Genomic DNA, 144,179 nt, shown 5'->3' with positions numbered 1-144,179 from the left:
TAATTAAAAGGATGTGTTTATGACTTACAAAGATCATAATTAATCTGCTCCAGGGAGTGGGGTTTTACAGAGATTATATCCATCATGTTCTGTTTTGCTCCTTACAGGCCACAGCGTGGCAGAGGGGAACATTGATTAAGATGTGCTTAGTGGATTATAAGCTGCTGTTCCTCGGGCAAGTCATAAAGAATAAAAGTAATCTTTTACCTTTCTGCCAAAGCCCATACAGTTTTAACAGGCTATGATTCATAAGCAGGGCAGTGAACACGGATGTGGGAGATTAGTTTATGACTTGCCTCACATTTGGCTGATTACTTTAGCAGGGATAAGATGAGTGGATACAGTTTTTGTTTTCATGTTGAGATTATAGACATCAGTGTTCTACATTGTCATTTAATTTCAGTGCAGCGCCAAATAAGGGTTAGTTGTTACTGCTAAGATCCATGCAGGGTTGCCAGGTTTGTGTGCTTTCTGCAAAAAGTTCAAGAGTGCTAGCTGCATCTGAATGACAGTTTGAAGCACTTTGTACAATAGTGTTAACATTTTAAATATCGCATAATAAAAAATAACTTTTCTGAATATAACTAGTATATAATAGCAGATATTGTATCTGTATTTCAGGTTCCAGGTGGTGGTTAATTTTCAATTATTGCTTAGACTTGTAGTTTCATCAAATAACTGACCCACAAAGAGCATGGTAAGCCATAAGGCCCTCTTTGAAGTGTAGAAACAATGCTTCTGTGGTCAATCCAAATATTTTGTTGTCTGGCGGAACATGTACTGAAGCACTAATATTCATTTAACCAACCCTATACACATCCCTCTCATTTTTTATGAGTGGATCAGAGGTTATGTTATATTTTTATGTACAATGTTGCGATCGCAAAAATTCAAATATATTAAGCCAATCCCCATGAATTATACACAACCTTGCAATTAAATCACTGAAACTTTACCCCAAATTTAACATTTATTGTGAAACTGTTTTAAATCACACAAAAAGTCATGATGCATATTCTCTTTTGGGAAAGTTATACAAGCAAATGCATATGGAATGAAGTCAATGTTTTGCAAGCTATTCGTGGGTGTACTGTGTATCAGTAAGCATGTGTGTGTTTGTATGGAAATAGTCATCCAGTAAAAACAAGTTAAAAACAACTCTATGTCCTTGGTTCCTTCAACACTGTAAACCTTGTAAAAACAAAAAAAGAAAAAGAAAAAAGTATGATCTCCTCTCACTCATGCGAACATGTTTTCTTGCAGACTGTACATAAAAATGTTTTTCCTTGGACAAATGTTTTCTTAGTCATTGAAACTTTAATCAACTAGATCTGCTCCATTGTTCTTGAGCTAAACAGCAGCCAAACTTGGCAATCTTTAGAAATACACTGAACTTGTTTCATGGTGAGTTGACAAGGGAAAAAGCACATCAGCAGTTACCAGTCAAACAGAAAATGGAGAGTGTCAAGCAGTACACCAAATCAAGACAGATCCTGCAGCGAAATGTGTTTAGGCATTGTACCGATTTCACTTTTCCCGTCTCGCTTCTTTTCCTGCTCTCTGGGCCAGGCGGGGAGGAATTAGCCATTATGATGGCTCCTAGCCCGGCGCCTCGACTGATGGGCAGAGAAGTCTGGCCCCGTTTTCGTCACCTGTCTCGGCTTCTGGGATTTAACATGGCTGGGTGTCTGGCAGCAGACAAGGCAAGCTGGGGAGGGGGGGGGGGGGTTAGAGGAGGGTGGGAGGGGGGCAAAAACAAACAAACACAAAGAGAAATACAACATGCTTGTGAACAAAAGAATTAGACGTACGGGTATGGAGAGATTGCTTTCTGTGCTGGGGTCAGTTGATGCGAGAGGCAGCGTTTTAGTATATATTATATAGACATTTGTAACAGTGGAACTTTAGTATGCAGGGAACAGTAAGGCAGAATGAAAAAAAGAGGAGGAGGTGCTGGATTGATTTTTCTCCACTGCTCAGTATGAAAAGGTCACTTTGATCAATGCCGCATAATTGGGACTGTATTAGGATCATATCGGGTCATTTTACTGTTTAATGATGAAATATTAAATATTGGGTAGGTAAGATTGCAGTCATTAGCGGGCTCTTTCATTTATAGCCCTTTAATTAATTTGAACCTGACCCCTCGTCCAATACTTTGGAGTGTGCAGACTTAAAAGCACTCTCTGCAGAAACCGCAAGCTCTTAGCCAATTGGATCCACTTACCTATACACATACCTCACTTTGTTAATGGACATGGGAGAATAGTATTAGCACTTTAGTAAATAATATGACTCTACTAATAGTTGACTTGGAAGCCACAAAGGAAACGGGGCTAATTATGTTTCATTTAAACCTTTTTTTTAAAAAACATTTGGTACATAAAATAAGATATGTTACGTGAGTGAGACGTGGACTTTTGAGTTTCCTTTAAAAGAGTCATTCTACAGGTTAACCCTTTAATATTTTAGCAAATTGCAGTGATTCTGTTCAATCACATGGAGAGGAGGCAAAGAGCAATGCAAATGATCTAAAAAAAAGAAATCAGTAAAAAGTACAAGAAATTACCTAAAAATTAGCACACACACAAAAAATAAAACACAGTACAACAAAAATGACCTGGAAATATTGCTTTACGAAATGTAAGTCATTCTAGAAACATACTTTAAATGTGTAGTTATGATAATAAAAAAATAAAGTAAAGAAATGTTTGTAAAAAAAACATGTATGATTATGATTATGATTAATTAAAAAAAATCCCACAGCTTAACCAACAAGAAAAAAAATGACCCAAAACTTAGCAAATAATCAGTAAAAAGTAAATCAGTAAAAAGAAAATAACCATAAAATTAGTTTTTAAAAAAGAAAGAAAGAAAGAAAGAAAGAAAAAGAAAATACCACAAACATAATTTTAATTTTATTTTAATAATGATTATTATAATAATATAATATAGTTTCCCCTCCCGCTAACTTTAATTCTTTCTTCCCTAGACATATTCCCCTAGCTTTTAAAAAGATAATTTTCTAAATCTACCAATTTCTTTCAGTTTGTTAAACATTTATTACCAATTTGCTCATTGTCTTTTCCCATGTTTTTGAATGAAATCAAATCAATGTGCTCAGGGTCGATCAGTTTAAATACTTGTGAAAGGTGTCTGAAAGCAGCACAAGGAAAGTGATGTCACTCCAGGCTTCAAAGAGTTAAGCTGAAGTCTGACTTTTCCCATCCACGCCAAGGAGTCGTGGAGAGATTTAATCAGATTGCTTACAGACACAGTTCATCAAATCATAAAATAGCCCAAGTTCACCTCCAAAGAAATCCTCTATCACTGTCAAACCTGACTCCATATTTTCCCCCAGACTTGAATTCATTCATTTCCTCCCTTCTAAAGCTCTTCATTATTAACCATGATTGGACATAAAGACAAAATGTGAGGAGTCGTGCCGTCGCGTAGATGAGTGCTCTTTCTGTAAATGACCAGCAGTGGGCTGGTAAAACAGAGAGTGCATCGGGGCAAAGGGAGGACAGTAGGACGACTAAAAGCACTTTAATGACATGGCTGGACTCGTGTTTCCTAATGATGCAGGCGAGATTAATTATGCTCTGCGTATGGGTCATAATTATACGAGCACTGATCCTTTCCCACCGGCTATGCTTGGGCACTCTCCGCTCCATGCCTTGAGTTTCAGATAATCCATCAACACATTCACATATTCCTTTCATTATGTGTTATTTATTTATTACAGTTATATATTTATTTCTTTATGTTTGACATTAGGGAAGGAAGAGGGGATATTAGATCCTGCATAGTGATCGCATAACATCGCTCACTGGGCTGTTATGAGTTGGACGGGAGGGAATTGAACACTAAGTAGCTCCTGCAAAATAATCATTTCTGTCTCAGCAAAATGTTATTAAAATGTTTTGAGTATTGACATTACTGTTTTCTATTTTAAGACAAGTGAAGTAAATTGCCAATTTTTTAGTTATGTGTTTTTCATACTTTTCTCATGTGGCACTGCTTTGCATGAGAAACGTGGATTTCGTTTGCACATCTGGCAGATTTTTGGAGAAAATGCCAGAGTTAATGACACATTAAGATGAACATTTCTGGCCATATTTGGTGTTCATGGAAGAATTTAATGAAATGCAAATGTCTTTAAATGACTGTTTTAGTCATTCTGATCCACAGGGATAAAACTTGACTCTGTATGATGACCACTTGGATGTAACTACTTCAAAAAGTTCAAGAAGTGCTGTTTTCGTTAGACATTAAATGGTGACTTCCTGGCACAAGAAAGAAAGGTCATGAACGGGGTGAAACAGTTGTGACTGGTTTGGTCACGACAGCTTCTTTGCATTTGCTCCAACAATCTGTCACTAAAAACAGTGATTTTGAAGCTTTTGGAAAAGAACATTATGCATTATCTCACTTTCCACTTTCATATGGCTCCAAGCAACCGTGGACAATATTATTACTTCTGTAAGACTATTTATTATTTATTCTTAAAATTGTACTGAACTTGGCTGAAATGATGCTTGACACAGAAGAGTTCAAATTCACCTGTCCCATACCAGTGATTACTGGATAATGATTAAATTGTGTTTGTTATTTTTCACTTTACACAAATCTTTTTCAGTGTTGCCCAGAGGTGTGGACTCGAGTCACAACTTGTACTCAAGTCAGACTTGAGTCACAGCCTTAAAAGCTTAAAGTCAACTTGACGTAATTCACACCGTTGACTTGTGACTTCACTTTGACATGAGCCTTTTAACTTAAAAATACTTGATACCTTACTTCAAGCACAAAGATTAAAATGTATGTTATCCAAAAAGTATGGCACAAGTCAATTAATTTCCCTTCATTTCCTGAACCAACTAATCTTTTTTTTTAATTTCCTGTAGACATAAAACATCACTTTAAAGGAAGAATAATCTTATAGAAAATGTCTTCCACATTTGAAAAGAGAAAGTTGTTGACATTTTTTGCAGTTTGTTAAATACAAGACAGGACAGAAACATACACATATACAGTACATTCTGTTGTAATACAGGTCAATAGTGCTGTATGCTTAGAAGTGCAATACCAACACTACTTTTTCTGATCAAATTTGGTAACATTTGTTTTACAAATAAATAGAAATTTTAAAAATCATTAGCAAAGCTAATTTATAAAAGTTGTTTTAGGGTAGTTTGGACAGCCAATGTGGAAATACTGATAAATCTTTCTCTCATTGCCTTTGAAAAAATAAATAACAAGGTGCACTGATGTGAAATATAGTATGTGCTGAGTCATGAAATACAATTTATTCTGCCATCTCCTAATATGTATTTAGGTAATCGAATGTCTACTGTACATCGGTCTTGTCTAATATTGTCAAGTATTACTACAGTGTAACACAGTGGATTTTCTTGGAGAACAGACAGTGATCTTTAGGCTTATGTAGAGACCTGAGAGGCCGGATGGAGGAACAGGAGGCAATTTTCTTTGAGGTAAGTAGAGTCAGTACTTGATTTAATAAATCTCTATGAGATGCTCCCATCGAGCATCCTGAGAGACCAGAGCTGGGGGGGAGGTGTGAGTGTATGTGCTGGGGAGAGGATGACGGGCTAACAAGGATGTCTTAATTCCTTGACATAAACATACACACAGATTAATGAAGCCTTGGGAGATTGTGAAGAAGGGGAAAGATTGCTTATCGATCCATATCAAAATTTTCATGCTAATCCCAGTCAGGAGACAGAGTGTCTGGTATCAGAGTTAATAATCTGATTTCTAGGCTGTCCGGGACAATTCCAGCCAGCATGAGGGCCTAATCACAGCGCCGTCTTCCCATCTGAGAGCAGCTGCCTTGGCCCTGCAGCATGTCACCCCCCTCCCTCCCCTCCCCTCGGGCCTCTGGCCCCTGCCACTGGCTCGGACAGTGATGGAGCATATGATAGAAAGACATTGACAAATTAAATTTTTTAAATTTCAGAGGAGATTTGCGGCAAAGAGATTGGTTGGTGGCGATGGTGGCTCGCTAAGTACTGGTAGAGCAGCGCTGACCTTCGCCCGTGAGCATGCTCTCGGGATCCCTCGGTATGTTTCCTTCATGTGTTGTTTGACCTCCTGGGCAGTTATAGGTGACAAATCCTGAGTTTGGTTGAAGATCATTTTAAAAACATAAAAATAATCAAAAATCCCTAGAATATCTGCAAAAGCCTTTAATTTCAAAACCCAAATGGAACTTACAAGTACCTCAATCAGCATGTGACTGCATGTTGTGTAAATCAGTGGTTCTCAACTGGTCCTGCCACTGGTTCCAGATTTCTCCTTAGTCATTATTCAAGGTCTGCACATAAGAGAAATTACATAGAATTACATATTCAGTTTTATTTGACAAAATGTAAATAGAATGTGCTCTTAAAACACAATGAATACAAGATATTGCAAGAATAAAGTGCAAAAACCAGGAGTTTTTTGAGGATTTGAGGACCCTGGGGGTAGCCTAGACCTCTGTAGGAGGAAAAGTTTTTTTTTTTTGTTCAAAGAAAGCATGCCTGGGACTTTTTATTCTTTAAAATTTTGGGTTTATTTATTTATTTTCTCTTGCAATTTTTTTCTCATTTTTTCTTATTTTTCTATTTTTTGGTAATTTCTTTTTCACGAAACAGTTTTGTTTAGTTTTTATCCTAGCTAGAAACTTTAAAAACAGAAATTGTCATTGTAAAATTTCTGATGGTCTCTGAACACATCATGTGAGACAAACACTTCCTGCATTTTCCTCTATGTTACTTGGAGGCTCATAGAAAATATCTATAGCTTAGAGGATAAAAAAAACCCCAAAAAACAGCCAGTTTTCCACAAACTTGGCATGGTCATGATACACATGTGGTCCATTCAGAAGTTAGGAACCACTGGGGTAAATATCTTTTATACACGCTCCCTTTTGGCAACATTTCATACATTTCAACCTGGTCATAGTTGCACCCAGCTGCAACAACATGTGAGAAGACGGGCTGGGGCACCCTGAGGAGAGCCGGCTGATGTGTCTTAGTTAGGCTAATATCCTCGCCTCACATTTTTCTCTATTAAATCTTAATCACAGACTTGTCGAGTGTCACTTGACATTTGCATTTTGCCAGGCGGAGCCGTGATGCACACGGCTCTCAGAGGTTCGACAGCTTCCTTCCACTGAGCGCTTTGTTCAATCTCCAGCTCTCATCTTCAACAGGGTCGCGGTTGCAGATTGGCAATGATGAGACTGGGTATATTCTTCTGTGGGCATGCTGGGTTTTGTTTTCTACAGTAGAGAATGGCTAGTGCAACATTTTAAGTTAAGAAGCCTCTTAAGGACATAAAAGAGCATTAATAAAAAAAAAAACATCATTCAAGCTTTCATGTATCTAAACATCAGTTTGATAAAAGATGTACTACTTCTGGCTTTGGCGAATGAAGATGTGAGGCACAACAGCAGAGAGAAATGACAAGGACATGTAAAAAGAAGCAGCAGATACTGCTTTCACTTCTCTCAATAATCAATGTCCTCATCTTGATGTTTACAAAAAAGAGTCAATAAGTGGAGAGGGAGCTTTGTGATTGGCTTTGATTTCTACTTCCAGTCCAAATCAGGTGTTATTGTCTCTGTCTCTCATTCTTGATATGACATTGATGAAGACGTGATGTAGGCCTTCACACTGATGAAAACTGTTTTTTCTGTGTGCTTCAGTGTGTGTGTGTGTGTGTGTGTGTGTCTGACTGTACAGACAGTTAGACTAACCTCAGTATTATAAAGCCTCCGTTGTATGTTGGTGGCAGCAACTAGAAGTGGGTTTGATATTGAAAAACAACAGTACCTGAAAATCCTGTCAAAGGATTAGGGTTGGGTGTGGGGCATTATAACAATACTGCAGTAAAGGCCACCAAAAAGGAGGACTCACTTTCTGCTGGGATGCTTTCACGCCAACCTTGTTTGGTCTTGTTAAAAGGAGCTCAGGTTGGTTTATGCGGTTGGTGCGGTTTGTTTGGCTGGTGTGAAAGCTGTAAATGAAACACTGGTGTGTACCTATTGACTGGACTGAGACCACCTGATATGAATCAACCTACAGGTGTGAAAGCTCCGTAAGAGGAGTTTACAATTGTTGTTTTGTTGGAACAAGTTGCCAAACCCAACAACAGAACCTATTCTGGAAAAATAGCTTTAGTCAACAGGATCTTAATTTGTGAAGATGAGACACTCTTTTTTTGATTAAGGCTGTACATTGGGCAAAAAAAAGGAATTCTAATTTAGCTTCAGTATTGCAAATGTGTTCGAAGAATAGTCAACGATTGCAAAAATAACTCCCATTACTGAGTCTCATTGTCAAAAACAATCTTGAATAAATGCACTTTGCTGCCTCATTGAAATGGGGACATGCCAGTGGGACACAGTGTCTGAATGTCAGTTACCGCTAGCAATATAATGTCAGAAATCGCAGCAAATACTGACAAGTAATGAAGGACTGCCTATTGTTAGGAAAATTCTGAACTCCCACAAACCCGAAAAATGTCCCATTGAACCTAAAGCTCATTGTCTCAAAAACAAACAATTGCCTTTGTTTCAAAATTCAAAAATGTAATTACCAGAAAAATTGTTCACATTGTATGTTTCAGTAAACCATGGATATGTTACATTTGTTACAAATGCTGTTTTCAATGTGTGATTTGGTTTAGGCACAAACTCACTTGGTTATGATCAGGGAAAGATCATGTTTTGACTTTAAACACCAACCTATGGGGTGCACAGAAGTCACGGGAAAGCAGAGACAAGTCTGTGAAAAACTCTCTGGATCAGTGGATCAAACGCCACAAGAAAACTGTAACTAAGTGCAGGGAATGTGTACTTCTGGAGAAGCAGGACTTCGGCGCAATGGGGGTTTCCCTTTTGGATAACAGGCATCCAGTCCATAACCCGGAAAAGCAGGCTGTCAGAGAAACGGGCTATCAGTCCAAGGGAGCATTTTTTGGACTAAAAGGGCTCTTGAATTTTTGACCATTAAAACAATGTTATGACACCAAGTAATGTTAGCTTGCTCAAACACTGTCTCTTGAAAGTGTGTTCTTTGCACAAGAAATGCTTCTGACTTTCGCTTAATGCTAAGAATGCTTTATTTGGAGATGTCTGTCTAAATGTCCATTTTTAAGCTCTCATTACTCAGCCCCATCCCACATAAAGCATGCTGAGGCCTTTTGACTGATTTTTGGATGGCTTTGGTGAAGCCAGTATTTATAAAGTCTCTTGTATTTTCATTTTGCCATCATATGTGTGATAGACAATTCCAGAAGTCACACTAAACATTACCTCAGCCAGAGAGCGTGAACACGTTATGTTAAGATTCACAAGAAGAGATAAATAATTGTTATGCAATTTATTCTGCCAATTGGCAGCCCAATAAAAAATGGTTCATAAACCATTTTGGGTTGTGACCCTAACTTTGGTAACAACTAAATGCCTGTTAGTATTCAAAAACAAAGGGACGCTTTCAACAGGACTGATTTGTGTGTTTTGTTTTTAGGATGTGCATGTACATGAATGTGTAGCCTATAGCTGCGTAACTGTGAGTGTGTATATGTGTGAGTCTGTGGTGTGAACAGCCTCTTGCAGTGCCTGCCAGTAAGAGCAATAATTTGACAGTAATGTTGCCAATAAACAAACAAAACCCGGCCTCTCTCATAATCTGTATCTGTTTGGGAGAGCATAATGATGTGTTAGTGTGGCCCGGTTTTCCATTGTGCTGCAGCCTTGTCATGGTGGCTCAGGGGAAGACTTATCCATATGAGAGGCTTAGGGAAACCTGTTCAGATCCGCCAGGATTAGGCCCAGGCTAATACACTGGGTCAACAGCATGGTTCTCCTAATGAGACAGGTGTACAGTACTTACGACTGTCTCTCCACGTAGCGGAGGCTCAAACAAAAGCTGATATCATCCCTCCCGGCTTAGCCCGACTCATATGATATCCCCCAGTAGTAAATACAGTTGCTGTATCAACCATCCAACAAGCTCAGAGGTGATCAAGGCTGCATTGCACAGCATGCTGGGGAATTGGGATGCCTACAGCCATTTTTGAAAATAAGAAATAAAACATTTTAGGAGGATTTAAAATGCCTTTGTGTGTGTTTGTCTCTTCCAAAGCCAGAAATACACAATATAGCTGTAAGGTAGAGCACACCTGGGAACACTGGGCTACATTTTGTGGTACAATGCACTGGTGGAGGAAGTATTTATTCCCTTTACTAGTAGTACAAATATTGTATGAGTCCTGCATTCAAAATCTTACTGAAGAAAAAGTTAAAAAAAAATGTCAACAGCTAAATGTACTTCAAGTGTCAGATGAAAAGGTAATATATAATATTGCAAATTTAAAAAAAAATAGGTTGTTAAAGGTGTACTTCACCCACAAATTGATCATTTGTAGACTATATCAAAAACTCACTTGTGAAGAAAACTTTCTTTTTCTTGCATGCCTTCCCTATGGAGGAATCTAAAAATGGCTTTCATTCAAGAGTTATTTTTAACTACTTGATTGTTTAGTTCAAGGATTCTCAAGGGAAGATCTGACATACAATTTTTCTTTTCAAATTTTCTCTCACCTTAGCTTTTTTGTGAAATATTGAATAATTTTACCTCTTTGGGCTACAAACAGTTTTTATAAATAGATATGGGAAATTTGTAGCAAACAGGTGCATATTTATACATCCAGATGTGGCAAAGCAATTTGAATGTATTTGGGCGTTTCTGCCACCTTTTTTTCTGTTATTGAGAAAAAAAAGAAAAAAATCTGTCTCTTTAGCTGCTAAAAGCTTCATTATGTTAATTTTATGTGAAAGCTTCATCTCAAAACAATAGCTGTCAGATAATGTTGTGCCATGGCAGAGTATAGTCTAAATGACATGAGATTCTGAGCAGGTGGACACAAATGCAGGAGATAGCAGACAACTGGACCTCAAACAGATAACTCTTTACTCAGGTCAGAGCATGGGAACAGCAGACAGCCACACAACCATATCAACCATACTGAACTGAAAACCATGACTTAAATATAAACAAGACTGATGAGGAGATGAAGTGCAGGTGGAGAAAAAAGGCAGAGAAGCTCAGGTGAGGAGAATAAGGCGATGAGGCAGAGGAAAAGGCAGGGAGCTGATTTCTGGGAGAACCTGAGGAGCGGGAAGGACTAACAAGACTGATGCAGAACAGGTGTGTAGCTGGTAAATGAAGGAAAGGCAGCACAGGAACACAGGAGGAGAAAAAACACAGCAAACTGAAACCCCCAAAACACAATCATTTTAATAATAAGCTGACCAAATGAAAACAAAGACAAACTAACTAATAAAGGAAATGTAAATGGATCTTATACAGACACTATGTACAGTCTTCCATAAAGTCTTAAGGAGAAAGGACAAAACAGTCTGTGACATTAAGTAAAAAATGTAATGATATGAATACTAATCTCAAATACTGTAGTATTTCTTAACTGCACTTAGGCACTCTGTACTATGTTACTTTCTACCACTGCCCTTATTTCAAATGTGTAAGTAAACATTAAAGAGACAAAAAAAAAAAACAGACAATTAACCCTTTAATTTCTGTTTTGATATCAGTTTTCTTGTGCTGCGTTGAGACGCCACTCACAAGCTATTTAATCCTTTGTCACCTGAGCATATTGGTTTGATTTCTGTCAAAATCAAGGGGGAAAAAGGCAATAACCAGCTTAAGAAATATCCAACAAAATTGCAGGAAAAAAATAAAAGATGACGAAGAAAATTAAAGAAAAATAAAGCTTATATTTAAAATTATGCTAAGTAAATAAACCACAATAACAAAATCAACAAAGTATTTATTATAAATATGTTTTGTTTTTGCTTTTCTCAGGTAATTTCCTTGCTACTTTTTTTCAAATTAAATTTCTATTTTTGGGGGACATGTGTCATTAAGTTAACTTGCTCATTGCCTTTTCAACATGTTTTTTGAAAGAAATCAAACCAGGTTTCAAAGGGTTATATAGAACTTGGTTCAACTTCCGGCAAGGTTAGTGACACATTTTAGACAATACCTTCCAAAGTTTCTGGTCCTCACCATCATGGATTCATTGTAATTAATGTGTGATCACATGACTGACTGTGTGTATAGTTGCTTAGATACAAGTGAGGGGCTCATCTCACCCCCTTCCCTCCCCCTCACAAATCCCCTGTCATGCTGTGATTTGTGTAGCGAGGATGAGACAGTCCCCCATCGTCAAAACTGGTGTAGTGGCTTTCAGAACCTCCAGGTATTTGATCTCCACGAGTTGCATTTCCCCACTTCTCTTTACCTAACCCTTTTCCTGAACCATGCACATAAACCATGAATCAAGCCCCTTCTGTTGCCTTCAACAGCCACCCACCCCCCACCACCAATACCACCCTGCACCCCTTCTCCCCCTCCTCCTGCGGCCCCCCTGCTTGTCAAAACATTTGTGAAATCCTATTTTCCTTTAATAAAGTATAGTTCTGTCCTGCAGATGTATGCTTGGATAACATGTCATACTCTGTCTTTGTTGAGAATGGCGCCCCGCTGATGTTCTTAGGCAGTGAGAAAATTGCCTTATTGAAACACGTTGCTTGGAGTGACTATAATGCCACACAGAGGGCCGGCATTATGCACATGACATATTCAGGACCTTGGAGTGGAAAAAACTATGAATATAAAGTAATCACTGAAGGCACCTACATGTTTCTCTACCATGATAGCTTTGCTTTTCCCCTCACCTTTGTCAAATATGATGATTTCATGATTTTAGACAAAGCAGTCAGGTCCGGACGGGCTGCTCCCACAATGAATTCTTACTTGCATATCTTTGTGTGTGGCCCCCTCTCTCACATGCACGCTCTTCATGGCACCAACAGTGTGTGGAAATAATGAAAATTATAGCAATTATTAGACACACCCCCTCACAAATCAATATATTCCTAATTATTAGAAACACCCACTTTCTAAAAAATTGATCTCATGTTGTGCACGGGCCTGAAAATAATGCCGCTACAATGCAGTCAGTACAAGCACTTTGAGTTTAATGGGCCAGGCTTTGTGTGTGTGTGTGTGTGTGTGTGTGTGTGTGTGTGTGTGTGTGTGTTTGTTTACGTGTGCATGTGTGAGTGAGCGAGAGAACGAGAGAGAGAGAATGTTCCGGGGAGCTGTGTAAACAGAAATACTAAGCTACCCCAAGAGTGCACTTTCTCTGTGAAGTTAAGAGCCGGGTACACATGTTTATTACAATTTCAAACAAAATGCAAATGCCATTAAACAAATGGGGTTGAGGCAAATTAGCCAGGAATTTAATATTCGCAGAGTCTATGATATAGGACATCTTGTTACGAGACAGTGGTCTGAAGTATCAGTCGCGAGCCGAGCCTTTCATCCAGCCAGCTCTCTTGAGGATATTTGTAATTAGCATCATTTGCCTAATACTTCAGGTTAATTAGAATATTTAATTGAATAGCTCTAATCTTCGGAGATGACTATATTATAATCAAATTAGCACCACCACTAGGCTGGCTATTGAACGTGGCAGACTGCCTGGCTCCTGGTCTCTTATCTGCTCCATCTCCATAGAGCATTCTCACATACTTAATGGTCCATTTGAACTATGCTATCAACATTTGATTATTCCTGAACAACAAAGGCAGCCACACAACCAGTAGGCATAAAAGGAGAGATGATAAAGAAAAGCGCTATGGCTCCCATATGGCAGGTTTGGGAGAGCGCGCTCGCTCTGTGTGAAGCAGCCGAGCCAGGCAGCGGGGCCTGCGAGGACATCAGGGGAAAGGAGTCGACTCAACTCTTCCTCTCCTCCATCCGCCCCTCATCTACACAGCCAAGTGTTTGCCAAGATAAGCAGATGAGGAGACATATGCTTGAGAGGCTTCTGGAGAACTATTGAGTGAGTTTTAGTAGTCAAACCAGATGAAAGGCGGTCTGTAACCCTGTGGTATTTATGCTGCTGCATACAGTAACTGCGTCTTTGCTTTATATACCTTTATTGGGGATGGAAAAGCTGCAGAAGTGCATCAACTGCATGAAAATGTGTGATTGGATTCCTCTTTTTTATGCATCCACACCAATACTGTATAAAGAAGCTATCATTATGAATAATACACTCCATTATCAAATGAAATCCTGTCTTTATTGAATTCAAACAGCTCATACACAATGATCTGTCTCGCCAAGAGAAAAACAAACTAATGAAAAGCTAAATATTACAGTGCGTTCAATTGCAACAAACAGATGGTAGCTAAATTAAAAGAAATTACATATACATTATCTTCGCTTTATGGCTTTGCTCTAATTGAGGCGATTATAACTCCTACCTTTCCACTCTATAATGAAGTGAATTAATTCATTTAGGGTGGAACGTGTTGAAATTGTACTCGCCAGTATTTTGTGTTTAGCGTCTCAAGTGATAATTTTTGACAGTGCCATATGTTTCACTGGCAATATTTCTTCTTGGTTGAGTTTTATTACATAATTTTATTTGTCCCCGCGCTGATTTCTTTATATATCTGCAAATGAACTCTTGTTGCAAATAGGTAGCCATATGCCACGAGGATGCAGAATAGAGGGTAAAAAATATTCCTTAGGCTTTCCTGCTAATTTGTTTTCCTCGGCTCTGCTTCGCTGTATTGCAGCTGATTGTGCACTGTGGCTATATTAAAATGATAATGAATAAATGTATCATTAATTCAACCCCGCCTTCAGTTGGATCCATTCGACATCGCCACTAGGAGGAATGAAAATATAATTGTGTCCTCGGCCCTTTCAGTTTCACACATTGCTGGATTGAAAAGCAATACAGCGGGCCATCATGGCACCTTTTAAACGGGGATAATTTAAAACAAGAGATCATTGCTTCTTTGCAATCATGGCCTCATCACTAAAATAACTTCTTTAGATGCACTTTTACATACTTTTTGTGCCTTTTTATGGTTTACTTTTGCTTTATTTTTGTACATATATTTTTTGGCATTAACCCTTTATAAAGCAATAGCTTCTTTGCATGAATCTGTTTAAATGGATCCAAAATAAGAACCATAATAACTATAAATGTATCCGTTTTTGCTGCTGAAAGGTTATCACATCATGAGCTTATGTTGCCTTACAATGTGCCATGCAAATGTGATGTTTTGCCATAGTTATGCCAGTATTTCCCTGGGAATTTCCCTGTAATGGCTGCATGTTTGCATAATCCTTCAAATGTTGATCTAAAATAAAAACTGTAACAACTAGAATGTGCATTCGTCTTGCTGCAGAAAGCTAAGGCTTCTGTCCTATTTTTTTCTTCATCATGTTTTAACATCGTAATGACATCATTGCGCTACCCGTGGTTAAAAGTTCACAGTGGCGCCACAGAAATGAGTGATTTATCAATCACAACACCTTTGCACAACAGGGGAATTCAGAAAGCAATGAATTATAAAAGATATTAAGGACTCAGACTTGTAAGAAAATGTATAAAGGGTCAAATTAATTACTAAATGAAAAGTGGTGCAAAGATTAACAACAACAACAAAAAAAACATTTAAAATAATATAATTAGCAGTCATTACTGGAAGTTTTTAGCCTTGACTTAATAGTGGTCAGAGTCAGAGCTGTACTAAATCATCTAGTAGGTTATTCCAGGTTAAATAATGAGCATTGTTCAAATAACATATGGAGTATACATTAGAGAAATGTATCATTTACATGTAGTATATTTAGTGACACAATCTGAGTACTGTCATCAATTATTATGTTTTTTGTTTTTGTAATTTAACCTTTTAGCTTAGGTTGTACAGATTTTAGAGATATGAAGCATTTAAAGCTGCTTCAAAAACTGGCATCATCACAAAAAGCAAAAATACTAATGTAGGCACTAGCTGATCATTTCAATGCAGAGATCAAAGCGTAAATTGTCTCTGTTTCTTGCTTTCCTTTGTAAGCTACTTTACACTTGTTCTTTGGAAATATATCATAGAGCACCATTGTCTCTGTCATTATTGTTATTATAAATATGATTGTTTATCATGATGGTTGTCTCTGTCTCTGTTCCACAGGGTAAAGTCAAACACCCTTGCGCACTGACTGCCCCCCCTATTGTTGAATATGGAATACAGACTAATTATATGTGTCAGTGGGTGTCATGTTGCAGGGGGTTAGTGGTGCTGACATCACCCCCTGCGGTGGCAGAGGACAGCCTGATGCGTCTTCCAAAGCGGAGGCTCCAGCTCTGTAAAGCGGGCCCAACAGTTTCCAAGTCGGACCCCCTGGGTTTTAAATTGCCACATAACGGATGCAGAGTCGAGAGGTAAATGTTATCTAAGCAGCACTCATGCATTTCAATCCACATTGTTGTCATTTTGGAAACAATGGCGCCATGATTGGCATACCTCCTCAGCCTTGGAGAGGACAGTATGATTGGCGCCACAGCTTGTCAGTGGATGCAGGCAATTAAATCATTTACAAATGCTCCATTAAGGTATCTGTAATAGGCAGCTTTGAGCTCCAAAATTGTATTTCTTTGTCTATTTCTAAAAAGCAATCAATTCTTATTAGGAATTTGGAAACAAGCAGCAAGGCCTGTGATTGTTTGAAGTGCCTTTTAAGTTTGTTGCTGAAAACACTTGCATTGTTGTTGACACTGTAAAGCTCCTCACGCACAGTCTGACAAATTTTCACAACATTTTATCCTTCCCTCCGGGCGGAAATGAATAAAAACACGCAGGCACATATGCCGAGTGTACTTCCTCGACTCTACTAGATAATTAGAAGGTTCAACATGTTTGTCCAAGGCTTTCGGGGTTGCGATTTTTCCCACAAAAATCCCATGTTCTCATAAACATTTCAATTTTAGAATATATTTGGGTGATTAAAGATGATTAAAGTCAAGCCAATTATATGAAATACTTAATTATGTCAAACTAGTTACAGTTTTATTTGGGGAGTGCGGTATGGTGAGTTGAGATGCTTGGATTAAAAGCAGTTCAAAGCGTGCCAGTCCTGATGCCACATGCTTTGATATTAAATACTACACGGTGCAAAACTCTGGAAGATCTGACTAGACCCCTTGAAACTCAGTTACATAGAAATAAACAGAATATAATGGAAACCTTTATAATAATTCTTCTACAACAAAAGTGCACAGGCTTCTCTGTGAGTATAAATGAGTAACTGGAGACTTCTGCATCTAAAACTCCTGAAATTCTACAGGGAGAGGCAGTGAGACAGAAACCTCTGTGATCTATATTAAGATTGTTTAAAAAAGCCTGCACCGGCCTACTCCGTGATGTCCGAAGCAGTCAGACCCCAGTGTATGGTCAGAGGCGGTTTGATGCTGGGTTTGATGGAGTATGTCAGTCCAATCAGCCCAGCTTCCAGAGTCTGATTGGGACTGCCAGCCAGAGAGGCAGCCCTGATATTAGCTCTACAGCCAGCTGACAGCCGGCATAGAGAGCAGCTCATACGACACACAACAACAGAGCCGGCACACTGAAAGGGCCACACGTTGTCTGGCTGAGTGTAAAAGATAGTAGAAGAAATGTAAAGAAGAGAAAGTGGTTTTCAAGCACCAAATGTAGATAGAGTGACCACAGAGAAACACTCAACTCTCTTCACAACTCTCTGCTGCATTTTTTCTATCTTAAATACTTATATTTTATTATCACAGCAAAACATGTAGTAAAGCTTTTTGTTATATGAATGTCATGAGCCAAGGTCATTAAAGTGCTGCAAACTTGTGAGATCATAAACATTCTTTCTTAGAGCAGATTTTTGTTAAATCAAAACCAAAACCTGTTTGGTTTAAAAACTTTTTTTTTTTTTTTCAGAATAAGCTTTACTTCCTTGTTCCTCCCCAGTGCTTTCTGTGTAAAAAAATAATAATTCTGAAATAAAATATTACATTATTATATTACTTTCTAACTACAACGCCTACCTTAACAGGCAGGCCCAGGTACTGCCAAATACTGAAAAGACTATACAACATCCCTAAGTATTTAATGTTATTCTGTAGTAACCAGTAACTAACTGGTTAATTTTTAAGAATAAAAGCAAAATAACATGAAATACAAGAGGCCTTTCCTTTTATTCCATTGACTTGGTGAGCTTTTGCACTACACTCAAAGCACTTTTGATTTGGAGATGGTGAAACTGGAATCTTTTGTGATGTAAACGTGGCTCTGGCTTTGCACTACCTGGGTCGGGTGGTAGCTAGCTAGTTGTGCAGCTCATTTGCGATTACCTCTGGTAGCGCCACAGGGCCGGCATTGCAGCAGAAACATGATGAGAATGCGGCTTCATTTTGAGCTGCAAAACCCCTTAAACATTGTCAATGAACATATGTTAGCACCATTAAGTCATGCTGAAACTGCTAATGGTGCCACAAGAACGGTGATAACATACCCAAAGAGGGTTTGTGCTTCAAAATTGAGCAGTTCCTCACCAGTGCGACCACAGCAACACTGTTCGGTTGGAATGCCATTACTAGTGTTAATCACCAAATGAACAGTGACATTACTAATGTTTGGGATCAACTTTCTACCAGGCATATCTATGGTCAAAGTGCTAAAATCCAATAACAGAAGTCCAAAATGACTTGCAGGGATTTGGGGCGAAGTAGTGCTGCAAAACAAAGTACTGTCAACACCAGTGGCAGATACAGAACATATGAAAAGCTTGAGCCTCTGAGACCCCATGAATTTTCCTTAATGGACTTCTGAAACATCTCATGAGTTCAAAAACATGATTTTAGTCAGCACTCATAAGATTAGGAATTATCAAGTAATTAAACATTGTTTAGTATGTTTTTGCAGCTGTTACAGAAGGCCCAGGGTTTCCAGGAGCCCAAAGAGAACATTAGGGTTTTATTCTCAACAGCCCCATGTATGCATTCACAAGGGTTGGCCATGATGTATCAGGGATTTTGGCATGGGCAAAATGGGTGATGGGCTGAAACAAGGAGCTGAGTTTGGTTTGTGTAAAGCATCTCTTGCAGGCATGTGGGAGACTTAAAGGCTTTGCAAAAGTTCTGGGGGAAATTTTCTCTAAGGTTTATGAGCCATAGCAGATGAGTAGATGACCCAAGTTAATTATTATTGAATTTGTTTTCCCTGCTCCACTGATACTTACCTCTATCCTGATGCAACAATGACAGTGGGTCCTCTCATTAAAGCAAAGGATGTGGCTTGGCGGAGAGAATCGTCTCTTTTTTTTCTTTTTTTTTTTACATGAAAATTTTACCGGCAATCTAAAGCTGCTAAGCTTCATCATCTGTGGCGGTTATTGCTCAGTTTTATGCATCATCATTTCCTAACAACAATATTTATGGGAATATTCATCGTGATAATGGTTTCAAGTATAAAAAAAGTAAATAAGCAAGTGTTTCCATGGTAAAACGTGGATATGTTTTTCTCCCTCAGACAATCTTTAAGTGCCTGTAAATAAGCGAGCTGACAGAGCTGACATGACAGCAGAGCAGGATATACAGATGAGTGAAAGTCAAGACAAATTACTTCAATCACATGCATAATCTTATAATTAGATGGTCAGGCATGAAATACAATATAAGGAAATTGCTGAAAGGTTTAGGGGCAGACTTGCCTTCTGTTCTGTCTTATAGAGAGACATGACATAAATCGTCATGATATAAAGATAAACCCTCTCCTGTCATGATTGAATACAAAACAGATGAAGCACAAGCCATCTGCAACTTGTCACGCTGGAGTTCACCAACTTAACTGAGGCAATTGTTGTGTGCTCAGATGTGTGTTTTATGAATTAACAGGACTATCATATCTCTCTAATGTGTATTGGCAGGGAGGGAAAAAAATCTTTGTTGAATGCACTTTTATGTCACAGTCTAATAAAGAAAAGATAACAATCAACATGCCCACTGCATGAGTAAATAAATCGGCTACACTTTGTTGATGTTGTTTTCAGCCATACTATCCACTGCATCACTGTGGGCATTTCAGAATGACACCACTTTGACTAAAACAAACAAAGATATGCAAAAACATGCTTGCCAAATAATGTAGATTAGGCTTTGGATGCCCCTTTGTACTGACAATGGATATCCATATGTTAGCTAATAATACATATTGATGTGAACGTAAAAGCACAGGGAATATGGTCATCAAACTACTGTCATTCATGAATTATGATGTATTATCTTAACATAATGGTATATGACAAAGCTAAGAAACAAAGTTAATCATGAAGCAATGATGCATTCGCAATGACAAAACAGCAAGGTTCACCTCATCACTTGAGGGGATACAAAAATACTATGTACGTAATACAAATGTATTGCTTTGGTTATGTGTGATGGAGCACCTGATACAGAGACACAAGTCTATATGATGTCTAAGATGACATCCCTGTTTGAGAAGTCACATTATCCAGCATGATCATGGTCTATTTAATACAGAGTCATGATGCATTCAATCGAGAATCTATATCTATATCTGTATCTCTGTTTTTCTAAATGAATAAGATAATAATATTGGAAATTCCTTCTGTTCAGAAAAACAAGAACAGATTCTTTTTACTATGAAACTTGTTACTTGTGGAACCCCCCGTAATCGGATGCATTTGTTTTATGTTTGTAGCAAACACCAGTGATGTCGTGGTAGTTGATGGGGTGGGTGAACTACTAGGTAAATAGATAGGTTGCTGATGAGGAGGTAGGTATACATAGTGCCTTCCAATGGCTTTTGGATGATAAGTGGGAAACTGTAAAGGGCCAGAAAAAGAAGTGGGTATACCCCGTATGCCCGCGTATACCCTCTACTACACCTCTGCGAAATGTTAATTTATAACACTTGTCAATAGGAGGACCCTGTACCAGTCTTTGTGACTGTGATGTCCTCAAACATGTCCAGATACTATACAGTGGCATTAGAAGACTGACTGTGGAAAGAGGACACCATTCTTCCAGACCAACCACAAAGACAAGCCTAATGGTCAAAGCAGTGGATCTTGCTGTCATTGAGGCCTATTAAAGGAAAAAATGGCCAAACTTAGTGGAGAACAGAGCTGGTGTCATCAGTCGGCCCAATGTTCATACCCAACCCTAGAGTAGAGGTGAAGGAGGGCCTGATATCATATTTCTACCTGGGCTCACCCTTTTGTGAAAGGGACCACAGGAATTTCAAAGCCCCACCAAATAAACCACTCTCCCTACTTGGGCTACTAGACAGAGGTGAATTGCATGAGGTAATGAACTTTTTTAAACATTAGACACCAGCTGTGTCTAGTCATTATTGTTAACCGCCCTTGGGAAAATACTAAAAAGTGTCATTTTGCTTTCCTTAACATGACAATGGGTAACTTCCCCCCCAAGTGAAGGTGAGAAAACGAGACACAGGCCACCCAGATGGAAAAGGATGACAGAGCATCCTGTTCACTGAGTAGTACTGAATCACTGTCATCCTCAAGAGGTCTAATGTAAGCACAAAAGAGTGAGCCTCGAATGAGCTCAGACTTCACTTCACCCTCACTGTCATTATGGTGAGGCTACATGAGGAGATGACTGGAAAAAAAAACAGCAAACCTAGTCTGGCTAGGCAAAGACACTTGTATTGTGCAACATGGTTAGTGTCAAGACACATAAACCACAGCCATGTTATGTTATGGGTAGAACATTATGACCAAGTGGGAGCAGAAAAGGCAGAGTTGTGTTTGATGTTCTAATGAAGTCATATCAATATGCTCTTGCCTGCTGCACTGAAGAAAAGAGTGAAAGAATTGTTCAGAGACTTCCTTTTTGTGGGAGCAGCCGTTTCAACTCTGATTGGCTGAATGTGTATATGAAACAGGCATGCAAAATACGCTCTAATAAGATAAAAAAAAAGGCACACTTTAGATAGAATATACTTATATCAACACAAATTAACAAGTCAAGCCGGGCTATCTGCTGAGTAACATATATCTCACATCCAAACATCGTTTTTTTTCACACTCCGTCATTGCTCTGGGACAATATGTAGGAGCGTTTGTCATTGGTTATCAGGGGGATGATATATAGTCTAGCCTGCAGAGAAACATGTGTTGTGCTTTAATCTAGAGTGCATAGGCCAGTATTCATGGCCAGCAGCTGGAGAAAATCACAGGAGACGAAGAGTCCACCGTGAAGAAAGGAGACATACTGCCTGCCTGCCTGGCAGATGCTGGTTCTTGTTATCAGCCCTCTCTCCACCTTATTTATGTGGTGACTTACAACCCGACACCCTCCTTTTCCCTGCGCACTGCTCCTTTGCCCACACAGACACATTTTCATATGAATTAATGTCTGCTTTGTTGCTCTCGTTGCCTGTAGATATTGCATTGTTCTAATATAAGCAACAATCTTTTTTTGGTAATTGGCCTCTTAACTAGAAGAGCAAAGTCCCTCAAATAAGTAACAATACACTAAAGACCTGTGAGCAGGCAGAAAAAAATAAAGAAAGTTTTAAATTAGTCACCACATGCTCTTGTGGCAAAAAAAATAAGAAAACAATGGATCTCCACATACAATGTTCATAGTAATGCCTACAAAGAGTAATGCAACACAATTTTTATATAACCCACGTAATCATGAGTCAAGAATTCATGTATTACCCATGTAATTGGGAAGGCTGCAATCACATGACCAATACATTGGATGGGTTACAAAGCACAGGAAACACTGGACTGGACCCTATGACATTCACCTTGAAGGTGGTGTTTAGAACTATGTGAAACCAAGTTAACTTAGAGTCATTTGAAAGTACATCATTACCATGTTTGTTTGTTTGTTTTCCTGAACCTAACCTACCTAACTTTACTTGCATAAACCTAACCTACTTTACTTGCATAACTTTACGTTAAGTGCACAACTTAACATGGTTACGTAAAGTCAGTCATGGTCCACTTGTTGTAAAAGCATTCGTGTAATAATTTGATATCATACAAACCATATGAAAAAATAAGATTTGAAAGTATTAATACTGTTGCCATTTCAGGAAGCTAGCAACACATTTACAACAAAAAAAAGTGTTTTAAAATTGGAACAACTATGAGTCGAGAGCCATGCTAACATGGAAGAAGCTCAAGATAATTATCGCTGTGAAAATGTTCCCATCCTGCTTCAGCTGCTCATGTTTACCATAGTCACCATCTTAGTTTAGCATGTTAGCATGCTAATATTTGCTAATCAGCACTAAATACAAAGCAAAGCTCAGATTGCTGGGAATGTTATGGTCATAAAATAAAAAAAATACATTATGCTGGTGGATGAAATGTGGTGCAGTAAAATGCTTGTCGGGACTATTTTTGTGCAATAAGTTTACAAGTTTTTTTTATTTTAAAAATGTTTCATGTGGTGTTGAACACAAAGTAGGTAAAGGTGCTATATTAATACTGTGAAAGTTTCAAAACACTCAATCCACAGAGAACTGCACAGTCCAGAAACTGTGCCTTTAAACAAGCTGTCGAGATTTTTGTGAAGTTGAGATGTCACAACTATACTATAATGGCTGTTTCAAACTTAAAACGAGCAGTCTAAACAGATCCCTTTGTATTTTGTTTCCCTGGCTGAAATGACGGCACACAAATGCTGAGAACACAGATGTGAAAGACCCGTTGACCAATCAGAGCAGTTTGGGCGTTTTCCGGAGGGGGGCTTAAAGAGACAGAGCAAATAGAGCATTTCATACAGAGGGTGAACACAGGCATGTTCAGACAGACAAGTTTAAAAAGATGCATGTGTTTTTTAACCATTAAAGCATGTTAACGTGTTCTAATAGAAACCCAAAAACCCCAAATGCACATGTAAACCTGAAAATGAGCATAATATGGGACCTTTAATATGTTTACTAAAACCTCATGCAGGTGTTCAGCACCGTTCCCTGCTCATTAAGGTATAAGGACTCTCGTAGTTATGCCGAACAATTCCAATATCTTTTGCAGCTCCTATAGCCTCAGAAGCAGGAAAACATCCGTGCAAGCTTCTCATCTCCTCTCTGCCTCATATCCATATATTAGTTTCTCCTTTACGCCCCAGTTTCACACTGCTGCTCTCTTATTGACAGGCCCCTACTGTGATATTTATGTCACATATTTAATATGGACATGGGAATGATTATCAAATCCATAGTTGCCAAGAGAGTCCGATCGGCCTTAAATAATGGATGAGCAAGGATGCGACTCAATTTGTGAGGCCGCACGGAAAGACAGGGCAAGCGCAGCCATCGACCCCTCCGCCCATCCCCATCGCTTTCTCCCTCTCCAGAACGTCATTATTCTGGTCGATCTTTTCTCCCCTCGCTTGACATCATTCAATGTAATCATCCTTCAATAAAAAACCTGCTTGTAATAAAAGGAACAACCCGGGTCAATACACAGAATATGGAGAAGGATGACCGTGTGGTGGGAGACAGTGTATAAATGGGCCTCTTTATCAAAGCCGATAGCCGCCTGGTGCCTTAACAGGAATTCGACCGTGGCTGGAGTTATCATTACTGTTACCTTTTGTATCATTGGTGTTTGTGTTCTGTGAATATGAGGAAGAATGATGGCTACATTAATGAATCAATGGGCTAATGAAGCAGCCATTGTGTTGGTTTATTGAAATACTCTGAGGAAAAGTGAAGACTTCTGCGGCATCTCTGTGCTGAGTGTTCTGCTGTCATATTACTGGATTGCCATACTGGAAAAGGAAGAAAACATTTTCTAAAACATAGTGAGTGGCATCTATCATGTGACAGCTGTTACTGCATTGTGTGCGAGGAAAGACTGGAGAAAAGAAAAGAGAAAAGAAGACACATAGGTCAGACTTTTGTCACATGCTGCTCTTCAACCACACACAAGCCAGTCTGGACTGACGATAGTTTGAGGGTCAAATTAGCTGACGGGGTAATTTTGTCAGGACGACATGCCGAGCTGCTGATTATCCCTGAGCTAGCATCATTTTTTGTTTATCAAACAATGTTAATTGCCTGTTTTTACGAGTAGGAAAAGATTAAAAGTTAATAGGAGAGACTAAATAAACACAATGCAATTGCATGAGGCTGTAGAAGATGGTAATTAATTTGTGGCCACCCCTGAGCTAATTAGCTAATATAAAGCAGGAAAAAAGAAGTTAATGAGGCTTAATGTAACTGATACACTGAAAAAAAAAAGTTTAGACTAATGAATTTATGAATGCATGAGGAAATCAACTTCATGCTCACTCCTAACTTTCACGTTGCGAGGCACCTCCTGGAGATGGGAGTTGTTGCAACTTGATCACCTTTGATGTGCCACGTAAGAGTTTAGCGCTGTATAAAATTTCATAGCTCTGCTAGTTCGGTGTGCAAAAGCAGAATCAGAAGTACCGCCTCCATGCTGAGCGAGAGATGGTGGACCATAGGAGGGCCCATACCAGCACAGCGGTGAGTTTGTGTTGTGAATCCTGAGGGTGTAGCTGGTCTGACAATACAGGAGCTTGTATATTGGGAGGTCTGGGGAGGTCAGTTTGGCTTGGGGAAAGGGAGGAACGGGAAATAATCATCTATTGCAAGCTTCCTGTGGGGCTCACGGTTGAAGATGGTCTAGGGGGCGATGTCACAATGCCAGCTGCTCCATGCCAATCCCAGCATCTAAACTACACCTTTCATAATCCTCCGCTGAGTGATTGGGATGTCACTTCTTCGCATGCTCATATCTGTCTGCCTCGCTCTGTTCACCTCTGATGTTCATTTTAAGAAACAGCTTATTATTTCACTCACTACTGTGCTGACCGTGGAGGACATTACTTACACTCAATAGGGTCACAATGGCATTTAGTGTTGACACTATGGACTAAGGTTCATGGGTAATTTGAATGAAATTATAGGGCCGTGATGAATCCTGCTAGTGAGTGGGAGCCGGAGCGGCGAGGTAATCAGGTAATTGCAGCTTTCATAAATGTAATTTATCACTAAGGCAAAGGCCAGCCGTGGTGGCTGACTAGCCAGCACGCTTGCTGTCTCTTCAGACTGACCTGCGAAGCTTTCACGTGGTGACATGTGTCTTTGTGAGCTGTAGGGAAGCATAATGGGTGATAAGGCAGAAATATCCCCATCAAAGCATCCCTGTCATATTACATAAATCAGCACTCTAAATGGACATCTTCCTACACAGTTTGCTTTCCCGTTCATGGTTTACAGCAGGTAATTTGTCAATCACACTTTGATGGAGTAGAACAGATGCTACTAATGGCATTCATATAATAGATTTACAAGTGTCAAAGACTATACTGCAGCATAACGACTGGGAATCTGAGTGAGGAGCTTTGGTGTCATGTACAGTACATAATCACCACTGGCAGAGAGAATATTACACTTTTGAGCAGAGATTACTCTGAAAGATATGGTATGTGGCATCAGTGAAAATGAGCATGAAAAAGGGCGTGTGTGTAAATGAGTATGAAAAGAGATTGTACTGCTGCTTATTTATATGACCTATGTCAATGTTACATTTCTTTACCACAAATTTGGATTTGGAACAAAGGCTACCACAATATGGACACTGTATGTTGTGATTTCCATGAAAAAAGGTGACCTATAAGTCAGTTTTCAGCAAATAAACAACTCTGGTGTTATTGTCAAAATGGGGAATGGCTGCATTTTTATAAAGAAAAAAATAAAGAAACAAACCACTAACCCTGTGATTAGTGGATGACCCGGTCTACTTCCTGAGCCACAGCAGCCCCTTAAACAAGGTTTAAGTTTCTAGAAAGAATAGTTTAACCTTTTGGGCATTGTTCTCTATTTGCTTTTGTGTTGAGAGCTAGATTATACCCTTATATCTGTCTATTAAAGCCAAAGCCAGAGGCCTATTAGCTTATTTTAGCAGGGATATAAAATCTATCTACCAACACCTCTAAAGCCCTCTTAATTATTACCATGCCATATCTTATTTGTTGATGTAAACATTAATTGCATCCTACTCAGCTAAGCTGGAACATTAGCTAGCTCAGTGGTGGTAGGTGAACTAGCACCAGATGAACGTTTCCATCTGTCAGTTAATGGGTGTGGTTTGGTAGAAAGAAAAATATTTCCATAAACGTGCTCACAATAAGGTCTGTGGATTTTCTGGATTTTCTGGGTCATAATGTTGACTTTTTCAAATGTAGGCCTATTTTTTGGGCATTTTGACCACCAAAAGCCAAATGCCATCTAGTTCCATTACATACTAGAAAAAAAACAGACATTTCTACGCCCGATATCTCCAAAAATTGGCAACTAACACCAAAACAATCTAGACTGTAAGAAGAAAAAGGTAAGGAAAAAAATACATTTTTGATTTGGGGGTGAACTGTCCCTTTAATGAATGAGCGTTATAAGTTTCACATTTAGCATGCAGACATGAGTGTGCTCTTGACAAGACAGAAAAGTTAATGTTACCTAAAATGTCAAACTATTACTTCAATAGTTTCGCAACGGTAAGGTTTACATTTGTAAGGTTTTGGTCACAGCTGAAAAACTCATACCTGTTTCTAGTCTGTCCTAGAGGTCATAGTGAGAAACTGCGTTTCTCTTCTTGTTCAAGCTGTTCATAGAGGCTCCAGGTTCATTTTTTGTTTGTCAGTTTACTTTTGCAGACCTGTACAGTATATCTGTTTCAAACGAAGGAGTTTGGGATTCAGCTGCTATCCCCATATTATTTATTGTATAGAGGACTTCAATGGCAATCTCAAGCAGAGTGCTCTTGGACTGACTTAGCTCAGCTCAGATCTATATGAAACGCTGCCATCGTACCTGTTGAGAAGCATGTCGAAAGCTCAGTCAAAACAATTTGTCCCCTAATTCGAAACTCTACAGAAACATTCAAGGCTGATTCACACATAGCCAGCCTGACAAGCAGGTGCACGTCATCGAGACGAAAAGGAGGACAAAACCAAGCCAATTTAAGCTATGTGTGTTGGTGTAATGACCCCTGCGTTATCCTCTGTAATAGCCTTTGTTGGACAGTCACAGAGAAAACAAGAAGGAGATGACAAAGGCTGTGTTTATGGGTCAAATACTCATTTCATAAAAGCCTCCCGTGGAAAACTGAAACATGATAGGTCAAATACAGGTCTAAATGCCTTTTCCAGTTTTCCTATTTTCCCATTTCAACATATCCGTCTGGTGTCCGTGCTCTCTCGCCTCTGTAATGGAAAACTATTGCAGAAGCATTTCTCCGTCAGCCGGGGGGTCAAGGGGTCATCACTGATGTCACTCTCAAAGTAACCAGTGGCAAATAGGTCCTGACATGTGCTCTCCAATGAGAGAATGAGAGTGGACAGCTCCTCTGGCTCTCCGACTGATAAGCCATAGAAAAGAATATGTGAGGCTCGGAGGATCACGGACACTGCTTTTGCCTTTTGAGAGACTAATACCAGCTGCTGCATTAAGACCCAAATAACAGCTGGGTGATGTGAAAGAGAGGCATGTTTTTTTTTTTTTTTACCTCCCACAATGCAGTTTGACAAATTCAGAATGGGTCTTTGTCTATATATATTTTTCTCAGTTGGTTCTTTTTTTTATCAACCTGTGCAAACATCAAAAGACATCTGTATTACAAAAGATGTCCTTCCGCCTCTCAGATTTGTGTTTTACTACAAACAAGTGTCGGTTTTCCTCCTTCCATCTCCTTCCTATCTTCATCTCAAGTGTTAGAGCGCAACAAATTCCTCTTGTTCCCTGTCAGATGCATGTCGTGTAGTGTGTGATTTGTTATGCACATTCCGGTATAGTACAGATTTCTACGCATGTTTGTTCCATACAGGCGTGCAGTGCGTTGCCATGCAGCGTGACCGCTCACTCTCCGCCCTGGTTTCTCCTGTCTTCAATCTCATCTGTTCTCCTGTCAGTGCAGAACATACTAAGACATAAATGACAGAATAATGACATAAATTACAAAAAAAAAAAAAAACAAAGTTAATCCTTTAAAAATGCAGATGGCCGCAGGGGGTCATTGTTTGCATGATTCTGTTTAAATAGATATAAAATAAGAACCATAGCAGTTAGGAAATTAATTCTTTTTGCAGCAGAAGGCTAAGGCTTCTGTCTTCCTTGTCATTATGCCAGTACCTTACATTACCTAACCTTGTTTGCAGTGCAAAGGTAGTATTTTGCCAGAATTCTGCTACAATTTCCCCTGGGGATTTTCCTTTTAATGGTCATGGAAGGTCGTTGTTTGCATAATTCTGTATTTTCTAATTAAAAACCATAACAGCAATAACATGCAACATAACATGTGGTGCAAAAGTGTGCAGTGACGCCAGAGGAATTAATGATAAATCCATCACAATGCCTTTGTACTCTGCAAATGTTTCTGCATTTAACATGTTTTGTATTTGTAAAATCTGATGAAAAACTGTTGAAATTTGGTATTTTTTTTAGTGTCACAAGTTCTCTCTCTCTTTTTTTTAAATCAATTATTATGGTTTATTGACTTACATGACCTTGTAACCTAGGTTGTACAGATTTTAGGGATATGAAGCATTTGAGGATACACCAAAAATTGACTTCACAATAAACAAAAATACCAATGAAGGCACTGGTGGACCATTTGTATTGCAGATTTGAAAGGGTTAAAATATAAAAGCTAATATATTCTAGATATTTTAATGAGTGCTTCGGTTTCTTTATTACATCACTCCTTTCCTCATTTCTATCTCTCGTCTTCTCTGTCTGATTCTGCACTCCAGCAGTAAGAGAAACGATGACTGAGTGAGCACGAGACTGGCGTTTTCTGATAGAGTTACACCCCACAAATGGAGTCAATCAAGGGCCAGCTGAAAAAAAAAATCATTTTCTGACAGATGTGTCAGCAAGATTGTCAGGCCTCCATGACAACAAATCCATAGCACTAAAAAGAAAAAACAGAGCTGGGGGGAAGGGAGGAAAGAAAAAAAAGAGTTAAGGAGAAGCGAGAACCCTGACAAAGTGTAAAACAGGAATCCTCGGAGTGGATTCCCAGTCAATCAGAGCACTTACCTTTCAGCTGTCCATAACGCTATTTCATACCAATTATTACCCCCACTGAGCAGGTGACAGGCTTGTGTGCCGATGGCAGCACCACGCAAAACTCCCCGGTAATCCTGAAATGACGGATTGGGAGGGAAGCCTTGCAGTGATTTGTGACAAAGTAACTGAACGTAGACTTCTGTACTTAGAAACGTGAGAGCAGTTTGTCTTCATGCTTATGGTAACACTCTCCACTTTGATTTGATGCATGGGTTTTAGTCACCAATATACTCCCTCGGCTTACGGGGGGGCATCACCATTCAAGTTCTAAATTGAAAAATTGCTGTAGGGTGTCCATTTGGTGTTTACTGGTATTAATCGATAAAGGTGGTGTTTTTGTTTATGGGAAATGTCTTTTTTTTATATCATCATAATTAATACAAGCATCTTTGATTTCACTTCTTTTGTTGCGCTTTTATTCTAAGACAACAAACTTCCTGCAGAGCTGAAGCAGGCATATTCACAGACAGACCATAAAGATGGTCGCTTTTGTTTGACTGTTCCCCATAAAACCCCCAAACCCCTCTTGCTTGTAATTTTTTTCCCCTGCCAAGCCTTTAAGTCTTAAAGCTTCCCGCCTGTTATATTTCCTCCACATCAATATGTCACCTAGTTCCGCTACAGCAGGATGTCAACTTAATGCAACTCTGGGGTTAAGAAAACACCGTCTTTGCCCACTGACTGATAGCCTGTCGCCGCTCACACAAAAAGTTTAGAAATTTGATCCACCTGTCATCTCACCCCGTGATTATGAATCTCTTCCTCTAGCAGCTCCGAGGCCCATTCAGATGCAGTCTAGCTTGGCCTCGCTCAGCGTTAGTTACATGGATGAGAGAGCAAACTTCAAATCACTCCAAGTGAGTGAGGGAGAAAGAATCCAGCTCATCTTAATGTAAACAAGTGGGCCCGGTGGTGAGCCCACCAAAATAGACACCACAGTGGGGAGGACTTTTTTTTTTTTTAAGAAAATCTTGTAATTGGATTTTACTTATGGGAGTCATACAGCTGAAATCGAGAATGATTCTTAAAAAAAAATCTCTGTATTTCCTGAGAACAAATTTAACAAATAAATACTCAAGCTATCTTTCTGGCCCCCTCTTACCTTTGTGGTGTTTTTTTTTGTTTTTTTTTCTTTTCATCCCCAGAAGACGAGGGCAAACACAAAAAGAGAATACGTGTTTCTTTATCTCTAACCTCACGGTGAACTGCAGATGACCTTCCGAGTCAACTGCATTAGCTTTGGGGTGGTCAGACTAAAGAGTGTGTGTGTGTGTGTGTGAGTGTATGTGTGTGTCTGTGCTTGGGGGGTGCGAGAAAAGAGAGAGAGAGAGAAAGAGGGGGATTTTTCATGCTCTCCATTACAGTTGTTTAGGTTAGAGGGGTTAACTCAATGAGGCTAAGTAAGTTTGAACTGTGAATCACATCAGCAGACTTGTGCATTCACTTATGCACAATTGCAAATGTGCAACCCAGAGGTAATCACATTACCTCAGCTCTGCCTTTATAGAAAGTGCAGGACTGAGACATAGCAAATATTTAGCATTGACTGAACGAAAATTATGGACAGAGCAATCGTGACATCACTCGTTGGTTGGTGGACTTGAGTTTGGCATTTTGGTCGTCAAAATCTTGTATTTTTGGAGCCAGAAGTGACCTGAGATGCTAATATTTTAACAAATTTAAACAGGTGTGTTAAATAAAAAATCATCCCACCACACAGTTGTCATGTCTGAAGAAATTAGCAAACCAAGACTGTTATTTTTTGTACCAGGCAGTTTATTTTATTTTGTTTATTTCGTTAAGTCAGGCATTTTAATATGGAGGTCTATGGGGGATTGACTTGCTTTTAGAACCACTTCAAGTGGCCATTCGAAGAACTGCAGTCTTTGGCACTTCTTTTTTTAGCCCTGGAGATTGCTGCTTGATTTTATCCTCCTGCGATCCTGCATTCTCAGAATTGCAGGTTGGGTTTCAATGTGCTTAATTTCAACCTGTTTTCTTCATTTGTGGACACTTTTATTCACCATTTGGTCACAAAACCACAATAGACCAATCCAACACAAAAGTAGACAAGGCAGTTTATTTAAGTTGAGTAACACTTGTAGTTTGATAGTGCGTACTGTTGCAAACCTGGCTTCTGGTTTGCGACAAAGAAAGCAAGTTAAAAATTGGCAAGGAAAGGAACTCAACATAATCAAACTGAAAATGAACAATATGGCATGTCAGTGTAGCGTATGTATGGATGAATGTATTCTGTGTGTGAACTGAAAAAGAGCTAAAACAGGGTATGGGCCATGTGCCCGTCAGCCACAGAAAGGGAACTGATGGGCTAAGACGGCCATTTTATAGACTGAGGCCACGCCCTGAAGGTGTGGTCAGGCTGCACAGAGAGACCACCTCTCAAGGGACATGTACAGAGGGAAGAACTGCAGTGAGACAGACATGAATTAATAAGGTTGTCAGAGTACAGATTCAAACAACTTTAACAATAGTAACAAGCTAAGGCCTTCTTAATAAGAAAGTACTTGTTAGAGGACACTAGGACTTTATTATTGGATCACTGCAGCATTTTACATAAATATTTAAGTGTGACAGACTGTTTCCACAGACAAATAGGACATGTCCAGCATAGAGTTTGGAGCGAGGACAATTTATCTAGACTTACAAAATGGCTAAATTACAAGGCTCCTTTGCATTATTTGCAATTTTATTTTGCACAGTTATTTTCAGTCATTAAAATGATTAGTTTTGTTTCAGACTTGAACCGTGTCCCCTAACCCATAGAGTTACAAAACATTAAACAATTGTTTAATTTTTTAATTTTATTTTTTATTTATTGTGGTTTTTGTTTGGATATTGAAATAAATTACTTTATACTTTATTACACACTCATACAAAATAAACAGAATGTCCTAATATGAGGACATAAAAAGAAAGAAACAAACAAAAAAAACCTTACTGTTCTTTAATTTTTTTATACTAAACAGGTTCTGCTAATCCAAAGTAATTCAAGAGGTTAAGAGGTCGTTACTTTATGGTGCATTTTTTTAAGCCTTTATTATAAAGGGTTGCAGGATTTACTCATTTGTTTTACCACCTCCGCTCCCCAAGCTGTTGTGCAGATTCGAACCAGCAACTTTAAAATCTCAAAGCTATTTAACAACCTGTTTTCTTCAAACTGAAAACATTTCTTGTTTTCAGTTTTCAAACATCAATTTCCTAGACGGAGCCCTCTTTTTTTCCCCCTTTTTCCCAGATAGAGCCTGAGACTGATTTATTATAGATTTTCTGTGTTTTGATTGTTTTGCTGAGAAGCAGGATGGGAAGATGGGACTTCCAGCTGCTCTGGATGCTTGGGAGTCCTGGGAGTCCTGGCCCGGCTGCCCTCCCGACTGGCCCAGCCAAGTGGGCATGCGCTGTTGTGGGCCACGGCAGGGGGTTGATGGGGCTGCAGAGACTGGGCCAGAGAGGCCACAGATGCCTTAAATGACTTGGCGTGATGGGATAGCGGAGGGTTAGGAGCACGACTTGCAAGTAAATCAAAACAGTATTTCTGTGATATGTGAGCAGGTGTTGGGAATGTTGTAAGAATCTACGAAAAACAACAAAAATACAAATACGGGCAGATGTGGTGGGAGAGTTATACTTGTGAGATCATATACCCCTTCACACCTGCATTCTCATAAGATTTATGAACTGAATTTTAAATTTGGAACTCTAAGTTGTCGATTGGATTTGTTTTAGCCATTATTGCTGTTGAAAGGACACACTTATGCCTTTCTCCTGGACATCTTCCCTGCACACCTTTGATCCAGGATGATCCCAGTTAGTCTTGGCTGACTGTCTCAAACAAAGGCGCAGGAAGGGCTTCCAACCTGCACTTGGATCAAGCACCCATGATACCAGACCACCAGAAGGGTCCCCATTAGATAGTAATTCATGTGGAAGCTGTGGGACCCCGATATCATTATCAAGCAACAGAGCTGCCAGCTTTTTGTTGTGCCACAGTCTGCTGTGATGCATTCTTTGACTTTGAGGGAAATACATTTGTATTGCTCATGTTGTTTAGTTTTTTTAAGTTAAGTTTTGCATTTTATATCCAACCAGCATATTATATTCAAGTAAGTTTAGGAGTAATCTATTTCCCTGATCCTGACTTCCTTTTTCTTGATGTGCAAAACTGGTCCATCCAGTTTTGTGGTAATCATTTCAAACCACAATCAGTCCCACTTGTTCCCATACTGCAGCTAACACATATGGTATTAATATACTTTTTATAAACAGTGGCTTTGTATCAGTCCTCACAAGTGAATCAACTTGACAAAGACCTGCTACTTTAGTTTTAACCGAGCTGGTACCGGATGTTAATAAGATACATTTTTGGTGGGTATAAAAATCTGGTTGATGACATTTTAAACCTTGAAACCCCTGAAACCTGGGCTAAATGGTTTGATTTCCTTCAAAAACATGGAAAAAAAGGCAGGAAAAAAGTAAAATATATATATATATATATATATATATATATATTATAAATGTCCTCTGTCTTCAGTATTCTGTGTGTCAAATTGCTGTTGCCATTAGATGTCCTGATGCTGAATATTTAACAACCGATGTCAGAACCTAAATTCAACAAAATATCAATGTCTAATGATTTTGGCTACCAGCTGGAAGGCTGTGAAGACTTTATATATAGATCTGCATAACATCTGGTAAAGATTCACATACATTCACAAAAAAAATATAAATAAATGTAATAGTTCATTTGTGCACACCAGTGCAGCATAACTCATAGATATGCACCATTTTTTTATTCTCTCCATGCATCTCCAATTACAAACACTCTCCTGTGACAGCGCTGAAGCACAGCTGCTCACACTGTGAAGTGCAGGAAAAATGTAGGTGATCAGGTGGGAAGCAAAGAGAGAGAGAAAGAGAGGGGGGGGGGGGCAAACTAGTCCCTTTAACTTTTTAAAGACTTTTCAGCATTTGTTCTGCACACTTACCTACGCAAACTCCAAGGGGCCACAGTGACTAGGGTCCCATTTCAGGCCCAGCGTGGAGCCGGAGAGCTCCTCAGCTGTAAAATGAGAGCGCCGGAGCGCAGTGTGAAAATGGATTAGCCTCGCTGAGATAAGGGGAGCCCTCAGCGAGCCATGCACGCCTTCAATGGGGAAAAAGAACTGCTGTACAAATTGTTTTTGGTACATTAAGTACCTGTTACTTTATTTCACAGATGGAAAACAATAACACAGGCTCCGGGGTTGGAACCACCGCTGCACTGAGCAATGCAAGAGGTTTGGCCCACCTAGCGCCCTCCGAGTTTGCCCCTTTTTCTTAATATGCAAAGTGATTTTCGTAAGCACTTCTGACTGAAAGAATTCAACAGATTGACATACATAACATATGATGATAAATGACAAAGTGCCAGGTTGGTAGCTAGGTTACTGAGGGAAATCATACAGAATATCCATGTTAATAAAAAATAATATAAAAAAGGGCTGAATGTTCCCACTCAGCAAACAGGGCAGGGATTTTTCATTAATAGGCCCGCTGCTGCACCAGGGCCCCCCAAATTAAATGAGTGTGTCAGATCCTGGATGATTTATACATTTGGACTGATCTAACAGCTCTGTGGAACAGCTATGACACCCTGACAAGCCAACAATGGATATGAAAAATGAGCCAATACCACCGCACTAAATCTGAGACTTTCAAAGCCAAACGCACGCACAGAATCGAAAACCTCTCACATACTCGCAAGTATAATGAAAATGAAGTGGGGAGGAAAAAAAATCCCCACAAGATTCTCCGCACAATTTTAGCTAAATCATTCAGTGTTTATATGACTGGAGTGATGGAGACAAATTGGTCCAAGTGGAGAGTGGCAGTACTTTGCCTTTCTGATGTCTTTTTGTGGCTGCGTGGAGAGCACATCACTTTACAGCTAAATGAGATATCAGGCCTATTGCTGAGCTTTGACTCAATAGGAAAATGTCAAATCAAGTTAGCGCTAAGGTGCTTTTCAAAACACCTCAATTCTCCTTCTGTTGCTATCAAATTTAAAGTACGTCTGCAATTTATTGTGTATTTCTTTCCCCTGTTCTTTCTGGTAGCTTTATTTAAAGAATATGCTGCTCAGCAGCAGCAGAGCATCAACCTTTCTGCAGTGAACGCAGCAGTGGCAAAAGCTGTGTTTATAATTATGTTGTGTGGAGGGCTAGTGGCCTTACTCACTTGTTAGATGAAGTGATAAAAACCAACATGATGGACTAAAGCATTTTTGCTTTTCTTAGTATTGTCCTTTTACCCTCTCATTCTCTGTCTGATGAAAAACTGCACTCGGTGTTCCTCAGAGCTCAGCAGATTTAGAGGAAACAATTACCAGTCCGGTGATCTCTGCTTCTCCAGTCCCGCCGATAAACACCCAGCGCCCTGAGGTATGGTCCGAAAATGATACAGTTTTAAACGGGTTAAATTTCATTGTTTCCTCCTCCTTCTCCCTCCCCTCTCATTTCCCCCTCCTTCTCTCCCTCTGAGGTTTTATTTCACAAAAGTGTGAACGCATTTTTTTGTCGATGGGGGCAAAAAAAGAAAAGAGAGAAACAATAAAGAATATGAAAGGCCCATCTTCACAGAACATTAGACATCGCAAAACAACCCAAAGCTATGATCGGATATATCAAAACTGACAAGTAAAAGTTGATTGCTGAGTGTCTATTGATTGAGCTATATTTCACTGGGAGAGCACAGCCTCATAGTTGTCTTCACAGTGCAGCAGACTCTGCCGCAGAGCCACATTTAATGGACGTGGTCAGCGTAAATACACAGAAATAATAAGTATGCAGCTATCAGCTGCCACCTTTTATTATAATATACATATAATGAGTAATGTGAGGTCGATTTATATTACCACTCATAATGACCTAGTGTAAAATACATCATACATGTATACATTTTTTGGGATAAGTCTACCTGTGTTGGTGGTGTTCTGCAAAAATGAATGTTGATTCTGATGTGTTTATGGATTGCCACGTGTATCTATTTATGCAGCCCTACAGTATTTGACCAAATAGACCGTTTTGGAGGGTGCAGTTTATGATATTGCTAAATTGTATTGTTATACAGACAGATCAATACATTTCAGAGAGTCAAACTGTTTTTATAATAAACCTGGTAGCTGAATCTGCACGCTGATATTTCGCCGAGCATTTTTTGTCTGTTTTTGATATGAGGTAAATTTGTTATTCAGTTCTGAAATTCACAAACACAAGTCATTTGCTTTTATTGTTCTTTTTCGAAGTTCAAGCAGATGTTGTTTTGGTGCGCTGCCATCCGCTCACTGCACTACAGACATCTGCAAAGAGCTGTTGCAGCACGTATACAATAATACAGAAGATGCACGTAAAAACTGTTTTTCTGCAATAATGTATATGTAATATGGGAAACACTCTTTGGCTTTTTTTCCAAAATTTTGATGACAGGATCTATACCACTCTCACGTCTCTAGAGTAGCCTAAATACGAAGCTACAGGGGCTGAGCCATGTAGACTGAGAAATAGTTTCTCTCTAAGGCAGTGGGTATGGGTAGATTTGTAGATGTGTCAAAAAGTCATTTAAATACTTGTTTACGAAAATTATAAATTTAGCCTATTTGTTCTCTTAATTCTGAGTGGCATATGATAATTTTTCTCAAAATATGATAATTTTGAGCCTCTGGTATGATAGTTTAACACTTCCAGCCTGGCAACACTGACTAGGATTAGCATCAAGACTGAAATCCTCATCTACTAGTACTAATACTATGAAAAAACAACTTTCCCAAACTGTAGAACTATTACATAATTGTCTGGTGAGACTGAGAGTTAAAGTTGTAGTATTGGTCACAGTTTGGTTTGACAAATGTATAGATGGATTTTAAAAATAAAGAAGTGAAAAATATACTAAAAAGAACTTACTTTACTACTTACTTAACAGTTCCTATATTCAGATTAAGGGAGGACACAGATAATGAGGGACAGATTGAAGCTGTTATAGTGAGGGCTGAAAAGGTAAAGCAATGATTTATGGCTGGTAAAAATAGAGTTAGGTCATGAGAAAGGTGAGACTTGTGATTTTGAGTGCCTCTTGCAAGTTTTCAAGATTCTATTTAACCATGTGACGTTTAGTTATGACGAGCATGCAGTTCAGTGATCATCTGTAATTTGTGTCTTTATCCCCAACAAGAACAGAGAAGGAGACAGGAGAAAGAAGGGGATGAAAAATAGGAGAGATGCTGACAGGGAATGAAACACTTGAGCTGTAGAGAAGGCCGAGTGTACCGAACACAGCAGAGCCCGGGAGTGATTGAATGATCCCATTCTGGGCTCTTTGTTAGACACTAGGCAGCGATGTATGAAGATTGATACACAAGTGCTCGGCTCGGTTTGCTGGATCATCAAACGGATTGATATTATACTCCAGCCAAGGATGAAGACAAAGTAAGTGTTATCATACTCAATACCGGGGCTTGTCAGAGGCGGGAAATCATCCAGTGTCACTGGTTATGGGAGCATTTCGCAGACTGTCATGAGAATTTATCTGGGAGATGTGGCGCTCTATGGCAGTGTGCAGCAGACGGCGGAGGCCCTGGCCGTACCGTAAAGATCTTAGCTAAAGATTGAATTACAGCATCGTGCTTCGGACTACATTTATTTCACTACTATCATGTTTATCCCCGCAGACACTGTAAATCCCCGGTCTTCTTATCAAGCGGCCATTTATTGTTGTTCAAATAACATTATTCATGGTGATATCATTATTTAGATAACATTACAGCAAATGATTTGTTTATCTGCCGTACAACAAGGGCTTCCTACATTCCCCCTGAGGTTTTCTTCAGGCTCTTCATTATTCCTCAGTCCTGGGATCAGTCAGTGCAAAGTGAAGGGAACAAAAGAGGTATCTGTTTGCTCAACAACAACAACAAATGATTACCGCATTACATTTTATGAAACATAATGGTTTCTGCACTGAAATTTATACAAAGTAATTTGGATTTGGTTGGATTCTGCTGAACTTCTTTTTGGCGCCAAACAACAGCAGAGCTTTTTAGCTCCGGAGCAACACTGCTAGCTTTTCTTGTAATTAAAGGTTTTGATTTGGGTTTTTTTTTTTTTGGGTGAAAGAGACACATTGGAAGTGAAAAATAATGTCAAACATGTTCCTTTTTCCACTAAACCAAATAAAAGGACACTGAGCAGAAAAGCTTTGCAAGAGGAAGCAAACGCAGTTTCAGTTTGAGAAACAAGCCCACCGGTAAGATATCAAGGTCTCAGTGCTTTAATTTCATGACAGTATTCTTTGTTTGTCAGTTAGGCAAGTGGCATCCTTCAAAGTGTCACATTACGTCTGTAACTTTTTAGATTAGGCACTTTAATTATTTGTTACTTCATACCTTTGATCATCAGTTAAATGTTTAGCCAGCGGGTTTCATGTCGGTGGAACCTCTTCAGATGTGGAAATTGTACCTTCCTCTTTGCAGTGCCATGACAAATGGTACAATTAGTTACTACCACCTAAATGATGCTTTTGCTTTTACACTCTTTCCATTTTTGTAGCTTATTTTCTTAATTTGTGCCAACAAAACTACCAATTTTCAATAGCTCACCTAATTAGCTGGACCTCATAGGAGTGACATGGTTAGCTCTGAGGAGACATTTACCTTTGATCTATTTGCAGTAATGGAACAAGTATTTTAATTAGCAACACTGAAAATTATTGTCTGTAAATTGTGCTATTGTGCTTTACATGTTGTCTTGCAGAGTTTTTTGCAAGTTAAAGACACTGGTCCATGCAACATACTTCAAATCTACCAACTACCAATCAAATCAATCGTTAAATAAATGAATACATTTTAAAATACCATTTTGCAAGAGGAAGACCTACATTCCAAATGCTATTTTAGTAAGGGTAAAGAAGTACTGGCAAAATCTACAAATGTAATTCTAGCAGTGCTCATTAGCAAAATATAATGGATTATTTCATGTGTACACATCATTTTAACTTTTCCTCATAAAAGAGTTCATATTATATCTTACAAAACATACACATACAACACTCGATATCAAACACATTGGAGCCCCAAGAATGGCATTACGTACTTAAAGTTATGTAGGTTAGATTTTGACAATTAAAGCAACTCTGGTTAGGTTGAGAAAAAAGAAACATGGTCGGATGTCTTCAGGTTTAGGCATATAAAGTTATGTTAGCTCAGCCTGTTGTCTGTCTGATGTCATCAATTACTGTCACTTTTACAGTGCTTTCAACATTAGATCTCGATACCAAAAGCCACCTTTCACATTTGCATGATACACCGCTGAACGGGGCTAGACAGAACTGTTCACACTGTAATATGTCACCGGATGGCCGATGGCACGCTTGGAACCAACCTGTTGTGTCTGCATGATATGCTGCTGGATGGCATCACTTTAAACACTGTGGATGAATCCAACAAACCACCACTTTCATGCAGGAGTTAGGTGTTAAGTTCACATCTGAATGTGATGTTTTTTTTCCTACACCTTACCATGTGTCTCCTTTCCCTAAACCTAACCATCCGTGCCAGCATATTTGGTTGTTGACATCCCAGTGTTAGTTGCCATGTGGTTTTGTTGCCTAAACATAACCACATACCACATTATCTCATCTCATGTGCTTGTGTTGACACTACCATAGAGGTATCCCGGAACATCAATGGCAGACAGAAGGATACAGAGTGAAATATGTAGATGCAAAGTGATGACTTGGAATGAGAACGAGTTGGATAGTTAGGTTAAATAAAAGTAACATGGTAAAGACATACCTTAAAGTGACTCAAAGTTGACCTGTTTTCTCATGGTTCAAAACACTGGTCTGCAAAAGTCCTGTGTTGGAAGTCTTGCTCTTTGTGACCCAATCACTACGCCACCTGCCTCTGTATGTGGACTACTTCCTTCTTTACTGCTATCAGCGCACTCGTCATGTGAATGTAACCTTTACATGGCTTATACACAAATGAATAGCTCATGATTACGTGGCTTATAAACAAATTATAAGGCACCCCTTATATATGAACAGTGCATGAGAACAGCCTGAGCATTTTATTGCTGCACCTGGCTGAGATAGAACATTTTACATACTGTTTGGTGGTTTATTCCAGAACAATCCATCATATTTGATATTAAGATGATTATATAAGTTGTGTGGAAATTATGAAAATCTAAAAAACAATGCTAACTTCAAATAATTATATAATTTCTCTATGTCTGCCTATGCTAATACCACCAGAAGGCTCCTGAGACTGTTTTCTTAAGAGCTGGAGACACGGGGCAATATAGGTACTCTCTATGGAGTGGTTTTATGCACACTGTAAAGCTGTCAGTTATGTCTGTGCGCATACAGTGCCCTCACCATGCCGCCAGGCTCTGTAAAATCCATGTATGGGAAACACTGCAGGCTTTGGCACTTATGGATATTTCTCTTTACATTCATCATTTTTACATATAGTCACTAAAGGCCGAGGGGCTGTCAAAAAGACTTACTACTTTTCATCTTCATATTGAAATACCATGGGAGGCAGTCGCCCTGCTGCTTGTATTATATCATTTCTATTGTTATGGTTTGGAGTTACACTATAGTTATCCCATCCGTGCACAAAGGCAGACACACACTCATACACACCCAAGTGGGATGCTTGAGCCAAGAGGTGCTTGCTATGATTTGGCCTTGTTAAGCTGTTGACCCTGAATAGAGAGAATTACCTCTGTTGGGAAGCAGGCGGTGCGTGTTTGTGTGTGTGTGTGTGTGTGTACCATACGCGAATGTCTGGTAGTGTTGAGGTGGGGGCGGCTGTGCACTAGCTTTGAGTTAAGGGCTCTATCAAGGGACAAACTTCTCCGGCACCACAAAGCCACATGATCCATCTCCCTTTTTAGCTGGTGTCAGGACCATTTTATGTGATGATGATTTGATGCTTGGGCACTGGGCCTCCTTCTCCCCCTCTCCGATTGAGCTATGATAGTCGGAGCTGGGATCGCTGGGATCACTGAGCTGCTGGGCTCCGGCCATCACAAAACAGTACAATGTTCCTCTACTGTGGGAGCACACTGACAAATCCCCTTCCTAGTGAATTCACAAATCCTTCTTGGCTTCACAACTTCACACCCCGACATTCTTATCTTTAAACGTGACATAACTAGAATTTATTAATCTGCAGATGAAATGAATACCAGCCTTGCAATATAAAGGTACAGCACACCCAAATAGGACTTTTTTTGTTACACACTAGCTGATTAGACCTCAAGTCAGGTGTAAATTGGGTGGATATGCTGTGAAGGACATAATGTCACCACATGGCTGTCTTTGTAATAAATCCATATTTACTATGTTGTACATTACCCTCTGCCATTTTATTTGAGTGTCCATTTCTCTTGTAAAATTGCTATAAATTCTCACAGTGGTACAAAAGAAGTAGCATCTGTGATATGTATAGTACATTACGTTGTGCTCACAGTACCACGGTGTACCACTTTTTATAGCAGTTTTGAAATCAATATTAGCTTGAATTTATATGCCCATTCTCAATCACTCCTAATAGCCAACTGGCAAGGTGCATCTCAATAAATATTTCACTTAAAACATAATGAATTCACTTAAATACACTAATATGTTAAAGGTATATCTTTCTTGCTCACCAAAATTAAAATGATTTTACATCTAAAGGAACAATCCATGCCAGCATGTGCTTTTGTTGATGTCCCAGCATTGACTGCCATGTGCTTGTGTTGCCTAAGCATAACCATGTGCAGCGTAATCCCACCATGTACCTTTGATTACATCATGATGGTGCCATCCCAGAATGTTAACAGCTGACACAGAAGAATACCTAGTGTAATATGTAGATGCAGAAGTCCACGAACAAAGCGGCAATATGTCACGACTTGCGATGATCAGGAACTTGCAATTCCAAAGTTAATGTGCACAATAATAGATATCCATCTTTGAAAAGCAGCCAAAAAGATAGATTGAAATTAAGTAGAGGAATCTTACAGTTAGACATGTATGAATTGAGATTTAGAGCCTCAGGTCACCCAAAATACAAATAAATCATGTTTCAAGTATAACCACTATATTGGAAAGTGATGGCAGCACTAGTCTGGTAATTTAGCCATTAGTCTGTTGTGTCCCCCTCAGAAAAGATAATCCCCTCTCACTATTTCATTGGCTTTTTTTTTTGGGGGGCATGCCAACCTGGGCAGTAAAATCAAATCTATAAGGTTTGATACCACTCAAGGTAGATAATAACATAATAATAAGATAATAGAAGATAATCAATTTAAGTTGTTTTGCCCTAATGTACAGTCCTTGCAGTATCACCTATGCTTCAAGTGCTAGCTATAAACAAAATCCTTCAACACATTACTATTATGATCATAAATGTAATAAATCTACTGTATTGTCCAATTACATGCAGCTTTTAAACAGTGTCAGTGTGTTGTGTTTGTGATAGGCCGTGTAATAGTGTAATAACTCTGTCCCCTGTAAGACGGCCAGGGAGGCTGTGTTTAAATGAGACGGTTCTGCTACATTAGCTTCATAACACCATAATCCTTTCTCCATAAACCATTACATGCGCCGCAACATTTCTGATTTATGGGGGGTCGGGAATCAATGGGAAAAAATTAATGCTCGCAAAACGTCCCAGGGACAATATTGAGCAGATTTTAATTGTGATTTCGTTCAAGTGGCTGTTAGCCAGATGATGAATGGGAGCTAACCTTCCACTCTGCCGAGCACTGGAGAGACTCTTTAATATGACAATTAAGTGTCTGTCCTTTAGATTTTATTGTATCTTCCTCTCTCTATCTCTTGGGCAACTCTGTCCTCCCTCCTCCTTTTTGTTTTACCTCCCACCCACTCCTTTCTATCTCTCTCTTCACGTCACTTCATCTGTACAGTGCAGCTTTTGCACAGATTAAATTGAGACTCCAGTTTTCTCCATCTCAGAGCACTTACTTATGTTTTATGACACGCACTAAGTCAATTTTATGTTGTTATTGTTCCCCCCCCCCCCCTCTCTTATTACCCTCTTGCTTAAATCGACACAAACCATTTTGCCTTTTGCTCTTCCCACTCTTGTCTTGTGGTGACCTTAAGTGTATGACCCAGACAGAGAAAACAATCTGTAAGGAAGAGAATGTGTGTGTGCTTGTGTTGAAGCTAAAAAAAGTGTGGTTCCTCCAGAGAAAAATATGGAGACTGATGTAAAATGAAAACGCATCACCAGAAGGTGGGAGGTTAAACTCGGAGGTGCCACTCAAAACTTCAAACACACCTTTTTCATGTGTAACATTGAAAGAGGAAGTAAAACACACACATTTTCTTGAGTTGTCTTATTCTTACACATCTGACAGGATACAGGCTTTAAGATATTTCAGTGTAGGTGAATGACATCACCCTCAAAGCCCTTTTTGTGGGCCCCAGAGGAAAAATAAGCCTTTCCTTCCATGCATAAGACACACTGATGGCTCCACATATTTTCATGGGAAGCATTTGTTCCTATTAGCTGTTTTTGTGAAGTTGCTCAAGAAAAAGATTGTTTGGAAGGATTTTTGATTTCGCCTTCATCATTAAGAGTGACAATGCCACTGGCACAATGCAAGCAGCCTTTTCTGACTGTGTATTTATTCACAAGTGTCTCTGCAAACTGAGCCAACAAGACTGAAGGCCAAGATTTTCAATGATTGTGTGAAGCATAACTGAATAGAAATGCTCAAAATGATGATGAATGATGTGAATACAGTCAGTAAACATTTAGAAACAAACAAACAAAAAAAGAAAAGTATTTTTTTTATGAGTTACTTGTTTTTAACAGCACCCCTATTTACACTTCCTTTCCAGTTTACTCATGTGTCGCTTTAAGCAGAACTAACTGCTAAGTGCGGGGGGGTTAAATGCAATAAGAGCTGGCTTGATCTCAATCAATTTGTCCCTGTCTGTTGGCAGGTGCCCAGGCTTTGCTGTGTCCCGGTCTTCAGTGTTGGCTCCATCAGGACTCCCAGCAAAGAGCTAAGCAGCAGCATCAATGTGACCATTTAGAGCGTGATCTGTGCAGATGCAGTAGGAAGGTCAGGCCATTGTGCGGCCCTCCTCCCTCTTGCCTTTCACTTCACCCTCTAGGACGGCGTCCACATCAAAGTTGTTATTGAGGCCCCTCAATCGGAAATCCCGGTTTGGCAGGGAAGCGAGGTCTTTAAGAAAAGAATGAGGGCCTTGACCCAACATGGGCGACTAAATCAGCCCACCGACAGCCCAGAGGAAGATTAATACTCATAGGGCCTCTTTACACCTGGCTTTAACAAGCATCTCATATCTGGACTGAGTCGAGATTGTGTTTACACCTGAGCTTTAAATGCATTTCCAGTAGAATCGTATCAAAGAATTAGATGTCACATTTTCTTTTTAGATTTCAGTCTAATGTGTTATTGTCAGTTTCACTCGAACCTCGGAGGTGTGTTCCATGATAGAATTTGACTTTGTATGACTATTTTCAACAAAAAATGATTTTCACAGAATTACATTTTTGACCCTTATGTTGTGTTTGTGTTCCTGGAGATCTTGTGCCCCCTTTAACAGCACCAAAAAACAAATAAAATGCTATAGATTGTTTTGTTTGTCTGTGATACCTCATAATATTCCCTAACTGTATGAGGATTTATTCAAACCATGATTTTGAAGTGAATGTTTTCGTCTCTTTGCATTATCAAAGGCAGTCAGTCATTGTGCTTCAGTCCACTTTTTTTTTCTCTTGCAAGTTTGTTGTCCTCAGACTGCCTATATATGTGTCAAGAACACTGTTCCCATTAAAGAACTGTTTATGCATGCATAACCCATATTACATGAAAAAAATTGTGATTTATGGCTTGAAACATTCTCTTTTTTTGGTGTAGTAACAATGCATTGTGGTCATTTCTGTTTTGTCACCTTTCTCAAATGTGCAAGCAAAGGGAAGGGTTACTCCTATTATCCAGGGGCTTTCAAAAGGGTCAGAAGAAAAAAAAGACAAAAAAAGTTAATAATTATTTTATCTTCTTATGTTAAGGAAGCAAAGCCACTGTAAACAAAACACAAGGGTTAAATCTTTTATTAAGAAGGTTGCTTTATTTTTACTTCTTTCAGCACAAATGAAAAAGCAGAAAAGGCCAGAACCTTTCGTGGTTTAAAGGTGCAATGTGTAAGGCAACAAGAAATAACATTTCACCTACTCAAAAGTGTCAAACCAATTTTCCAACTTCCCAATCCTCCTGAGTAGTAACATTAGGTCAGCCAATCTGCATTTTTTAGTCTGTCTTCTGTGCCAAGGGCTGTACACTTTTACAGATGTGAAGCCCTCAGGGCAGATCTGCTTTTTCACACTATCATGACAGTCTATGGACAGACTGAACACCACAATGACTCACTGTTGCCTCTTGTGGTAGAATTAGTATGACAAGATAGGATGGGCCGGGGCTAGCTGGTTGGCATGCTTATTTCTTGCAACACAATAAAGAGATGTCAAAACTATTACTTTTTCAAATTCTATCACGTTCAAATTGATTTATACAAATACAAACCCTTGGGATGTGGCATCTTGTTTTAAAGGTAATCCCATTGATAATGTAAGTTGATAGGGGCAACCTCTAGCTCACCAGGTAAGAGTGCATCCCATCTAGGCCAAGTCTATACTCTCAATAAAAGGCAAAAATGGCCTAAAAAACAATCTTAAAAAAAAGAATACTCAAATAATTTATTGAATGTTTTAAACTAAAATTCTTGTCATCGCTTACACATTGCAACTTTAATAGCCTCCTAATAAAAAAAAAAAATAGTCAAAGCAGCATTGTAATAGTATATGGTGATGACATGTCTTTGAAGAAGGAAAAAAGAAAAGGAAACTTAAGCATAGGTGGTTTTTGTGTTTACATTTTTGTTTTGTGTGGCCTACATTTACATCTCAAGCACTTTTTCTTTATGTGATTATAATCCCATCAGCAAAGACAACGCAACACAAGGATGCCACAGTTTTAGCATCTGACAAGGAAGAGGAACCTACATCATCTCTGTCCTAAACAGCAGGGAAGAAGACAGGAGGAAAAAAAGTGAGAAGGAGGGCGGGAGGGAGATGGAGGCAGATTGAGGAGAAGGTGGCAGATAGTAGGATGTATGAGTTCTTTCCTCTTCCTCCCTTTCCCTCTGTTTTCAGCTCATGTGGAAAAGCTTTTCAAATTATGATGTGGATTGACGTGCAGCAGCTGTCCCCTCTCCTGGGTCCTGTCCGTCACCTCACCGGTCACCGCTGACAGCACTATGATGGATTAGGAATTGTCATCCAGGACGCTTGTCACTTGTTTACAAGTCGGCCATCCCTCATCTCTCACCACAGGCCTTATAATCTGGCCGACACTCCTCCAACCCCACCCCCCTACTGCCAGACACGCTATACAAGACAACACCATACATTACAACAGCTTTTTTTTTCCTCTCTTCCCCCTAACCTTTCTCTCTCTCTCTCTCCTACATCCCTGGGCTGAACACAGTCAACACATTTAATGCATTAATATATGTGTTGTGTTCGCCAATCTCCCAGGGACTGGGGCGATGTCTTCTCCTGTCAACCTCTACCCCTGAGAACTGACTGGGTTTTATACAAACATCCCAGTGGGAAAAGGGGGAAAGGCTCAGATCTAACCTGCATTCTGTGATTTGAAGAATGGAGCTTTTAAATCTGTTGCCCAAAACTATGGGCAATATATATTCTCTATCACTAGAGCCTTTACTTTTAGTGTTGTGATGTTAAATAAAAACCAGTGTAATCTGTCACTTCTTGTTGGCAATATTCAGGTAATCATGTATGCAAAATTGCATTAATTTTTTATTTGATACATAATTAGTGTTAAAACAACGAGTAGTTAGATTTAGAAAGTTGTTGAAAAATAAGATTGGAAAATGTCCAGTAAAATTATTATTATTATTATAAATTGAAAGTTCTGTTACAGAATTATTATTTTTAAGCACTTTTTCCCAAGTTGTTTCCTTGGGTTTTTTTTCTTTTTTGTTTCGTTTTGTATTTTGCTGTTGTTGATTGTTTGTTTGTTTGTTTATTGATGGGTTTTTTGTTGTTGTTTTCCTGGAAATTTTCTATTTTTTCTTTCTTTTGTTTATTGATTTCTTGCTCATTGGGGTAATTTCTTCTCAAGTAGCTCACCGGCTTCTTTTCGTGTTTTTGAAAGAAATCAAGCACATTTGGTCAGGTTTCAAACGATTTAAATGATCTAAAATGCCATGTAATGCAGAGCACATGGACCCAAATGTAGGAGACAGCAGGCAATAGGAACTGAAAAGATCAGTCTTTATTCCAAAAAAAAAAACAGTAAGTGAACATCACATGAGCAAATCGAGGATCCAAAGACTGAACTGAAAACCAGGAATTAAATACAAACTAGACTGATGAGGGGATGAAGTGCAGGTGGAGAAAAAGGGAGGAGAAGCTCAGGTGAGGGGAGTAAGCTGATGAGGCAGGAAAACAGGCAGGGAGCTGATTGGCTGAGAGAAAGTGACTAGCAGGAAAGACTAACAAGGCTGATGCAGGACAGGTGTGTAGCTGGTGAGCAAGGGAAAGGCAGCACAGGAACACAGGAGGAGAAAAACACAGTAAACTGAATTGCCAGAATTTCATTTGCAATGGATGGCTACAGGAGATTGTTGTTTAGTTTAATATAATTGTTTCACATGATCACATGAAAGTAGAAAAAAAAACATTTCCAGCTTTAGATTTATTCAATTCAACTTGATTTTTCATTATTTTTAAATGTAATATCTTTGAATATTGGACAATTTTTTGGACAAAATTCAAGGACAATTCCAAGACATTACCTCTCTGACATTTCACAGACAAAATGTTTCATTAAAACAAACAAATAAACAAAAACTTTTAAGCATTTAAAAAGGTGTGTATTTTGTGGGCGAACAGACACTTCTTCACTCACTTAACTTTTTGTTGTGTACATTGATTCGAACAGGTTTTCACAGTGTGAAACAAAAACAGCCGAGACCATTTTCCGAAAGCTTTCAGACCCAATGATGTTGAGCCTGCATCTCAGAAATATGGAGGAAGGACGCCCTGCCGAGCGCACTCTGATCTCTCTCTACAGCACCTCTCAGTCTGTGGCCTGCTGAGGGAATGTGTGAGTTTATGCTCCCTCTGCAGGCATAGTCCAAACTGGAAGACGAGCTAACCAGCCTGCCTGTGTAGCTTGGACTCAGCCCTGCCAGCTGTGATCCTGCAGAGAGGATGAGTGGATGCCATCTACACTGCACTGCTGAGACCCTCCCTGTGCTCCCAGTGTGGCCCTTGAGAGAGGCCATAATCTTCTCCTATCTGCCTTAATGGTTCCCTCTGTGGATGCTGAGATGGCAGGCCTAGGAGTGGGGGCGGCATGCTGAATCCTACCAAGAGCATATTGTCATTAAATTAAAAATTTCTGAACACTCCCTTGCTCGTGGCATAACCGCCGCCGTGAGAGCGATCATAATTGGCTCTGAAAACATGCATAATTGCCTTCAGCTGGCGTTCTTTTACAGTTGACATTGTTGAGGCGACTGCGGGGCGATTGGTGAATTGAATATGCAGCTTGTTTCACAATGGCAGTCGTAATTGAAATATGGTACGTGTGAGTGGAAGATTACATTAAAGCTCCTAGATAATCACCTGACAGGGGAGTCATTGAATCGACAATCTGCCGTGGAGTTTCGGGGAGCGGGCCAGAGCGAACAGGCCGGGGGAGGAAGGGGAGGGAGGGAGGAGGGCGAGTGGGGTGGGGGTAAAGGAAGGCATCAGGCAGAATTAGAGGGAAAAAAAAAGAAGCTCTTGGCTGGTGCACTTATTCAGAGCAGTCCTGGATTGCCAGCCTGGCATTCCTGGGCTCTTTCTATCACCACATTTATCCCGCTCCCTCCCACCCTTCCTATTCTCTCTTAGATGCTCACCCCTCTGCTGCTTTGAATAGACCACTTCCCCTTTAAGAGCTAACAGATGGCTATGCATTGCTGTTTTATTTTATCCTCCTTTTCATTCATATTTTTATTGCTTTTTTTCTATTATGGTAAAACAACACCTTTCTAATCTGTACTGGCACACAGTCAGCTGAAACAGAGGTTAAATGCTGGAGATTTTCACTTCACCTCTATGGCATCCTTTCAGATAAAGCACGCATGTCAGTGCAGGGCGGTCCCTAAACCACTGTCTACTTCCCAATGATAACAAAGTGACTCACATTGGGAACCATTTTTGTACTTTTACTAAACATAAGTTGCCAGAGTGCATAAAACAGAATCAAAATAGAGTTCGTTTATGAAAAAAATAAGTAAATGTGGCAGTAAAGAATCCCATACACCCCAGACAGAGGTCCTAAGCCCCTAATGTCCTAAAATCCTAGAAATGTCCTGAAATCTTAGAAATGTCATTAAGTCCGAGAAATTCACTAAAATCCTAGAAACATGATAAAATCCTACAAACGTTGTAAAATCAGAGAAATGTTCTGAAGTCATAGAAACATCCTCAAAAGTCATAGAAACATGCCTGGGGCTGCTGCAACTGGCCCCTGAAGTATGTGATTGTAACATTCCATGATGCAACTAGCATATTACCATTCTTCCTCATACCATTTTTTTTACACTCCTTTCACTTCCTCACACTAATAGACAGCAGGAAGGGAACTGTTATTTCACAACACACACACAAACACACACACACACACATTAGGAAAACTGATAGAGAATGCAAAAAAGACAAGATGCTCCCATTCATCCCCTCGTCCTCTGTAGACTATCGGCGCTGCGGTTGTTGCTGAGGTAAAAAACCTTGCAGGTGCCTCCTCTCTTTAATCTACTTCTCCCCTCACCATTATCTTATATTTGGATATAAACACACAGACTGTGCAACCCGATAATATGCAATTAAAAACAAAGATCATTAAAAAGTTATTGGTGTCTGCCTAATTACTATAACTTTACCCCCCTTATAATGAGCGTGCATGGGTATTGATTCGAAGCAAATCTCCCTTTCCTCCTGGAAAAAAGCAGGTAGTTACTTTGTGTTAAATCATTAATATAGTAATGATTTTTCCAGAACACTCTCAATTAAGACCAGAGCAGAAAATGACCCAGGGGAGCTGAAGCTCACGCTCTTAAAAGTGTGATGTTCCAAATATATCCTGGCTTCACTCGCCAGAGAATATGGATAGGGCTGAGCTGTGTCTTTGAATCATTTATAGTGGAGCTTGTTGATTAGGATGTGTGTAAATGTGTTTCTGTGTTAAAGGTATGCACCTGTAATGTAATACAGTGTACTAATACACTGCATAAGTAAGTAATAAGCAAGCAAGAAAAGCAATGTAGTGGTCCTGTTTGACCTCCAGGTGCTGAAGAAAATGTCTGAATTGATTAAAATAATTGATATTAAAAGGAAAGACAGGTAGTCTATCCCTCTAATGTAGTTGTAAATTAAAGAAGTACCAATATAAAGAAAAGCATAGGATTTAAAATCAAACCTATAACTTCTATAACTTTGCTTATAATTCCTATAATCTATAGTCAATTTTACAATGCATAATAAAGATTTGTGTCAACCAAAATACATTAACATCTGTTTAGCAACCAAGCAGTAAAGCATATTGTTGCTTTGTCATAGTTTTGCCTATAAAACCCAAACAGCAAATGTACCAACAGTATGTTAGCTGTAAGCTTGGCAGCATCAATTTTTCTCTACCACAAGTGAATTCCGGTCTTTCTGCAGCATTGAATTTTTATGCAACTGTGCCCCATAAAATTAACTTTGACTTCTGTTTGAACACACACTAAGGTACTGTATGAACCTGGTTCTAATGTGTCTTGGGTTATCGGATCACAACTTGATAGCTCTGAGTACAGGTGTGAATGCACCCAATATGTCCGCAGTACATCTTGAGATCTGATTGCCCATACCTTATTTAGAGCTGGTCTGGGCCACATATGGCCAAAGTCTTTCTGCTGTGTGTTTACTAATGTGTCCACAATGAGGGGCCGCTTATTCAGCTGACTTCCTCTGCACACTTATTTGCATGCCAACAGTGTTCCTTTAAAGTGAAAAACAACAACAACAAGCTACGATAAAATGTCTTGGCCTATTTGGTTTGTCAAGGTCTTTGCAAACTTCTTCTCCGTGGGAAGTGCACTTATCTTTTTCTTGTAATATATAACACACCAGGCTTTTGTTCTTTGAAAATGATCTACATGTTTTATTTGCATGTAGAGAAGGGAAGACAAATTCCATCACAAGAAGTCAGTCAAGACTTATTCCAAGTGCGAAGAGAAAGACTTCGAGCTGTCCACATATGATGGGATCACTCTGTTGATACCAGGAGTAAACAGGGCCTTTTGCATTTTAAGCTCAACATGCTTACAATGACAGTGACTTGAAATTAAGCAGATAATGGCAACCCTGTTCATTATCTTATTTTAGTGTGTTAACATGCTAGCATTTGCTAATTAGCTCTGACCACAAAGTGCAGATAAGGCTGATGGAACGCCATTAGTTTTGGAGGTATTTAGTCATAAACCAAAGTATTGCACAAACTAAAATTATGAGCTATTGATGGGAATCACAACAGACTTTCCAATTCATCCATAGAAAAACATGAATGCATGAAATTACATAGCAATCCATTCAACAATTGTTGAGACATTTCGATTACATCATAGGCCTACTTGCTTTCAAAGAAATGTCAAGAGATCTCCAGAGTCATTGGAATACATCGTCTTGCAACCATGAGTGTCTGTACAAAACTTTGTGCCAGTTCAGTGGGTAGATCTTGAAATATTTCAAAGGTAAAACAAAAGAAGCCTGCTGGTGGCGCTTTGAGAAAAGACATCTAAACTGATATTCCTTGGTCTTAGTGTAAAACTCCAGGACATAATCACCCTCTTCACGTGGTGGATGATAAGGTAAGAGTGCAGATATGAAAGCCTTCCTGTGTCTCTCTTGATTTTCAGGTTTGCGAACACAAATTGCTTGCTTTTGTAATTCAAATCATGCCACTATGTGATCTCTGAACCTCCACCCTGACCCATCTGAGCCCCTCCCCTACCAGACTCTCCCCGAAATGTTCCAACAATTAGATCATTTGTCCGTCTATTATCTCAACACCTGCAAGAAAATCTGTCTCAATTTTCCCCTCTGCTTCTGATCTGGTCTCCCTCCCGTCTTCTTCTGTGGCCCCACTGAGACGTTGGTTCGGCCCCAAGCAGCTTCTGTCTCTGTCAGGAGGCTCCTGGGTGCTGCCATCCCACCATGCATTGTGCCCATGCCAAGAGTCTGTGCCAGTTCACACCCCTTTAGCACAAAATGCTTGTTGTGACCCTGCCTTTTCTTTACTTTGTGCTCTTTTAAGGCCCATGTGCCAAAAACACACAGGGCTCAAGTAGGGATGCACAAAAAACATCTCTCTCTCTCCTTCCTTTCACTCAGACCCATAATATTCACGTAGGGAGGACCAGGAGGGGCTGGAACAAAGAGACCTTTGGGGTTGGGCAGTGATTCGTTATAGTCTCCATAACCACAGTTTACAGCAGCTTTCTTTTGAAATGCTTGACATTTTACTTCCTATTCCTTAGGTTTGGTCGGCGGGTACAGTGCGTCATCTTTGTTTGACTTTATCACATGTAAAGAGCCATTTTCACTCAGTTTAATGTCATCGCCTAGGTAACCAGCAGGTTTTTGGCAAGAATGCAGAAACGGCCAATTTGTCAATGGAATGTGTGAAGTGTCAGTATAAATCTAACCACTCTGGGCCCCATTTAGGAGATCATTTTTCATATGGATATAGGAATTTTTTGGCATATTTCTTCCTCACACTTTTTTTAGCAGCCAGTGTCAGATTAGACAGAAGCTACAGTGCAGAGGTCTAAGGGAGTGAGGAGGGGGAGTAGAAAGAGAGGTGAGGGCAGAGAACCTGTTTAGTCGAAGAGAGCGGTTGGGCAAGATGAAAAAATTGAGCTCCGTTCTTACAGTAGGCACTTAAAGCCTCTTCAGTTGCTGCTCCAGGGGTTTCTGAATGTGTCTGTAAAAATGGGAAATACGTACATCCACATTCACATTCACACTGTTTCACAAATGCATAATCCTTAAAATACAAGTTGGGGTCGATATAGTTCACCTTGTGATTAGTTGTGACAGCAAGTGTGGTTTAAGATGACAGATCTTAGAATTACGATGTGACACAATGTTTGGTTAAGTTAGGGCACAGAGTGACTTAGATTTAGAAAAATGTATTCCTTTTGGGGGTTAAAATAAATTGTTTTGCAGGACTGAGGGGAACAACATGGTTTGGGGTAAAATCACTACTTTGGTAAGGTTATGGGACCTTCATCATTGTTATAATACAGTAATAAAAACATAGACATTCTTCTACCTTTTCCCCACACAAATGTTGTCACTTACAGGACTTCCAACTCGAAAGCATTTGCCTTGGCACTCCAGCAATTGACACTTTTCACAAACTCTCATGCAAATTTCTTTCCTTTGGTAATTTGTCACACAATAAAAACTTATTTAACTGATAATGTTGTAGCATAAGAAGAGGACTCTGACAACACACAGAAAGGGGAGAAAGAGCAGCAAAACATAATAGCAACACTGCAAAACACATAGAGTAAGCTGTGCATTGGAAAAACTTAGCCATTGTTTGGATTTTGATGCGCATAGATACATGCTGTTGTGTTACCAGAGCAGTCAAATAGCACAATGAAAAACTTGTGTTATAACATTAATTTCTTACATTTTACACACAAAAAACCTGACATTGTATTACATGTCATGAAATAAAGAGTTCTTGTTGAATATGTGACATCACCAAAGTCCTATTTTTCACTTTTCATGGTTTGCTAAGAAAGACAATAGACTTTTGCTCAAAATGCTCCTAACAATGAACATTAATAAACTATAGTTTCACTGCACAATACTGTACAGGGAAAGTCAGCTCAAAGGATATTAAAGCTAGTAGTGTAGAGGTGTGTATACACATTCATACTGAATATACCCACCTCCTTTTCTGGCCCTTTACAGTATAACCACCAATCAGCCAAAAAGCAAATGGAATATATCAGAGAGTATTCCAACATCCTCCTCCCTGGGTATCCTACCTTATATTAGTACACTCACTTCATCAACTACCACTACACTCCTGACACTGAAAGTTTGAAATTTAATAAATAAATATTTCTGATAGAGGTTTGCTGAAACTTGGCAACTGTGAATATGACCATAGAATCTTAAGTTATTTTACTATCACCTTCCATATTAAATCGACAAGGCAGCTCTGGTTACCTAACTTCCTCCCACATCATATGGCCGCTAGAGAGTTTTTTTGTCACTTAAATATTAACATATGTAACATGGGGGCGCTTCTTTAAACAACTGATGCTGTCGTTCTTTCTTAGGAGAGCAGTCTCATATTTAGAGGTTGGCTAATATAACAGACTTATCAGACTTAAAATCAGGGTTTAAGTTAACACATTTTTCAAGGATTTCAACTTTAAAGAGTAAAAATAAATGATAGAAGGTAAAACACAGTTGGATAATTTCTAAGTAAACTAACAACAGCAAAGATCTCAACACTGCTGCAGCCTCCGGATAAAGTCAAATGGGGGTCCATGACCTGTAATGATTTTTATAATCGAGGGTCCGTGACATGAAAATGTTTGAGCTTCCCTGCTGTACATACTTTTGAAAGCTGAAGAACAGTGTGTCACAGCATGGCATTTATGTTCATGTGACATTATCAAAATGCTCTTATGACAGCACACCAATTATGAATCCTGACGAAACGACACTGGAAAACATTTTGCACTTCCACTCTTGCTGACATGACCTTTTACTATGATCCTGCCTTCCTAAGATAGACGTCACCTCCCGCACTGCCCATCTCTCTCTCTCTCTTATTTTTTCTATCCATAGCTCCATCCTCTGAGGTTCCATACCAAGGTAAATCCCACTGGGTGGATGCACTGTCGTGGAAGCTTGTGAATATTTTCACTGCGCTGCTGTTATTTATTGGCCACTGACAGGGCCATGAATCCTGGGCCAAAGTGAAACTCATATTGTTATCAAAAGCATAAAATTCCTATCACTTTAGGTGTCAGAGCAGAGACAAGAAAATGAAACAGGTACTCATAAAGGCAGCGGGTGTCATAAATCAGCCGAGGGGCCTGAGCAAGGAGACGCTTGATTAAATAAGGGGAATTAGGTATTTTTGCAAAAGCGGGAAATAACATTGATCTATGCCCCTGTCAGCGACGAGGCTTGACACTATTGTGTATTGTTTATTTTTCTTGTGTATTGATAGTATATCAATCCCTGTCTGACTGAATGATATGAGTGAGAGAAAACCCAGCCTCCTTTGGCTGCCATGCTCTCCATTGCTGGAAAACTAGGGACAGACTTATCCGGGATCTGAGTTAGCCATCTCGGGTTTCCTCAGCAATTGAAACACCAACTATATCCTATAGCTTTGTTTACCAGGACATATGTGAAATGAGCCAATAGGACTACTGTTTTTCCTACAGCGCCATCGGCATCAAGAGGCAATTTAAGGTCAGTCAGGGGTGAGACGCTGCACTAGTTTATACCAGGGTGCAATCAAATTTCATTGCGCTTTACGGGAAATCACTTTCAGGAAATCATTCTATTTTTTCTACCATGTCTGATATCTGTTTAATAAGAGGAAATCTTGTTGTTTGGAAAATTACATAAATCCGCACACTTCATTCCACCAGAAAATTCTAACACAACAAATAATCATTTACTTGTGTAGTCTGTTTAATTGCCATTATTTACTCTCTGCAGAATTTGTACCAAGAGTTTGAATCTTCCACCATGGAACCAGCGTTGTAAAGGTATAAAAACAAATAAGATATAGTATGTACTTCAAAACCAATCAGATATGCTTTGTTCAGATGGTGTCATGTTTATCATGTTCACAAAAGGAGTCAATAAGAAGGCCCCCTGCTAGTGGTATTCATGACCTTGTAAGCGGAAATTTTCATGTTCATGTGCTGTGGCATGTTTGTCATAATTAGAAATGTTGGAGGCCATGGCTGTTACTTTTTCAGCAGATGGTTAGTTAACATATTTAGTCTATTTGTGTTTTTTTGTTACGATCTTTGTTATCTCCCTGTGTGCCATGTCTTGTGTTACTTCTTGTCTGTTTCCCACCTGTCTTACATCAGTCTCGTTAGTTTCTCCCAGCCAATCACCTTCCTACCTGTTCTTGGGCCTCATCACCTTTTTTCCCTCACCTGAGCTTCTCTGACCATTTTCTCCACCTACACTTCATCCCCTCATCAGTCTAGTTTGTATTTAAGTCCAGGTTTTCAGTTCAGTCTTTGTTGGATCCTTGATTTGTTTGTATAATGTTCGCTCATTGTTTCCATGGAATAAAGAGTGATCTTTTCTTGTTCCTTCCCTTGTCCTGCATTTGAGTCCACCTGCTTTGCATTAAATGACTGATATGTCTGAGGAAAATGTTAATATTTCCAATTGCCTCATCTTTTTTCCTCTGTCCTGCCTCCAAGGCTGAAAAATAAAGTCAATGCGGAAGTGCCAAAAACTGTACTTCCTCTAATGGCCACTTGAGGCTGGTTTCCAAAACAGTTGTATAAAGCCTTCTGTAGCTCTTGGGGGAGCTGCATGAAGTCTGATAAAGTGATGTCACTTGAGTCAGCATTGGTCAGGTCTGGAGGCAACAAATATAAAGGGAGAAAAAATCTGGGGGTGTGGAGTAAGAAATGGTTGAGTTTACCAGATTGTAAGCCCTCTCCCCATCTCTGCTTGAGGCTAGTTAAGGCTACATTAACCACTAGGCTACTGGCATAATACACCTGAATCTCCAAATGGGCTGTCTGCAACCGAGTAGCATTGTGGGTAATGTAGGCTGATGATTTAAGCAAGGAAGAAGAAGGCATACAATAAAAATGTTGTTGTCTCTGGTTCTGCTGCATCAATTTTGTTTTTTGAGTACACCTATAAATACACATATAACAGTCAAAAAAGAGCTCTACTTTACTTTTAATGTCCCTCATGCATGGTTTCCTTGGATATTAGCACCAAAAAGCTATTGAAATTCAGAAGTAGGATTTATTGTCAATGACACATCTCCTTTAAAGCAAATTTAGCAAAGCAGCACATCCCTGGTCCAGGTTGCTCTCCCTAAATGTATAATTTCAGTAACGTCCCCCACTATGATATGGAGGTGTCTGCATGGCTGATAGGATCAGTGAACTCTGGAGAGTGGGGTGACGACCTTCCACCTCATCCATCACCCGTTGATGGACATGGGAAGCCAGTCCCTGACAGGCTTGGGGGTATGGGGGAGTGGAGGGTACAAATGGGGTTATGGATAGGGCTGGAGAGGAATCTCGGTTACCGCAGCATGGTGGCTGGAAGAACAAGGGGGGGAGGTGAAGAGAAAAGTGTGGCCAGGATTGAGGTCAGGGATATATGATTGGGGTATTAGATGCACCACAGCTTGCCTGGTTAAATGTTTGTGTGGGGGGACAAAGATGGATTATCTGACTGGTTGTCCACGTGTGACAAATAAACAAAAAGTGCATTACGTCACTTTGCCTGAATCTTTCTTTCTTCAGCAAGTACAGGACATGACTAATTTTAGTACAGTTCTCTAGCTGACACTCGCGAAAGAGCCACCCAGACCAATAGAAATGATGAATCTGGTAATCAGGAGCAGTGTCACTCCATTGTCCAAATCTTGCTGAGGTGTAATGAGTCTCTGAGGGCCACTTGTTTCTTGCACCCACTGAAACGAGCACCAACGTCATCAATCTTCAGAGTGGCTGAAGTGAAGTTGACTTCTGTCTGAAGGTGCTCCCCTCTGTTGATTTCTTCTCAGGAGCTCAGCAGAGAGCCCACGTTCCTGTCACACGCCGAGAGAGCGTGCACGCGATACAGAGTGCGGGGTGCGGTTGCACGCTGTGCAGACAATGAACACCAAACCTCCAACTGACACGGTTGGTATTGAGTGAAACCATGCCGCGATGCAGGGATGCAGCACACACACACCCACGCACATACACACACACACACACACACACACACACGCACACACACACACACACATATGTCAGCGTGAAATGGGTTCAGTGACTTTTGACCCGACGATCCAAACGCCTGTCAACACCATATACTACCATCGTTTTGTGCGTGACTGTGTGATCATATGTTTTCCTCCGTCTGACCTAAATGCAGTCATGTCTAGACACTTCTTTCTTTCTGCTGCTGCATTGGTTGATATTGTGTGCCTCATGTCAAAAGTTTGCTTTTCAGGAAGTTGAACAAGACTCCTTCCCCTCTCCTGTCAGACAGTAGCTTTATGCTTGGCATAGTGAAACCAGGAACAGGCCGGGGGTGAGCTGCTCGGTTCACTCTCACTCATAAATGTGAGGTTCCGCTGTTCATTCTTTCTTACACTGGTTTTGATTTAATTTTTAAGTGCAGTGTTTTGTTGTTTTTCTGCAAGAGCAGATGTTTTTGCATGCTATGAAACAAATAAGGAGGCTATCATGTCTTAATAGCTAAACCGGGCTAAATCTTATTCTGTAAATAAGGATAAGCTTTTGTCATAACCTGAAAAACAACAGGGATTGACACAGATACTGTATATTATAATCTTCTGGAAGATTTACTCTGATTGATCCTGTTGTTTCTTCTTCTGATCATCAAAATATTTGCTACATATGCCTTTAAGCGGGCTGTGTGATCTGTTGCTACTGCTTCCTGTTGTGGTGTGGATCGGGCCAAACAACAAGCTGCCCTTGCTTGTCTTCTGCTGCCCAGAGCCTCAGTGGGATGGGCAGTTTGTGAAATGACAGGACATGCCAACAAATTGCATCACTTCTGCCTCTGTGGCCGAGGACAATGGGCCACCATATGCCGAAGTGGGGAAATGAATGGAGCTCATTTGTGCTGGCACCCTGAGCCCCCACTCCCCCCGACCCTGCTGGGGCCTCTATGGCACTGAGGCCGACACAGACAGACGAGCCCACCCTCTGCCACGCCACCGTGCTGCTGTCCACCACACCATCCCATAAACCAACACCAACAAATATATTACAGGATTTGGAAATTAAAAAAAGGAGAAATGAACTGAGTTATTATGGCAATGCACTCAGTCAGGCTAAGATTTTCCATGAACTGCAGTATTAATTTACTTTTATATAATACTTTTTTTAAGTTTTTCTGATTTTCTGAAAGAAAAATTATCTTAAGATATGATGCATCACTTATGCTTCATGTAAAATCATAATGATTTACATATTTTTGTTTTTCCATGGATGATAATGCAGAATGTCTGTCTAAAAAACTAACCTATTTGCAAGTTTGTGTTTATCTGCGTCTTTATTTGTGTGCGTGTGTGTGTGTGTGTGTGTGTGTGTGTGTGTGTGTGTGGGCAGGCCTGGGATGATAGCAGATGATTAAGGAGTGGCTGCTCTGTTGACATGAGATACTAATGAGGATGAAATGAGAAGGTCAGGGCTCGTCTCCAGGAGGGGGACACCCCCCTCTCCTCCCACCATCACCACCACTTCCCTCCCCCCCTCTCCTCTCTCCTTGTACCCCCTGGTCGCCTCCCTCCTCTTCAGGATGGACGGCTAATCCTCCTCTTAATCGGCACAGACCAGTACACACACGTGTATGCACACACTCAGACACAAACAGACACGTATACACTGAGGCGCCTCTGATCAGGCACTCTGCATCTTCATAATGGAGGTAATTAGCAGCTCAACAAGGCTACCTCAGCATTATGATTAGCACCTCTTTTTGAGCGCTCTCTGAATCTGACCAGCCTGGCCTCCGCTGTCACTCATTCTGCTCTACACTGCTACACTGATAACACCACATGAAAACATTTATCATAGAGTAGGATTTATAGTTGTCTCATAACATTCTCATCGAGAGAAAATCTTTATCATTACCTAGTATTATATCTTTAAAGAGGTCAAAGGTTTTAAAGAACCTTTGGCAGCCATGGAGGCTGTGTTTAGCATGTTTTGCTTTTTAACCCAAAACACCTTCAGCGGTTTGATTCAAGTGAGGAACTGATGTTGACAGCCCAAAAAACTCAAATCATCCCACATTAAAATTCAACAAATTCTCCAACCTATGTTCATAGTAAATGGCATCCTCTGTGGCTGACAAATTCAGCCAATGCGGTCGTTCCAAAAATTGCAGTTCTTTAAATGGCCACTTGAGGCTGGCTCCAGAAACCAGTCAGTACCCATAGACCAACATGTCAAAATTCCTAACTTTAGAGCTTTAAGTTACATACTTATAGCCTGGTACAAAAAAATAACAATGGTTTTGGTCCTATAGCTTATTTCCCCCTCCACAACAGCTGTAAATTTACATAATATTTATCTTAATTTATTTAATATTTCTTTTTACTTTTTATTTAGACTGAAAGTTATGCATAGGGTGGGCCACTTTAAGTGACAGGCTGTCTGCTGATAGTGTCCTCAGCTACTCAAATCAGTCTAGTCAAATCCGGCCCTCGTTCCTCCACAGCGCCAACCCTTTCACCAAATTATGGTCACATCTGGCTCCAAAAACATCAAAATGGTGATGGCCAAAATGCCCATCTTGAGGCTTTAGAACGGAGTCCACAAACCAGTGGGTGATGTCTTGTTAGCTATGGCCATTGTTTTTACAGTCTAAGGTTCATATCTCTGACTGCAACCGACAGGAGTGTTTACTTAATTAGTTCACCTATCGGTGGATGACAGAATAGCTTGTTTGACTGGTCACAGTTTTAAACTCATGGGTAATGTTTTACAATAGTTGCAATTGCACCAAAACTATGTGGTTAGGTTTAAGCAACAAATCTACTTGGTAAGGTTAAGAAAGAAAAAAAATGGCTTAAATGAGCTATGTTTGTTACTAAGGTAACATTACATATATCACATGACATATCCTGTGAAAACACTCACAGTGACTTTTCACTCTTTACTCCTGCACTGCTACATTCACTACAGGTTGCCGTCTGACAGAAAGCATAAATATGGTTCATGAAAAATTTAACTATGGATCATAATTTCTGCTTGTAAAGATGCCTTATGTGGTCGTACTTTGGAAGACAGTCTCTCTTAAAACCCCAAATACAAAGGCACATACAATAACGATTAATCTTCATATTTTATTCAAAAGTATGTCCATATTTTTAAAAGGTTATCTTTTTGGATATTGTCCAACAAAAACTCAAATTGTGTAATTTGTTAAATTCTTCAACATAGTTTTTTTTTTTTTTTTTATGAATTTAACCATATTGAACAAGTTTGTGGGTTGAATGTTCAGGCTAGCTAAAAAAAAATAAAAGGAAAAGCAGAAGTTGTCAGTCATAATAATCAATGATTTATGCATCGATGGCAGGATGTAATGATAGGACATCCAGACAGAGGTGGGAGCGATGGCCGTCCAGCGATGCAGCAAAGCGACCTGTGTGAGTGCAGGGGAGCTCTTATTAATGAAGGTGTGAGGGTCTCCATCAGCATAGTGAACTGTTGACCCCGACAAGGGAAGGATGTACTCTGCCAGCTGCGTGCCATTTTTCATCTCTCTGATAGAGCTCAATAGCAAAGTGTGGAAGGGAAGAAAGAGCGAGAGAGAAGGGGGGACAGAAGAGAGACAGAAAGGGGGCGGGTCTGATATTAAAAAGAAGTTGGCCCTGTGAAGTGTGGCGAGGTGTTGGATGGAGGCCTCCTGAGCCGTGACCCCTGTGATTTTAAAGAGTGTCTGGCTCACCTCATTAATCAAAGGCTGATGTGTATCACACTGACCCCCCCTCACCCACACCACCCAAAAGCCTACCTCAGCCAGGTCCGTACTGTCATTTTTCACAGGAGGTTCATGGGAAGATAAGGATCCTCAGGTTGCGAACCAGTTCAACAGAGGAAATGTTGGGGGAAGACGTGTGTTTGATTTGTGTGTGTGTGTGTGTGTGTGTGCTTGCATCAATGAAAGGGTAAAACTGGGGTCAAGACTGTGATCCATAGAAAGATGTTTTGCAATGTTTTTATGTATATGACACATTTGCTTAATGATACATTTTATCAGCACTCATTAAAGAGGAGCTTAATTTCACACATCAACATCTGTACACGGGTGACTGGGAGTACAATATGTAAAAAAAAGTAGTAAAGTATTTGTGGCTCCAAAGGGAGATGCTGAGAATCTGATTAAATGCCTCAAATGATGTCACTTGAGTCAGTGCTAGCTGAAGCTGATGACAAGATGTCTGAAAATTTAAAAAGTGATGGGCTGATGAGTTAGAAAGAACGAGAAAACTGTTAAATTTAGACTTGGAATTTAGTGTAGCACCAAATTCTAGGCCCAGTGCATAAGCAGTGGGATCCCAGCCCTTCTTCTCTTGATCCATGTCTCTCTCATGCACATTATTTTTACTTACTGTGCTTTTGTTCCCTTTCCTTCCTTTTTTTTTTTTGGGAACCCAAATTTTCTTTTTTTCGAGAAAAGACATGACTAAATGGACTAAACCATTTTGCACCTTAAAGAGGGGAAAGAGGCCTGAGAGTGCTTGCACTATACATTTTTTCATACATAGCTCAGTCTTTCAACTGATTTACACAGTATTTTTTAAATTTATTTAAAGCACATATTACTTGACAAAATATTTATAACAAAACAAAACTTTATACGGGCCCCTCTTCCTTTGGGGCTCTGTGAAAACATTCACATTTTTATCCCCACTGCAACGCTTCTGTAAATCTGGCATGTTTGTGATTCATCAGATAAAAGTTCGCATGTAAATTACCTACCACACTTTGGTGAAACAGAAGTTCTAATATTAGAACTCACGTGCAAATAGGTCCTCAGGAGTAATGTGTTTTTGGCACGTGATTTCCTGTCCTCATGGGCATCCTCTTCCTCCTGAAATGAGACAGCGGTGGAATTTATAGGGAGAGTTTTCAAAAGTATTTTCAGCGCAATCAGAAAGCTTTGCTTCATTTAATCAAGGTAGTGACAAATTGTTACATCTTTTGCAAAAACAATGGTCAGATTAAAACAAATAAAATCAAATCTCAAGTTAGTATGCATCCGTACTGCAAATTAAACAAAAATTATGGTCTAACTTCATCAACGTGCCGTATATTAAGTCCTTCTTCAGTCCAGTGTGATTGCTCTAGCTTGCTCGGTTTGATCAAGAGCGAGGGAGAGAGAGTGGGAGAGAGAGGGAGAGGAAAAATGAGCCTGCCAGTGGTTAATTGAGCATACAGATTCCTAATGTGTCAGGCGGTGGCCTCGCAGATGAGGGATGGCACTTTTTTACGATGCATCTTCCTTTGTTTCCTCTTTAAGGCTAATGAAGTCGGCCTTCCAGTCGCCACCTGGGCCAGACACTCAGACACCAGAGACACTCTCACATCCCATTCACAAAGTCTAACAGCGAGTCATCATCTTTAACACCACCCCTTCCACCCTCCATCCCCAGCACACCCAAAGACAAACACACATGCAATGACACACACACCCCTGTGCTCAAACTGTATATGAGAGTGCACACACGTACACACAAGTGGGGTTATTAGCTGGACATTTGTGATAAACTCACACTCAGCGCTGATGTTTACAGCATATTCATTATCAAAGCCGCAGACCTGTTTATTTTTACTGTCTCAAAACAGCAAGCATCCATTATCCAAAGATTTTTTTTTTGTCTTTTCCTACATGCCTTTAGGTCACCCACTAATGAGCTTAACACGGAGGAAACATGGAAGCGATTAGACGAGGCATGGCTGTTTGAACAACAGGGTGATGATATTGTACCTTATGATTACACGCATTTATATCAACAGAAACAAGGGAGCAGAGGAAGCAGCCTAGAAGGCCTGGCTTTTCACAGCTATATCTTGTCTGGGGCCTTCACATGGGTTTTCTTGTGTGCGAGCAACTAGTGAATGATGTTCACTGTTGTTGGCAGCCTCGTGCTCCCTTCCTTATCCTTGTTCTGCTTTAGCAAGGTGAGCCTAAACCTCCTTCAGCGCCTCTGTCTCTTTTGCTGTGGCGGCTCGGGCCAAGTAGTTCTGGTCACCCAAACATGTTCAAGGTGCTCCATGACCATATGTTTGCTCATTGGGGAGTGGAGCAGGGAAGGGCTGGACTCTGTGACCTTCACCCAGGTTGAGCAATGAATACTCCAGGCTCTGCTCGCTTGGGTTCATGCCAGGTGAACACAGTAGTCAGGCATCCCAGACATGCACCCGGAGCCCAGCGAGCATTTGACGGTTGCAGACGCACAGAGGGTGGAGAGTGGGAATGGGAAGGTGGGGTATTGTTAAGTTTTGAGGGAGAAAACTTAACTAGTTTTTTGCTCCATGGAGGTTGAGTTTGTCTAAACTGGAGTTTAATAGGTGGTAGAATTTTATAAACCTGCAGAGTGTCATCGGACAGGACGTGAGTTCCTGTTTACACAAGACAAAGTTGGAAAATGGTTATTCATGTGTTGGATTGCTTTAAGAGGCACAATTAGAGCACAAAATGTTTAAAAATTAAAACATATTAAACTGATTTTAAGCATAACAACAAAACATGTTGGTGCTCTATACTCAGGCTCTATACTGTACTCAGGTTTTCAACATACCACTAACGTTTACTGTACAGCTACCGTTTCTCACTAAGATGAGATGCTATGCATAGCAAACATTGTCACTGTACATTTCCTTTACTGTAAATCAAATCCAACTTCCACTTTTACTTGTTTCATGATATCAATTCCTTATTTTTGTAATATTCGTCTATGTTTATTTCTGACAGCATCACAGTAGAAATGCCTCCAACAATAGCAACAGTTCCCTGTTTTAGTTCTCTCAGGCTACAGGGCAAAAGTGTTGTGGTTTTACAAGCACTCGGTGCCAGGATTATAATAAGTACTGTTGACTTTTAGTTTCAGTTTTATCCCTTTCACAGTCAGAGCCAGAGCCACAATTAAGAATATATAAATGTTTAAAAATGCATTTATCTTCTCTTATTCAAAGTAATTATTGTGTTTATTATATATAAATGGCATATGGCATATATATTTTAATTATCAACCCAAGTCAGGTTTATTGCTAGAGCAAATTTAAATACAACAAATGTTGACCAAAGTGCTTTACAAAGAGAGTAAACGAAGCAGGGGCATGAAAAAATAAAATCATAAATAAGAGAATATAAGTAATTTCTTAAAAGCCTACAATATTAAATTATAGCATATAAGTATTTAGAAAATACAAACAGTTAAAAAAAAAGAATGTGCTTATAGGTGGGTATGTCATCATAATGATAATTAAAAGGCTAATGAAAAAAAGTTGGGAACCAGTGGAGAGAGGACAGTATATATTATACATGACTAATAAATGAGAGAGAAAAAAATAACACATTTTATAAATAATACGTTCTAAAGTCAGGTCTCTAGAAATTTTACCAAAAAACCCAAACAAACATATTGTATCACGGTTTTATATCATTAATAAATGAATATTTTTAAATACAATCTTAATATTTTTTCATATTTTTAAATTTTCGGTTCACTCAGAAGCCAAATAAGCACATTTGTTATATTTAATTGTTCCCTAATGGGGTTCCTTTACATTATTTCAATTAATTGTTTAGTTTTAACCTCCTTTAACACACACTCCCTCTTGAATTATAGCAACTGCATGAGTGCAAAATAAGCAACAGATTAAACCTGCGCTGATAACTCAAAATGCCTCCATAGTCGAGTCAACAAGGAATCTTTATGGGGAGGGAAAGGGCTGAAGGAAAACGCCATTACTCTCCAGATAATTTAAACATGTGTTGGCATTTATCTTGGTGGTCCATGTCCGAACACTAATGACAAACTCTTGTTATTAGTGGACTGAATCAATGCCAAAGGCATGCCCACCCAAAACTTTAATCCGTTAATGTTCTCCACTCTCTAATTTGGTATTACGGAAAAATACACGAGATGCATAGGTACAGTAGTTCTTCAAAGTAGTGTAAATACAGAGTAACACAACACATATTGGACATGCTTTTTTTATCTCTCTTTTCCTCTCTCTCTCTTTCTCTCTCTCTCTCTCTCTCTCTCTGTACCACTCTTCAGCCATCGAACTTTATTTTCGTGGGAAGATTAAATATTTCTGCTTGAGAACACCCTTTAAACTATGAAATGACTGCTGTCACTGACACACAGACACCCCCTGTACACACACACGCACACGCACACACCACGCTCCCCTGATTTTGGATGGATAGATGGTTGGGAAGAGGAGGAAGGGGGGGGGCTGAAATATATAATCTCCTGAAAAGAATGAGGCCCTCTGGGATTCTCTCAAAGTGGCCCCTCTTTGCACTGGGGCTGGGGGAGAGTAGTGGGTGAGTGCTGGTGGCGTGGGTGGGTGGGATAGGAGGTTTTTTTTGGGGGGGGGTAAAAACATGGCCACTCCACACTGTAACCTGAGCCTGAAGGGGGCCAATCTGTCAAATAATTAGCTGTTGCCCAGCACAAAGGTTTTATTTGCAGGAATTTCATCGAGGCAGGATTGAATAATATGTCTGTGTATTGTGTGGGGTCATGGGAACATCATCTCTTACTGGTGGGCCATAAAAGACGGCTAAATGATAATGAGAAAAGGCTCTGGTAATTCAATTCCTCAAGCGTTGGTTTCCATCTTTCTCCCCCCAACTCCTCCTCCTTCTTCTTTCCCTAGTTTCTCTCAGTCTTTCTCTCCTTTTCTCTCCGCTCAGCTAATTGCGGAACTTTGTGCTGATGTTGAAGTTGGCTTTGCAGGAAAAACACATGCTCATGTATGGTTTTAAAAAAAGAAAATGTTTGCAGAAAATCACATCTTTTATGTCAGTTATCGATATTTGGTACAAAACCAGTCTGGTGTTTTATTGTGCAATGTGGCAACAGAAAAAAATACCCCTTATCTAATCATAATCAAAGTTTTATTTTAATACCTATTGATTGCTAAAACATAAATGTATAGATAATCAGTATATGTGCTTCCCACTCCCAAACCCACTGTCTCAGTTGTCTTTTTGCACATTGACCTCTGACCTCTAAGAGCAGCCAACCAGGAAGTGGATAGTGTTAAAAGGGATTGATTGGTTTGTGGTCTATAGATGATTGTTTATATCATTCCATACTGGAGGTTTGACCTTTGGTGACCCCTCTGCGGACCAATCCACTGAGAGCCATGACCTGCATCCATTTGCAACAGCGCTAATTAGCTTTGACGGGCCCTCGGTTTGGGTTGTAAAACAAAGCCCTGCAGTGCCCTGATTGAAGAAAGACGCGGCGCGGCTACTCCACTTCATGCCTATCATATCCTCCCGCCTGTATGTCAAACACATTAAACTTAATGTACCAGCAAATCTTACTCAATTATTTGTATGTTGTTGAGGTGTGTGTGTACGTGTGTGTTTATGTGGCCCCCTAAATGGCATTCATATGTCAGTGTATGTTCAGCTGTCTGAGCACACTCAAGCATGCTGGTGTTTACATGTAAGGGTGGGGGGGTATGTCCGTGTGCGGGATGAGGTTACACATCCTGCAACACATTGCAGAGGGATGAGGAAACTTGCTTTTAAGTAAAATAATTGGATTATTGCATCCTGTGATCTCGCTAATTATAATGAAAGCAAGCTTACAATTTTCCAATTATTATTCTATGCCGATTCTGTTCCTCTCTAATAAAGAGGAGCACTGATGCAAAACAAAATGCCAGGACTCCATTTCCTGCCTGTGCCTCGGAGCTATTCAGAGATGAGGGACGTACACACCCTCCAAATATCAGCCCCAACACCCAACGTGAAACATCGGACTACAGAACATAGACAGCTCCCAAAATTGTGCATGTAAATTGTTGCTACGTACAGTAGGGGAGACGAGGGATGGTTGTAACAGCACCACTGTCACTAAGAAGGGATGACCTATGAGTCATGTAATGCATTTATTGCATGACCCCTTCCTTCCTGACCATGCATGTTAATTTTCATAGTTGTGTAAAGAAGTATGCAGATTTTACAGCCAGATCATCAGGTGTGCAAGTAATTTTTTGAACCAAGGATATATTTTGATTAGTACTAATACTTTTGCAATTAAAATTACGTTGCTTGTATTAGATTAACATTAGTCTCTTAGGTAACATGAGGAAATTCATCAATGATTATTTCAAACCATCATGTTGCTACAACAAGTTTAACACTGGCTGACAAGGTTGGGGGTGGTTGAAGCCCCTTTTAAAAAGGTAACTACCCCCTGATAACAACTAAACACATTTTCTCTATCTTTCGCTCCTTTTCTCAGCATGCCAGGAGAGTTGGTTTAAAAACTCTGATCGAGGTGTGCTTGAGACAGGGAAAGACACTAAGGTCTTTTCCTAAAAAATGCTCCATCTGCCATGTGACAATGAGAAGATATTCCAAAAATAAAATAAATAGAAAGCATCAGAGAAAGAGGATCAACACAGTAGGTCTGTGTGAACTATCACAGCAGTCAAAAAGTCTTCAATGTGCAACAAGAGGATTTTTTGACTGGTTACTTGACCAAGGCAGCAGACTTGTATTTTGTACTTACTCCATGTGAGATAACAAGGATCTGACAGGTCCAGGCTAGTGAGTTAGACGTCAGTAGGCATTGGTTATTGGTATATGCATTAGTTTTTTGTGTGTGTTTTTTCTTATTGTGTTATTATTATTATTGTGTGTTATTGTTACAGTTTATCCTGATAGTGGGGGGGGGGGGTTGTAACAGTGGAACTCTTTGCATATTTGACATCAAATAATGAAGTCTGTGATATTGTTGGTAAACTTGAAAAAAAATTGTTATTTGCTGTCAAGAAATAATGTGGGCCCAAATCTGAGAGCTTCAAATTCAGTGAGTTATAGGTGCTGAGACAAAAAGTGTAACAATCATCCCTGGTCTCCCCTACTACTCTTCTGAATCAGATGCATTTAAAAAAGCAAATTAGTTCGAAGTGCACGAAGTGTTACATTTGAAATCAAAAGCACAGTGTAGTATCGTTTCTATGGTTTATTCTCCACCATGTCCTTGGTTACCAAGCATTAAAGTGACGTGAGTCTGTCACTCTGACCCTGACAAATCATTGTATTAAATCTCCTCCCCTCACAGTATCTCCCACTCTCCCCCTGCTCCTCCTCCTCCACAGGCCCACACTCTCCAGTTATCAGTCATACGTCTCTCTGCCCTGCCTGTCAGTCTACCACCAAATTCCCCCGGATCACACTACATCTGACAGTATTTCATCTCGGATTTGAGGATAAGTGAGAGGATTTCAGTTCAAGCTCGGAGCTTAGCATGAAAACGCCACTCAGTGTGAAAAGCTAAGGGTTTACATGATGCCCCCCCTACCCTCACCCCAACCTTTTTTTTTCTTCTTCTATGTCGCTCCCTCAGTGTTTCTCTCTCTCTCTCTCCTTCCTTCTTTGCAGGCTTTTGTTGATTTAGCTGTGAGTGGCTGCCTGACACAACATTGGCTAACTCCTCAAGGAGCTAACCCCGATGCATAGTTATTCTATCACTGGACTCCGAGGGGAACACAAAAAGGATGTATTTTAATTAAGCAAATCCCAGGGGCTTCAGTATTACTATAACTGCATGAGGGTGGAGACAGTGAGATGAGGGTGGAAAGAAATTGTAATGGTTTAAGTAACACTTCATGATGCACCGGGTTTATGTAAGGTGATGGAAAAATAATACACATTCTTGAACTGGCTACTCTGATTTGAAACATAAAATTTTCACGGCCATTGTGATTTTTTTTTTTAATATACTTTGTACATTTGAATGTAATTATAAAGAAATATTTATTAAATTCAGGATGAAGTTTATGAGCAGTATTCAGATGTTTATGTTGCATTACATCAATGCTAAACAACTGGTCAAAATCGTATATAAGAGCCAATGAAGACAACATGTGGTTAAATTTATCAATGCTTCCAAAGACGGCACAGCAGACAGGATGCAGTGTTGAAATGTAGAACAGGTGTTTTGCATTTATTTGATGGAGATTTTCAAAGTCTGACTCCCCTTTTTAAACAAAAAAAGTAAATGGTGAAATGAAAGTATAAGGCAAACAAAATGCTAAATTTTGTTATTGCTAACAGCTGGTAAAATAAAAGCAATTTCTTTTTCCCCTACATCTGCCTATCACTCCTCCATCACCTTACATGAGCATGTTGCACTGGAAGAACATCTGGGGTTTGTGCTGTAAAGTGTTTTTGTGCTGTAAAGCAGAACCTTTTTGCTGCTTTTTTATGTTCAAATCCTCTTGGACAGTTTTTAGATCCAGCCATATAACAAGGATTAAATCTTATTCCTCCATCTTTCCATGTGGCTTAATAAGGTTTCATTACAGTGAATTATACAATTAAAATTCACCTTTTGTGTTTGCATTTAAAGCCCTAGTCAGCAAAACAATCTAGCAAATTTCCTGCCAAAACCAACCAAGCATCACACAAGGTTAAATACAGTGCTGGACAGTGGCTGACATAAACTGCCTTCTTACTTCTTCTTACTTATAATGTCATTTACATTTAATTACAGTAATTACACTAATAGCTTCAAATTTCTGTGGCATGATTTGCATTGGGTGGGAGGACTGATAGTGAACTGCCTTGTGTGTGTAGCGCATTCTGCTGCAACGTACGCATCCTACAGACTCTAATAACAGGTGAAGGGTTAGAGTGGACCGCCCACCCCAACACACACAAATATCTGCAGCATAGGTTAACCCTGGAAATGAAGAAATAAAGGCATTACATAGAGAACCTGAGGAGAATCTTGAATGCCAGTTGCCGGTAGGAAAGATGGATTGCCTGAATTCTCCACCAATCACCAAACAACACATTGGCTGCAGCATTGATTGATGAAGTATTTAAGTCGTCAATCTCACATCACCTGCTCCCCCCCCCCAAAATGGCTGCGGAAAAGCTATGCTGTGTCGGCAGATCGGATGAACCCTGACCGATGGAGAACTTTGCAGATTGTCAGCTCTCGGGATTAAAATTAGTGATGAGGCTGAATATGGTAATATGAATAAGATGAGAAAGTTGAAAATGTTTTGCTCTTGTGAGCAGATTGCATGGTATTGCTTACCACAGATAGTTGAGGTGGAAACCCTTTTTTTGGGGGGACACAGCTTGGATCAAACAGAGGTCTGGCATTAAGTCTGTGCTTGTGTGTCCACCTTCCATATTAAAGCAGCCGTTTTTTCAAACTGCACATTGTGCCTCCACCTCCACCCTCGTGCTACTTTCTAAAAGGCCTCAGTGTATATAACTCAGCCCAATGTTATTGATTACAAATCATGATTAACAATAATTATATTGATAAAAATGGAGCATTAGCCCTCACCTCTGACCTTATTTGCAGACCTCTTTGTACTCTGTGATGTATTCAATATCATAATCATGCTTGAGTACACTTGGTTTGAAAAAAAGAGGGGGAAAATCAATGGGAGTGCATTCATAAGCACAGAGAAAACATCACACCTGCAGATATTGTGTTGACGGAGAGCAAACACAGAACCGCTGTCATCTTGGAGTTATGCTGAAGAGGCCATTGATCCACCGGTTAACCTATTCTCCTGCATCAGTACAGCAGCAAACCCCTCGAAGGAAAGCGACCTACCCCCACCCGGGCCATTGTTTCCCTCCACTAATATGATACCCCCTGAAGGTTCTCCACAGACCTCATTTCTAATCAATGCATGTGGTTGGTGGGATCATCCTGTCTCTGCAAATTAATGACTTCACTTTTTTCTGTGGTTTCATTCCATCGATTTGTTTTATTAGCCCATTGATCTCCATGCACCCCTCCCCTCAGCACACCCTCTTCCTCACTCAACCCTCTGCTTCCTCTTTGCTTATCAATATGAGTGCTGATGGCATCAATTCTGCAAAAATAAGTGCTTCCCTCAACCGATAACTTTGGGGGAAAAAAAACATATGTAGGAGTAGGGAGGGGTGCATCCTAATGGGAGGAGACTAACTCTTTTTTTATCAAGAGTGATGTAGATTTGTGCTATTTTTTAGCAGAAAAAAGAATGTTGTACAAAAAATATATTCCCCTTCATTTTCTTTAGAATTAGCACAACATGAACCAAAGTTTAGCTTCCTGAGGGGCCATGAGGGATAAGTCCCCCTCAGTATTTAGAATATGCATTTTTTCCCCTAATAAAAAGATAAAAATGAGAGAGGACTTTTATTTTGACAATATTAAAGACATTTGCATTATATACTGGTGCATAAAAATTCACCAGAACACAGGAAATGAGGTGCACTGTAAAAACAAACAAAACAAAAAAAAAACCCTTTTTGTTATAACTTAAAAAGTTAGTGCCTGGGCTAAATTTTTAAGTTGACTGAATTTGAGAAGACAAGTTGAATCTTAACAAAAATTAACACAACTTGTCTTCTCAAATTTAGTCAAATTGAAATTTTTAGAACAGTTTGTTTCACAGTGCACTGTCGAAATAAGCTTTTTGTTTTAACTTTGAAAAAATAGTGTCTGGGCTGCTCAAAAATTTTAAGCTGACCGAATTTGAGAAGGCAAGTTGAAGTAATGTTGTAATGATTCAACATGTCTTCTCCAATTCAGTCAATTTAAAAATTTAAGGTAGGCCGGACATTAACTTTTTTAAGTATAAAGAAATAGTCTATTTTTACAGTCTGTTTGATGCGCAAACATTTCTGGTTTTAAAGTTATTAAAGTTTTTTTTTTTTTTTTTAAGTATTTTAAAGTACCCTTGAGCATACAGTTACTATTAACAAAGGTTTATACCTCTAAGAAGGGAAAACACAACGTTTTTCATGTTCTCTGCGGGTCTTAAATATGAATATCCAAGTTAAAATAATCTGGCTTTATTACTTTAATACAACTGTCATGGTCTAAATCACTTAGACGTTCATCTGGTCAGGGCTCGCCGGTCTTATTAACAGCCATATCTAACTCTCACCCCTATAATTCCCTTTGAGATCTGAACAAAAGGATAGGAAGTGCTTTACTCCGACAAGTCAGACTTCACTTCACAGGAGGAATTACAGCTTTTCATTTTCTGTCACTGGAGCGTTTTAGCGAGGTGCCCCACTAGCATAACGATGTTCTTTCTCTCTTGTTTTATGACTTGAACCGTGCACAAAGAGTTGATTCACAGTAATTACATGTGAAAACACAAACGCCGACGTGCATATGTGAACTCGCTGAGAGATAGCTGCAAAAGTACACACACTGGATATTCTAATGCTGAAAGAAATATATAGTCAGAGCCGTTAAGACTTACACCCTGTAGTGAAACAAAAACACACAGAAAAGCCCTTAAGGAAACAAAATTCAAATGTGTGGTTGTTCAGGTTTGCCTCCGTGTCCATCAATGCTTCTGTCTGAAGACATTAGGATAAACACAGTTTGTATTCTCAGGACGGCCGCGGTTAGACATTGTTCTCTCATAGCCACTGCTGTATTATTTCTGTCCTTCCTGAGCCATCACATAGTGACACATCCCGTCTAAGAAAACAAGCTGAAGTAATACTGGAGGTCATAAAAATGTCTGGCCCCACCCATCCTCCCTCCTCCAGTCCTCTCTGGTTATCTTGCTATCCAAGAGATATCACTCTTAAGCCTTTGAATACATGCAGTATATTTAGATCAAAAACAGGCTGTCAATCTGAGGAATCATAAAGAGGGAAAATTAAATCTCCAATGGGTAACAATTTTAACTTTGCAATTGCAATTACATATTGGTGGAGGAAACATCTAGCTACATCTAGCCTGTGCCGTCCAATTGTTTGGATCCGTACACCCACTTATGCTACATCACAGTGCATTTCTATGGTAAGATAGGTCCTGACAATGTCCACGTTCAAAGATGAGAAGGGAGACTATCCAGCACCCCGTTCCCCCACCAAACTGCATGTTTATCCAGCTTGTGGGAATTCCTGTTCCTCAGGATGAATCTAAAGTCGTCACGACTGGCAATGTTCCCGTCCCACCCTGCCAGGCTCTGTCATGGAAATCACATCCCACACAGATAGACGATTACTCACTTTCCCTCCACTTACAGACTCATTACACTGTTGACCTGACAGTATGTTTATATTTATAAATAACAGTGAGGTGAACACACAAACTATGTACATGACCACATGCAAACATGTAGGTTGAATTTATATTATAGCCACTTAGTCGTCCGACGAGGCAGATTTCAATGCACACGCCAACAATTTAACATTGTCATTTTATAGGGGCACTCCACTGATTTTACACCTGAAGTTCAGTTTACACATCATGAGTATATCAACTCAGAACAGCTGTTTAATGTCTTTTGTGGCTCTTGAGGGGGCTTTACAAAGTTTGAAAAAATGAACCGATGATGTCTTTATCTCTATTGTGGGCTAGAGAATTAAAATTGTGAATAGATTTATAACAAACTGAATACACGGGGTTTGACAGAAGCAGGTATTTAGGGAAGGGCAACACATTCATACTCCCGATTCAGATATAGACGCGTATTCAGTGGCCAATCACATCAAAATATGACTCTCTAGGTACTTCTTCTGTGTTAGTTTTGGATGCTCAGGGATGGCGTGTCAACTTACGCTCATAACATGCATCATCTCTTTCCAAAGCAAACTTTGGTTTTCACAGGAAATTAACATTTCTGCTAAATGCATAGTCATTTTCAAAATAAACTTACAACGTAGGGGGAAAGAAAGTAATTTTTATGTTTGCTTCCTTGGGTTTAGGCAACATAAACATGTGAAAACACATTCTCACACCAACTCGTCACATGTTGCTGCTCTGCAGTGGACTTCTGTGTCTACATATTACGTTTACGTATCCTTATGCATCTGCTCTTTACATTCCAGGATGCCGCTACTGTGATGTCAACAAATGCACATTGTGGGATGACGCAGAAAATGGTTATGTTTAGGCAACAACAGCACATGGCAACCAATGCTAGAATGTTATCAAAAGCACATGCTGGCACAGATGGTTAGGTTTAGGCAACAAGGAATGGATGGATAAGATTAGGGGAAGGAAGCACATGGAAAGGTGTATAAAAAAAACCCCATCACATTCAGACACAAAATGAACACCAGACTCCTGCCTGAAAGTCTGTTGTTTGTAGGACCCATCCACTGCCCCTCCCACCCGTTCCCTCCAGCTGTGTATGCAGGTGACCCTGGCTGTGCATATATCATGTGGAGACGGCAGTACATCCTCCAGTCATCCTCCAGGGTATAATTACACCGCGATCGGTTCTGTTGGGCTGCGTTGTCAGCTGATGTCATCCAGCGGCTTTTCATGCGCACACGTGGCACACTTATGCCATAATCACTGTCAAAGTCTTGCTATATTATGAGTTTGGAATGAGAACAGACTGCATGTGGTATTTTTACAAAAAAAAAAATACAAATTTAAAAAACACCATGGTTTTGCTTTAAAAAAGGATGTTACCAATGTCATGTAACATCATGTGACGTGTTGCTAGCATAGTATGCTACACAAAGCGCATCACATCATTATAAAAACATCATGACTGACTTTTGGTTTCACACAGGACACAAACAGCGCTCTCCCAGATGAAAGTCCAGACTTTGTTGCACCTTTTATCACACCCACTGAATGCTGACTATCTTGCCATTTACACTGCCGTAGTTGCCTAGAGCGTCAACAAAGATATATGGTAAGATATGAACCTCCTTAAAGAATTTGCCCCAACAGGCCTCTATTTTCTATCATCTTGTTGCTATTATCTGTAATTTAAAAGTGGGATTCAGGTTGTAAAAATTTATCTGTGAGATTAAGAGTGATACACTATAAAGAACATACACAGGTAGTGTAACTTAAATTTAGGTGGGCTTGGCCAGCAGTACATCCTACATCTCTGTCCTGTCTTTACATAAATCCTTTCAGGGCTTCTGGCAGCAGTTTCCTGCTCTTTCATCTGGCTCCCTTGTGGTAGGACTATTAGCCGCAGCCTGTGTACCTGCAAATGTTTGGGAGGCAGCTGGCTCTGGACGCTCAGTGCCTGCACGGGCCCAGGGGCTGCTGGGACCTGGGAACGCTGGCACCAAATACCGATGGGTAATTAGACCTTCATTCAAGAGCAAATGTGGCAAGCATTAGACACAAGGCTCTTTCCGGTTCAATTCATATCTCCATCCTGCCTTCCTTCCCCTCCTAAACAACCATGCTCCATCCTGACTTTTTTTTTCCCCCCTTTCTGTCTTTATTTTTTGTTTTTTCAGTCTTGGACATCCCTAATCTCAGGCTAATATATTAATCAAGGATTGTTTTTGTTTGTTTTAGGTATGAAAAATGGTGGTCTAACAGAGAGAGAAAGCTGTCAGTCAGTAGGGTGGGAAAAATACTCTGTCATTTTGAAAATCAAAGCCCATTAGTTTGAATAGGAAATGACTTTTGGCAAACCAGGATGATTCAAAACATCAGTCTGAAAGCACTCACTTTTTTGTTTTAATTTGTTACCCCCAAAATACTTAATTAACAATGGCACAGCAATGCAAAATTATAGATATGACAATATATTCATCGCTGCTCTTTTAATGATTCACAGAAAATGGCATTTCAGATTTTGGTGTGTTTCAAATAGATAAACCAAACATGAAAGTACCATATTTTCTTTCCCCTCTAGTCTTGTTCTCTCCAAAACATTCATCAAAAATGATGCTTTTTTCATCATTTCTAGCTCTCTCCATGGTTTCAGGTACCCGTCTGTCTAGACATGATATGTACTGAATATATTCATATGGCTCTGTTGATGTAACATAATGCGCCACTTTGTCTTTCTCAGCTGTGAGAAACATGACAGCGGCTGCTTCTCATGTAAGAGGAAAACTATGAGAGGCCCCTTCTAGTTTTGTGGTGAAAGGTGACATAACCCATAATTCCACTCAAACCACAATGTTCTTTTATCAGATGTTCCTCTCTGATGCTGCGAGGGTGGTTCACACGACACGAAGCAGTCACCAATGACAAATGACTGAATTGCTGTAAATGCACAGAAGTACAGAAGCCCAAAGTGGGCAGTATTAAATACAGCAAACACTATGAAATATGTAAACATTTGTAATTTATATCAAAGTGGAAAGAGAAGTTTTTTGCTTTCACTTGATTTCACATTTCTTTCATAGGAAATGTGCAGTTTCTGCTAATAAGATGCAAAATTACCTCACACCACTGGTAAAACGCCTTGTATTTACATTTATTTACATTTATAAAATATCAAATACTGAGATAACTACCAAGCTAAACTTGATTGTAAGCTTGAATTATTAACTCTTATTAAAGTAAACAGTCAGTGTTAACTGTAGCAGTTGAATGCTACTGTGCTCTTATTCTCTTAGACTTTTGGGAAGACTGGAATAAGTGTCTGATTAAGACTCATTTGAGTTGCCTTCACTACTTATTCTGTCTTTGTTTTCACTTGATCGGCTTATTTTTAGGATGATTGTGTTTTCTTGGCTGTTTGGTTTCAGTTTTCTGTGTTTTTCTCCTCCTTTGTTCCTGTACTGCCTCTCCCTCATATACCCATCCACACACCTGTCCTGCATCAGCCTCATTAGTCCTCCCCTTGGTTTTTCCCAGTCATTCAGCTCCCTGCCTGTTTATCTGTCTCATCATCTTATTCCCCTCACCTGAGCTTCTCTGTCCTTTTTTCTCCACCTGCACTTCATCCCCTCTTCAGTCTGGTTTTTATTCATTTTCAGTTCAGTCTTCATTGGATCCTTGATTTGACTGTGTTATGTTTAGTTACTGTTTCCTTGAGATGGCAGGTGATTGGGTTAAAGGTGAGGGGCCAGAGATTGCTCCTAACTCAGGAAAAGTAATAATGTGACATAAATTACAACAGAAAATTAAAGTGTCATCTGAAAAAAAAAACACACATTTAACCAGACTTCCGAGTACAGGCATTTTAAAATCAAATTTCTGTTATGAAATGAAAATGACCTGAGCTTTAATAATTTCTTCATTAATTTCAAAATGTATTGGTTTGTTTATATATATTTTATTGATTTATTGAAGTGATTATTTATTTCATGATGTCTTATTTTTTTAAGTTCATGTTTGTGACTCAATACAAAAGTGCATACATGTGGATAAAAAAGGCTAAATTCTACTGGTTATAATGAGAAATATTTAATTCCCCCATTAAATCCTGGTGTCACAGGTAAGGGAGTCTTGAATAGGCTGGCGGGCTGCTCTTTGCTGTGCAGTGAATTGAATCAGGGGCTGCTTTTAGCGGTCAGGGAAAAACACTGGGTCCAAATTAGCATAAACAGAAACACAAAAGAAAAAGGGGAGAGGAACGAAACAGAAAATAGTGTTGTCAACAGGACCCCCCGGTGAGGAATTTCAATTTCATATATCTAATTATCCCTGTCAGATGGAGAGAAGTGACAAAAAGCTGTCTTTGTTCTCTCTCTTTATCTCCCGCATCTCTCTCAATTAATTTCAGCATACGAATATGACTAATTGTCTCTCCGCAGCTCTGCAGCCACATAAATAATAATTTCCGTCCATGTTGGAGGGGGGGGTGGGACGTTCGCACATCAATTTATGATATTTGAACACAATGGATTGTGCATAATTCAGGTGATCACGTTAGCAGGCCGATGCAACCTCTCTGTAGGCAACACCCTCTGCCACACAGTCTTGTAGCCCACATAATACCTCTATACTTTCCCTCTTTTGTAAAGGGGAGCGTTATGTCTCTCATTTCTGTCATCGGGATTGTTTCTTTGTTTAGAGTGATGATATTAGCATCATAATCAGACAGAAAGAAAGAGGCAGCAGTGATGACTGATTTATGCGTGGTTTGTGCGGAGCGGCCAACAAAACCAGTCACCATTTAGTGTGCATTTTAATCAGATATGCGCATGTTAAAGTTTATTATTTCTGTCATTCATGTGCTAACTAATTTGAAAATGTAATTTTCCCAACACACACAGTACTGAACAATCAAACTTTCTCCGTGAATACGTTTATTTTCACATTTGGAGTTGGGGGTAAAGTATGTTTTACCTTTTGACAGCAGAGACGTCTTATTGAATTGATGTTTTAATTGACATGTTAGCTGTCCAATAGAAAGCCAGAGAAAAAGGGCCGTGGTCTGTGGCAGTAATCACACTGCTGTCACACTGCCTATCTAGAACTTATATTTTGGCAGTGTTGAGGCCATGCATTTCACCTATTGTTTTCCTTGGTCCAGTTTTGGTTGCGTGACTGTTCTAATATGTACTGTGGGTAGATTTAGCTTTATGTGAAAACGCTGATGCAACATTTGAAACAGTCCAGTCGCCATAACAAAATGTTGCCGTGGCACGTTTCTGCAAACCATGTTTGCCAACCATCAACGTTTCTAAAGTGACATGGTATATGAGTTGAATTCATCATCAGGGTTTGGAGGGGCTAGCTGATGGGCAAGATGCCCTCCAAGCTGTAGACCACTGTTTGAGACCAAAAGAAAAAAATGCTGGGTTTTTTTTTGGTTGTTTAGCAGTTCTTCATTGTGTTTCCTGCAGCTTTTTAACCCTAAAACATGTTTTTAAGCATCTGCGGTTCTCTTTCCAGCTGCTCTTTAGCCCTCAAATATGGGCAAATTTTAGCAGTGCGTGGCACTTTTTCTTTGTAGACCCCAAATATTGGGATTTTTTAGCAACCCGTGGTTCTTTTTCCGGTGTCTTTTTAGCTTTCAATTTATTTATTTTTTTTAGCCCCCAAGCATTGGTGCTTTTTAGCGGATTGCAGCTTTTTTCTGGCTTTTTTCCGAACAAAAACTGGTGTTTTTAGCGACCCATGGCTCGTTTTTCAGCTGCATTTTGACCCCACAAAATACGTTTTTACCCAGATATCACTGCTTTTCCAGTGCTGGTTGTGCCCTCCAAAGTGGATATTTTTAACCAAAAGATGGTCTATTCCTAAACTTAACCTAGTTTTTTTAGCCTACACCTAACCACAAATAAACCATAGCGTTGTTGAAATATTATGTTTCAATGTATCTGCTATTTTATAAGGTGAAAATGTAACATATTTATGGTTTGCAGAAATGTACATTGCCATTTTTATTCCCTGGTGATTGGGTTCTCAAGAAAGGGGGACTGACTGAAGAACCCACAGATCCTCATGTATCACTGGTTTGCTATTAAGAAACTAATTTCTCAGTAAAAACTCCTTTCAGAATCCATCTTGTAGTTTTTTATGATGATACTTTACTTTCCTTTGAGGGGCACAAAAAGGGTAAGTTCTAGTAATAGTGAGCTAATCAGGAACAGTATAATGTACAACTTTACTGCACAAAGGACTCTTTTTGCGGAAGAGTCTCGAGTAACTCCCCTAAATTCTCTATTCTTCTAGTCGTAAATTCTGAGATATTTCATTAATTATTAATTACAATTCATTGATTATCAAGTAGCTCCTGATTTGGTCCTCGCTTGTTCTTTAGTAGCTACTTTAATAGTTTGTGTGCTGTATTGTAAAGTGTTGCCGCTCCATTTTTTATTTGAATTTAAACGGCAGTGACAAAGAACACTCCTCACCTCCTCCTCTTCATCAAGACGAAGTGCATTTACCCTTCATACAAATTGCTTTACCATGAGAGTATTGCACTCTGGTTTACATTTAACTCACATCACAAAGTGTGCGACTCTGACAGTGATTGTATAATTAATTGGTGTCCTATTCACTCAAAGAGACCTTGTCTTTTCCTGCGTCTCAAAAATAAAGAAATAAAAGAAATAAATAAAATACGATCAAGCGAGGAGGAAGGCCAAAAATATGCACTTCTGCTGAAAAGATGTTTTATCACTTATTGACATAGGCAATAAAAAAACCCTTGAAAGATAGTGCTAAAGTAATGACATTTTTTATTCACTCAAATCCTTCTACAAAAAAAGAAAAAAATACCAAAAAAACCCAACAACAATCAAAAAAATTCTAAACATAATGAGCCAAACATCCAAAACTTGTCTAAACAAAGCTGCAGTCGAGCTGCGGCACTCCAACCATAAAACACACTCACTCATTCACTCTCAGAGAGGAGGGAGGGGGGGGGGTATTGTTACATTTCATTAGACACATTCCTTCTCTGTGGACTCTTGACCAGTTGCCATGCCAAAAACAAGCTTAGCTCATGGGTGAAGTTTCAGTTGGTTGCGTTCTGCAACCTCATCACTAGGTGCCACTAAATCTTCACACTAGACCTTTAAACTGAACTAAAAAAACATCCATCCAGAACATGTAGTTTAACTGCATTTGCACTTTTTAGTAAGTAACTATAGACCACTTGTTGAACATATTGTCAGATCCTACACTGGACAAATTCAGTAGACCACTACATTTCTACATTCGTAGAAATTCAGTGATGTTTTCTTTTCTTTTTTTCTTTTTTTTTTTACATCTAATATTACCACACTTTTACATTCTTGCTTGTGGTTGGTTGATGGTTACTAAAAAGGCAGTTGTTAATTGAACGTTTGTGACAGGACGCTGTTTGCATTGCTACATGAAAGCCAAATGATTTTATGCATTGATATTGAACATTGCCATTGAATCGAAATCATGCAGTGCAGAATCATCCAATATGAGCATCATTTGTTGAGATACTGGGTTGTGATGTAATTCCCTGTGCCTATTACAATGCAAAGACAACTAGCACCAGTTTACTGGTTACTCCAAACATTTGAACACAGTACAAAGAATAACTAGTTAGTTGTTTAAATTCAAACTTAAAAGAATAGTGCAGAAAGTGTGACAACCCTCCCATTCCACTAGTCCCTGCATCCTGGTACTGCTCTCTGATTGTGTGCAGGTGCTGAATCGAGGGTCATCAGCGGGATGAGCTTTCAGCTCCTGTGCTCAGCCCAGAAATGCCTCCCACCTTTTGGCAGTTGACCTCTCTTCCACAATCAGCACAGCTTCTGTTCCTTTTGGTTATGATAGACATTTTTCACACACCCAGGCAATGTATACACGACTGTGTACTGACTTACACATTTATTCTGTTCTTTAAAGTTATTTTTGTAATTAAATGTTTTTAACTTTTGTAAACTCATCCAGTCTGCCGTCTCTGTTGTAGCCTTTGAGCAAAGTTGTAATAAAAGACTGACAAACTATTTTCCACCTTGAATCTGTATTAATTCTTATTTTAAATGCTTGAAATTAAACTTAAGACTATGTTCAATAAAAAGAAGTTGCAACTCCAGCTTTTAACTTAGTTCTTTATTTACATTGGCCTTGTAAAAATGTCTTTATCAAAAAGAACAAAGTGTCAAAGATGTAGAAGAAAATATAAACCAGTGATTCAACACTCTGAATTGGCTAAATGGTCACCCCTTAGAGGTTTATCTCAACTATTAACATTACTTCTACCGTAAGCATATCTCCTCCTGTAAGAAATATTTGCAAAAAAACCTGCCAGGTAGAAGTCATTACTGTAATTGACACCTGTTGTAGTCAAACCAGAAGATGGCATTCAGTCGCCCCTGGTGAAACAGGTGGTACCGTTTCAACAAAATGCAACCTGTCACTCAAATCCAGCTGTATAATTTGGTCACAAAACTTTCCATACGCACATTAATTTGCATTTTTCCATCAACAGTCAAGTGTTTGCAAAAAAGACGACAACAAAAGGAGAAAAAAAATTTGATTTGCATTCGGCGTATAAATAGTTCCAGGACAAGGGCTGTTAAGTTTGAAATTAACATGTAAACAGTTGGAAAGTCTGCCCTCCTACCCCCCGTCCCCTTCTCCTTAACCCCCACCCCTGGTTCCCTTTTAGCGCCTTGATAAATATACATAAAGCCTCACACAAAGACCGCCTTGTTCCTTCAAATGGGCTACTTTTTAATGGAGACATATATTTCCAGGATTATATCAGCATTCAGTTGCAAATTTTGAGTTTTAATACTCCAGTTGGGGCAGTCTATGAATAAGAGTATCATTTGAATGCAGGGAACACCTGGTGCTGAGGGCTGGGCTGTGAGGGGGCTTCGAGCTGACCTGGTGTCAGTGCCAAGGCTTCACTTGTTCCCAGCCTTCCTATTCAGACTCTGGATGCCTCAGCCTGCTTTCTGATACTGTAGACTGCCATGCATGTGGAGCATTATGCTCCTGTCTTACTAATTCACAAGAAGTGACATAAAAACATTAAGTTTGAAGTTTTGGGTGAGATATTTGTATTTATTCTTTGAGCTCATTGAAGGTTCAGAGATTGTATTGTTTGTATTAAGCCCTTTAAACCTCATTTGTATGCATTCAGATGTCTTTCACAGGTGTTTAAACCTTTGAACCCTGAGCAAATTGGTTTATTTCTTCCATAAGCATGGGACAAAAGACGAGGATGAGCAACTTGGCAAGACATTTACCAAAAGATTGCAAGAAATTTGTAGATTTAAAAAAGCTGGGGGAAAATGTCCACAGAACTACAGTATATTTATAACTGCCATAATTATATATTTGAAATTGTATAAAAGAATTACTCTAAGGTTTGAGTCTTCTTTGGGGTCATTTTTTGTTTTTGTTATTTGGTTGTTTTTTTTTTGGAGGGGTTGTTGTTAATCTTAGTTATTTATATGTTTTTGTACGTTTTAGTATTTTTTTAATTTCTTCTTAAGTTGCTCATTGTCTTCTTCCCATGTTTTGAAAGAATTAAAGCCCATTTAATCAGGTTCCAAAGGGTTATTCTTCATAAAAGAGACAGAAGTCTTGAAACAACAATTATGCTCCAGATTGCAGCTAAGAATGGCTTTTATTTTTGACAGCATTCACACAGATTTTCAGAACTGGTGCATAAGCATCTATTCAGCTTCACAATTTTACTGAAAAAAAAAAGCATAATCACATTAAATAGAGGGAAAATCATCTCATCCTTCTCTGTAATTATTTTTGGCGAGATCAGCTACACTTTGTGGTTAAGATAAGGACAAGAGCTCAGAATTTTCTACTGTAACCATGAAAAACAACAAAAAACTACTGAGGCTTTTTTCCCACTTTGCTTACTTGGCTGCATGACAACAGAGAGGGGTCGGGGGAGGTGGAGGGAATGAGTAGTACTATTTGGAGGAGGAGAGAGGAAGGGGTACAGGGTCTATTCGTATGCACCCCACATCCACTCAACACACAATCAGGCCAGTATTGCATTTTGCAAATTTATACCCAGGATGTTGGTTTAGAGTGTTTCCCTGAAAAAAAAAAGAGAGAAGGATTTTTTTTTCAAGCAAGTGTCTGCTTTCATGAGCAAGAGTGATTGAGGCACACAAACAAACCTTTGTTTCCCAGCTCACAGATGCAAGGCCCAAGCTCTGATTTACACTCCACCCTCAAACACATTTGCACTTTTTTAATACTTTGAGACTAAGACTGTATGAAAAAATATGGTACTACTATGAAAAAAAGAAAAATATATACTATGATGAGATTTAGTTGAATAAATCTGTAAACATATAAAAAGTATCACCATACTGACTGATATACATTCTAAACTATGCATCCACCAGCCATTCAAACCAGCCTCTGCTTCCTCAAAATATTTACACAGCCTTATGTTTGCGCTGGCTGAAGAGCTGTACTCATGACAAGCCAATCTATAGCCAGACACAAAGAGTCAAAGTCAAAGGCAAGAAGCACTGAAGCTAAGGGACACTGACTAGCCTTTGCCTTGTTGGCTGGATGTGAGCATTAATGTTTTAGCACTAACCCTTTGACTTCTCAGATCTTTAGATATCTGGAACCATATTTCACCCTATTCATTCAAATTTATTCATACAAGTCCCTTTTATTCTTTCCTTTTGTAATTTAATCTCTCAATTTACAAGCTATCCTTAAATACACCCAAATTCGTACACATGCTACATAATCACAAGTTAGTAATTTCTGCATAACCCATGTATTTTGGAAGGCTGCCATCAAGTGACCAATGTGCTAATAGTTGTACACAAGGACACGGTCCTGAGCTGTCTCAACATGTCACTCAGCTGTCTCAACTTGTCACATGATGCCGCTCTACCACGACCTTCCGTGTCTACCTATGACATTTTACATATCCTTCTGTGTCAGGTCGCTCTGTGATGCCATTATAGGGATGTCAACAAATTCACATGGTGGGATGATGTCATGGTGGGATTATGCTGCCCATTACTGTGATGTCACGGCGTGCAGAAAGCTGCACGGTCCTTATGTTTACACAAGAGCATGGACTGTCACAATGGTTGGGATTAGGCAACAAAGTCACAGATGGTTAGGTTTAGGCAAAAGAAATCGCATGGTAAGGTGTAAAAACATACCCACATTGAGCTGGCTGCCAGCGTACAATAACAACGCCACCAGATCTGTCTGATCTCGTTCTCATATGATGCCGTCCAGAAGTGCTCCAGTTGGATACGGAGGTGGCCTTTGGCGTCACGCTCCTATGCCGAAATCACTAACAGAGCTGCACTATTTGATGAGTTAGGAGTGGGAACAAGTTGGCTGTCTGGAAAGATGCAGGTTGGGGCAGTGCATGGGTCACAAAACACAGGATTTTCCCCAGTGTCTTTCTGCAGAAGAACTATGTGAACTGAGTAAACTTTGAGTGATTTTAAGGTATATCCTCACCATGTTGTTTTTACCTAAACCTAACCACAGTAACTTGGTTACTGTGGTTAGGAAGGTTTAAGAAGGTTTGGTTTAGGAAGGTTTAGGTAGGTTTCCTAAAACATAATCTCTGTAACTTTACATTATATAACTTTATGTTAGGGATGTAACATTATCCGTGGGGCACTTACTCATAGGATATCAGACCAACCACTGTGTGTCCATATTTGTTGGATATTACATAAGCCATTGTATGAGGATATTTTGCAGTGCAAATGTTAACATGAAATATCATTTGCTACATTGAAACATATTAACAAGTGCTGAATGTGAATTTATTTTTTATTTTTTGGTAATAAATGATCACAGTCGCGGTGATATTGCAGATTGCAAACAACTGAAACTTCATCCAAGTGTGTCAGTGAACTATGGTCGCAGACCCAAAAACACAAATGACCCAGTCTAGAGCCAGTGTTTAGTTTTTCCATTGTGGGCCACTTAAGAACAACGTGGCAGACTCTGTGGCAAGAGGACCCACTCCATATGTTCGGCCTTTAAGGTATCAAAAACACGATTCTTATTTTCCATTGCTGCCAACATATCCCTCTAAATCCTACAAAGTGGACCTTTAAGTAACTGGTGTCTATAGATCTGAAGTATATGGTTAGGTTTGGCAAAACACCCCATACACTCATGGCAGTTACTGTATGCCCTATGTATATATCCTCTCATGATTTCAAACTACCTCTGACTCAGAACAACCAGCTAATGAATGCTGTTGCTCAGTACACACTGAGTAATGCCGGGGAGGGCAGTGTGCGTTCAGGTATTGTGTTCTAACTTTATACTGTACATTAAAGCGAGTTCATGCCAGTTGGTTGCTGTCTTGTCATGGGGGAACGGCAATTTGTCTGCAATTGTTTTGTTTGATTCAGTCAGGTAAACCCTACACAATCCAGACAGAACCTCAAAATGCACAGATTGAAACAAAACGTCCATCGCCATGCTTTTTGGACTATTAAAGCAAGAGAAGTCGCATAACATCACTCTGGAAACATAGTCATCGTGCTTTTCTGTTTTCCATATTTGCAAATCTGTAATGGAAACCCACCTACTGATGAAGATTTTTGAGGGGAAAAAGTGCACCATAATTGCTATTGTATTGTACTAATACTACTTTTTACAGACACTGTGTGGATGCTTTCCTGCACTGGATTTGCATCAGAGAAAGTCGTACACTCTGATGTCCGAATGATGGGTTTGTAATATGTGCACTAAATCAGTTCAGTGTGTTATATTTGCTGAGCTGAAAGCACAGTCAAGTCGGCAGGCTGCTGATAACTTGTTTATGTCAGTCCCAATTAATAATTAGTTTAATGATTTGAGTGCTTGACATGTGCCCCGGACAAATGCGGGCAGGAAAATGCACACACAGTGCTGTTTGCATAAATCTGCCATTTCAGCTCGGGTTGAGGGGGAACAGAGGGATAGAGGTGGGGGAATTAAAGGACTCAGATGTGTGTGATTGGCGGTTCCCTTGGCTCCCAGGGTTAGAGAGTTCAGAGAAAAGCCGATTACTGCTCTCCCTCAGGTCAAGCCTTCATAAATAAACAAGGGGAGAGCCTGAGGCACCGTGTTTTAGTATGATTAGCATATCATACAGCCTATCGACAAGGCACTTATCATATTACAGCATGGCCGTCCTCTGAGCACAAGGAGGTTACATGTACAGGGCTGCTGAGCATACATCCTTGTTCATTAGAGGGGTCCTCGGGGGAAGAGAATAAATCATATCAGCACGTGGTTATGGCAGCGCAGGCGTTTGACTCGGCCATATAGTGGATGTTAACCAGGGCCTTTAATAAGAGGAGCTGACAGGTAGGGTTGCTGTTAGGAACAGGAGGGAGGATGAGTGGAAATAATAGAGGCTTGATAGTATGAGATAAATATAATAAGAGGTGGTAGATATTAAGCTATGGACCAATTTTTTGACATCTTAGGCTTGTCTTAGTCTCCAGTAGTTTTGGACTCAGACTTGCCTTGGTCTCAGAGACTTTTGGATCCTGACACAGCCAACTAAATGTCTACCTAGTCCAGTCCTGACCATTACAAATGATCCTATTATGACCCTAAAGTTTGGGGTGGCAGTTTGGACCAGGTTGCGGACTGGCAATGGCATTGTTATTCATATAGCAGCTTTCATTACACATAAACTCAAAATGCTTAACAGCTGGAGAGGTGCCAGTACATCTCCTGGGCACTACAAAGGTGCCCATAAGCAAGGCACCAAACCTCCAATTTGGGGGCATCTTCCTATGAAGCATCCCCCTGGACATCTCTTAGTGCATGTGTGTATTTCAGGCTTTTGTGAATTTAATATCTTATAAGGATACCTGTTTTCCACCAAATTAGCTCTATGTCTTGAACTAGTTCCATTCTGGATTCTTCAAACCTCTGAACCAACTACGAACCAGCCCACATTTCCACCTGTTTTCACCACACCATTTTAATCAAGGATGTGTCATCAACAGGGGGCATTGTACAATGTACAACAGAAGCTGAGAACCATCTTTTTGGGTTCTGAACCAATGTCTTTTTCGTCCAAAAGCTCAGAATACTTAAAAAGTTAGGTGCAGGAATCAGAACATAACTGGTTCCATGTTGGTTGAACAGGGGAAGGACAGGGACTAATAAGCTAGTATGCTTTCTCATTTGTCTATAACTTGCGCCTAGCGTCAACACAACACCAGCATTTTCTAATCTTTGAAACTGAGACATTTGAAAATGATCCTGATCCTTGTTTTAGTTTAAAAAAAAACTCTGAGGTTAGGTTTAGTCTGAAAAAACAATGACACAGAAACCAACTCTGTATTTGATTTGCAATGACTCCCGATCTGTGTTTTCCACTGCCTTGACTCCCTTATACTAATGTGTCACTGAAAGTAACAGCCTCACCTCATCATCGGTCTGAGCAAAGGAATCTCTGGTCTTAAATTTTGCAATCTCCCTATAATTAGTATGAACCACAGAGTAAATATGGCCAAGTATGCATTGAGATTATTTTGGAAATGGTGCTAAAATGCTTGTTTTTTTTTTTGTTTTTTTAAAAAATGCTATCTAACATTAAAATGTATTTGTGTGGTTTTAGCCTTAACTTTACTCTTGGACTTGCTGATCATGGTCCTGGCTACCTGTATGGCTGATCCAAGGGACAGAAAAATGGAATAAAATAAGAGAAGAGGATGATAAAGTTTGGTACAGCAAACAGACAAAATAATATTTCTTATGGATGATGAAATAAGCCCAGAATTAATTATGACTGTGTCTTAAACTGCATCCACGATGGAGTGGAAGTCACCTCGACTCTCAGATACGCTACTCAAATTTCAATTTGGGCAAGCCTTTTCTCCTCAGCTACACAAGCTCAACTCACAGACCAGGGGCCACAATTAGCAGCTAGCCACTCTGACCAGGGAGAAAGAGCAAATGACATCCGCACCTAAGCCCTCCTAAGCCTGGGGAGCCGGGGCACGGAGCAGCCTCAGTGCTCTCCTCCCTCCAGTCAGGCATGGCCTCTTTAGGTGGTCCACGCACTGGAGAGGGATGGTATATTTTAACAGCTATTAGTGCTGTTTAGCCTTCCTCCAGGAGGAGGGGGTGCTGGGGATGACCAGCTGGGTGGATATACAGTACTCTATAAGAGGTTAAAATTCAAACACTGGAATATTGGATGAGTGTCTTCATGTCTTAGCTTCACGGTGGTGGCACAAAGCCGGGATCAGTCTGTGTGCCATGTCACCTGGATAATCACATCTGCACTGGCATGGATCTTATGCCAAAGAGGGGACAGCAGACATCAGGAGCATTTAAAGCGTAATGTTTCAATGAAGATATGAGAAAATTTCCCAAAAAGCCGGTCAGGAGGATTTTTTTTTTTTGTAAAAAGTCATAGCATTTAACCCTTAAAAACCAAATTGGCTTGACTTCTTTCAAAAACATGGGAAGATGGCAATGTGCAACGAAAGACAAAATGACGAGCTTTGATTTAAAATAATTTTGCAACATTATTTCAAATATGTAAGTATGATAATTATAAATATAGTTTTTTTCCCTAATTTTTTCTTTTTTTCCCAGACATATTTTCTTTTTCAAAAATGATTTTCTAAATCTACTCAGTTATTGCAATTTGCAATTTTTACCAAATTGCTCATTGCCTGTTTTTCCCATGTTTTTTTGAAGAACTGTCACCAATTTGCTCAGGGTTGTGAAATACTCACAAAGTGCATCTGAAAGCAGGGATTTTGCTACAGGTTTCAAAGGGTTAAGAAAAGTATTAACTTGATCCTCAACAGCTATTGGGGAATTTCAATTTGTAAATTTCTGTCCGTATACAGTACAGTACAATTGTAACACGCTCGTACCAATCTTCTACTACATGTCTTTGCACCTTCCTGTGTGCATGTGTGTGAGCATGTCTGTATTCGCATGTGTGATCCTAAGTGATGCCATCCCCTCCTGCCCACCCCTCAAATTCCCTCCCCCCACCCATGCAAATTAGAACTTCACACACGTTGCGGCAAGCTGCCGGGTGCTCTGTGATTTCACACGACCAATTAAGGCCCTCTTGGCAGTTGTGTGAACAGTTTCATTAGAGGAGATAATATTGCAAAGTGAAATGATAAGCAATCATTATGATTAATGCCCAGACATTACATTGCTCGTTAATGAGGTGTAAATGATCTCATTATTTTTTGAAAGAGTACAGATTAGATTAAAGTGGAGTGGACAGCGCTCCTCGGTGTTCAGACAAGTTAGTGTTAATTAGGCCCAATCTCCAGGAGCAAATGAGCCGCAACCCTTTGGTAAACAATTAGGCTTCCATAGCCCCAGGCTAGATGGACAAGGATAGGCAACTGAATGGATAGATCACTGGAGAGATGGATGTTAAGGGAGTGTTAAAATCTGATTCCAATTCATTGTTCTATAGCCAAGCAAACTTCGGCAAATCATCTTTCTTCTTGTGCTGAACAGTAGCGCTAGGCAAATATTTGACATTGATATTGGGCTTTCAGCAAATATTAAGATATCAGAAAGTTAGTGTTGTTTGCTCCTGATTTGATGCAGTTTCCCTTTGACAACAGCTATATAATATACACAAAAAATATTGGATATATGACATCAAAGGAAATCTTCCGTATACTTTTGTTTTTACAAATTTTACAATTCAACAATAGAAAAAATAGCAATGGAGAGACGTGGGTGATTCTTAAGGAGAAATGGCTACCAAAATGTTGTAAGTGAAAAGTAAACAGCGGGGCTGATATAGGTGTCATAAAATTAAAAGCAGTCAAATACACAGTTCGTAGTTTCCTGTTATTCCCCCATGCATAGGTAGGTAATTTAGTTGCAGTGTGGGAACGGCGGACTCTGTCACTAACAACAAGAACTAATATATATACAGGTAATAACAGAATATACATGAATGGCTATTTCTGAACAAAATCTGATAATGAATTTAGTCAAACACAGGGTTTGACTGTCTTAAAAATTTTGAGGGTTGTAGCTTTAAAGGAATTTAAGTTGCCTGGTTTTGAGTGGGAGGTTTTAGCATCAGTAAGAAACATTTATACAACCCTTAAAAAGAAACATACATATAAAAAAAAGCCTTTTGATCAAATCTTGGCTAAGACATTGCACATTATTAGTGCATATTGACACAACCCATTCAAAGTTAGTAGAAATATGAGGATCATGACAGACTTCTATACAGATTCAAGGAGTGATTTTTTTGCCCCCAGTCCCACATTTTTTCAGACACGGAGGCCTTGCAGCTGCTCTCAAGGTGGAAATAAAAGTGTAAAAGATTGCTGATTCTGAAGTGTCTTTCTTTGTATTAAGCTCAGGCTATGATGTCAAATGCATTCATCGTGGGTCTTAATTGATTCAAACAATGCCTTTTTATTTAATTATTTGTTTTGATTCAGCATTAAATTCATTCAATACCAAATGTATTATTGTGCTTTAATTCCATGCTGCACTGTTGGAGTAGTACAATAATGTAAGTAAACATGAGAGCAAATCATTTTAAAGTTGTAGCTAAAGAGGTTTTTTGTTTGTTTGTTTTTTTTTTAATATTGGTAATTAAAATACTTTCCATTGAATTGGGGACAGGAGCACTTTCACAAAGATAAATCTCGATGTCTTAAAGGTTAGACCACTGTTCCTGTATCTCATCTAAAGACCGCCTGGACCAGCCACGGTGGGAAATGTCTGCTTCTGACAACATTGATTTTACCATCCTCTCCCTTTGTCTGAAAAGATATGCTTAGATTATGACAAGAAAAGCGATGCTGTAATCCCTCTGCCATAGGAGTTATGTTTTAGAGACATCAGGCCCTTATCGGTGATTGATAACGCTTAACTGAAAAACATATAGACGCATTAGGAACGTCAATATTTTGCCAGCGACTGAAGGTGACCCCTGGTTTCCGTGTTTGCAGTGTGTGCGCGGAGGGCTTTGATGGTAAATTTGTAAGGGTGGTTATGTGGGGAGGCTATTATGGATTTGCTATCTTGGCCTGAAGTGTTTGCGGCTGATTATGTGATTAAATCAATAATAATTTCTGTTTGGGCTCCTTTGTTCCTCTGCTTCATCTTCTTTTTCCTGTGTAGTTGAGCGGAACGGTGGGTGGGGACTAGTGTACACAAATACGAATGCAGGCACAAACACACACACACATACACCCAGATACACACAGCGGAACAACTGTGCAGCAGATGGCATTAAGGGCACATTCCCGGGTCCAAAAAGTTTACATGAAGGAATTCATTTATGGAAATATACAAATTAAATGACAAAAAAAATGTTAAAAATCTGAATGTTTCAACAGTTTAAAAACATTTTTGTTTAAATGAAGTGAAGGCATAATTGCATCTTTGACACAACAATACAAGTAAAGACACTGAGGACAAATAATTTTTTAGAAATATACACACTTACCTAACTTTAACCTATGATTTTTCATGCTCCATAGTGATGCAGAGCTCAATATAAGACAAAAGAAGATGCTCAACACCTCAGCTGTATTAGTCTGAATGTTTCTACCTCCGGCACTGTTTTGGTGCCGACTTATGCCAGCCACTCCTTAGCAACCGCACCCGCTCCCCTCTCTGGTTCTGCCAGGTTTGTTGTTATGTCTAGACTACAGGAAATGCAACATTACATTTGTTTACAACCAACAGGAACTAGAACCAGAAGCTGTTACGTGATTAAAGAGTGCAACCCAGAGAGTGTGTGTGTGTGGGGCTCAACCCCCTGGGTTTGGCAACGATTGACTCGATATAGGCGAACCAAAATGGAGAAAGAGAGCAGAACTGCTGTCCGTATCACTTAGATGAACAGATTACATTCAACACAGCGTTGAGATTCCAGGTACCGCAAGTAAGTTCGAAGAGCCAAGTTTGTGTGTTTTGTATACTGTATTTATGTTGGTGTTTATTTGAGCATGTGACTATGTATAATATGCATTTAGTGTATCTGTAGCCGCATGTGTGTGTTTGAGTGTGTGATTGTGTGTGGCTGAGTTAACTCACAATCCCTCAGCACCCTCTTAAATCTATACCCAATAAAAATCAGCGCCGTCTCGAAAAACAAAACCCAAGGAAACATCTGTAAAACATCGATTTTGCAGATTGCAAACCAACTGCATGGCTAATGAGAAAAGAAATCATTTTTGATTAATTAACCTAAAAATTGGAGAATCTAAGCTGCCACCAGGGAGATGACAAGTGCTGCAGGCCTGATCACACAGGAGGAGGACATACTGTAGAGCTGCCTCCAGCTCTGGCTCGCTTGGGGAGGGAAGAGCGAGAGAGAGGCTTTGGGTAAAAGCTAGTAAGCTGAAAGTATGGCAACCATTACTGAGCCAAAATCACCAAGAGTCTTTGTGCCTGTTTATTCACGAGGGGAAAAATGTGGGTTAGCTGTAAGCATAAGTGGAATTTATTGCTCTTACAGTACTAGGTCTGTTTCAGGGGTTTGGTTCATCCAAATTACACACACGCCCAATTTTTATTTGCAGAGGTTATTTTGGCAGACACTCCAAATACAATGGAGGTGAATGGAATTCTTTGTGGTGCGCAAAAAATTGCATTAAAACAAAATACATTTCCTTACATTTTGTTCTCATCACTCTGGATAATTCAGTGAATGGTCAATATTAGAATCACTTTGTCGCTCTTATGCTGTAGGCATCAAAATTAAAATCCCATCCCCCTTCATTGTTTTGGGGATAATTAAACAAAAATGATTTCCATGGCAAGGTACAACTCAAACAGTGGCGCCAATGTATTTCGCTGGTGACCATTTGAAATAAAGCAATGTTTACTTTGCAATGCAATTTTCAACAGTTGGTTGATGGTTAGGAGCAAAAAAAAAAAAAACCAATTAGGGCATCGGTTTTGTATCAGCATTTGGGGGATTTGGAGTCTGTCACCAAAAAAATTATCAAACACTTATTTTCCTGCATTTTTAAACAAAAAACTTTTTTGCATCAATTTATGATGTAAATGTCTTTAATTTTGTCAAAATAAGAGCTCAAGCGTTGCTTAATATTGAGGAGGACATGGCCCCTGCACCCCTGTGAAATCTATGCCAGTAGATAAAATAGATTTAGTGAGAAAAATAATTTCTTACTTTAAAGACCACAAAGGTAATCTGATCTTTTATGTTTTTGCTTTATCTAAATTTCTGATTATTGTTGAATCATTGTTAAAACAACCAGACATAAGAACAGCTTAACTGTACATGACAGCACTCTCATGAATAGTTGGGGGCTAAAAACAACTCATACATTATACTCTTATATACTTAACTTAAATTACGATGTTATAAAAACACCTCTGCATATATTATTATTTTATTGTCACATGCAAATCTTTAAAAACCACTATGTAGTCCCAATATATGCACATTAACCCACCTCTGTAAAAGTTATTATGCATACAGTATCCGTAACATTTTCTCCTAAAAATGTTCTTGTGTCCTTAAAGCTCATTTTTAATCTTATGTCAGCAAAATGTTTATTGTTACAAGACATTGTGATTATTTTTCTAAATGTAGTCCAGTGAGGGAACAGCTATGACACGTTCGACCTCTGGAGCTTGTATCCCAAGACTGCAAGTGGCCAGCTGAGACTTATGGGAATTATCAATAAGTCTGAAATTAGTTTTTAAACAATCAAATTACATAGCTGCAGCCATTCTTTGCACACGAACCCAAAGGTACACACAGCAGTTCGTACAAAAACACACACTTATGCTTCAAGAGCTCTGTTCTGCTCACACACACCAGACAGAAGTAAGCGCACACACACACACTCTCAGCAGATTTGGGCTTGGGGAGGGGGGCAAGTTTTTTGCACTCACAACACAGCTGGTTCTCCAAGGTCAATAAGAAACTTGGAGTGTTTATTTGTTCATGTGTTTTATTTGCTTTCTAATACAGCCGAGGCTCTGATTTGACAGATCTACTCGAAAAGGATCATAGCGCTTAAACGTCTAAAGAGCGTGGGAAATTTCCACTCACCAAAGAAGTTTTTCTCTCTCCCCTTCCTCTTCTTCATTCTATTAGTTTTTCATAATTCATTACCACCCTGACTATTTCCCCTGGTGTCTTAATTTTCCCTTTTTTCACCCCCTCGAGGAAGCATAATGGTTGTACCCTAGCAGATCACTAGGGTGATGCAGTAACAACCTCCTACCCCTCTGATGGCTAGACAGTAGGCCATTGTAAAGCTGAATCGCCGTGGATTTATGGCCATAGTCCTGGGTTCCCAGAATGCAATGTCACTCTGTCACGCCGTCATCAATCTGCTGTGTCTGACCAAAGACGAGGAAGGGAGAAAAAAATGGTGGCTGAAAAGTAGCACAGAGTGATACTTCTTTATGCATGATCTCATTTTTATCAGCTGCCTGTCTGTCATAGGTAAAATGTGTGGACACAAAGAGCTCCATTTACTCAAGACAGTCTGGGTGCAGCCACATCATCTAGTAGCTCCAGATTGCACAATTAACAAGGGGCTGGTTTAGTGCCAAATACAGCCATTTGAATACACCTTTTGATGCCAAAGCTTTTTCTAAACATTTAATCTTCATTAGGCAATAAGACCTGCAGCGCCTTTCACACATTAATATTAACTCATTGTAAAAACCTGTCTCTGCTGCAGATCAAACCTCTCTAACGCTGCTAACTTTTTTTCCACTTAAACACACATTCAACAACAGTGCACTAACTACGCCGCTATCTTCCCTCGCTCATAAACAGCCACCTCTCAGAGTCACTTCCCATGATCTACACACACAGATATTGAACGTCATAAATCAGCTTCATAAAGGACGCCTGAGACTTTCTGTGTCTTTTTGAAAAACTAAAAGAGAAAGAAACCTAAAACCTCATGATTAATGTGCTCTCAAACCCTCTCATAGCCATGGTAACCAGGGCAGTTTGCCATGCCACTTAGAGGATCCAGGCGCTGACATAAAAGTAGCATTTTTTTCCAAGTCTCTCACACTGATGCATCTCCTTAGTTCAAAACACTTAAAGTCTTGAAGAGTTTTCGCTCTTCACTCTTGTTTCAAATAAGAAACAGAATAATATTCTGCTTAAGTTGTTGCATAACATAATGATTTAATAAACAGCAGCTTTTTACGTCCATTACCTACGCAGATGACACCCATCTCTCTGTCCTTAGGTGCTTTGTGAAAATGTTTCAGAGCACATTTGAAATAAAAAGGCCTTGTGTCATACTGCAGTCAGAACACATGAATCATAATCTCATGAAACAGAAGGGCATATGTATCAGATTCAACACCGGTAATTCTTCTTAATAATCACATACTGAAACAAAACAGATGTCCTCACATGGCATTCCTGAGCTGAGGTTTTAGTGGGAAATTTATAAAAGTGGAAAGGCTAAGAGGCTTTTCACTGCAGGGAAATGCTATTGTAATACACAGGGAGGTCAAATGTTGACATGCAGAGGGCCGGATTTCCCCTTTTTAACACCTAGTTTTCCCATGGGGCTTGATAAAGTTTCATCTTTTCTAAAGAATATAATTTATTGACTAATCAACTGTTTAATGTAAGTGGTATTGAATAAGTGGGAAAAAAAAGGCAAAGACATTCCAATAACAAGTTAATGTATTATATATTACACTATATTGTAGGGGTCTTCAGCATTTTAAGGATGAAAGACAGGCAGGGACCCCCTACTACATGTGTTGTAAAAAAAAAAAAAAAAGAGTTGCATATTAACTAGGCCTAGAATAACGTGTAGGGCAGCTTAAAGTACCATGTAACAAAAGAAAGAGTTATAAAATTGTCCATTGTGTATGTTCCCATACACTTGGAATAATAATACAGCTAATTGCCCAATATGCTTCAATTGCACATACCTAACTGTTAGCTTACCAGTCCACTTTGCTGTTATGGATAGGTAATGCAGTTAGCCTATTGTGTATTGTTTTGTTTGTTCGCTAAAAAAAATAAAAAATAAAAAACTTTAATTATATCATTAAATAATAATTTGGCAGACCCCTGTGGCAACTTTGATGACCCTTAGGGTTAATGGACCCCTGGCTGAAGACCCAGGCTATAGTGTGATACATTTCCTTCAAAGTACCACTCATTATGCCTTAAAAAAAAAGCATAAATAAATAAACTGACTACCTTGTGATGAATTCAGAAAATTAGGTTAGCTGTAGCTGTAGTATTTCTTTCTTTAGTACACCCAATAAAACTGATTATTTATGACCAACAAATGCAGGTAAACAGTAGGACATATACATCCTATAAAGTAGGGCATACTTTTTTTAGATGTTCATAAAATAGAATGGAGGAGTGTAGAGGCAGAAGTAAATGAGAAGTATGGACGTAAAAAAAGAGAGAGAAATTCACCGACTGTGGCAGAGATGCGAATATAAGTTTGCTGTTGATGCCTGCGATCTGTCAGCTACCTGATGTGCACCTCCTTTAATTTACTATGTCCATAACACTACTGTGGAAACCCAGCCAGCATGATAGATGGATATGTTTTACATGGACCTCCGTCCAAAGTGCCAATTCTTGAGAGTAAATGGGAGAAAAAATAAAGTTAATAAAATGTACCACTTCTGATTCACTTTACATGCCTTTGCTCCCTTTAGCAACTGTTTTGTCTATTCTTTTGGGAGCTGGTGTTCACTTTGAGCCCTTTCCATTATGAGGCATCAACATTCTCCTGAAGTAATTAGTCACCACACTCAAAGGTGGATGCAAATGCTCTTTGTTTTGTGCTGTACCTGCATAATCCTGTAGTTTGGGAAAAACACAGTCACACTGAAGATTAATCTCAAAAATTTTACTACTCTTTGATAATGATGAATTAGGCTGGAACGGAACATAAGAAAAGTCTTTCATTCATAAGAGAAAAAAATGTTCTTTCAGCCAAGAACTGCCAAAAATCATAAGCCAGATTTCGTAGATGCCAACATAACCACTTACGGTTAAATAGACAGGATTCTGCCATTTGAGACAGCAGTTTGAAAAGTTTGATTTACATCCATTATAGCTGAGGACTGTTTTCTTAAACAAAAGCACTTGACAGGAGGCCACAAAGTTCAATTAAAGGAAGAGTGGAGAGGTGAGCATTGATTTAAAGACAGTATTTCAAACTACACCCCAGAGTACAGGGCAGGACCCTCACACTGATGACACTAATTCTTAAGGGAAATTCATGTTAGTTGGTGTCTAGACATTTTATTACTTGGCCAAAGCACTAAAGAATGGCCAATCTCCCCATTTCGAAGTCTCAGCTGCCTGCTTAGAGTTATAAAAGTTCTGGCAAATTGACATCTTTCAATCACACCAGCCTTCTCTCTGGATTAGGTTTGTCACAACCCAACAAATGTTGGCATGAAGCGAAATTGTTGAAACACCATGCCCTTGTGTTTCACTTTTCATAATGTGTGTTTCATTTGGTCATGGATAGAACAACACAATGTTTTGGCTTAAAACACCAAGTATTATCAACACAACCACTGCTGGAAACATATCAGTTTCGCCTTAAAAATACCAGGTTGCTGTCACCACAATCATTGCAGGAAATGTGCTGATATCACCTTGAAAATACCCAAGTGTTGTTGCCACAAACATCACTAAAAATGTCACACAATCTTAAAAAACATGGCTGGTCTAGAACAACTGTTTTGCCTCGGTCTCACGCCATCATCATCAGTTCTTCCTCCTATGAGAAACTCTGGCGACTGGGCTGATTATCAGTTCATTGATAAAACTAAAGGCAACAAGATGAAATCCTTAAAGTTATTGTATATTGTCATCAAACAACTAGCACTGCAATGACATATATCAGATCTGTCATGATCCTTAGAATTGTTGTAATTTATTTCCTGTTTTACTCTGTAAGCCAAGCTCCTCGAGTATCATGTCTTGTGTTACTTCCTGTTTCCGCCTGTTTTCTTACACACCTGCACTTTATCAGTGTCATCACCCAAAATCCTTCCTTGCATACCTGTTCAGTATTAGTCTTGTTTGTGCTACCCTAATGTTCCCTGCCACACCCTTGTTGTCAGTCTATCCCTGTGCTTCCATCCTTTTGCCCATGTCCACCTACTCCAGCTGTGTCTTCTTCCTGTGGTTAGTTTTCTGTGTATACCTGAGTTTGTTGCTTACCTGTTTTTTTTGTTTGTTTGTTTTTTGGAGAATTTTACCAGCATTAAATCTCACTCTTTTTGTTAAACCACCTGCATGCCTACTGTTTTACATTTGGGTCCTCATTCTTAACAAAAACATAACAAGATTATTTTGTGGCTTGTTATAAATCAACATATCTTTATACAACGACTTACAGTTAGCACCCCTACTGGTTAGGCTTAAAACAAAAAACAAAGTTGGGCATTGTACCATTACGTTTGTTCATAATGTGACGACACCTAACCGTGACTTGATGACGTGACGTGATGTGATGAAATGATGTGAGGTACGTATGTTGCATATATTAAAATAACTTTTTTTCACACCGGACACAAACTTTGGTCTCCTGGGTCGAAGTCCTGTGTTTGTTTGACCTGTCCAATATCCTGACCACATCCTTACATAGACTTTGTCACTTTTCATACTGTGTGACCTGACTTCCCCCTCTGCTCTTGTCATATGACAGAGGTCAGTCTGCAGCACATAGGTCACGTGATTACAGCCTCCTCGCTCACAATTATGGTTATATACAAATTCCAGTGCATTACTTTCTGTAGGTATAAGTGCAAACTGTGAATGAGAACAGCCTGCACATATGTATAGTCAAAACTTCTACAAGTAGATATTTCACATTTCTGCAGTGTCCCTCTAGCATGCAGTCTGAAATCTGAATTTCAGACTGCATGCTAGAGGGACAACATGTCCATAATGCAACAACCTATTAATGGTAAAAAGGTGATGCTAGTCTGGTTTCTGTCCCAATGTACAGAAAAAATGTCATAGAATTTCCAGTAAATCTGCAAAAGACTGTGAAATAATGAGTGTTTCCATCCACTATAGTTATAGCAAATATTAGGAGTTGAGCACATTAGCATAAACTTTTGGTGGCAAAAATTCTCAAGTCAAGTGCCATTACAGTGAACACAAACTGTTCAACTTTTTCTCCCTGGCATTTCAAAGTGATATTATTGATCAGCGTATCCTCATACAACAGTTTGCATGCTATCTAATGAATCAGTACCCCATAAATAACGTTACACAGCTTACTTTATGTCTAGTTACATAATTAACATGGTTACCTATGTTAAGTTTAGGCAAGTAAAGTTACTATGGGTAGGTTTAGGAAAAGAAACATGGTGACAACATATGTTAAAATAACTCAGTTCAGTTGATTTTACGTAGCTCTGAACACCAGTCTCCTGGACAATAGACCTGTGTTTTTTTGACCCATCCATTACCCTAATCTTATGCAGACACTTCCTTCTTCTTTCTATCATCACATTCATCACCTTGGTAGAATTTTCATCACCTTGATGTTGATACTATGACATTAACGATAGTTTCAGTGCATTATTTCTGGAAGATTACAGCCTTCTTACCAGTCCAAGAAGATCTATTGTTATCATTTCTTTTTTTCCTGTTAAGTGGAAATTGAGTAACATGTAAATCATGTGCTATATGTACATCATGAGTTCCAAGGTACTCTTACTTTGTTTTTACCGATATGCCAACTCCTTTATCTCAGCCCAGGCTAAAAACGTTTATGCAATATTTGAACTTCCTCCTTAATTTCTGTGACTACTAGATCCATCATCTACTGCACAGACTCCCTACCTATTTCTTGCATGTCTGACCTTTCGTAATACAAAGCATGTATGTCTATGGCCTCAAAAGTTGAGGTCACACAATATGTCACAAGAAAACCGAGAGATTACAGAGAATAATAGTTTGCTTTTTTTTCTTCTTTCCTACTCCAGTAGTGTTCCAATCACCTCTTAGATACATTTGAAGGACCAGTGGTTTCTGAGGTATTTACTAGGAAAATTCAATTGGATATAACTTTTTGTTATTGAGTTCAACTATTAACAAAATTATAAAAAGGTATAATTAATGTACTGAACATTGTCCTGGATCAACATATTGTAACAAAATAAGAAACAGACTGAGACCTATACTTTTTAAATGTATTTCATTCAAATTGCTGTTGTTGCTTTAGATGGTAGGGAGATCTTAGGGAGTAATTTATCAATAGTTAGATACAGAAAAAAAAGTATTTATACATACTATGAGTTGAATCAGTGATGTGTTACAGCTAAGGGCTTGGAAAAAGACAGTAATTTAAGAAAAATGTTGCTTTAATCAAAGAAACTACCTCACTAAATGTGTTCGCTATCATTTAATTTGTATATACAAAGACACAGACTTCAAAACAGACACACATACACACACACACACACACACACACACACACACACACAAGTTGATTAGCAGGGCTCCTGTGAGTGTGTGTCACGTTTTAGTGGAAAATTACAGCTCTTTCAACAATTCCTCAGTCGGAATCCCATTCTAAAGTGGATTTTATCTGCAAATCACAATTATTTTGTTCATGCTCTGTTTTAATGGGCACACCCGCTGGGCTGAAGAAGACACTTCCCTATTCATAAATGTATTACTGCTGGGGAATCATTAACTTATTGTTAGCGGCGCGACTGATGGCTTATTGACATGACAACATTCAACCAACACTTTTGTCTTTGCGCCGTACATCCATATCACTGAAAACAATGTCATCTACCCCATTTTCCACCACTCCCCTTGTGTGTTTGAGCTTAGTGGAAGGCTTTTCAGTGACCGGGGGGGAGAAAAAAGTACCCAGCAAGAGATAAGTGTAGGCTGGGTTGCTGGAAAGACTTTCTTTATGACGAGGAATAAGAAAAACAAAAGCACCAGATGCCACAGTAAATGGGACAGGCGGGTGTGAGATGATGTTAGACAGAAATCACCGTTTGCTGAAAATGACACATTACTTCTGTTGGCGCCAACTTAAGAGAATAAAAGCTTAAATAGTGGCAGAGAGGATAAATTGCCATGTGTGTGTTATCTGAGGAGCAAAGCGCCGTCTGATATTTATGGCTGGAGATGCAGGAAAGTCATAGAGTTGCACAGTTTGCACAGATGGTGGCCATCCTTGGTCAACATTCAAATAAAAAAGGGAATGAGTGTCTCCCCCTGTGTCCAGCTATTCCTCTGTCAGTGAATGCAGACACAGATAAAAGGAGGGGGTGTAAAAGTGTTTAAGTAGGCAGAAGTTGTAAAGGAGGAAAAAGCAGAATCGCTATTCACTGCTTGTGCAATCCTTTCTGCCTTGTTGAACTTTATTAAATTCTGTCGTTCTCTCCTTCCCGTCTGGCTCCTTTTGTCAGCTTCTTCTCATGCGTAACTCCGATTTTTTTTTTTTTTTACAGAGGTGTTGTGGAGGGCATTCAGGCTGAAAGAATGTGTTGGTGATAATCATACCACAGTGTACCAATAAGAATCCCACTGAGATGAATCACTGACAAAAATCTAGAGTGGGGTTTAAAAGTTGACTGCTTATTGTTCACAAAATGTCTGAGTTAGTGAGTGTTTCTTTATCTTGGAACGTGCCAAGGGGCTGTGCTCACACTGCAGGTCTACATGCTGAAGTGTGAACTGCTACTCTCAGCGGACTTTTGGGAGTGATTGTTTGTACCATATCTAAATATGAATTCACAGAAGCATTGACAAAACAGGAACAGGCTGGTCACAATAACAATTAAAAAAAATAGCTCTTTCTGTTGGTTTTTATCACATTTCATCTATATGACATCATGTTTTGATTGAATTAAAACTAAGTTCATTATGTGGCACTTCTTTAACACCACTTACATTAACACCAGACTGAAACAATTTTCTTGTGTGAATGACTACCACACTAAAAACCAGAACCTATCTTGTTATGGGATCACTCCAGCATTGGCAGAGTAGTCCACGATTTGAAGGCTAATGTCAACCAATGGCCAGGGGTGTGTTTAGGGAGCAGCCTGAGGCGGCACAGGCCACCCCTGGAATCTGATTGGCCATCCCAGGTGCCACCCCATTATGATTTTCATTTACAGGTGCAATTCAGTCTTAAACCTGAGAGGCAGTAATGTGCCAGAGTAGTGTCTAGCCTGACTAATTTTAGAAATAAACTGATACAACTGTTAAAAGGTTGTTTACACAGGCTTATTTATTTTAATTTTTGGCACTTTTTTCTTGCTAATGTACTACTTACTTTTGGAGGAACAATTTCTTTAAATTAAGTGTGGAAGCTTTATTTTACATTTGCGTAGTGTCAGTCTGTTGTGTTGTGATTGGTAGGTCTATTTATCTTTTAAACTAAACTATAAACAGGAATGTAAAACTGTTTATAGTTTAGTTTTAACTGTAATTAAAGTAGGTATAGGTAGTGGAAACAAAAATGGTATATTAAATCTGTGCTGATACATGTGCCTGCAGCAGCGCTTGTATTTCATGCCACCCCTGCATAAGTCAGACCCCCAAAACAAGTCTGGAAACGTCACTATTAACTCGGACTACACTCATCTTCAAACTCATCTGTCATTGTAATCTCAACCACACACCTGTAAAGTTTCATGACTCTATTTTGCAGTTGCAAAGTTATCACGATGACAAAATCTGTTCACAGACAGACAGACAGACATATAACCAACTGGCAAAATACTTAAAACAGCTTTTGTGGTAGTTCCTGAAACAATTACTGTCACCAAAACCACATTTTGCCAACATGACACACACACATGGTGAAAACAATACCAGCCGCGATGACATTACGGCTGGTTAAAACAGCTGACGTATAATGTCAGCATACTAATTTTAATGTAATAAACTAAAAATAATTAAAGATAAGTAGAAAAATATATGTTATATATGTATATAATATATGTCTCCTGTCAAATGTTTTCCCTGAATACGACAGGTAAGAGTTGAACAAATGCTACATGAATTAATACTCATCAACGCATTTGAACAACAACATATCAAAAAGGTCACATCCTGTGTAATGCCCCCCCCCCAGGTTCCTCTGCTACTGCTGATTGTTTTCTCATTGCAGGGCAGCAGACTTGATGAGCCCAATCAAGTCTTACATGACACACCTGGGCCTGGTGTGCCCCGTGCACATGCATGCAGCAGCAGTCAGTGTGTTGCTGACAGACCTCCTCACCACACCTTTGTTTTTGCAGCACATCACTTCTACAGCACATTTTCACTCATCTGCTCCCTACAATAAAAACAACAAAAAAACTCAACAGATTTCTCTGACCTATTTATGCAATTTTTTGATTTTGTTGAGGTTGTCTTCCTCTTCAGAGTTGTGACATCTGTCTCTTTTAAATTGCATTTATATACTAATTTGCAAAAATATTGGGAGGAATATAATGCAGCCTAAATTAAGTTTTTGTTGTTTTGTTTCAATTGATATCAGTAGGAAAGTTTTTGATGAACATATCTTCTAAGTTGCAAAGTGGGCACACTTGTTGTAGCTTGGTTTTGCAATATATCTGTTCACAGCAACTACAGCATGATTTTTTATTCTGTTTCCTTTTATTTTTTACTCATGTTTAGGCACTGACTTCAATTAGCTTAAATTAGAGGAAAGTCCTTGGCTTAATATAAAAAAGTAAAAAAAAATGACTTTAAGTATGAAACATTTAGCAAATGTTCACATTTTTACATTTTAACAATTATCTTTAACTTGACAAAGTGCTAAAAACCTGACCACATGTAGGACTGAGGAGTTAAACCCCTCTCACTTGTGTCAAAGCATCCCTCCTCACCACCTCATTGTGCATCATCATAAAGTATTGCATGATATGCAATACTTTAATGTTAAAACTGTTAGGAAACAGGGTGGCTTCTAAAACATTTTCAAATTATGGCCCCAGAACACAGATCTTCACAGTTTTCTGTCTGTATGAACCATAATGGAATCATTTGTAGTGAATAAAATTACAGTACCATTCAGGATACCTGTGTGAATCACAGCTGATATCTTTCTTTTTTCATTCTATCTAAGAGACAAGTTTGGTGTGGAAGTATGTTTGGAGTCTGTCCATTCATTACAGCGGCTATGAAAGCCAGGCTAATGGATATGAAAGTCCAATCAATTGGCCAGGAAAGGGAGATTAGCGAGGGATGAGTCACCATATTCCTCCTTCTTGACAACCATGTCATGCCTTGCAGCCTCTCCAGAGACGTTGCTGATTGATGCCTATCTTTCATCAGTCTAGCTTTAATCTGACAGTCCACGTGCTTTATAATCATATCAGCAGAAAATCTATATCACATCAGCCTCTCTTTCCCCGTTCCTCACCTGTGGAGCAGAATATACTTTTGCTTTTATAGACAGAACAAAAACTGACAAAGCTGACAGTACAGAGAGGCACGTCTTTATCTATTGATCACATTCCCAAAAAAAAAGATTGAGAGGAGATGAAGATGGAGGGTAAGAAAAGGCTGTTCCGTAAAACAAACAGTGATTGTGAAGTGACATTCTGGGAAGAAGTGGCAGGCTCTCTCCTGGTGCCGGCCAAACAAACAAACAGAGGAGCGAGACAAAGTGCAATCACTGACCTTTGTTCAAAGAAGCCATCTAATCTGTTTCCACTTTACTTAATTAGAAAAAGCAGAGGGATTTTTAATGTGCACAGTGTTAATGGGAAACAGCTCACAGGTGCTAATTAAAAAGGGGGAAAAAAACTGATCTCTTTGGTAACTTCGAGTCCATTAATCTATATATTCATCCATCACAAACTTGGCAAACTTATCCCTGATTAAACGTAAGCTGTTTTTAAAAGCCAAATAATAATCCAAATAATAGAAAATCAAACGTTTGCCAATATTTGAGTACTCATCAATAAATAAATGTTATGTACATACATGAGCCACGAATTACCGGGTCTGGCCTTTGTCAAACCTGAGAGCTCAGTAATTTAAGCTCTTTCTCTCCATGGCTGACGGCTTTTCCCTACTGAAGGCTACAGCTTTATGCAGACAGTGATTAACCACTGCTTTACAGGTTCCACAGAGGTACCATGTGTGCCCTTGAGGTTGCAAATACATTCGTTTCCCCTTTCACTTTGACTGTTAAAAGGAGCCAGCACTGAGCTGCCAAAACAGTGTTTCATGTCATATAAACCAGTAAGTGTTTGATGGATGACAGGAGGTGGCCAACTTTAATATCAACTAAAAAACTTCTATATTGTTATACTCAAAAAATAAGGTTGATGTTGGTAATAATATTACATATAAATATTTAGATGATGTATGTAGCCTATTCTCCACAAACGCTGATCCAACCTGAAAACTAAGGGCAACAGCACCTTTAGTGCCCTTGGTTTTAAGAAAGTTTTTAAACACACCATTTTAAAACTTGCTTTTAACAACAACTGTTAGAAATCTTGTTGTTTGCCACTGTCTGTTGCTGTAAATTTTATTTGCTTTTACATCGAGTGTGTTTGTTTTGTAGAAGTCTGTCCCTGCAAGGTTATGCGCTTTAATGCCTGATGTTTTTGATTTCATCTGGCACTTCACATCTATAAAAGTGTGAATAAATAATTAACAAATAAAAAATCTGACAAATAAATTTATTATTATTATTATTATTATTATTATTGTTGTTGTTGTTATTATTATTATTATTATTGTTATTATTATTATTATTATTATTATTATTATTATTATTATTATTATTATTATTATTATTGTTGTTGTTGTTACTATTATTATTATTTATAAAACTGCTTTCCTAACTGTTTTAACTAAAAAGTTTAAAGGAAAAGCTTGACACACACACACACATTGTACCACGCAGAATTCAGAAGGAGAAAGCTTGTTGGTGTACAGACCTGGACACCAGAACTTCAGGTTTGCATCCAGATTTCTGTCTGCTTTAGGCAAACAATGCTAATAAGTTCTAAATGCAAAACAAGAAAGGTAATCTTTTTTTTTTTTTTAATAGCTGTTGTCATGATGACTGGAGAGAGTGTTGCAAAGTTGCTTATTTTGGTGGAAAACAACTGAAATAAAGTACAACTTGCCATATAAATTAATTAGCAACGTTTCCTCATTATGTAAAGAGAAACTGTAAGTTGCTTGGTATTTCTTCAAAAAACATATTTCATGTTTCAAAATAGTTAAATTAGTTAAAACACATTAGTTAAATGTATTTCATACACACACACACACGTTCCATCTTGCATGATGAGCACATTAACTTAACTTTTGTTGGGTTATTTAAACACTGTTTTCTGAAATTATTTTTATTACTTAACATGACTCATTTTCATTTTTTTTTCTCTCAATGCTCTCCTTACTAGTCCGAAGTGTGCAGGCCTCTGGTAGAAAAAGGTTATGTTGTGTATTTTTGTGTACCACTCAGCAACAACAGTCTGCTGGCTGTTTGTTTATTGTCTTTCAAATTCTGACCATTTAAAAATGTTTTGTAATTTAATATTCATACCATTTTATATTCCTAAAAAATAATTGATGGCAGTTAAAAAATAAAAAATATGTTATGTATTTTTACTTCTCGTAAAATGTGTTTTTAAGAGCTCCAATATAAAAATGTTTTTCTTGCATAAATGGGTTATGCTACATTAGTTTTCTTAATATTCACCACAAGATGACAGTCAGAAACATGATTCTTCTATATGATGCTTCCTATGATATAGGACCCGGTGGCTAATGAGCTCAGCACCATGCTATGCACCCTTAACCACATTAAAGCCCCTCTTGCATGGGCAGTGTGTGGTCCGCCTCTCAGGGACAACAGGGGATGCAGGAAACAAATTAGCTTTCTTGACCTTGGCCCAAGTTTTCCTTCCACCCTTCCACCCCTCCTCCTCCCTGCCCTTCATCTGCCACTTCAAGGGTCAGTTGGATGACAACCCGCCTCTGTTAACTTGCCCTCCACAGTGGGGATATATTCAGATGAGAAGCTCATAAAGGCATGACGTGCATCGTGGGAAATGAGGTTTAGGAGTTCAGTTTATATATGAGGTCAACTGGATGTGGTCAGAATGATAACCAGTGGTTCATACGTCTTGCTTATGATGCAGAGCAAAAGATAATTTCAAGTTGGAACTAGAGATGGCAATTTTGGAAGAAAAGTGTGGTGTGAATGCTGAATGTTGAAAAGCTTACACTACAGTGAATTGCTTGCTTAAATGTGGTAGACATACGTTGAGGAAGAAGTAATAGAAATAGTTGGAAAAGTGGGTTTATTTACAGTTTTAGTAAAAATCTTAAAGAGAAACTAAATAATCCTATTAATGTATAAAACATTTGAAATATTTTAAGGCTTTTTGAAAAGCTGACGCTTAACATCATTGCTGGCTTTAAAAGTTGAATAATGCTCATAATGTATGAAAGCTGTAAAACATTTAAAAGTTTGAATGGAGTTTCTAGCGGAAAGTATGAACGAGAACTTAGGAGATGAAAATGCAAAAAAAAGTTTTCAGTTTTGAACATTTCGATCATTCATTTGAATGGGAAATTTATTCCAGAAAAACATTAAATATTTCTGAAACTATAAAATGTATAAACAATAAAATGCACATGTTCTAATTGAGCTAAAGGTTTCAATGTTTGAATTAAGTTTTTGTGTTAAAAATGTAGAAGGCGAAGAATGCTGAAAAGGCAGAATAATAGCAATAATAGCCAATGCTCACAGCATTCACACCCAAATACAGGAAGGGTATAAAAAGAGGTTTATCTTTTTTGGGGGGGGTGGGGGGGTCTCTGCAGTCTGAGACAAACAAGCTCAGGCAAGGGTTAAAATAAAATCCAAATGAAAACAGCTAAATTTCAGCGTGGGATTAAACAGTGAAATCACCTAAAGAGGGAATATTTCTTGATAACATGAAGCAAGCACAGTCTCTTCCACCCTCAGTCTCAAGGTCAAGATTGCAGTCACACATACACATTCACACACACTCGCACAAAGTCACACACCACCATCATAAATGAGAAGAAAATGTTTCTAACATGCTAATAAGTTTAAAATCTCTCAAGTAATACAATTTTCACTGTCACGAAGGCCTCTGCCCACCGTGCCTAAAATGAGAGACCTTTGGCTATACAGTAGGAGTGAAAAGAATCCTTTCAATGATAGATATTGGATTGTAACACCAACAGGCAAATCTAATTCTCCCAGTTCACGTGAAAGCACGTCTATGTGCATCAGTGTTCAGCCTAAGAGCAAAAATAACCTGGGGCGTCCAGGGGAGGGAAGTAGAAGACACTATATTAATGCTCATGCTCTTCATTGATCTGCAAGGACTCCTTAATCTCGTGGGCAGCTTCCTCCTACATATATTTCATAATGTGATACATTGTGCATCAATAACACTAGTAAGGGCCTATGCGTTCTCATGCTGGCTCACAGCATTTATTGATCCCAGAGTGAAGTAAACATGTCTTCGACGCATGGGCCTGTCACTTCTCTGCAGATACAACAAAACTGTCAAGCCAACGGTCCTCATTATTACACACTCTAACGATGACGGGAATCGATAGTTAACATGACAAGATATCATCTTTAAAGTTAATAACTGTCTCAATGGAGGTTCAAAAACACTTCTGGGTTGTCAAAGGAAAGCAAATGCATGCCCGAGACGCATGTTTATTGCTCACCTCTTTAAACTCTCTGCACTGGGGATTATTTATTTGCTGTGTGATTCAACCGGTGTTCTGGGAATGGATGACAAAAAAAATACATACAGTAAAATGACTCAGGGGCATGGCTTTGGCAGGGGACCAAACTGACCAGATCCTTATGACTAAACGGTAGCTTGAGTCGGAGCAATTTCCCCTGCATTTTCTGCAGGCAGCCATGTAAAAATGATTATAGGTGTTTGAGTAATGTTCAGGCAGTATGGGGTTTTCAACCGCCATAGCTACTGGGTACGGGCTTTTCTTCTCTCTAATTTTTTTGCACAGCAACTGTCAACAGCTGCTTTATTTTAACTTTTTTTGAGCAAATGTTGATTTTTTTTTTTCATGAAAAAATAAAGTCTGGTTTGTGACCTGGTCTGGTTATTGTTAGGCCTCTCCTACCCTGTTTGAACTACTCTTGCTGACAAAAGAAATGTATTTTTCATTTCCCATATAATCTTTTGTTTTGTTTTCTGGTTTCACTTGTATTCTATGGATTTTGACATATTTTTTATCAGTTACAGATTTGTTTATTGTCCAAGGTATTTGAGGTATTGCTTCGCTTTTGGCTGTTTGCCTGTGAGTCGACTAAAATATTGTTGTGTCATATTTTGAATTTAATGCCTGATGAAGGTTCATGACCAAAACGCTAATTTCATTACTTGTGACGGTGTGCAGGGATTCAATATTTTTTCTTTCACATGATTTAAATTTCTTAAAACTTGGTCTACTAAATGTGCATTGGACAGCACCTCACATGCCAGAGTATAAAAAGTATAAATATTTTTTTGACCCATAAACAATAGAAAAAAGCCCTGTTTAACTCTCAGTGAACACACTGAAATTCTCAACTACGAATAAGGAATTGAACTGTAAGCAGAAAATGTGCAAAAAATAAAAATACAATTAAAAAATAAAATAAAAATGTGCAAAGGAAGCAAATTCAAAGCCCATTCTTGGATGTGAATAGAAGGACTGGTTGATGTCATATAATATCAGCCCAAATATCGGCCAATTAGTTTCCAGACCAAAGAGTCTGAGCTGATTCATGTAAACTGGCGGGTAAATCGTAGGCCACCAGTTGCTGATGACAGGGACAAGTGTTTGCATGTGTGTGTGTGTGTGTGAGTGCGTGCGTGCGTGTGTGTGTGTGTGGATGGATGTGTGGATTCCTCTGAAGTGAGATCACATGGCCGGGCAGTCTGAGTCCAGACAGTAGGAAGTGAAAGTGCTACTGCAGCCACAACACAGGTCAGCTCTGAAACACGGTTTTCCGTTGTACAGTGCAATCACTCTTCTTGTTTTACTCACAAAGCTGCGGGAGATATTTGAGGACCAAGGACGGAGGATGAGCCCCGGTTTTAATGATGTAACAAGACGACAAGGATTTAGAAACTGTGAACACGCACTTTTAGCTCAAGATCCAGTATGAGGAATGACAAGAAGCAGGAGGAGTTACCTAAAATGGCCTGTTATAATGAGAAAAGATAAATAAATACATAAATAAAAATAGTTTAAAAAAAGTTTGAATTAAAAAAAGATCTTATTTTAATTGCTTTAATTCTGATTTTATTAACAATTCAGCATAATTTTAGTGATGAACTGACTCTTTATAATTATCAGTGCACACATGAAAATATGTGATTATGCAACTATATGAGTCACAGAGATGCTTCCAAGAACTGGATCTATATTAAGGTATTACTAATGTCAGCATTTGTTGGAAAAAATAAAGTTAAGTTTGTTCTTAATAGTTGAGCATGTTTGTGTTATAAAAATACTACGAGCCTGACGCTGTGCTCACCGTTGCATCAGAAGCCCTTATTTTTTTCTGCAGTTTAATGAGCTGAACCTTGGAAGTGTTTTGGAGGAGGAAAAAAGAGGGACACACTACGGGGTTACTCAGTTTGATTTTATTTTGTCATTGTGTCTGACATCAAGGGAGGGAGAGAAGGGCAGACGTGAGGTTTGACAAAGACAGTGGCAGATGTGGAAGTGTGGAAAAAATAAAAAAAGGGGGATAGCTATTTGTGTGCAATGAAGAAAGACATAAAAAACAGCCTCGCACTGAGATAGTTGCCCTAAATGAAATACCTGGAGATTGCGTGTTGCTTTGCATTTGCGGGGGTATTCAATTTTAATTAGGGTTTTGGAGACATCTTTTATCAGACTGTCACTAATCTCTCTCTGTCTCTCTCCCAACCCCCCTAACCCCCTTCTCTCTCTCTCTCTCTCTCTCTCTCTCTCTCTCTCTCTCTCAAACACACACACTCATTCTCTTATCCCAACATTCGTAAATGCAAATACACAGCCACAAGAAAAAAGAAAAAGACCCAAAAATGAAGAAATAAAAAAAAAATATGGAATTTGTGTGATACACACATTATCAAAAAGCAATGAACAGGGAACAAAACCATTGTTCCATTTCATTTTGAAGAAAAAACCATTACCACTACTTTTTAATTGCATTTTCTTTGGGGCAAAGGTGATAATTAATTTTGCTCAGGGAGACACACATGAAGCAGGAACAAGAATATACAAAAATGGTAAATAGTATCCATGCCTTCAGTCCCAGAATAACTATCTCAACATGGTAACTCTATAAAAGCATGTTGCGGCAGAGGTTGAAAGCAAATAATATATTACATTCTACTTCTTTGTTCACGGACAATTGCTCATTTTCATCTCAAATGACATAATAATTTAACACGGGAGAAAAGGGAGAAAAAACACGACAGTCCTAGTGGATTTCTTGAAAATTTAAAGCTGTATGACCACAGTTTTGCCTCCAAATCGTCCAAAACACAAGCAAAATTTCAGATGTGTACAGAGAAGCATTTGTATGCATCACAATTTCCCTCAGAAGATCATAGTCTCATATTGTTTAATGTAGTATGCTGATTAAATTGAAATTCAATTCATTTGACAAAATTGAAAAATGTGTTTAGTATGGTTTATCCCTTAATACATACCTTGATATGCTTAAAACAATATGAAATGCTTTATTTATTTAATACAAACTAGTGAAAATTGCTCTTAAGCAACACTAAAGCACATACTCTTTCAAAAAAGTGTCAACATAGCCGTAAAACAAAGGCAACTTCCCCCCACCCCTTGTTTCTATCTGTGTGGTGTGGTGGTTAGCCTGTCTCCCTCTCTTCATTCCTGGCCCTCTTCCATTGTTAGTCACCTTGTTTATTGGCTGGAGCAGCCGTGGCGTACTGGACATCATCTGAAACTACAAACGACAGGATGCAATAAGCTGGAGAATAGCAGCAATCTGAGGAAAGTTCTCCATTCACCAGAGCTCCCTAACTCTCTGTCTTCTTATCCTGGGCAGAAAATAAAAAAATCAATACGGGCTCACAGGGCTTGATAAAAGTGCTGGACAGGGAGAGAAGCAGCGCTGGATATAGTAAATTAAAGTGATCAAAATTTTCCAGTCGACTCAGCCCACAGCCTACATAAACTAACAACCCTGTCTCCGCAACTGTCCGTCATCCTCCTCCACCCACCATCTTCGTTTCCTTCAACTTTGTTTCTGTCTTTCTGTTTTATTGTTTTTATTTGTTTTGTTTTTTTATAAAATGTTGCTGTAAAAATGTAGCATCATTAATTAATGTAACTGCGTGATGGTTAAATTAGTTCCTAATTTCCATAGCTAAATGCATGAAGCAAGTAGGAAAATGTGGAAGTTTGACAACATTTTTTTCAGTTTTCCCTTCTGATGGTTAACTGCGTTTGAGCAAGATACCAGCTCAACAGTTAGTCATCAATGCCACTAGCCTACACTTCAAAAGATTTGTGCTTTGCTAATATATCTTTGCCAAAAAAAATATACTTAACCCGGCCTTAATTAATTTTTTGACTACTTTTGGTGTTAACCAAGCACATGTAAATAAGTTGGTATTCATACTCTTTTTAACTCCATTTTGGTCTCCCAACAATGATTAACATTCAGTCATAAAATAGCTTTCCATCATTATGCCGGTGACACTGAATTCTATGTGTCCATAAAATCACGATCCCCCAATCTTTAGAAAAAGTTCTAAGGGAAATCAAATGCTGGATGTCAAATCATTTACTCCAACTCAAAGAAGAATATTCATTCATTCATTCATTTTCCATAACAGCTTGTCCTCTCAAAGGTCGCGGGGGGCTGGAGCCAATCCCAGCTGACATCAGGTGGAAGGCGGGGTACACCCTGGACAGGTCGCCAGACTATCGCAGGGCCGACACATATAGACAGACAACCTTTCACGCTCACAGTCACACCTAAGGGCAATTTAGAGTCACCAATCAACCTGACCTGCATGTCTGTGGACTGTGGGAGGAAGCCGGAGACCCTGGAGAGAACCCACGCAGACACGAGGAGAACATGCAAACTCCATACAGAAGGGCCCCTGCCCATGGACCGAACCCCGTTCCAACCCGGGTTCAAACCAGGAACCCTCTTGCTGTGAGGCAACAGTGCTAACCACTGTGCTGCCAAGAAGAATATTAATAACAGTAATAATGATGATGATGTTATGGGCTACTTGACACTTCAGCAAATCTCTTTCCCATATTATGCCGATGACACTCAACTCTATGTGTCTAAAAAAACAGGATTCTCAAACAGACTGACTTCTTTAGAAAAATGTCAGTTTCAGTCAGTCAGTTTGTCATCTGCCATTGCCAAAACACTTGAAGTATTCTGCAACTCCCTTGTTTTCTTCTGTGTCATTAAGCAATGCATGTTACTTTCCATCAAAACCTGACCCTGTAGCACACAATGCGAACTCTGCACTGAAAAATCCTTGTTTGTCAACGCTATTGGTGTCTCAACATAATAATGTAATTTAGTGATAATAAAGCCACTGGAGTTGTGAATGTTAGAATACTTTTACATGCTGCTGAGAGAACAAAATTATCAAAGCAAATGCACAGCAATACATGCCTTCACCTGCACTGTTAAAAGTGTTTCCGACCATACAAACACTAATTCAATTACGGTAATGCCGGCAACAGCTGACTCACTCTGCTAACACACACACACACACACACACGCACACACACACACACACACACACACACACACACACACACACACATACACACACCATGCCAGCCCTGCACAGGGCCCCCTTGGCACCTTGTCCACCTAACAGTAAGAAGGGATTAATAGGGATTGGCCAATCCAGTCCGGTCCCATGGTGTGTGAGCTTTACCACACAGCTAAGCTGATATGCCAGCAAGACTGATAACTCCAATTTGATGGCTGTGTGCTGTTGCGAGTGGGAAAATGTACTCTGAAAATGTCATCTTTTGTCTTTTTACCTTTTTTTTTTTTTTTTTTTCATATCAAGATTATAATTTTGGTTGAGGGAGTTCAGGGGATTTACTGACTTACTTGATTTCATCTGCATTGTGTTGCAGGCGGCTGGAGCAATAAGTACATCTATAACACTCACTCAAAGTGTGTTTTTATTTGGGTAATGTGATAACTTTTTAGATATAGGTCAGCGGGGCCGAGGTGTGGCAAATGTCATGCAACCCAAACTGACACCCAAGATGCCTCAACTGACCTCCACTGTATGTTTACGTGTGTGTCTTCCTGTTCCGTGCCAGTGCCACCATGGATGTGTGTGTGTGTGTGTGAGGGATCAGCTCAAAGGAAACACCAACCACTTGGGCCAGCACTCGCCGTGGCCTTATATCCTGTTGACCCAGGTTTGACAGCAGACAGCCTGGGGGCACTTAAGTCCAGTCGTAACCCTGAGAAACATACATGTGTCCTGTTAGCTCACACCACAGCTTGACTTTCCAGGGACCAGGGACCCACTGCGGCCTTCAGCCAAACGCCTGCACGCTCCCTTCACTCTGTGCTTCAGATAGTGTGTGTGGTCCAACATGATACTGATGTAAAAAAATAAATAAATAAGCGTTAGTGGGAGATTTCTTAAGGTGAACAAAAATACAGGAAAGTGACTCTCAAGTGGCTTACCTCATGGTTAGAGTAAGTAAGGGTTAGGTAAAAGTATTGCTTAACCCTTTGAAATCTGAGTAAGTTGGCTTGATTTTTTAAAATAAATATAGGAAGAAGACAATGAAGAACCTAACCCTTTAAAACCTGGATTGACAATTTTCTTGTGCTGCATCCAGACACCTCGCACAAGGATTTAAACCTTTGAAACCTGAGCAAATTGGTTTGATTTCTTACAACAAACATGAGGAAAAATGAAATGAGCAACTTGGCAAGAAATGTTCTTCAATTTCCAGGAAAATAACAAATTTAGAAAATCATTTTTTAGAAAAGCTAAGGAAAAATGTCCAAAGAACCCTATTTATAATGATCACAATTATATTTTTTAAACTGTTTTTAAAGAATTATTGTAATTTTTAATCAGTTTTTTTGGGCCTTTTCAATTTTTTGTATTTTATTTTCCCCTTTTCTGTTTGTTTTTTTTTTTTTTGCTTTTGTTTGATTGTTCTGTTGCTAATTTTCAGGTAATTTTCTTGTCTTTTTCACAATCTTTTTTAAGGTGCTTATTGCCCTCTTCTTGCCTGTCTTTAAAAGAAAAAACAGCCAATTTGCCCCAGTTTACTTATACAATAGTTACCTTCCTTTCTTAATAGCCTACATTTTATTTGTTTATTTAAGAGATGGACAGGCATCGTGGAAAGATGGAAGTCAACAGATTACAAGTCAAACGCACGAGTTCAAAGGAGGATTAACACAGAATCCTGTTTATCTATGTGTCTTATTAATCTTGTGTTAGCCATGCAGCTCCTCACGGTCAAACTCTGCCTGTCTGTTTCTATATTTATCTATTTTAATCTCTTTATAAAGGAAAAGGATTCCAATTACAAATGCCACAAGAGTCAATCCAATTGGAAAACAGTTGGCAGTCCTGTGTTTAACACGTAAAACCTTAAGAAAAGATTACAGAGGGGCCATTGCGTGCATATTCGGGATGCAATGACTTAAACGCAGCACTCTGAAACTATTTGCGTAAGTGTTTCTGTCAGAGTTGCACAGTGGCCAATTAATCGCAGGCCTGTACTGTATGCTGTTAAAGAGTCAAATTCTTGAAGTGGAGCAACAGTGTGTGCAAGAAACCTATTACTATGCAGTGTGATGTGTGATGATTATGATTAAAAAGAAAATAGCCTGTACAGTATTGTGTTACGCTAAAACAAACATCAAAAATCAAAGATATATTTCAAAGCTTTGCAATACACACAATTTTACTCTGTGATCTTTTGTATGCGCAGTTAGCAGCAGGTGCTTCTGAAGCTCAGCTCATCCCCACAAAGCATGATCGATGAGCACATTGCCATGTAAACACACACATCCATACCTCCCCTATGCATTGCACACACACAAAAAGCAGGAAACACACAAACACACAGACCTTGATTTTGAAGGGTCCTTAATCACGACTAAGCAATTGACTGATCAATGACAGATATGAGGAACAACTGTGGAATGCAAACAAGGACTTTGCTCACTTTTATCTTTACTTGGGCCCATTTTTATCACAGATTATATTTCTCTCAATGTTAACTGGCTCCAAGCCCCACTGAGGTATTAATTAAAATCTAAATACTAAATATTGATTGATACGTTATCAGGGCATAGCAGTTGGCCCTAAGGCTATTGATCCAGCCTGTGATTTATTATCATATTTAAGAAAAATCATTTTGCGTGATTATACGAGGTAATGGATTTTTAGCGAGGGGTGTAATTCTTTTTCTTTTTTTTTTGTATCGCGTTTGTTATGTGGAGGGTGGAGCAGATTTCTCAATTGCATTCGGAGATCACTGATATCCTTGATACTGCCCCCGGCCTGTGAGGGGCTAAAGCTTGTGTAAGAGAATGATCCCCGCTCTTGTCATTGGGAATAATGGGTATTGGGATTACCTCTTTAATCACAACAAAGATTAACAGATGGTATGAGAACAGTTATTAGCAAACATCTTGCACTCATCAAATCAATAAGATGATTTGTAATCAGGCTGTCGGTGCAAGTGAAAAGGGAGCCGAGGCCGTTCCCAGTGAAAGATCCTGGCAATCAGAGGCTACTGTGTAGCAATTACCTCTCCACAAAATAGGTGCTCTTCCTCCACTGGCTGGCAGTCCTCCAAAACACACGCCAGACTGATAGCAACATAGGGCATTAACACGGCAAAACACAAAACACTGCATGGGTAACCTTGTATTTGATCAGGTGTTAGGTTGCTCCGTGATTTCATTTCACTTTGTGCCTTTTAATTTGGTGGATCTTGCCTTGTACTTGAGGGAAAAAATCTAAATGTTTACACATGCTGTCTCTCACTACAAAAGACCGTATACCTCATTAGCGGGTTACCATAAATAAGTCAGTGTAGGGACAAAGAGGGAAGAGCATAGAAACTATACAGAGGAGGGTTCACTGCGCAAATATTTCTCCGTGGAGACGGAGGCACAGAGAGAGAGAGGCTGAAGGACTGTAGACATGCGGGTGTATCCAGTACTGTAAATGGAGGAATGTCAAATCTTTGCATAGTGAATGCTAACTCTCCTCCACAACAATCAAGGGCTTTTTTGCTACAACTGAAAAGGCTTGTCATTTGTATAAGCAATATTATTCTAAAATGCGTTCAATTTATCCTGTCAAAGTTTCGTCTGTGTTTTTCAGGCATATTGCATGCAGGTATACTAATTTGAGTTTAACTTTATAAATCATTAATAGGTTAACATAGAGTCAATGCGACAATGAAATGTATTTGACGAGAGAATGGATCAGATCAGCCATAAAAGCACAAGACACAGTAAAGATAAAGCAAGAAGAATAAAGATAGAAAGATGAATTAAGATGGAATAAGATGAAAATGAGAATAAATGAAGGTAACATAAGAAACAAGGATACATTAGGATAAATTAAAATAGAATAGGATTGATATACATATATATATATATACATATATATATATATATATATATATATGTATATATATATATAGAGAGAGAGAGAGAGAGATTACAAAATAAGGATAAAAAGACGAATAGATATAGAATAACATAAAAATGTGGATAAATAAAGAAAATAAATAAAAAATAAGATTACAAAATAGGATAATATAAAGTAAAGATATAATAGAGTAAAAAAACGATAAAATAAGATGATTACAAATAGAATAGAATAAAAAATAAAGAGAAATGAGATAAATACAGATATAAAAAGGATCAAATAAAGTGCACAGAGACAGAATAATGTTCTTTTTTAAAACAACAATAAAATACAGTAAATAAATATAAAATAATTCGATCAAATATGATAAAGTGGCAATAAAATGCAAGATAAAATGATATTTAAGATAAAATGGAATGATAAGTAAAAAATATTAAATATAAGCTTTTATATGAAAATAACAACTGTGTTTTCAATCAATATTGCAGAAATGTAATTATAAAAAGGAATGCGATGTGGGATAGTAGACAATGCAATAAACACTACATACACACAAAAAAGAGGATTTGTGGGTGAGTGAGGAGTGTAAAAAGTACAACAGTATTGCAGTATTGCACATAAGATTTGTAGTGGTCCAGGTTCAACAGCAGCAGTAATGTTGATGGTGTAATTCTTTTGAAATCTGTTTTCTTTTTGAAGCAATTATTATATGATGATATAACATCATATAATCTCACTCACTATAACAATATGGCACATTTCGTTCCATTATATTTTGCTTATTGAGTAAAAAACTGCAAATCCAGGCCTTCAAAACAAGATCCTTGTCACCCATCTTATCACTGATTCCAGCAGCAAAAGTCGGCACTGGTCTTTTTTGTGTCATTTAGGGGCAAAATAGCTCAGTTCAGATACCTGACTAAAAGTATCAGTTTAACTCTAATTGCTGCTCTTAAAGCTTGCAGGCCTTTTTGCAATCGACCTCACCTTGTTCGCATTGTATGCATCTTTGTAGTGGGAACAGCGAGATCAAACTGATGCTCTGGAAGATAGTGTCGACTGAAAGGAAGCAGTCATTTCACTAGCAAATGCAGAAACACACATTTCTGACCTTAGCGAGATGCTGTGTTTGTTTAAACTTGGCTGGCTTTAAATATCGGCGGGACCTTGCGAATGCCGAACATTATTGTCCTGGCCTTTTGTTTCCTGTCTTCTCTCTCTTATTTTCGATGCCATCAAGCACACTCACACGCTCATACAGGCGCGCATTTATGCCCTCCACCGCTTTCACACGCACTCACACTTCTGATGGCAGTCTAATCACTACAAAGGACATGCATTGGTTTACATTTATCAGGATGCTAACTTTCACTAGCTTTGAATCACGATGCAAACATATCTATCAATACCCCCTCTCTTGACACGCACACACCTAAGCGCACACACCTCTGCGCTGTCAGTAAGACAGTGTAGATATGCACTTACCAGGATTAAGCAAGGCAAATGGTGCCAAAACAATGACAGTATGAAGAAACTGATGCTGTTTAAAAATTCAAAGGCCTCTATTGAACAGACAATGTGGCACACATATCACTGGGCCACAGATCCCTGCAGTCCACTGGTCTGGCTACTGGCTGCTCTCATGCACATGCATTGTACCTCCACCCCTCCTCCTCCAGCAACACATCAGGAGTGCTGGACCACCATGCAAATACAGTTACGGTGCTCTGACTCACAGTTGCACTCACAAAAGCGATCATCATGCATCCAACAACAGTACAGTTATAAATCTAAAACAGCTCTAAAGCAAATTCCACCTGTGTTTACTCCAGAAAGCACACACAGAGACACAAAAACACTTGCACAACTTGGAATTGCACACACAGAGACACACAGGCACCTCTCTCTTCCCACACACACACACACACACACACACACACACACACACACACACACAGAGTCACTTGTCGAGTGGCTAATATCTTCCCAAGGTCAAACCTGACAAGGAATTCCAATGAGATTAAGTGTCATCAGTGCGACTTTAGCCCCGTTCTGCTCATTGTTCTTGGAAGTGGCATTACAGCCACAGATGACCAAGGCCTCGGAGCAGTAAAACCTCTTCCCTTCCTGCGAGGGCCAAACTGATATGTGAGATATTTGATACAGGGCCTCAAATTCAGGTATCAAAAAGGTAACAATGTTCTTACATATATATTGGTCTGCAAGGATCAGAGTTTTATTAGATATAAGATATTCAGCCGACAGGGTTATTCACTTCTGAGTGCATCAGAATCTTATTTGATTTGCCTTTAAAATGTCTTTTATCAGTTAATTATTTATTCATTACATTCATGCCCTAGATTAAGAGGGTCATTCTTTATTTAAGAGCTGCTACTGCTGTAACAATTTCAGTATAATAGGAGTTTTAGGGTCCTGGCAAAAGCAGTATTCTGCACTATATAAGCAATAATTGGAGTCTAAATTTTGATGCACTATATAAACTGTAAATATGTTTATTTTTGCACTTACTGTGTATCAAGTTTAATCACATGTAGATAGATTTTTGACATATTTCCCTCCATATGAGGCAATGTTTTACTCTGGCAGATAATCGGAGGGTTTTGTTTGTGGGCTCTTCTCGTGAAGCACCAGCCTCGTCAACGTGTCAGCCAGCATTTGGTGCACTGCCGTTCACACTGAATTTGACACATAGTCCTTCGGTGGCAGCAATGAGCATTTTGTCATCTCCTTCTCGAGTGCCAACTCGATGTCCAATTACACCCCGGCTACTAATTTAATTACAGTAGCAGAAGAAATGGGTTGATTCAATTCATTTCAATTAAGCCTGATTGGAGCAGTCAGATCACATTTTACTCATCTCAGGTACGAGTCGCCTGTCACATTTGATCTCAGCCCGCCTCATTTGAAGCAAGATAAGCAGGTCATGATATGATAACTGAAAATGTAAGCTCGAGTTCATTGATGTAAAAACAGTTCACGGATCACACGAATTGCTAATCTGTGACTCTGTGATGAATGTGAGAGTAAAACACTCCACTTTCAGTGCAGGATCACAGCCAGTTGCCACTTAGTAGAGCCCCAGCTACAATAGTCATTACTTATGCATGATGTCCACAATTATGTATCAAATTGTGGGTGCACGTGTGTGTGTGTGAGAGTGTCTGTGTGTGTGTGTGTGTGTGTGTGTGTGTGTGTGTGTTTTACATATCCAACTAATGGATGTGTAGCACAGAGCAAAGCTAGAAAACATGTCAGGAGAGAGAAAAAAACACTCTTATATCATGTCATTCTGACAGCCCACTGCTCGCTCAGTGTCTAACAATACAACACACACACTTAGAGTGACTCCTTCCTGAATAGTTTCACCATCACTGGAATGAAAACACTCTTACTTTAACACCATTACTAAAAAGCAAGTCGTTGCAACTTTTACAAAACCAACTCAGTGATCCTTTTTAAATGATAAAATGTTTTCTTAGATGAGAATAAAGCCAAAAGTCACTATAAGAATATTATAGGAATATTTGAATAATAAAATGCATTAAACCAATGCAAAACAAGATCACTAAAAATTACTATCTGAAATAACAAACACTTCACTAAAGTCAATAACATCACATGCCAACATAATAATAAAGAATGCCATGTAAAATAGGACAAAAGCTCAATTTAGGAAAATAATATGATAACTGTGGAATATTACACTGATAGAACAGAACAGAATAAAACATGATCATTTCAAACTCAATATTAGCACAATATATAATATCTGTAGGAATATTTCAAAACTATTAAGGTGACTCTTAAGACATAAAATCCATAATAAGGCCACTAATAACAATTCAACAGTTCATCAATAAAGATAAAGGAATTTCACATTGAAACCATGGAAGTATTATTAAATATAATATTGACTGCTAGCGTCACTATATGTAACTATGATTAATTCCCAGGAGATTTAAAAAATGCCAATATATATCATAAAAATAATAATAGAGTCACTGTAAAGCCAATAATGAGTTCCAATCCAACAGGAATAATTTAGGACAATGGAGCAACCTGTCTTAAGGGATACTGTTATTATGATCATCCAATAGCAGGAGAAAAAAAAAGTTACAAGTCGCCTCTGATTGGTGCAGATAGACGCCCCAGCAGTAGCCATAGGCTGCCATAGGCTGCTATATTAGCCTGCGGTGTGTGTAAATGCGTCTTGGCACCAGTTGCGGCGGCGCAAAGACGTCTGATTGGACACTGACGCACGGGACGCAGTTTTCAGACTGCGCTACTTCGGCGGTCTAATCACACGCTTTACCAGCCGAACAAAATATCTGAATAAAATAGCAGGTTCTTCAACGATATCTGAAGGAGAACTTTAGTCTGTTCTACAATAGCGCACAGCGACAAAATAAATAAATAAATTGCGAGCGTCATTTACCTCTCGGTGTCTTCTTCACGGTCCGGCCTCCCTTCGCGGTATCCGCAGTGAAAGACAGATAACCTCACGGCAGACTGCAGAGTGGGAGAGAGGAGGAAAGGAAAAGGAGAGGAGTTCTTTACACAAGTGCAGTTCATGATGCAGAGAGGGCCGGTGGAGAAGCCAAGTAGCCTTTTTCTTACCTTGCGACACAGATCCAGAGGGGGTGAAATGGGTAAAAATGGTTGTTTGGGTGATTACACGTTTCTCCTCTCCTCCTCTCCCACCCTCCCCCTCCCCTCCATCCCTCCCTCCTCCCCACCACCATCACCACCACACCTCTCCTCCACCAGCAGCACTCTCCCCTCTCTCGGTGAATAGAGAGAGTGGCCCCGTTGGAATAGCCTCTATGGGGCTCCAGCTATGCAGCAAAACAGTCCTCGTCCTTTAAGGTTAAAAGATACCTCTGGGGCGCATCCGGTGTGAGCTGTGCCATAAAACAAACCTGCACTTTTACTTCTCCACTGCTGACAATTAAAAAGCGATTTATTTGATTTTTTTGATTTGTTTGTTTTCCAAATTAATAGTCATTTTAATAGTTCCATTGGATTGTGGCGCATTCCCTTTAATCCACTATCATGTTATGTTTTTTTAAAAAAAATATGGGGTTGCTTTTGAGGAAGAATTGCAGGTTTTGTACAGATTAAATCAAACAAAACCTTTCTGTTTATCAAAAAAAGCCACCCCAAATTAATTACTTTCCCAGAACTCCAAGCTTTTTGGCAAACCTGATCACTCTGGATCATCCTCTCTCCCTCCCTCTGTCTCTCTCTGTGTGTGTGTGTGTGTGTGTGTATGTGTATAGTCTATACCGGATTAAATGGCACCTCGTCTTAAATGGCACCTTGCCTCGTTTCCCCTCTCCTTTCATCATCAGCAAAATAAAGATTAGGCCTACAGAGGAGATTGTAAAGGCTCGCCTTTAGAGGCGCGAGGGATCTTCATTCCTCCGCCTTTGTGATGATATTGATGATGATGATGGCCAAGTGGACAGTTTGATTTTTGTGTGGCGAGCTAGTTATAAAGAATCAATATTATATCAAGGGGGTAACTTTGGTGATAAAGGACTTCAGCCACTCTGGCTATTCATCATAAGTCTGTAGCAAGCAGATAGGTCAAAAGAAATTATATTGCTCTAAAGAGTGTGTCTCCTTATCTCTCAGTACCAGGGGAGTGGAGGACACGCCGATCGATACAGTAGCTGCCGTATACTCCTTGCAATTATCAATAGCTGATTTTGTCTTCCTGGGGCTGCATCTATTAATACCAGATAATAACAGTCTTTTGGACATAACTTCTAAAGGGGGATGATGGAAGGAGAAGGAGAGGAAGAGGAAGGTAGGGAGAAAAAAGAAAGTTTGCTCATAGGACGACCTTGTTGTCAACAGATTTGTCTCCCATATGAGGTGCACTCAGGGGAATAGACAAGTCAAACAGACAAGAGGGAGAGGGAGGGGGAGGGAAGAGGGGGGAGCCCCCCCCCCCAAACTGAAAAAAAAAGCTCTAGATCTATCCTTACAGTAAAATTGTTTCAAATTATTTGTAAAATAATCACGTTTTAGGCGTTGGAACAAGAAATAAACATAACAATAATATTTCTAGTATCATCTTTAATAATTAATAATATTACAACCAAGATTTGTGCAATTTAAAAACCTATGTGATAAACTGTGACGTTTGAAAAAAATAACCGAATAAAAAATGTCCATATGTGGTGTTTATCATAACAATTACGCACGTTTTTCCTACTTATTTACATGCCAGCCGGCCTCTTAATCCATTCAATCCCTTCCCCATTAATGTGACCCCATGCAGTAAGAGATTTTAATGCAAATAGGAATGCAAAGTAAAGGGTTAATTTGTTTATTCAGCACCACAATGAGCTGGTGTGAATGCACAACATCGTTTCTCTTTTTCACGTTTTAATTTTACGCAAGAAGATAGAGGGGGAAAAAAAACAAATTTTAAGTATATATTATATGTATATAAAGTATAAAAAATATATCATATCATGTTTATGGTGTTTTAAATATGTCTGTTTTACATGACACTATAATATATATATATATATATATATATATATATATGTGTGTGTGTGTGTGTGTGTGTGTGTGTGTGTGTGTGTATAAAATTGTGATTATTGTCTCAAACTGCATATCCAGTGGTTGCCACCGTGCGTAAAATGCCCATAAACTAGAAATAAAGTTAACATAAAGGGGGGAAGTTGTGATGGAAAGCCTACCGTGGAGCCACAAAATCGCCGCTCTCATAAAAAAAAAATACTCTACGAGATTAATATGACAGGCTATCCCTTACAGGCGGTGGCTGCTAAGAGCTGTGAGATATTATATGATGGGAGGTCAAATCTGGGTGTTCACACTGGAGTCTGAGGACGATCCATTGAACAGCAACGTGGTGGTACATCCTAGTGGTGGCTGAAAGCAATGGGCTGAACCTCTGCTTGGGGGTTAACTCTCACACACAGCGCAGTCCCCTACACACACGGAGCCATGCCCAACACCGAGAGACCGATAGCGCGAGTGGTCTGCCAGAAGATAACTCCAAAGTTGGCTTCGGTATGAGCCCGCGAGCCGAGCGAAGGGGAAAGGCACTGACTGATGATTTAATTTGGAAAACAAGCCGTGTTTGAGTGTTTGGCCACTAGATATCAAGAAAAAGGTACTTTTTTTTTGGAGAGCGCACCGAAGCGAAGGCGCAACCGGGAGCTAAAACACGGCGAGAGGAGGACGAGGGGGGACTCCATCGCGATCAGAAAGCACCGACTTCTCTTTTTTCGGGAGTTTTTGATCACATTGAGGTGTTGTGAGTGAGAGGGGGGACTGCTGTTGATCGCGTGTCTCGGAAGAGGCGCGTCAAAGTTTGGAGCGGAGCTGCGCTGTTAGAAGAAAAAAACTGGTAACAATTTACTGTTATTGTCAAGAACTTTGCTCGTCCACTTTCCGGTTATCGAGGTCGAACCGCAGCTACTTTACCGGAAACATGTCCATCAAGAGAAAACTTTTAAGCCATCTCAGAGACTGTAAACATCGCTTCATTTAAATCCAATTCAGAAGGAGGTGTTCAGCTTCGGCAAAACAAAAAAAAGTTACCCAGAGAGAGAAAGCACGAGAACTGAGCCAAGATCTCGAGACTTTATGAGAAGTTGTGATGTAAACCGGGATCATAAAGGTCACAGTGATGAAGATGAGAGATAGTCGGAGAAGAAATCCTCAGCACTTGTGAGCCAGTGCGCTTCATGAGAGGAGGGGAGAAAGGAGCCTGGCGTGAAGACCCCCCCCGTGAGCCGGGCATAACAAGAGATTTGGTGTGTTGTGTTGTGTTGTTGGGGGAGGCTGGATAGTAAAGAGAAAAGAGACGGATAAAGTCTGAGAGTGAAGCGGCTAATTGCTTAGTCCGTCCCTCATTACCATATCCAATGCGCGTCCGCTGGACTCTAGCCAATCCTCCCCACCTTCACACGGTGCCATTAATCGCGAGGCATTATTCACTATCGTAATTATTATACCGACATGCGCAATCCAACGCACAGCAACAGCAGCGGCGGCAGCAACACTGGCTAATTTCTTATATTTTTTTTCTTCTTCTCTTCTCCCCCCTCTCTCCGCTAACAGACTATTTGCGAACTTTTTTTGAGTGTGTTGATTCATTCGCTCTTCGCTGATGTATCTGCAAAACGCAGAGACATCACGGAGCGCAAAAGCAGCAGCACCGCCAGCACTGACGCCAGCAGCATGTCCCGACGCAAGCAAGCCAAGCCGCAGCACCTCAAGTCGGACGAGGATCCCGCACTAGCCGGAGTGATTTCTGAGCACGGTGAGTGGATCTGATCAGCTGAGGTCTCTTCTTTCAAACAGACAACTTCCCCTCTCACAGCTCTGCTTTTCACTAGTGTTGTCTTTTCACTTCACCCTGTTTTAGGGGCTTTAAAACTTATTTAAGTTGTACCTCAAATGAAAACTCGTTTGGATTTTGTTGGATTATGGCTGGATTTTATTTTTTAAATATAAATGTATATAATTTTTAATAAATCGAGTATGATACAGTTATAAGTTCGTTCTAAAAAGGCATGGAAGTGTACGATTCTCGTTTAAGAAGTTGTGTGTTTGTTTTATTCCCAAACATCGGTTGAACCTGCAGCTCGTGCAGGCTGCACCACATTATCGGCTGCTGGCTGAGAGGTGACTTTTAAGATTAATGTAACTAATGCATATATTCATTTATAACACTTTGCGGCATTTTTTATTAGTGCATGTGCTGGAGGCCTTTTTTTTAACAGACCTGTTATGAAATAGAATTAATTCTGAATTATATTTTAAAAATCGGAGTTTTTTTTTTTTTTAAATACGTGTTTGAAATCTTATACAATTGACTTTGAATGTGCATGTGCGCGCACTGAAATGTATGCACAAACGTGCATACACACACGATTTTAGAGGTAAAAAAAAATACATTCTCTTATAGCTGTAAAATTCCTAATTCCGAGGATATAAAAGTAAATGATACAACTGTGTAAATATATATTTTTATTACTATTTAAAAAAAATAGAAACAAAACCGATTAAATTTAATTTTGACATTTAATTTTGCTTAGTTTCTTATCCCTCAGCGCCTGTCTGGCTCTCCGAGGAGCAAACTGCGGATTCTGTTGCAGGTCGAAGCCTTGTTTTGTTATGGAAATGTTTTTGTTTACCCCCCTCACATAAATTTAGCACACTTGATTTGTTCCCTTTTGCCCACAACGTCGACAAGATCGGTTGACAGGGCTCGTCCTCGCCATGTGGGGGGAAAAAGGGCTCATTCATCTTTTATTCTGTACTCAGCCTTTTGCGCAATAAAACGATCATTATAGAGCTAAAGTCACATCTTAAGCAAGGCGTAGTGCTGAAGGAATTACAGGAACATCTCGATAACTGTAGGATTAATATCATTCTTACTTTATAATGCAAAAATCATATTATAAATTCTTGTTTTTAATTTACAATTCTTTGAAATGATAGTATTTTTAATTGCTCTATTTTATAAAGGCATTTTGCAATAAATGTACATGAAAATAGTATATTATATATGAGGAATAAGATAATTTAATTTCAAATTTTATATAATTTGAATAAACACTAATCACAATGCAGTTTTTACTAATGATATCATCACTTTACCTGCATTTTACTTCAAATGATGTATTTCTTTTTGGGCATCCATAAAGCTTGGTACTCACAAATCACTGCTATTATTTGTCCTTCACTATCTAGGCTCATGTTGACCAGCACACACACTCTTTCACACTCTCTCTCTCACACACACACACTTTGCAGGGCTACTTTTACAATAGAAATGCCTGATGTAATCTCTGGGGAGCAGCTCTCTTTGCATGGGGAAATGTTGGTGTGAGTGTGTGGGGGCAAACTGATGACTCTTGGCTCTTTTGTCCGATTTACTCTGTTGATTTTTGTAATTTCAGGCCGATTCACATTTGAACACAAACATTGTTGTACCGCTGAGATAACCTTTGCCAGATTTTGGTCAGAGATACGAAACATCCATCAGGTTGCTCTCCTGTAGGATCGTGGAATGAAAAGTGAGCTTTCTTTTCATAAAGTAAAATTGTTAAGTATTAACACACATTTAGTATTTCATTTAAAAATCATTTTGGCAATTTGGGATACAGAAAACATTAAGACGGATCCACCAAAAGAGGAAATAAGTGTAGAATAAGGAGAAATCTATACACACTTTCTACATTTTAACGCACACCTTCCTACATGCATGAGTAGCTTTAAAACAAACACACACACACACTGTGTTGTGGGTAACATATAGCATCTACGCCATTGTGCTTAAGACTGGAAGTGGCCGTGGAATGTTCTTGCCTGTCCTCGTTGGAGCACTATACAGGCTCACTTGTTTTCAGGACAGACATTGCAGCGAAACAATCCCAAGCCTTTGGCAGAGCACACTGAGCCCATACACACTTAGATAAACCTAATAATACCATGTCTCATCCAAAGCCACCTTATAGACAAGCTACAAATGTCAGACTGTCGGTGTATCATTGCAGCATGATCACATTCTCCGCTGCCTGTCGCCGTGGTGCAGCTCCTGACGACACTATCGATCGCTGGCCTTGACAAATCATTGCATATAATGTCGAAGGAATTCAAAAGTTCCAATCGTCAGTCGCTGCTTGATTCGGACTTAAAATCCATATGTGTTTGGGGGCTGGCGGGAAAGAGAAAGTCAAGCTTTTGAGCAAATTGTGCTCAAGGACACACTGTCCGTAGCAAATTTCATCAAAATAGACATTCAACAAGAAAATCAGCACACAATTTTAGGAGGCTCTGATGTAAACTTCTACTTGTGTGTTCACTTTTTTTTCTCCAAATCTTCATTTTCATCTGATTTTTGTATATGATTTTTGGGCCACTGCAGCTCAGTGGGCACCTCTTGAATGTGCTGCATCCCTGAAAAGATGAAAAACTAAAATCATGTGCCAACAAGCCCTTGTCTGGCATATCACCCCCCCCCCAGGCCTTCCGGACACTTGCCCCCTGGGGGCATGGGGGTTGTGTGTGTGTGTGTGTGTGTGTGTGTGCATGTGTGTTAGGATGGGGAAAGGAAGAGGAAGGAGGGGGCTCTGCTTAGGAGTGCTTTTATAAAGCTTGCTGACTTAACCTTTGTCTAGCCCCGGCCAGCCAGGTCCTGCCGCTAGATGTCAAGCTCCTTGTACAATTAGAACATGTGTGCCGTTGACCTTGGCAGCACAGCTTACTCGTGTCCTAGAAAGTGTGAACAGCGACGGGCTTTTCATCTCGCCACAACCTCCTCTGCATCCAGTGTCTTTGAAGGTGTGCATGTGTGGGAGGCGTTGGTGTACATTTTCCACTTTTGCTTTCTTATTTAGAGGAAATTTCAAATGTTACATTTCCCCAGATATGGACGGAGGTGTACAGGATCAATTTCAACAAAGAAAAGTAATTACATATTATTAGTTTTATATTATTGGTTGTAAAAATTGTACTTTCTACATCTTAGGAGACACCTCTGGAAAGACATTTCGGTCATGCTTTCACTGAACAGGTGGACGACCACAAACATGGTTTCAGTTTTCATTTTTGATGCTTTATTCACACACATATTCACATTTACAGTCTTTTCTGAATTTTTAAACACTCTCACATGTGTTACATTTTCCTTTCTCTGAAACCTGTTTGAGGCAGGAATGTATGTAGCCACGAGGTGCAAAAAATATATATAATAAAGTGAGGAAATCCCCACTGACAGTGACAACATGGTTCCCCTGCAGTGGGGCTCTGTTTGGCTTTTGTTTTAATCCCCTCTCACCATTGGGTTGCAGGCCTCTGGACCACCCACATAGTTGTGCCAAAGATGTCTTCAAGAAGGCACTCAAATATGGCTGCGTCCTAATTACTGCTCAGCACTGAAAACACACATAAACAAGTAATATCCTGATTGAGAGGAAGGACTTGACAGGACTCTTTAACATTGAACAAAACGGCAGATTTTTGCGGATTTGAGAGAGAGCTAACAAGTCATCAGCTGAAGAGGTGCATTTGGTCATTAGTGCTCTTTCTGAAGGTGATTTGGTTTGTGTGTGTTTAGGTGATTTTAGCACTGATTTGTTCAGAAAGTAGAGTCAGCTAAGATGTTGCAGTTTGTGTGTGGAAAAAAAGTTGAATCTTTTTTAAATAGAAAATTTAGATCTAAACATTTAAATTTAACTGAAACAAATAAACAGAGTGTATTAAATATGTCTTTGGCCTGCTGAGCAGTGAGCGTCCATTAGATCCTAAATCCTCCTCCTCATCTCGAGCTCTTCTCTAAATCCACAGCCAGACACAGAGAGCCATCTTGACGGGCGACACAGTCATCTGGACAGAGTGCCGTCATTGAATACTGTATTGCGAATGCTTACACAAACAAATCGTTAATGTTTTGGCTGCTCAACATCTGCAGGCAATGACAAAGGCCTCTCTGTTAGTGCAGATATGACTGTACCACTCTGCAGCAGGGCTGACCAGGCCGATGACACACACGCACGCACACACGCACGAACACACACACACAGAGCTGTGCTGAGGACGCTCGAGCCTCTGCAGATCTGAGGATGCACAGGATCACTCGAGGAGATGCTTTATGGAAACAGAGACATTACTGTCCAGAAAATGTGTATGAAAAATATCACTTTTAAGGGATCTGCTAGTTTAAAAAATACATGCAAATATTAATAGATACAAATAGATGAATTAAACAGATTTAGTCATTTTGAAATGGGAATTAACACTTTGCACAAAAGCGCAAAATTATGAGTGGAATTTGAATGTAGCAGTGAAAAGCAGCAGTGCACACGCGCACAGTCCAAATAGTTTTTTGTCATATCAACTTAAATATGAAAAAAAATAAATAATGGCTTAAATAATTAATTTCTTAGAGAATAGAGTGGTGGATGTGTGATCAAAGAATTCCAAAATTGTTGAACCCAGCAGGCCTCTTTTTTTCCGCCCTCCCCTCCCATCTTGGGCAGGACCTCCAGTGATGCATCTCTCTTTAAGGATCCTAAGTTATCCCCAGATGCTTGAAAAGAATGCATTTTAAAGGGGCAGAAGGAGGGGCGGTTCTAGTAAGATGTAAGTGCAAGCCCTTTTGGGATATTACTGTTCTTACTGTCGGTATTAATGTTAATTAAAAGCTCACACAATTTGAGGAAGAGGTTTGAAGATGAAAATAGTTTAAATGTAAGAGAAAAAAGGGAGACACCAATGACCTTAACACACAATAGATGTTACCAGTGTCACTGTCTGTGTGTGTGTGTTCATTAAGTGAATCTGGAAATTGTTAACAGTGGAGCAAATTTGTAATTGCTCAATGCTTCGCTCAATGCCCAGCTCTGTGGCTTTCACAGAATCAGTGGAAAGCATGAATACCTCATCTGATATAATATGTCAGATTAGCGGTTTCAGTTAGCATGCCAAAGATTGCTGAGCGAGATAGTGGACACACAGATTCAATGTCCACAATCCCCTCTATTGAGTGCGTTCAGCTTAATATTTGCATCTGGGTAAATGAAGACTCTTAAAGGAATGAAAAACGGATTGGATTTTTTTTTATCCTTTCCTTTCTCATCCTATAGGAAAATCAATACCCCCCACACACACACACACACACAGACACACCACAGACACACAGACACACACACAGATTTTTTTCACTGTCTTACACACGCATAAAAACACAAAATGTCGCCTTTACACAGCTGCTCAACACGATGGCACCCCACTGTTTCAGCACAGAATGGTGATTTTGAATGCAAATTGTATTATTTTGAGCTCACTTGCATGTGTGTTATGATATTTCCAACAAAAGCATAAAGATAATTAAGTGGCACACTGGTGTGGCCTGTATTGAAATATTAAGTAATTACAGCAGTGTGAAAACAAGCAGAAACCACAGCAAAATCCCACATCTGCATCACTGAATGGCTTCTTAAATCTTTTAAAATTGGCAGTGTGCACATGTTTGAATGAGTCAGTGTTAAGCGATTAAAGGCATAAAATTCTTCACAATATATCTTTAATTGTGCTTGATATGAGTGTTACAAAAACACTGAAAATGCCAAGTTGGAAGGATATTTTCAAATTAAATTAAAAAAAACCTTGATTTTTAAATTAGGGAAAATAACAATTTCTGACTATTTTAGGTAAGAAAATTCATCTCTTAAAAGGGTAATATTTGAAAATAGAGGCCTGTGCAAACACACTTATACACACTAGTTATTTATTCTCCAGCAACAGCAAAAAGCATGTGTATGCTGCATTTTTTTAGGTGTTTATTTCAATACGTAATTTGTGTATGGTCTTTGTCTGTCTATGTGTGTGGAAAAACGTGTCTCAGTGTGTGTGTGAGGTCAGAGGCATACAAAGGCCCCCACTTGTAATTGTATGAATGAATAAAAGAGATTGACAGTAATACCATTCTAATAACTAATCAGCTCAACACAATGCCTACTCATTTGCGTTGACCTTTCAACCCCCAATTATGGAAATGAGTTCTGCTGTCCGCTGCTGGGCTAAGGAGATTTTTAGCCTGCTGTCACGTGTCTCTGACATTTCCAGCCACTTGCTCCTTTTCACTTGTGGTAAATAATGTAGTTTATAATGGAAATTAAGTAAATTATCAAGGTTTTTTTTTTTGTTTTAATGGTATTTTTACACTGAGTCTGCTGACTTGTGACAGGAAAATCAAGGAGGGAGCTGACATTGATTTTGCAAAACAAAAATAATGCACAATCCAAAATGAAAGTATTTTACAATTTAATTTCCTTTAAGTTGTTTTTATCAGTTTTCTTTTCAATTTAACCTGGCTCTATACATGATTAAGTAAAATAATATCTTGTTTTGTCAGCCCTTCCCCCAGTGAGGATGAGAACACGGAGCCTGTCCAAAGCCTTTCTGTTGATAATTAATTAACTTACAGACACCAGACCTGGATAGCGCATGCCCCCTTTGGCCCCGAAATTACAGGAGGAGTGATGAATTTCTTTACTAATGAGTCACTGTAATTGGCACAAATGCTTAATGTCTGCCTCGCCATGGCTCGCTCTGGGTTAACCTTTGAAATGAGCATAAGCACTGTATGAATCTCATGATTACTCACATGCAAGACACAGAAAGACCTTTAATGTTGAGTAAACATGTGCAGTCTGTAATGTGCTGTATTTTTTTACAGAGTTTTTAGAGGTAACATCATTCATGACACATCTCTTACATCCAGAGCTCAGGCCTGCTGGCCTATTGGATGAGTTGCACTTGTATAAATTGTGACAAATGTGTATATATGTAATCAATTACTCATGTTTTGTGTGTGTGTGTGTGTGTGTGTGTGTGTGTGTGTGCATGTTAAGATAAAGAGTCACATAATTTACATATAATTACAAACCTATTTTTTGCTCATATGCCCCCTTTTTTTTAAAAGAATTATTAACTCACCTATCAACCTAACCCTGTCTTACAGCTTTTTAGAGTGACTAACTGCAATAAATCACTTTTATTTGCAATAATGCCTATGAAATTGTCTTAATTTTATTTTTTTTAACGGTGTAAATCGTATATTCAAAAGTTTAATTTGTAGATAAATAGTTATATTACCAGATATATGCTGGGTCTTTGAGTGTAAACTGAACAGGAGACTGAAATAAAGTATGCGCAAGGTGCTGTGGCAGTGATTGAGCACACTTTCCAGTCGTAATGAAAGGGAAATGTGTATACAGCCTCAAACAACACGCACACACACACACACACACGCACACACACACACACCAAGTCTAACTGTGCTACAGCACAAAAAATAAATATACAAGGGAGGCCATTTTTACATGGTTTTGATCAGGTGTGAATTGGGTCCATGCTCAGAGCTTGTGTCGGCTTGTTTGACTCTTGATGGTTGTACGTGGAAGAGGAAGTGGCTTCCTACAACTGTGATTAAACATGTGTAACTAATCAGAGACTTTGCTGCCATGGCACTAGCATGTAATTTGTTGAGTCTTATTTCAGAGAGCATGGGAGAAGGAGAGAGAGAGACAGACAGACAGAGAAAGAGGAAAAGTAACGCTGGGAGTTTTGTAGCTACAAGGTTTTGTATTTCCAAAACATTTTATAAAACATTTCAGTGGGCATATTTTTAATTAAAGATATGTATATTTTTGAAGGGCCTAATTTAACAGTAAAAAAGAAAATGCAGAAAATGTTTAATAGATTCAAATGATCTCCACTTTCACTTTTGTCAACACAGTTTTCCTGACATCATAACAGAAGAGTGCCCCAATATAGAGTCCCTTGCTTAGATTCAGGGCTAACGTATTACCTTTGCAGCGCTAAATGAAAAGGCCCAGGCATTTGAAATTCAGGTGGAATGGAAATGACTGGGCTTGATAGCAGAGGGGAATCCTAATGGGGCCATCAAAGTCCTGATTTGTACCCAACAGATGAGGCAGCTGTGAATTGTATGAAATATTGGAAATCAATAGGTTCTATGGAATTTCATTAAGCGGCAGTATCCACAATTGATAGGCCCTCATAATTTGATGGATTGCACAAAGAAAATTATTAGCTGGCTCTATGGAGAGGGTGTGAATGCACAAACCTGGGTCTTGAGAATTGGTGAACTAGGGCAATTTGTTCAGAGCAAAAAAAAGAAAAAAGAATATTGATTTTGGTTATGTTAAAAGAGAGAAAAAAATCAAAGGTTAAATCTTTGCAGCACTGCACTGCAAAATATGTGTGGATTCTTTATTGATTATTTATTCATTAATTCTTCTGTTTTTTGCTCCCTCCTCCTTCTTTCCTACTCCCCTGACCCCCTCCCCTCTCTTTAGCCCGAGGTGAAGTGCTGGATGATGCCGACAGCGGGAACGAGAGCCGTAGCGGCAGTGAGGAGACGCATGTATGTGAAAAGTGTTGCGCTGAGTTCTTCAAGTGGTCAGACTTCTGTGAACATTTAAAGAGTTGCACCAAAAACCCCCTGGTGCTCATAGTGAATGACAATGAGAACACACCTAACCCCTCCCAAGAGTACCCTGCAGAGCTCTCCCCTGTACCCAGCAGCCCCAGCGAGCAGGCTGACAGCGAGGACCCCAGGGAGGGCAACCACAGTCCTGCTGGTGAGGGGGATGACATCCCAGAGACAGCAACCTTAAATGGGGTCAATGTCCTAGAAAAGGAGGACGAGCCGATGGAGCTCGAGCTTTCACCAGAGAAAAACATGGATCCTGAAGAGAGAGATGTGACGTCCCCTGAGCCAGACGGCTCCCTACCTCAGCTCAATGATGTCGTCCCCTCTACTGTTACAAGCTACACCATGCCAAGCACCAATGTTACCTTGGAGACCCTGCATGGCACCCGGGTCGCCGTTGCCCAGTTTTCACAGAGTGTCAGGGCGGCAGCGGGCAGTGGGGTTTCCACCATGGCTATTCCCATGATCCTGGACCAGCTGATGGCCCTCCAGCAGCAGCAGATACACCAGCTGCAGCTGATTGAGCAAATACGCAGTCAGGTGGCTCTTATGAACAGACAGTCTGCCTCACAGCCTGCTCTAAACCACCTTCACAGCAACGCTGCGGGAAACCAGGGGTCTGTATCGTCCTGCGCCCCTCCTGTTGCTAGTCAGCTCCAACTACACAACTTCATCACTCCCCCTGTCCATCAGCTGCCTGTGAGGTTGCCGGCCACTCTCAGCGGTCAAGGCCCTTCACCCCTGACCTCAGCAATAGAAGGGCCCCTCTCACAAACACCACAAAGTAGCACTCAGCAGTCTAACCCTTCAGTACCCAGCACATCCTCAAATAACTCGGTGTTTCCTTCACCCAGTGGTACAGGACTGTCATCTTTACTTCCCTCCTGCTCATCCTCAGCCACTAACAACAATATTAGCACTAGTAGTAGTGTAGCAGGAGGTGGTGGCATCAGCAGCAGCTCAGCTCTCCCCAGGAACTCCACAACCCCTCCCTCGCTCAGCCACAGCGGCCTCCTGAGCTCTGCCTCCAGTCTACCGCTGATACCTCACAGCTCATCCAGCAGTGTTATCTTCCCCAACCCGCTGGCCAGCATAGCAGCCACAGCCAATGCGCTCGACCCCCTCTCCGCTCTGATGAAGCATCGCAAGGGGAAGCCCCCAAATGTGTCTGTGTTTGACACTAAGCCCAGCTCCGAGGACCCCTTCTTCAAGCATAAGTGTCGCTTCTGTGCCAAGGTGTTTGGCAGTGACAGCGCCCTACAAATCCACCTGCGGTCACACACTGGAGAGAGGCCCTACAAATGCAACATATGTGGCAACCGCTTCTCCACCAAGGGAAATCTGAAAGTCCACTTCCAGAGGCACAAAGAGAAATATCCACATATTCAGATGAACCCCTATCCTGTGCCGGAGTACCTGGACAATGTGCCCACAAGCTCAGGCATTCCTTATGGAATGTCTTTGCCCCCAGAGAAACCTGTAACCACATGGCTAGACAGCAAACCTGTCCTCCCCACAGTTCCAACCTCAGTCGGGCTCCAGCTGCCTCCCACGCTGCCGAGCATGATGGGTGGTTTTGGTGAGTCTCCAAGCCTCACGCCGCTCAACAGGTCCCCTCAGAGACCGTCTCCACCTTCAAGCGAGTGTGCATCTTTGTCCCCTAATATCATTATTGACTCTGGCATGACCACTACTTCACCATCCCCAAAACCCAACCTAGGGAGTGATGCACCTCCTCTCTTGAAACCTGAAGGTGTTCTCCTGCCCCCAAGTTGCTCCACAAGGCCAGTAGAGAACACCACCACCACAACTACACTAACTCAAGTGGTCCTTTCCTCTACCGTCACCTCTACCACATCGTCCAACAGTGGCCAGGTCACTGAACCCATCACTAGCCCTAGCTCCAACCCTGTCTCCCATCCTGTCCTTCCCATGCTCTCAGACCAATTTAAGGCAAAGTTTCCATTCGGAGGCCTCCTAGACTCTATGCAAACCTCAGAGACATCAAAGTTGCAGCAGCTTGTTGAGAACATTGACAAGAAGATGACCGACCCAAACCAGTGTGTCATCTGTCATCGCGTCCTGAGCTGTCAGAGTGCACTCAAGATGCACTACCGTATCCACACTGGCGAGAGGCCTTTCAAATGCAAGATATGCGGGCGTGCATTTACTACCAAGGGAAACCTGAAAACACACTTCGGTGTCCATAGATCCAAACCCCCACTCCGGGTCCAGCACTCCTGTCCTATATGTCAGAAGAAGTTCACCAATGCCGTTGTGCTGCAGCAGCACATCCGTATGCACATGGGAGGGCAGATCCCCAACACCCCGGTCCCTGAGAGCCTACAGGAGATGGACACGGACCTCTCCTTTGACGAGAAGAGCTTAGATGCGATGAGTAATTATGATGATGACCTCCTGGATGAAATGGAGCAAGCTATGGAAGATGAAGCTGACTTGAAAGAGGGAGAAGTAGACCCATGTAAACCGTATTCACCTGGCAGCTCCCCACCAACTTCCATCATCTCTAGCATTGCTGCAATGGAAAACCAGATGAAGATGATCGACTCCACTGCCAACATGACCCGTTCATTTGGTCAGAAGCCCACGCAGAACGGCATCAGCTTTGGAGGAGAGACTGACTGCTTTGCCGCTGATTCCCTGTCAGGAGCTGGGGATGCTGAAGGTCAAAGCTTGGGGAGCCCGGCTTTGTCTGAGTCCTCTGGCTCTATGCAGCATTTGTCCCCAGCTCACAGCCATTCTGAGAGCCAGCGATCCAAGTCCCCAGCTACATTCAACAATAATAACAACAGCAGTGCCATGACAGCAGACGAGGGCCAGGAGAACAATGCATCTGGCTTGGCAACAGTGAAGTCGGAAAAATCAGAGACCCCATCTCCGCTTTCTGCAACTGAAGGCACCGGGGCCCTTGACCTGACTGCCACTCAACCTGGCAGGCACTTTATCAAGGAGGAGAGCCACTTCAGCATGCTGTTTCTAAATAGAGATCGAGGTGTGTATGTGCAAAGTCAACCAAAATGCAATGCATTACATCAAGTGAATTAAATATCTATATAGATTTAATGTCTGGTTATAATTAAAATCAATGCACTCATGATGACAATACGTACATAATATAATGTAAATTATGTATATTATAATATCATATAATATATAATATCAGGAAATATGATATGACATGATATATGATATGATATGATATGATATGATATGATATGATATGATATGATATGATATGATATGATATATGATATGATATGATATATTGATAGCCAGAAATTAAATTACCAAATATAATTAATTAAATAAATAAATATAACAAAATATGTTTTAAAAATATTCACACATTTTCTGAATACATAAATGAAGAAACTTTTCATTTATATATATATATATGGTTTCTACAGAAAAATGTAATTTGTACATTTTTGAGTATGACCTATTCAGTCATCTTGTGTCATATGATCAGCAATCTGATGCTAATATGACTTCTTCTTTTTCAGGGCTGAGCACTCCCAATTTGGCCAGCACTGCATCAAACATGATTAAAATGGAGATGAATGGCCACGGCAAGTCGGTGTCACTGAGCGACAACTCTCACATGCCCGTGGGCATCCAGGTCCCTGCCGCAGCGCCGCAGACCACCATGAGCCCCAGCATCAACCCCATGTTGGCTCCCCCACCTCCTCGACGCACTCCGAAGCAGCACAACTGCCACTCGTGTGGGAAGAATTTCTCTTCAGCCAGTGCTCTGCAAATCCACGAGCGCACACACACTGGGGAGAAACCTTTTGCCTGCTCTATTTGTGGAAGGGCTTTCACCACTAAGGGCAATCTGAAGGTACAAGGCAGTTTATTACAGCATCTATTAGAATTTTACAGAAATGGGGTCATTGTGGTTAAAAAGATGCATGCCATGTATGTAACACTCTGAGATTGGTTCCTTCTTGTTTTTTTTACTTCCGTGCCCTTAATGTCAAATTTAGTATCAACAATTATATTGACTATTGAAAATTTTAAAGTATTGAATTAAAGTTAGAAATTCAAGTGTCATGACAACGCTAAGCTGCTGCATACCTTCAAAGAATGCAATCTAATATCAAATTTGAATTCGCCTCAATGTTGAAATTAATGCAAGTTTGTTTTTACATTGATTTTAGCCTTTTCCCTTCCATTCCCATCCATAGAATGTTTGTTTGTAGGCCGATGGTGTGTTTGCCTTGGTAAGATTTGCAGCTCATGATGACACGCTCATGATCTTCCTTTTTATCCTCTTGCTAATTTTAGGTACACATGGGAACACACATGTGGAACAACGCTCCAGCCCGAAGGGGTCGACGACTGTCTGTGGAGAATCCTATGGCCTTGCTGGGCGGAGATGCTATGAAGTTCAGTGAGATGTTCCAAAAAGATCTGGCGGCTCGGGCCATGAATGTCGACCCAGGCTTCTGGAACCAGTACGCTGCAGCCATCACCAACGGGCTGGCCATGAAGAACAATGAGATCTCTGTGATCCAGAACGGGGGCATCACCCAGCTGCCCGTCAGCCTCGGCGGTGCGGGAATCACCTCCCTGGGACCCATGCCGGGAGGACTGGACCGTGTTCACACCGGCAGCAGCCCTCCCATGACGGGCATGGAGAAGGCTGGTCTGGATGTTGGGGCTGCCCGACCCTTCTCTAGATTTATGGAGGAGAACAAAGAGATTGGGATCAATTAAAAAGACTTTTCTGTACTATTCCAAGGTAGGCGTTCAGCAAAGACTAAGAGTCTAACAAGAAGGAGAGACACTGCTGATCCAGTCTGAACTCATGCGTACTATATTATGTACAGATTAAATATTTTTTGTTTGGTTTTGGAAATATAGTATTTAGTATTGATTAGAGGTCTTTGCCTTTCACCCATTCCCTCCTCACTTGATATTTCGCCTATACGAAGAATACTTTGTCTCTTGTTTGAGAATATGTCGTCTTGCAAGATTTGCATGGTACTTATTGGTTTTTATCAGTATGTTTGACTGCTTTTATGACTTCCTTTGAAAACCAGGATCCTGCCTCATTTACGATGGGCAAGCATCTTATCTGGACAGGACTAAAACTGTAAAGATATTTGTTTATAGACAGCCTGTCCTTTGTCTGGCAACCTTGTTTATGATTGCTCTTTTAAATATAAAAGGGCCGTGGATAGACTGAAGAAAAGACTGAAGTATAGTGTTTCTGTGCTCGCCTGATTTTTTTTTCTCATGAACTAGAAAACTTGAAAAAAATAATGTTTGAACTATTTTAATCTTTACATTTAGTCTCCCAGCATTGTCTTATAATATTGTCCTGTGTCTTTAGTATTTATGATATTGACAAAAAAGCGGGTATACAAAAATATATTTAATGGCCCAAGCATTTTATTGATCCATTTCTTTTCTAAACTGCAGGCTTCACTGATGAATATCTCTTTCAATAAAGACAGTATGTCGTTTGAGTTGAACAACAGAGAAAATGGTAGGTTTTATTTGGATATCTGTTGAGACTATATGTATCTCATTACATGGTAAAGAGGCTAGAGATATCCGAAGCTGCTACGACCACAACCCTGCTTTTAACCTTTGTAAAAAGAAAAAAGAAGTGATCCTTTTGAAGAAATATCTATGTATAGAAATACAGACAAATCTAAAACAGGTATGCATATTTTGTATCACATAAAAATAGACATCATGAGTTGAGAGTATTTGTCATGTTTGTGAATGCACTTTTTAAAAACAAGACGTTTTGTCTGTGAGTTACCGTTAACCTTTTGACTGAGCTATCTATCACGTGCTGTTTTCATTGTTTCCAGCGTACCACTCCTACAATTTGCAGAGTCGGTTCTCTGTTATTGCATCTGTGCTACTCGTCAGAGTGCAAACTCATCACTCAATCAAAATCTTCTTGAATAAAAAAAAGACAACAGGTGTGTGTTTGAATGGTTTCCTTATCTGCATCACGTCTTTCCCTTTTTCTGTTTCTCTTTCTTTTATTTCCATACATTAAAACTGATATACCAAATTCATAGTTTAAATCATTTACAAGTTATTGTTATTTATTTGCATATTGTTATCTAAATCTCTCTTTTTTTTCATTGATGCATAATACTTTTTTACTACTTTGGAGCTGAAAGGATTAAGGCAGAAGAAAAGGTTCAAGCAGGAGATCTTGGTTTGCATTATGGGCCGAATTGAAAACCACAACGTCTTAACAGACTTTGGGAAAAAACAAAAGTAATATTAAATTGTATTATCATGTAAATTATTTTAAAATATTTCCTGTTTAATATTATGCAAATAACTTTTATATGTAAGATTTCACAATTAACGTAATTGATTAATTAATTAGGCAGAAATTTGTTTTTCCTTTGTGGGTGCTCCAAGACTATAGCCTATTTATTTTCATTTTTTAAAACATATTCCCCAGATATTTTATGGTGGTGTAGGCCAAAGGTACCTTATAAAGACTCATCAAAATTCATTCCATCAAAAATTACTTAATTTTCTCCCTTTGTTAAACCTTTATTCATTGTTATTGCTATGCATTTTTTTAATTTGCAAAAAAAAAATAATAGGGATAAAGATTGCCCTATTTACCTTAGATTAATTTTGTATGTGTAGGGTGTGCGTGTGTGTGTGTGTGTGTGTGTGTGTGTGTGTGTTTGTGTGGTCTCCAATATGGACACATTAGTGCAAAACAAATCATACAATTGTAGCTGATGATTTGCTGTCCTTCCATTACTTTCTGTTCCATACACCTAATAAATTATGTCAGAGCTACAAAAAAAAAATAAATTCCGAAATTACGCTAATGAGATTAATCCAAGTAAAAGCTGATTCTGTTTATCAAATCAACAACAATCTTACAAAATAAAACTAACATCAGAATTTTTCTATATTTTGTTTTGAGAGAAAGAGAAAGAGAATCTCGATCATGGCTCTTCTCACAATACTACAATAATGAATGACAAGAATTAGTGTTCAACTGGGCTAATGTAAAATCCCTGATGAAACAAAACCATGATTACCTTAAACTCGCTATGGCTGTTGTGTAACAGAATAGTAGCTTAAGTAATCACATGTTCGTGTGTGAGACAATCTTTGTTTG

General features: G+C 39.5%; 1 protein-coding gene and 1 long non-coding RNA gene across 2 annotated transcripts; one reads left to right on the top strand and one right to left on the bottom strand.

Moving 5' to 3' along the window:
• Positions 1-60,787: 60,787 nt before the first annotated feature.
• On the bottom strand, positions 60,788-124,723 carry LOC148188201 (uncharacterized). Its single transcript, XR_015778051.1, has 4 exons — positions 124,636-124,723; positions 124,454-124,527; positions 64,008-64,079; positions 60,788-62,627 (listed from the first exon to the last, which is right to left on the bottom strand). It is a non-coding gene; the product is annotated as an uncharacterized LOC148188201 (long non-coding RNA).
• A 2,237-nt stretch (positions 124,724-126,960) lies between these two features.
• sall3a (spalt-like transcription factor 3a) lies at positions 126,961-142,999 on the top strand. Its single transcript, XM_042490592.2, has 4 exons — positions 126,961-128,326; positions 136,899-140,048; positions 140,560-140,897; positions 141,344-142,999. The coding sequence occupies exons 1-4, from the start codon at positions 128,245-128,247 to the stop codon at positions 141,773-141,775; spliced, it is 4,002 nt and encodes a 1,333-aa protein (XP_042346526.1). The 5' UTR covers positions 126,961-128,244; the 3' UTR covers positions 141,776-142,999.
• Positions 143,000-144,179: the final 1,180 nt, after the last annotated feature.

The sequence above is a fragment of the Plectropomus leopardus genome, chromosome 11 (genome assembly GCF_026936395.1).
Source record: "Plectropomus leopardus strain MGB_pleo_1.0 chromosome 11, ASM2693639v1, whole genome shotgun sequence".
Classification (NCBI taxonomy): Eukaryota; Metazoa; Chordata; class Actinopteri; order Perciformes; family Serranidae; genus Plectropomus; species Plectropomus leopardus.
This window is presented reverse-complemented; position numbering and strand designations above follow the sequence as displayed.

What these genes read in the sequence shown, in the direction of transcription:
- sall3a (XM_042490592.2), top strand. Translation starts at nt 128,245, where the DNA reads ATGTCCCGACGCAAGCAAGCCAAGCCGCAGCACCTCAAGTCGGACGAG. An exon ending in CGGAGTGATTTCTGAGCACG is followed by an intron (nt 128,327 to 136,898) that starts GTGAGTGGATCT and finishes CCCTCTCTTTAG; the next exon opens with CCCGAGGTGAAGTGCTGGAT. An exon ending in CCACTAAGGGCAATCTGAAG is followed by an intron (nt 140,898 to 141,343) that starts GTACAAGGCAGT and finishes TGCTAATTTTAG; the next exon opens with GTACACATGGGAACACACAT.